This window comes from Eumetopias jubatus, unplaced genomic scaffold (genome assembly GCF_037043125.1).
Source record: "Eumetopias jubatus isolate StellerSeaLion01/CBP00866 unplaced genomic scaffold, mEumJub1_p1.0 scaffold_5, whole genome shotgun sequence".
Classification (NCBI taxonomy): domain Eukaryota; kingdom Metazoa; phylum Chordata; class Mammalia; order Carnivora; family Otariidae; genus Eumetopias; species Eumetopias jubatus.
In genome coordinates this window covers 12,194,023-12,338,201 of record NW_028274811.1, presented here as the reverse complement: position 1 = coordinate 12,338,201, position 144,179 = coordinate 12,194,023, and the positions used below count along the sequence as shown (strand labels likewise).

Genomic DNA, 144,179 nt, shown 5'->3' with positions numbered 1-144,179 from the left:
TACTATCCGTTTGCCTTGTCTGTTGAATGGGGACAATAAAAATATTACTTATTAGAATCATTAGAAAGACAAAGTGGGTTAATACCCACAAAGCTCTAGAAAAATTTCCAGCATGCCCAGTCTTCAACCCTGCAGGCTACTGCTTTCATAATGTCCCACTTTTGTCCTTTTGAAAAAATTTCCCATGTTTTTAGATTCACTTCTCTTTTTCATTCTTACTACTTTTTTTTTTCTGCTGTATTTTCAAAAATAGAGCCTTCGTCCCAAATCCACTGTCAACAAAACCTGGGAAATGTCTTGGTGGCCAGTCTGACGAGGAGAGCGTCCAGATCCCCGTACCTCGGCTTCATTCCAAGGAAAAGCAAGCCTCCATCATGGACCCTCTCTCACAGTTACCACGAAAAGTCAGCTCTAGGCCGGCTACCCGCCATGAAGCTCTGAGAACGTGCTTGCTACGCGGATTGACTGGGGTGTTTTTTGTGAGCGGCACTGTGCTAGGTTTTAGCTAAAGAGCTAAGGCTCAGGATCACGGGAGCTAAGGCTCAGAATCATGGGGAGCATCTGAGCTTTGTGCACATGGGCTGCCCCTCCATTCGCCTGACTCTCCTCCCCTTACCAGAGGTTCTCACTTTATAGAACCCAGGCCTCCATCCTTATTTGCCACCCCCTGCCCTCTGCCGTGAGCCCTACCCTGGGAGACGATCAGTTTGGGGAGCACTTTGCATGTTTTTGGCTCTTCCCTGACAACTGATGAAGTCCTCATCACCCAAGAATGGCCACGAAGGGCCCAGGGTCCTACTGTATGCCATATCAGGGGAGAACCAGAGGTGGAAAGATTAGTCAATGAAGATGTTGAGGATATGGCGGGGCACTGTTCATTCTGGAGAAGAGTCAAAGAGATAAGGACAATGAAGGGAGGTCTGGAAGGCAGCAGGGAGCTGGGGACCCAGCTGGGAGAGAAGCAGCGCACAGCTGTATGAACAGTCAGGCCCTGGAAAGAAGGGCCAATGTCTGGATGATAACCAAGAGTAACAGGGATGGCACGCATGGTCGACGTAGTCCCCCAAATCTAGAAGGCAGTCCCTGTGATGTCGAGAGAGGCTAGATGTTGCACTGTATTAAAAGATAAAAAGTGCTAAAATGGGCTCATAAGCACTGTACAAATATTTAATTTATAAAATAAAAACACGACGGTTTTTGGGTTATATACATTCCACATATTTTATACACATACATATGTTATACATATTTTTTGTATGTGCTGTGGGTGTGTGCATGAATATGAAGTGAAGAAAAGTTTAAGAGATATTATTGGAGAATGTTCCCGAACGTGAGACCAGCACCAAATGGCCCTACAGGCCCCTCCACTCTGTCAAAGCCTGCCTGGGGGGCAGTGGACAGGGGATTCCACAGGATTCAGCTAAGCCTGGAAGGGAGGTTGTTAGGGACTGAGTGCTTGTGTTCTCCCTAAGTTCCTATGTTGAAACCCTAACTCCCAGGGGAGCTATATTTGGAGTAAGGAAGTAATTAAGGTTGAATATGGTCATAGGAGTGGGGCCCTTACCCAGGGGAATTAGTGTTCTCCAATGGTGAGACAGAAGAGACTTCACTGTCCCTCACGGGTGGGGAGCACACAGGGAGAGGGAGAAAAGACAGCCATGTGCATGCCAGCAAGAGTGCTCACCAGAAACCGAATCAGCCAGAACCTGGATTTGGGATTTCTTGACTCCAGAACGGTGACAAAAGAAACGTGCTGTTTAAGAGAGCCAGTCTGTGATGCATTATCAAGACAGCCCAAGCTCAAAGGGAGGCCCGCATGGAGGTTATGATGTGAGGTTAGCTCTCCCTTTCCTCTTGGTCTCTGGACGTGATCACGTGGGTCACCACCCAGTAGCAAGAAAAATCCTCTTCGTCCAGCACAAGCATTTCTCCCTCAGAACCTCCCAGCTCAGCATACCCGTTCCTTCTCTTACCATCAAACAGCAAGCACTGCCCCAAAGCAAACTATTAAAAACAAAAATACACCACATGCTGCCTGTTGTAACATCAGGCGGGGACCCTGTCAAAGAGAACTCCGTTTAGGGGCACTGCTTGACAAGACAGCTACTTGCTCTGCACTGTTACGGGACACAGAGTACATGTACCCCATGACCCTAGTGTGACTGACATTGAACGTGGTAAGGTGTGGTGCTTTACTCATTCACTCAACAAATATTTACTGCATTTCTAGGATGCACCAGGCGCTGTCCTAAGAGCTGGGGATATGGTGGCACGTGAAAGTCCGTTCCTGCCCTGGGGAAGCTTCCGGCTGAGTGGCAGGAGACAGACACTAAAGAAGAGAACAAGTAAGTATATACAGGGTCATCTGGCAGTTAGGGCAAGGAGGAAAAACTGGCAGGGAAAGGGGAAGAGAAGGAAGTACCCCAGCTTGAGGAGCTCTAATTTCACAGATAGTGGTCAGGGAACACTGGCATTTGAGCAAAGACCGGGAGGAGCCCTATGGATATCTGAGGAAATGGTGTTTCGGGAGGAAGAAAAACAAGAGCCTGAGGCGCCACATGCAGGAGGCTAGAGGCCAGCCAGTGTGGAGACTGTGAGGGGAAAAGAAGAGGGGAGGCTGGAGAGGGAAGGCCCCACGGCACCGGCTTTGGCTTTTGCTCTGAAGGAAATGGGAAAGAAACCACTGGAGAGTTTTGAGCAGAGGAGTGAAAGGAATTCATCATAAAAGTTCAAGGAACATTCTGGCCGCTCTTTGGGGACTAGAGTATAGGGTACACGATGCAGCAAGTCCAGAAGCAGGGAGACCAGTCAGGAGGCTCCTGGAAGGCACCACATGAAAAGGAAAGTGACTTGGACCCGAGCGGTGATGGTGGAAATGAGAAGAGGTCAGATTCTGGATGTATTTTAAAGGTAGAGCCAACAGGATTTGCTGAGGAATCAGATGTGACCAATGGGAGAACGAGAGGAGTCAAGCATGATTCTAAGTGGTTGGGCCTGAGCAGCCAGAAGGATGTTGCGTTGTGATCAAGAGACACAATACTGATAAGTCAAGTACCATCACCTGGGTTACTGTCACCCAATAATGCACCTATAGGAAGCCGAGAGCGCAAGGCTGATTCTTGCTCCAAGCTAAGTAAATTAACCCTGCCATACAATGTTCTTCTTCTTCTTCTTTTTTTTTTAAGATTTTATTTTATTTATTTGAGACAGAGAGAGAGCATAAGCAGGGGGAGCGGCAGGCAGAGAGAGAAGCAGACTCCCCACTGGGCAAGGAGCCTGATGCGGGACTCGATCCCAAGACCCTGGAATCACAACCTGAGCTGAACGGCAGATGTGCCCAATTGACCGAGCCACCCAGGCGCCCCACCATACAACATTCTTACTACAGCTTCTCTGTTGTGTTTTGTAAGAAAAATAGCTAAACATTTTCTCCCACACACACCCCTCTGCACCTCCCCCCACAAAGGAACTGTAAAAAGTAATGTGTTGATTAAAGCAAAAAAGGGAAAAGTCCCCAAGGCAAGGGAATCCAGTGGGACAATGTCAACACTGGACCTTAATAAATTCAAAAGTCTCTGCTTGCAATCTTGTTTGGAGGGCAGGGAAGAGGAAGGCACACCAGTGCTGAGGAAGAGGCAGAGGGTTAGGGACTTTCAAAACTTTGCTTAAACAAGAAAGGGCTTTAAAAGGCTGTAACTGAAGAAAGGAAATGTCTCCATTTCTTTGAAGCATGGAAAAGAAAGGAGCTATGAGGAAATGACCGTATGTTTTTATAAGAGTCTTACTAATAGTTCCTGACACAGGATTGCTTAAGAAAACAGGTGCGTAGGTCGTCCGTTCGAATGCAAAAATGTAACTCTCTCGTCTATATTAATAAGTACCTGGTTATGAAAAAAAGTATTTAAGAGGGCTCACAAGGAAACTGACATCAATTGTTTCGCTTGTCTTAAATTTTAGTGAAGTGCCAATTGAGCTTTAAAAACCAGTGAATCATCTGAAACTTTCAGGAAGTACCGAAGAATACGTTACTTATTTCAAAATGTAATGTTTGAGCTCATTTCAACCTACAAGTTATCTCTGGAACCATTCTTAAATCCAGCTCCTTAAGTGGCATCAATATTTTATGGGACTATTAACTAGAGACCTGCCCAGGTACAAAATCCAAGGTCCAGTTAAGACACTAGGAAACCCTCTTTACGTTTTATAATTACCCGTATAGGGGAGTTTTCAGGGGATAACTTTATACTTAATGACGTCGTTTTTTATACTTCCTTAAAAAATCGACTTCAGATCTGAGCACATTGGATCATTTTTTTTAGGTACTTTCACTGTCCGCAATTATCCAGCCGAAGTTTAGATGCTTCAGACAGCTGTCTTCTGTTTTAAAGTTAAAGCAAACAAAACACCCTCATTGTCTCCATTTCTCTGGTTATAAAATTACTCTTAAATACACATTCATCCTAAACAGCCTGGAAAAAGTCTTTCAGTTGGTATCAGTACAGTGTTTTCTCACATTATTTACAACGTAGATTTGGAACCAGTCGAAGCCTAATTTTATATTTAAGCATGAGCCAGAACAATTCCCTCTTCCAGCCAGGCCTTCTACTACCTGGAAGCATAGGCCTTGAAAAGAGCTCTCCTCCAAAAAGTTCTATTTTGCTTTTCATCGTTCTTTTGGCCAAACAGCAAATTCCAAGGTGGTGTTTAATCATCTGGTTTATCTGGTTATGAAAAGTATAAATTACATTTCAGTCACTGCGTTTTTAAACAAACTTATATCCAAGCAGATACTTTTCAGTCTAAAGGTTAGTAAGAAGGGCAATTAAGAGCAGTTATGTTGGAACAGCAAGATGAAAACAAGGCCAGAGAGAGTCTTTGCTCTGTATTACACAACCAAAGACTTCCATTTAATGTAAAGAGCCTTTGTGGGGGGGGGGGGAGGGGGCTAGTAATGGGAGTTCTGGTTTACTTAACATTTATTGTTCATTCATTACCGTATTTCTAATCTAGCATTCTCTTCATTTTCCAAACAATAATTTGGTATCAGAAGTGAACGGGGCCCCAGCCTCGCGGTGGTACAGTGGAAGGATTGTTACAGCCGGAGAGGCTACCACCCGTGAAGCTATTCACAGAGCACAGACAGTAAATCACTGTTACGCGCTCCAGCTTGCTGTGCTAGCAGCCCTCCGAGATGCTCTGACCCTGTTCCCGGTGGATTCAAATTGCACTTTATCTCCGTCCACAGGTCTTTCAGAGTCCTTTTTATATCCTCACGGCTGCAGATTTTCAAGCATCTTGTTTTGTAATTGTGGTTATTTCCCCATCACTTACATCTGCGAATCCCTTTTTCCTCATTCCAGAAAGAAATCAGATGCTACACATTAGAAGTTCCATGTTGGGGGAAAGCCTAGTTTTTGTGCATCTTGAGAACTGGAAACTCAAAACAACTTTCTAGCGTTTTCTTTTTTTTTTTTTCCTCTTTCCCTTTTTAAAGGGTCCTATCCCATCCAAAAATCTATTTTTTCTTCTCCTACCGTATCCTTGAAAAAGAACTCACTGCTTTCACTAATTCATCACTCTCTTACGTGCTCTCTTCTAGATGCTGGAGATACAAGAGACACAAAAGAGATGGGAGTCCCAGGACTCAAAGAGCTTCTGCCCTACCAAGAAAGAGGCATCCAAATAATTGCACTGACAATTAATTCTAGTTGTGATATATGGACTCATTTGGCCGGGGACTTTGAACACATGATGGAGGGGTATGATGTATTCCACAATATCAGGGAAGTCCTTCTTGAAGGATGAGTATGGGTTAACCAGGTAAAGAAGTGTTCTAGGCAGAAGCACAAGGGCAGGTCTGTGGTTACAAAGGAGCATGGAACATTCCACACCAGCAACATCGGAGAGGAACAAAACTGATGGCAGCATGGTAGACAGAGGAGACCCAGAGAGGTAGGCAATAACCAAACTGTGCACAGCCTTGAAGGCCCTGTGAAGGCCTCGGGATGCCAAAGTATGTTAAGCAGGGGAGTGATGTGATCAGCTACTCCTCTTTCAAAGATCACTTTAGCTACAATTCAGAGAATGAATTTGAGGACAAGAGTAAGTGGGATATTATTTATGTTAATTTGGGGGGGAAACCACCAAAAACATTGCTGTATATTGGTTCTGGATACCTAGGGTATATGTAAAAGAACAGAAAATGAACTCTGGAGTTGCACAGAAAACTCAGGAGAAGTGGAGGGAAATGGGAGCAGTGCGGACTACGCAGAAGTGAAGCTTTAGACACCACGTTTCGTTTCTTGAAATAAAGACAGGAAACAAATAATGACAAAATATTAACAGCTACTAATTCTGCATAGCAAAAATTGGGAGGCTCAATTTTTCTCTGAAAATTTCTGTCTTTCAATTTCCTCAAAAGAAAAGCAAATTCAAGAAATGAATGGGAGAAATAGGAAGACAACCAGGAGAGAACAATGTGTTGTAGAAGTCAAGGGCAAAGAGTATTTCACAGAGGGAGGCGAGGTCCTGTTCATCACTGCTCAGGATACAAACAACAAGAAAACTCTAAATGTCCACTGGATTTATGGTCACGGATGTTGTTGAGGACCTTGGCAAAACCCTGGTCAATAGAGGGCTGGGGACAGAAGCCAGATGGGAAGGAGTGAATGGGAGAGGAGAGAGTAGCAGTGGTGCTTGTCACTAATCCTTGGTGAGGTTTGGCTTTTGAAGGAAGGAGAGAAGGGGTAGCTTGAAAGGAATGGAGGCCCCAAGGAAGGCTCGTTTCTAAGACTAGAAGAAGAGACTAAAGCTTGGCTACCTGCCAGCGGGAAGATGCAGGCGAGGTGGAGAGAGAGCAAAGAATTTCTGAGTAAGTGCAAAGGATCAACCAGGTGGAGGGCCTGGCCTCCGGTTGGAGGAGAGGCACGGCCTCCCCTGGAAGAGGAGATAGGTAGGAAAGAATGAGTAGAGCGACAAAAAGTTCCCATGTGATAGAGTCTGGGTTTTCAGGGGAAGTAGGAGGCACCGAGGTGAAAAGATCTGGATAAGGGGGGAAAGTCAGAGCCCAATGAGAGAAAGGGAAGATGACAAGGAGGCCGTGTTGAAACAACTGAGGTGCGTAACTGAAATTGTGTTCTCTCAGGCTTCGGCGGCCCAGCGCGAGGGCAAAGCAGGCTGATATTTCTATCATTCAGAACTGGTTTTCAGTCAGATGGGGGTGACCAAGAGACAGTATGGTTTTCAAGGGAGTTGAAAGTGCTTGTTCAAGAGAGATCGTTATCATGAAGCTCTGCTGGATGGAGAGAGAAATGAAAGAAAGGGATGGACAGATGGCTGGCTGGCTGGAGGGGTGGAGGGAAGGATGGATGGATGCATGCATGGATGCATGGATGCATGGATGCATGGATGCATGGATGCATGGATGGACAACAGCTGGTTGGCTGGCTGCCTGGCTGGAGGGATGGAGGGAGGGGTAGATGGAGGGATGAATGGATGGATGGACAAACAGCTGGTTGGCTGGCTGGCTGAGGGGGTGGAAGGAAGGATGGATGGATGGATGGATGGATGAATGGATGGACGGACGGACGGATGGACAGATGGAGAGTGGCAGGACCCACAGCTTGCAGGCCTTCATGAAATCAGAGTGTGCAGAGGGTATGCAAGTGATGAGAGGAAACTGTGTCTGGAGAGCAGGATGTCTGAATTAGTGATTTAAGAAATGGAGCCTTTTCCGGGTCATGATCCTGGAGTCCCGGGATCGAGTCCCGCATCGGGCTCCCTGCTCAGCAGGGAGTCTGCTTCTCCCTCTGACCCTCTTCCCTCTCGTGCTCTCTATCTTTCATTCTCTCTCTCTCTCGAATAAATAAAAATAAAATCTTTAAAAAAAAAAGAAATGGAGCCTTTTCAGATAACAAGGCCCAGCACGAAGCCCTGGAGTCGGGGGGGGGGGGGCGCGAGGCAGAGATAAGTAAGGGAAAAGGTAACTACAAACAGTCTAAACCTAAACAGCATAGATGAGGAAGCAAGAAGCCCGGAAAACAGAGGGTCAGTGGTTAGGTGGATGCTAACACTTCTGTGAATGGTGACAGGTGGTGGGACTCCTAAGGGGGACATTTCCCCTGGTGCTGAGTCTTTGGAAAGAGCATAAGATGAGATCTGTGGATGACAAACAGCATCAATGTATTTGTAGAATACAGCCTCCAAAGCTCTAGGAGCTTCAGAGAGGAGAAATTACCTGAGAAGCCAATGACCTGACTTCCCAAGAAGAGGGAAAAGAACCAGCCCCGGCAGAAAAGGCCAGGGAAAAGCAGTGCTCTAGAAAACAGCCCGGATTCATTGTGACGGTGGTTCTCATCCCTGGCTACACACTGGAATCACCTAGGGAGGCTGGAAAAGAATAACTATGTGCAGGTGCTACCCCCAGCCTGATAATTCAGAATCTCTCGAGCCTGGGGATTTGCCCCATTTAAAACTCACCAGTAATTCTAATGTGCAAATGGATTTTAAAACCACTGATTTAAAGCAAGAAATTGAGGGGAATTTTGGAGAAGGGAATGCAGATCCAGAGGTTTCTGGATTATGATTGCTAACAGCACGAAGGTACACACGGCACTCCCCAGGGGTCCCCCGGGGAACTCACACCCACAAGAAGGTGAATGGTAAGCCTAGCCGACCCCTCGTCTCCCAAGTCCACCAGGCCTTTTTGTCTTAAAGCAGAGTTTCTGATCAAATAACGAGACGTGGTCTTTAAAAGGACACCGTGTGAGTTTACCTTTTTAATCTTCGTCCACACTTTTCCCAGGTGAGGTGGGGGTTGGGGGGGAAGCAGGTAATTTCATCACAGAAACATTTATGGAAGAGTTGTGAGGGGTAGCTCCCAGCACCGACACAGAACAAGCCTCATCTTTCCTCGGTGCCTCCCATCTGACTGCCGGAAAACGTGCTGGTGGGACTGACGTGGAGGGCGACAGGAATGACTACGACTGCGACACTTCTCAACCTTGACGGAGTGGGGTGTGCCAGGCTCCAGGCTCAGACCTCTCACTTAACCCACACAATCTCTGGGAAGTGAGTACATGAATTCCCCTTTACAGGGGAACCCACTGGGGCTTCTGAGAGGTAAGTGCCTTGCCCAGGGTCACCGGCTAGGAAGTTACATAAGCACAGCCCACCTCCAGAGCCTTCCTCACGCCACTTCATGCCATTTAACTACAAACAGTCTAAATTTCTTTCCAGTTCGTACACTCTGGGACTCTTTAACCCCCATTGGCTTTCTTTCCCTGAAGGAACAGTGTAGATGGCAGGCTTTGGAAAGGCAGTGGTTCTACTGAAAAGTTAAGGCAGGCTTCTGGTGGCGAGTCTGAGGTGCACAGAAGGGGAAATGACATCATGAGGTTTCATTGGGCAGCCTCCCTACAGGTGCTGCCCTGAGGGCTTTGGGAGAGACACAATAGCTAGCTTTTCTTCCAGCTCTGGGAGCATCTCTCCCCTGGCTGGCAGGTGGAAATGTAATCTCACCTTGTCAGGACCTGATGAAGGGCGCCTCATTGGATGGTGAAACTTTGATATCTAGCAATTTCCGGGAAGATTCTGGGTGGTATTTAGTAGCCGTGAAAGTTAACTCAAATTCTTTTCTTCTTGTATTCCATAATTTAAAATCAGGTAAATTTAATCTCTCGCTTCTTGGCTCAGCGTTACCGCAAATTAAACATCCAAGTATTAACAATGGAAATAATTTCTCTTTAAAAACATATCCCGAAACTCGATGTGGGGCATTTCCAATATATCCATAAAGCAAACAAGACAGCTTTAATTGTTTCTCCAAGGAAAGAAGCTAAACCCGGAATTAATTTGGTTCAGCCTGTGAAACAATTCGTTTGCTCTGCCTAATTCTGCCAATTAAAGAACTTTTCCCAGACACAATTAGCATGTAAAGCAGCGTCAGAGAGCGAAGAAGAGGCCTCGAGCGACGATCGGGGCGGGGTGGAGGTGCCGGGCGAGAACCCCCCCCCCGGGGGGGCCTCTTGGTCTCGACCTTGGGACCGAGGGAGCGCGCCAGGGGCGCACGGACTAGCACCAGGACCCGGTTCGCAAGGACCCTGCTGTCACCAGCCGAAATCCGGGCGTTAAATAGCGCAGCTGAGGATCAAGCCGGCCGGGCCCCGCGAGGGCACTTCCCCCAGTCCCGCCCGGATCCCAGAAAGACTTGGCGGAGCCAACCCCCACCCCTGCCGCCGGAATGCGCAGCCGAGCCTGCCGCCCCCCACGCCCCTGTGCACGCTCCCGGAGCCCGCTCGCGTGCTGCGGGGGCTGCGCGCGCACCCAGGGCCGCGCCCCCGCCCCCCCCCCCCCCGCCACCCAGGATCTGTGGCTTTTGCTTGGGAAAGGTGGGGATAGCGGCCCCTGCTGGCATCTCTGACGAACAGCAGAGAGCCTGACTTCCCTCACCGTTCTCGCCACCTTTTCCAGGTGGTTTGTGGAAAAAAAAAATATATGGTAGATACAGGGTGTTGTCGCATGTGCATTTATTCTTCGTGAGTCCTCACGAGCAGCTGTCTGTACGTAACTTGGGATCCCCGCAGGAACAGCAGAAAAGAGAACATGGGTCCTGGCCCCAGTTAGGGAACAGGTACAGTTTCTAATGCATCTACTTTTGAGGGCACTCGGCCTAAGGGCAAGTGAGACCCCGATCCTCTTCCCAACGCTTTTCTCTGCCGGCCGACCCCATGACTGGTAAATACCGCTTGGAGAACTGCTTGGCCGCCCAGTGTTCCTCTCTGCAAAGGCTGTGGCTCCGGGCCCGCACCATCTGCGAAGCCCACTGGGGAACGGGGCGTGCGGGCGCGGCGGGGAGCGAGCAGCGGCACGCGGGAGGGGGACACCGGACCAGTCGGCACAAGCCTGGAACTGCAAGGCTTTCTGGCGACTGCAAGTTCACGCGGCGGAGGAAGGTTGTGGCTGCCATTCTCCGTGTGATCCTAACAATAGCGCCGTGTTAAGAAGTTGCGATGTACTTCTTCCACGAAGCTGTCGGATCCTCATTGCGATTGTCTGCATCTTATTTCTTAAGTTTACTTATTTCTGAGGACAGTCCACACATTTTCTAAGTTTTAAAACAGATTATGGCCGTCGGTGATAACACCATTCTTTGTACTACAATCTACGTGCTTACTTAACACGCTTTATTAACATGTTGTATTGCGCTAATAACTGTGTTCATTTCTTCGAGGTGTGTGTTTTTTTGTTTTTGTTTTTGTTTTTGTTTTTACCGCACCGGCTTTTATCCAGTGCATCTGGGTTCACAGAGCGTCCATCACTTCTGGAATCTACCTCTTGACACAGTAATCAGAATTAGAAAGGCTCATCGTTCACTTACCCTCATCCTTTAAAACTTTTCCATTTAAGAAAATCGATGATCAGATCCTTTCTTGTAACTCGCTCCTGCACTACGTCTATCTTTATTTATTTTTCTGATTTGGCAGGGCTCAGCAATGCTGCCCGGGATTTTTTTTCTTTTTTTTTTTTTTTTCTTTTTTTCCCCCTTGCTAGAGCAGATGCGGGGGTGGGGGAAGCAGGGGCTGGGCTCTAGCCGGAGTCAACCCCACCGGGACCTCCACCCGGAGCGCGGCGGGGGCCGGGACTAGGGGTGGAAGGAGCCTCGCTGGCCAGTTGGTGCGAGGCTCCACCTGCAGCCACACGGCGTAGCTTCTCCCTCTCTCCGCCACGCTCGCTCACATTCACACACAAACACCACAGCCCTCCTCTGGGTCGGAGGAGACGCCAGCCAAAGGAGGCGGGGTTGCAGGAGGAGAGTCCGCTCTGCGCAATCCAGTCCGGGACTTGGCTCCGCCCGGGAGCCGCGGCCTCTCCAGTGACAGAGGAGTAGTGAGCGGCACCGGGTGAGGCTGCAGCCAACTCCGCTCCCCGCGCACTCGGCCGCCCAGGCGCTCGGGACGCAGCAGCGGCGCTTCTCCGCGGGGCCGACCGCCCGCGATGCCCGCTTAGGAGCAGCGGCAGCGGCCAGCATCGCCACACCCGGGCAGCAGCGCTCGCGGTCGCAGAGCGGGGGCTACAGCTTGCCCCCTGCCCCAGCCCCCACCCCGCCCCCCACCCTGAAATGACTTGTTAATCCGCGCGGACACCACCGAAGGGACTCACCGGAGTGGAATCCAAGTGGAATTTGGATTTGGAGAAGAGTTTCTTGAACATTTACTCCTTCCTTGTTGGTTTATTTTTCTTTTATTTTTTCCCTCTCCCCTTCTGCGCCTGTCATTGGAGATGAACACAGCGCGTTTGCTTCCCAGAAAGTAGTCGCCGCGACTGTTACCCCCAAAGAGACGAACACACATGTAGGAATGACAAAGGCTTGCAAAGGAGAGAGCGCAGCTTGCGGCCCGGAGAGATCTCCTCGATAATGGATTACTAAATGGGATACACGCTGTACCAGCCCGCTCCGAGCCCCGGCCGCCTGCCCGTCGATGCACCGAAAAGGTACGGCACGGGCGCCCCGGCGCGCCCCACCTCCCTGGCGGCTCGGCTGCAGCCAGCGGGTCCCGGGGCCGCGGCCGGCACGCGCTGTCCGCTTTGTGGTAGCTGCGTTTTATTTTGTCTGGTGTCTTGTCTCCCGAGCGTTGTCCGGCCCTTGGGAGCAGTAGTGAGCCCAGCCCGCCGCTCCTCTCCGCCCTGTGCCCGGGAGACCGCCGGGCTCCGCGTCGCGAGCTTCCCCACCCGCGCAGCGCACACGCCCGGGCGCCGCCCGGGACCGCGACCGCGCGGTGCTGCGTGGCTGGGGAATGTGTGTGCAGGACCCTGGGCTCGTCCTCACTTTCGGGCCAGCAGGGAGCAGAGAGGCCCCGAGAGGGTGGGATTCTCAGCAGCGCCCGGTCCTAATGCAAAGGCTGGGGAAAGGGTTGTGCCCTCGAGGGCTGGAGAACGTTGGGTAGAAGAGCGCTGTTTTCGCCCAGCTCCAGGTTTGGGTTCTGTGGTGGGAGAAGGGGTTCCGCAGAGAAAGCGAAGAGAATCTTTTGTTGTCCGCTCGGGGTCCGGGCTGGGCTCTGTGGAGTGCGGGAAACTTGTAATGGCCCTGGTACCCGTGCGTCCTGCCACTTGGTGACATCCCGGCTTTTGCGGCCGCTGGCACCAGAGGTTCCCGGCTTTGTTTGCTCGAATGAGTGCCCAGGAATGGTCTCCCCCCGGGGTGGCGCGGCACCCCCCTCCCTGGGTCCTCTATCCCCCCGCTGCAGCTCCCTTCTGGCCGGCGAGGACAGCATCTGTCGCGGCTCCGTCCCCCTCTAGTACAGAGCCCGCCACGCTGAGACTGGCGCCCGCTGCGCTCTCCCCCCAAATCTACGGGGTCCCTCTACGGAAAGGAGTTGTCTCTGGAGGGGGAAGGGTGGAAAGCCTTGCAAAGGATGACCCAGTGCTGGCTACCCAGACAAGGGCTCTGCCCGGGCCCCAGATTCTGGATGTCCGAACTACTCGCCGCGTCCTAGAGAGCTGCCTCGCGGGCAGTGGGGCGCTGGGGAGCTAGCCCGACAGTGCCCACCCTCCCTGTATGACTCCGCTGGGTGGCAAGTGTCTCTGCTCCAGATTCTCTGCTTTTTTTCTCAGCTCCCCACTGTGGTATACGCTGCCAAGCAGAATCCTGAGGTCCGCTCTCTCCTCCCACGACCCGAGCGGTACAGGGGGAGCCAGGGAGCAGTCCCGAACTTGTGCGTTTCGGGAAAGGAAACAGGATTCCGCTGTCTTTCCCTTTCCTTCGCCGCCTCGCCACCCCTCCGCCCAGCGCCTCCTCCTTTTCCAGCACCGGGTCACTCGACCTGGCGCTTCTGGAAAGTTTCTCTGAGAGCCAGGGGCGGCGGGCACGACGGGACTGGGGCTCAGCGTGTGCAGCCCGCGGGAAACCGAATCCGGAGGGAAGCGGGTGGACCGCCCAGGACGTGAGGAGTTAGATGCTGGTCCACAGACAGTGGCTCCCCGGTCCAGCAGTCAGTTGGGCTGGGGTCTCAGCAATGCACTTGCTGGTCCAGCCGAGAAAGCGGTGGCGAGGCGGAGGGAAGGGAAGTTCAGGGGCAGGATTCAGGATGCTGGTGCGGCCACTGGACAGCGGCTGGCGCGCGGGTGAGTGTGGACACGGGGCCGGGACTCGCTGGCTTGTAAGCCCCAGTCCCAAGTGCAACATCCCCAGCCTCCCCCCCCCACCCCCACCCCCGTGCCCTGCGCATTTTTCCAGCCGGCAGATTTCCAGGGAGGAACGGAACAGGGAGCCAGGTGTTCCTGGAGCACGGGAGGACCTGCTGTCTTCACAGCCAAGGAAAGCACTTAACAGCAGCGGCCTCTGGCCTGTATCGCACTACGCAGCTCCAACGGCCATTCCAGTCGGTCCTTGGGAGCAAGGTGGATGCTTTGAAAATGCGTGGCCACTCATGGCCATGGTGGGATCGCTCTGTGCTTATGGGATCGCTCTCTGCTTATGCTGGATGGAAATCAAGTTGCTACTTACTGACTGTGATCCATGAAAAGGTTTAAAACACAGGCGAAGGCAGACATACACACACACACACACACACACAGGCAGATGGGTACACTGTACACACAACTTTCTTTGCCTCAAATCTGAAAAGATGTTTAACCCAGGTGCAGTATTCTGCCAGCAGGTCTCAAGAAAGCTATGTAATGCCCCCCAGCGCTGGTTTTTAAGTCTTTCCCGGGTAGGAAGGTCGAGTGTCTTTGCCTTGTCTTTCTCTAATCCTGGTAATTGTCGGGCTTCCTTCAGACATACATCTTGGGCATCAAGTCCACTCTGATGGCAGGGAAAAGACTGTTGGTTCCAGATACATGAATCCTTTATTAAGGCTTTTCCCCTAGAGTAAAGATGCCTGGGCTCAATTCTGAATGAAAATATTGTATTTTTACACCTTATCCAAATGGCTATGAGAGGTCAAGATTGCAAGCATTTTGTATATTTTTTTAATACCCTGTTTAGTCCGCATGGAGCAGTTTTATGATTTACAGTAAGCTTTGATTAAACTACGCCAGGCACCAAAGTTAATTATTAACCTAACCTTAAATACTATGGCAGAACCGAGTCTCCACCTGTTAACCTAAACTATCTGTTAAAAAATAATTGCACTATTTGAATTTGGTTTACCCATGCTTGTTGATATGGTGACGTATTTGACTCTTGAATAACCCCTACTCTGTATTATCATTTTGGTTTTAGGATATTCTTGAATGAGGCACTTTGCAAACCAATCCGAAAGCAGAAAAGAATGGAGTATCAGGTTTAAAACCTCATTTCTGTGTTATGTCTTTTTTCAAATGGATAGAAAGGGAGCACTCTAGTTCCTGTTTATTTACAGTGTTTGTGTGGTGACAGTCTTCCCAAAGTGTTGTGTGTTGCAACTATCACCCTGTAGAGATGGGCCATACTCTTCAATAATGCATATAATGCGCATATTTAAAATTTAAGCAGCCCCCCAAAAATCAATGTTTCAGGAGCCATCTGCAGTATATACTTATTGGATAAAACATCTACATTTCAATAGGTTAAAAATTCCTAAGAACTGGAGTAGAAACCAAGTAAATGTTGAATAAATGAATGAAAGAAAGGGTCACACATCATTCACATTTCTCCGCCTAGAGTGGACCTGTCGTTTTCCCCCCTACAGTGGCTTCAAGTGAGTGGTTCTTATAAAGTGGCAATAAGTGCAACTCTTTATTTACACACACAGTGACACACATACACAAACACACAGCCCTCAAGTTCTTTCCAAGTCTAGTGAGTGCTTTTCCCATCATTAAAAAAATACAGCATTTGCATTTTGAGTAGGCGGATAACATTGCTTAGTATGTTGAATCAGAAGGATAGCAAGAAGTAGAAGACTGTTATCTTCACTGAATAAAAATAAGCCACCCAAATTAAGAACTTGTATTAAATTCAAAATAAATACTCATGCCTTAAAAGCAAATGGATAATTGCACTCCCATATGAAATAGAAGGAAAAATACTGTTTTGAACAAGGAGGTAAGGCAGATACTTTACTATGTGTACATAGTGGTTCAGCTCTTTTCTGAGCAGGACAAAAGAGTGATCACGGGAGAAGAAGTTTTTTAGAACTAGATTGCCAAAAGTGAATATATTCTCCCATCTTATTTGTTTGCAGAAAGGAATCACAGAACAAGCCAAACTAATTGCAAACGCTTTAATTAAGCATCTGCCGTTTGCAGCAGCATAAAGCCTGAGAGAGGCTTCCTGTATCTCTGGCCGAGTGGTCTAAGGCACCAGACTCAAGCTTCGCTTCTCTCTGCCTCCCCTGCCCCAGGTTGAGAAAATTTATTATCCTCCTCTCAGAGGGAGTGTTCCTTGGGTGTTCCCACTTCCAGAGGAAGGTGGAGCCTGGGAACACCCTCCCGGATCAGTGTCCCCCACTCTTTTGAGGGACCCGGGAGCCAAGTTGTCTCGGAGACATTTCCATTCCAGAGTGAAGGCTTTTCTCATCAACTGCTGGCAACCACACTGGTGGCCTCCTGGGGATATGGTAAGGGAGGGGAGGGGAGGGAGGGAGGCTTTTAATCCCTCTGAAATGGGCAAGTAAGATGTCATACCGCACAAACCTCAAGGGGAGAAGGCCACACAGGATACTCCTCAGCATGGGACTATTACAGTAGAGCATATACACAAAGGGTATCCTGCTTTGCGAAGCAGGTGAGTTCTTGCAAAACTTCTTGATTAGAGTAATTCTAATTACACTAATGGAGAGTGTCCTATACAAGTGTCAGGACTCACCACAGTGTTTCCCAGGTAACCTCTTGAGCCCAGACCTCTCTCTCCTGGGTCTCTCAAATAGTAAATCCTACAGGGTAGGTAGCTCTTCTTGGCTCTAAAAGTGTCTCAAATTTAACATGTTCAAAGCACCCCGTTCTGGATCTCTTTCCCCCAAGTATGCTTTTCTTATCATCTTCTCCATCTTGGTAAATGATAGTGCCATCCTTGGAGTTGCTCACATTTGAAAACTTAAGGAGTTACCCTTGACTCTTACTGCAGGCCCCCATCCACCCCAGAAGGCTGCGGGCCCTGCCTTCTGAGAGCACGCAGGCCTCCTCCGACTCTTCCTCCTCTGGGGCCCTCACCTGGCCGAGCCACAGGGTTGCTGTGCCCACCTCCCAACTCGGCCCCTTGCTTCACTCATGGCCCCCTACAGACTGTGCTCAACACAGCAGCCAAAGTGATTTTTTTTTTTTTTTTAAATCGAAGCCAGATCAGATCACTCCCGCTCAGATGCTTTCCCATCTTCTTCCAATAGAGAAGCCAAAGTCTGGCCTACATCCTTCATGGCCCTATGCGATCTGCGCTCCTGTCCCCACCTCTCGGATCTCCACCCCTCTTCGGGGTTACATGAATATGCCCGGCGTGTGCTCTTCACCCTCGCCCTTCCATCGCCTGCGATGACTCCTTCCCCAGAATGCTGTGTGTTTTGCTCCTCACACACTTGAGGTCTCTGTGCAAATGTCACTCTCGCCCTGAAGCCTTGCTGATTATCTTATTTACTCCACCCTCTTCCCCAAGGCTTCCTACCGCCTGGCCTGCCTCATTTTTTTCCCTTCTCATTTTTCACAGCGTGACAGACTGTATGTTGTTCTCGTTTATCTTATGTCTTCCACTACGACATAATGCCACGAGGAAAAACTTTTTCATGTGTCACTGCTTCACCTCACCTAAACCTGTGCCTGACACACCATAGGCCTTCATAACAAGTATTTGTTCAATCAATTAATTGATTAATCCATCAAAAAAGAGAGACTCTTTTTGCAAGCATCTAATCTTTCTCTTTTATCTGCTCTTATTTCTCTATCTTATGTTTTCACCCAATAAAATACTTCTCCGTGTGTGTGTGTGTGTGTGTGTGTGTGTGAGAGAGAGAGAGAGAGAGACACTGTTTTCCCTCTGCACAGGTGATTTGTCTCATGCGCCATTAGCAGAATATTCCCTGAGGGTGGTTTTCCCAGTCTTGGTGATGGATTGGAGCCTGCTCATTCCCACACTCTCACCCAGTCCCCTTCTGTGGCCAAGAGCACACATCTGTGGGACACCTGGTTGGAGCTGGAGGGAATGTGAGTTAGGTAAAAGCAACTTGCCAAGAACCAGAGCTAGGAAGACAGCCAGCACTTATGGGGGTTGAGCTTTTGACCTTGGCCTCATTTGTTCTGCATTCTAACCACTGGCCACAGAACTGTTGTGCTTTTTTGGAGTTTGCTGATGGTCCTTTTTAAAATTCACCTTTCTGGCAGGAGAAGATAGTATGCTTATGAACCCACATTTCTGCCCTGTACTGTGGTAACTACAGTTGAAGATCCTGTACTTGGATGTCCTGAGTTCCAGACTCTTACTACCTCGGATGAACCACCTAACCTCTCTGAAGCTGCATTATTTTCAACAAAATTTGTGAATAGTAAACCTATGCTTCCCACCTTGTAGGACCGCTGGGAGAATAATATGAAATCACAAATGTGAATGTATTCGGTAAGAGATGAAATGCACTCTGAAAACTTGGAGAATCTGATGCTAATTCCTTTCTCCCCACCCCAGACCCTGGGCCGAGCAGAGATCTTGCTTCATCATCTTCTAAATCAAAAAGCGAGATTATATTCTGTGGATGTCACATTTTTGTATAAACCCCATTATGAAATTAAGTAACATCCTCAAATTCATTGGAAATTCACAGTCTTCACAGAGCAGCAACTCTATCCATCAGAAGGCCAACCGCCTAAAGTGACGATAGCTTTCAGTGTGACCATTAAAGCGGGCAAGGTCACGGGCATGGCACTCTGCCAGGCATCAGAAAAAGTAAGGGCATTGCTTTTGCTGAGGTAGGTCCTAAAACAGTTCATGTCAGTGTAAGCATTAATGTAGGACAGACGTGTCAGGGTAAACCAGGGGTAGGAGGAGAGGAGTTTGGATCCTTGCCATAACAAGGGTGAATTCACCAAGATTTTGAGACAGCGGGTTTATAAATGTGGAGGGACGGTCCGGCGAAGGCAGTGGGCAGTGAAAGGGACAATGCAGAGACCACACTTCTTAGGCAGACACACACACTGGGATTTGCATCCCAATTTCTTTTGCCATTACAAAGAGCATGACTTTGAGCCAGTTACTTCTCTGCCTCGGTTTCCATCTATTCGTAAGATGCTAGTAGGATGCTAATGTTGTGGTTGTTGAGAAGAGTAGACATGATGACATCTGTAAAATTCACAGCCCAATGCGTGGCACACAATACTCGCTCATTAAGTATTAGGTGTTATTTTTATTTGGGTGACAGAAGTCAGGGAGAGTGCCCTGGTGGGGAGAGTAAAAAAGGTAACAGACAGAGATGGTACAAAGGAAGCCACCTCTGGACCAGAAATGAACATTCCCACTGCAGGCTGGCCCTGGTGACAGGGGTTGTCAGCTGGGAAGCATGTGAACGAGTCACTGGCATGGGAAGAGGAGCCATGATCCTTTTCCTGACTTTGGATGTTGAAATCTCACACCCAGAATATGGAAGAAAAAACATTATACCAATAAAACCACTGCCCACAGTACAAGACTTTACATTAGATGAGAGCCTAAAGGATGACAGCTTAAAAAAAAAAAAAAAAAAAAAAAGGATGGCCTTCACTTACTAACATCTAAAAATGAAATACACAGTCTGCACGCACTCGAGAATCTGAGAGCAGCCTGTCATGTTGGTTCAGGGACGAGTTGAACTGACCCCAAGGACCCTACCTGTCATAGGAGAGAAGCTTGTCGGCTGATGGCTCCAGAAGGCTATGGCTAGGACTTCTGCCGGAGGGCTTTCACAGTGGCCATCCATACACTTGCTGGGCCACTCTTCCCTGGCCAAGCCTGAAATCAGTTTGGGAGAGCAGTGAGTCTCCCCGCAGAAGCAAAACACTACCTTCCGCACCAAATGTAGGAAGCAGTTAGCTGGCTGACCCGAAGAGAGCTAGTATTTACCGACTGGTATACTGCACTATTACCTGACATCAGACTCAAATGATAGTCATACAAGTTCTTATCAGTGAGAAGAATCTCACTCCTAAAAGGCACGGCAGAAGGGGCAATAAATTGGTATCATCACCACATTTCCCTGACGGACTCCTCCTTGCACCCAGGGGGAACAAGACTCCCTCCCTGGCCTAGAATTACAGTTATTTTCATCTGGGAGGGAAAAAAAATTGCCTCTTAAACTTTGTAAGTGGAAAAAGGATGTCAAGAGAGTGAAATAAATCAGCAATTAACATGCCCCAAAGGCTGAAGGGCCAGGTCTTCCTAGCAGCAAGTGTGCTGACTGTGGCTCTGAAAATATTGTTAGAGGGGTATTTGCATGGACGGCCCGTGGACCTAAGGCTTTCATTGAACACGACTCGGCACTTTCTTGTGGTTTCCAACTAACCTATAACTGCCATCTGTGGAAAATTTAATTCAAAGAATCCACGCCAATTAAAAAAATTGAGAACTCTGAAACGGATGCTCTTTCACCCCTGTCTCATCCCTTCGGCCCTCCTACGTGTTTAAAACCAAGCCTTTGCCATGATTTGATTGGAAGCATTTCTAGAACACGACAGGATCTGTCACTGAACACAGTGAAAACATGCCGCCGGAAAACCAACATTTTAGGAACTGGGAAGAAATGAAGAATATATTAATAACGGCTGGATGTTAGATAAGAGTTTTATAGACAAGCTTTCTGTGATGGGCCCATTCCTCTTTCCTTTTTCCTATTCCTGAAGCTTTCTTTAAATAGAGTATTTAATCTTTTCATTAATATTGCAACGACTCCAATGCTTCCCCACCCCACCCCCCAGACTCCTACTGTCCTTGAGCGAGGAAACTGAGAGAATACTGATTGAGCTGGTGAATGGAAACGTTCCTTTCCTGAAAATGGAATGCTTTATGAAAAACTGCATTCCACACACACACACACACACACACACACAAAACCCCACTCAAACAATCCAACAACTGTCTCTCCTCCTTTTTACCCCAGAGAACCACAGCACTCCATTCACATATTTTGGTGTTTGAATGCATTTGTTCTTAGGCCTCAAATACCCAGGTGGAAAACCAGTCTAGTAAGCCTTTCGTTATTCCAAAAACGTGAGCATCCGAGTTGCTAAGAACATTCTCATCTCTGCATGGCAAGCGGTAAATACAAACTGAATTGTTTATAGCTCTCTAAACTGGAGTCTATGCAGCAGAATGGCAGTTGGGTGGATTTTTACAAGGAGAATACTTGTAAGTGGTTTGCGAGATGGATTCCGTGCTAATTCTTCTCGCATCATGAATGATGGCCCTAGCTAGACACTGTCGCTGGGATCTTCATCTATTAATCATGGAGGCTGCTTTCTTATTCGGTTGCCATAGTTTCAGTGCCTCAGATAGTGTTGGGGTGTCTTGGGAAAGGTTTGAGATAGACTGGGGCTTGCAAGCCTTGCAGTTATTTTGGTGGTGGTAGTGCTCTGAAAGAACCGAAAAACCACCTCTCGTGTAATTCAGGGTTGTATTAAAAGAGGCAACTTCTGAGTGTCTCTCTGGACCTTGTTATGTGCACATCCAGCTGGTATTTACTCTAGGATTTGCCTCTTGCTCAGTCCTGCTGGTAAAAAAAAAAAAAAAAAAATTACCATCCAGGGACTGATGTCACTTTCATCTTTCAACAAGAAAGCCAAAGGGTGCAAGCTCTTCATTACGGCTCTTCACCAGTGCGGAGGTAAATGAGGGCATTCACGGCTTGGCTCAAAATTTCAGGTTCATAATTCGGCCTCGGCTCTGCAGATGGCTAAATAAATAGGATGACCTCAGGAGGGCTGTATGTTGTGCTCTGGTATGGCAATGGAAACATTCTGTGCTTTACTCCAGGTTTAACCCCTGTTATTTTTTTAAGGTTGACACACATTGCTAAGGAGCTACAGACCATTTCACCACATTTGGCGACAGTGGCCCAGAGGGCTACTGCTTTACTAGCTCTTGGGTATGTGGAGCATTTCTTTCCTTTCTGTAATTCTCATCCTTGGCTGTTTTGAGTTAGGTTTGTGACTTTGGGGATGATTAGGAAGAGCTGTCCAGTTGTGTCTATGTTGGGCGACTGAGTCAAGAAAAGACAGGGAGGAGTAAGTTGCTGCCAGAAGGAGATAGACACACTCAGTGATTTATGTGCTTCGTGGGTGATGTAGAACACAGCTTTCCTTTGTTAGGTACATTTGGCCTTGTGTAACAGATACTGGTACACTTCTTAATGCTTTAGTTCCCATTTCTCAAGTGGACTTTCAAGGACTCCTACCAGCCTAAGCCAAGCCATTTCATTCCTTTGTAGATTAAAACATAAAATGAACCCACCTCACACTTGAAGCAAACAGCACTGAATTCTGAATTCAGGACATGCGATGCATCAGATACAAACCCCGGGCAGATTCACAGGAAGAAAACCTTGAATTCATTACAAATGGGTCTCATCTAGAAAATTAGTCACTTTTTTTTCTTTACTAGAAAATGACTGGTTTTTATTGCAGGGTGAGCTTCAAAGCAGCTGTTTTAAATTTCCCCAGACCCAGCCTGCCAAAATTTTTTGCAAAAGATCAACAAGCATTTTTAATGCACATGCCTATTATATTGACCCCTCCCCTGCACAACCGCACTAAATGATTGATTTTAGAGGCCAATAATTTCAAGTAAATTAAAAGGATAACATGGCCTTAATTGCTACTGGCTTCACCAGGCTTCTGGGCACCGGAATTCCTCGAGGAGAAACACTTTTAAGTGTCACAGTAGTTTCTGATCACGTGGTCTGGTTTAGCCATAGGCTGCAATTACCTGTGCCCCCCCCCAAGCCTTTCTCCCCCTCCCCCTCCCCATATCTCTGGGAAGCAAAGAAAACATGCATTTGTAAATTCAATATGATGGACCTCTGATTATTCGGCAGGGTAAAAAATAGGTCTTGCTCCTCTTACAGTAGTCTCCTACGTGAGTTGTTTTTGGTTTTGGGGGTTTTTCTAAAAGGCACAGTGATGGGGAGGACAGTGGCACTAATATTTCAGATCAGAAGCTTTTTTTTTCACTGGAAAAAGAGTTTGGGTGAATTCAATCGGCTGTCCTCTTGGCAGTAACAAGCTTGTGATTACTCTTGGTGTCCAGGCAGACACAGTACTGTACGCGTAGCCTAAAGAAAAGGAAGCAGTACTTTTGTATGAATGTCAGTCAGATACAATGTGGACTTTAATTAACCTTAATTAATGATTTCTGATTACAGATTTTTCTTTTGTGCCTCCAAGATGCCAATGCCTTGGAGGCTGTATTTTGGTGGAACATTTCCAGACAGCAGTGACTTGAACATGCTTCCATTAACTTTGCCGTGCAAACCATACTAGGTTCTTATGTGAAAAATGTGATTCTGTATCATTTGCAAAATGGTCATGCAAAGGAAGAAGTATCACTTGAGGGACAAGTGAAATTTATACGTGAGACAGAGCACTTCTAATCTTTGGGGGAACCATTTTTCATTTTAAAGGAATTTCCTTATCAAATCTGATAGTTACTGGCTCCTAGGGAGGACCCGAGGCCCTTTCTCCCCAAGATTAAATGGGACTTTGAGTTCTTTCAAATGAAAGAACTGGGGGCCGTGGGCCAAGTGGGATTTCCTTCGCCCCAAAGTACCTGTTACCATGTGCTGCACGAAATGACCAGGGAATACTATAAGCACGGGAGAGAAACAGGTCTTACTTTTGGTTAAAAGTACTTTTTCCTGTGTTACGAGTTCTACAACAGATATCGAGAAGCTGAATTACCGTGTTGCTGCGCTACTTATGTTCAACTTTTAACTAGAGGGTCTAATATAAGTTAGATATCATATATTAATTAGATATATTGTAAATTTCTTATTAATTAAATTTCTGTGTGAAAAATCATTCTGTAGCTTATATGAAATTCTAATAGCATATAGCCTATCTAGTTTAGCATAATTTGTGTTTATGAATTATAAATGCTTAACTTTTACAACTAAGCTTACCAATCTATAAGCATCATAATGAGATATTACCTAAATTAAATTGATCTGTCATTTTTGCTGTACTGTGTTCTAGTGTAGTGATTATCTAAGATAATTTTCAAGACGGATGCGCCCCCCATTTTCAAGATGGTTTTCCTTTTAGTGGAAATAAAGTCAACCCAAGATCCCATGCTTGCCCAGCCACGGGGGATGCTGATGGTATCAAAAGTAGAAAGAACAGAGTAGTTTCCTGTGTAGCCAAGAAAAAAAGGTGACAAACATTCATTGGAGACTTTTCTCTTTAAAGGGATGTACAGAGTACAGGGAAAGGTTTTCTATTCAAAAGTCAACTTTTATCTACAAGGTGTTTCCTCTCATTTGTGGCAAAGGGAAGTTCACCATGTTGAATATGCTGATTAATTAATTCTCGTGGGATATCTTGGAGGGTGGAGCTTTTGTTCCCATATTTTGTCATGTCCAGAACATAAGACCTGTTAATATTGCCCAAACACATCCGCTCCTGAGAATGAAAAGGACAACATAATTGCCTTTGCTGTTAGAAAACAGCCACATCCAGCTCCCCAGCAGCTCCTGCAACTGCCAGGTGTGCAAGAGAAGGCTTTGAAATGTTGTGACTAGCTTGACATTATCACAGTGTTATTGAAATGCAAATTATTCTGAGCAGTACTTGAAAAGGTTTTAAATGTAGGACAAGGACAGTATCGGTTCTTGCTTGTTGTCGACCATACCTAGTGGTAACTCGGAGCGCTTCTTCTATTAAAAGGAATCGTAACGCATTTGCATATTTCCTTGTTTCTCACTGCCTGTGTTTCAAGTGAAGACACGCCTTCCCCGGATGGCATCTTTTGGGGGAGAGGAGGGACCGGCTTCCCGCAAGGAGGTGCAAACACAGGACTGTCCTGCCTAGGAAGGCTATGGCATTCCAAAATCAGGCTAGCTGATAACCATCAACATCCACAGTAAATAACAGTGTTATTATGAGTACTAAAGACCTTACTTATAAGGATATTTTTCAAGGTGCTTTTATAAACATTGCCTCACTGGGTATCATTACAACCGGGGTTAGGCAGGGCAGGGATTGTGATGCCCAATTTAAAGATGAGATAGCCGAGGTTCAAAGAATCAAATAATTCGCCTGAGTATGCCTCCAGTGAGGGAAGGGCTTGGAACAGGGTTCGCCACCTTCTGAACCTGAGTTTTGTGCTCCTGCACGTCACTGTACTGTTTCCTCAATACTTAAACAATTCTGAAAAACAATTACAGCCTCCCAAGCACGCTGAAACATTCTGCCTATTACACAGGTTGAACAGTGACAGAGAACAAGTTCAGAAGTAGTTTTCTGAGGGGCGCCTGGGTGGCTCAGTCGGTTAAGTGTCTGCCTTCAGCTCACGTCGTGACCCCGGGGTCCTGGGATCGAGCCCCACGTCGGGCTCCCTGCTCCGCGGGAAGCCTGCTTCTCCCTTGCCCTCTGCCTTCCGCTCCCCCTGCTTGTTCTCTCTCTCTCTCAAATAAAAAAAAATAATAATAATTTAAAAAAAAAAAGAAGTAGCTTTGTCACTGTCTTAGGGGCTGGAGGGTCCTGTAAAAGATCAACTGAAAAACGGAGGATCTTTGAGGATGTTTTTGATGGGGATTCTGGTCCTATTTTATAGAAGGGACACAAATAAACCGCAACAGCAAGGTGCAAACTCTGAACCCTGGAGCAGAGCAGATCTGGAGGGGCAGAAAGTTGAACCAGGTATTCTGGCAGGAATATCCTCCTGGGGCTTGTAACTTGTACCTAATAAAACAGGCACACATTTCTAGCAAGGAGTAAATAGACCGTCTTGGTCAACGTGGGTGGATCTTCCCTCCGACAAAGGTCATTTTATTCTCTGGTCCCTGCTACCAAGTGTAGTGAAAGCAGCAGGCATATAGGTAGCACTTACTCTTGGCAAGTTCTGGATACCGCAGAGACCCCATGACGACCTAGTTCAGAATGTATTGATAATATAGGCCAGACACTGGGCTCACATTCTAGCAAGGAAGGTAGATACGTGAAAAATCACTTTGGTGTAAGATCTGATGGTTCTCCGTCCCTAAAGCAGAGTGTGTTTGCTAAGTTGAAGTCCTTAGCTAAGGATGCTAAGAAGGACAGGAAGGAGAGCTCCGTCCAGCCGAGAGGTGAGGTGGGGCTTTGCGAAGGAGGAGGCATCTGAGTTGTGTGAAGGAGATTTCAGGAGGGGGGAGTGGAGGGGAGGAAGAGCCGTGGGTCTAAGGGAAGAGCAGGAGCGAAGGCCCAGGGCAGGGAAATGGAGAACTTGGTGCCCGAGCAGCAGGGGGGTCCTCCTGGCCACTGAGGAGGTGGCGTGGAAGCCTGAGGACGGGGAAATTGAGAGCTCCCTGCGGAGGGCTCTCCCCAGCTCAAGAGGGGGACCCGGAGCTGCAGGCAGTTGAAGCTTCTCAGCAAGAAGATGACATCATCAGATGTGTGTTTTAGAAACAAATCTGCTAGCACTGGGAGTAGAAAAAAGGCATCGGATTCGGAGTGTGTTGGCAAGATACAGCTGCCCAGACGTAGGGACCAGTTGGCCGTGGGGGGTAAGGAAGGAGAACGAGGAAAAATGGCTCCATGCTGTCCTAACGGGGGAACCGAGAGGGCAGTGGGGGCCAGTGGAACTCAGGTCTATAGACAAGAGTTCACATTTCACATACCCCATATTTAAATGACACGTAATAGGCCAGACACCAAAGCCTAGCCCTACTGTGCTCACACCCAGCTCTGTACAGGGAGCGCTAAAGATGTTGTAATTCAGAGCGTTTCAACTGTCACATTTGGTCTTGGCAGCTGGGGCCACTTTCTCCCACGTTAGGAAGGTTAATACCATAATAGGAGGAGGTGGATAACCTGAGGAAAACTGAAGCACCATCCAGCGCATCTATAAAAACGGGTTACACAAGCGCAGGAGAGGTGAGTGCTGATGGTGTGCGCCTGTGAGATCACATACCAAGCCATCCGCTCCCTGTCCCTTGCATTCTGAACAATTTTACTTCATACAAGTGTTTGAGCTCTGGAATTAGACATACATGGGCTGGTCCCTTCCTCCCCGCCCCACTCCGTGCAGGGCATATGGTATATGTGTTTACTTCTTACATTGCCTGGTACAACTGAAATGTTACAGATGATGTAATTCACAAAATACAAATAACACCTAAATTGTGTTGTTTATTTAGTAACACAGTGTTCGCAGACAGCGAGGCCTTATCTGCTGCGCTGTGCTAAAATTGGACACTGCTTATGTAGTGGAAGAAAAAAAATGTGTTTAATAAGATTTCACTTAGGAAGAAATAAATCTTCATTACATCAGTGATCGAGGTGTCATGGGTTTTGGTTTCAGCCTTTAGACAAGGGCCAATAGAGCATAGCTGTCCAGCAGAACCCCCCAATATCTTTAAGGGTTGAAAATAACTAATATTAACGCTATGAAAAAGAATCCTAAAAAAATGGTGATTCTATATTTACCCTTCCCATCACATTCTTCTTTCAGGGGTTTCTAAATACCACTTGTAATGGGAAAGTTTTCTTCTATATTTTAAGAAGAGGTTGAATAACAGAAGTGAAACAAAACAGGATAAGTCTCATCAGGCAGCTCTAACAAACTAAGTGAGTTTCTAGGAAGGAGACAAGTTTCATAAATTTGCATTCAGGTCTTATTTTTAAAGGCCAGTTCAAGTGAAACATTAAGGAGTCCTTTCATTATGCGGGGGCCCCGTAGATGAGTTGGTGTCAGAATGCTGAGAGACTGAACCATAGATTATTTACCTATTGGCCTTTGCCCAATTAGTGTTTTGGTATCCGATTACTTGTTTCCAACTTGTAGGCTGCCCTCTAGTGTTACTTAATCTCAACACAACCGCTTTTGTTTAACTCCCATGAAAGGTGAAAAAACACACACAGAATCCCACCAGCTAGTCAGCAGTAAACCCGACCCCGCTAGACACCATCTCTAAATACAGCATCAAGAGGCTTATGGTGCCTGGTTTGAAACATCGTGAACAAATCTGAAGGTGCCCATCACCAAAGCTCTTGATGGCACACAGGACACTAGTGTCTGGAGAAATACACGCCCTGATGACATGAGCCCTGAAGTCGAATTCCCGAATACAAAGTCAAACACTGAACAAGAAGCATTAGGACGTTACCGATTTCACTTATATGTTCTGTGTGTGTGCGCGCGCACACGCGCGCAAAAGAGTGATAGATGATAAACTCGGACCAAAAACATCTAAAAGGCCTTCTGTAGTCAGTTTAACTAAAAATTACACCTGTCAAGGAAAAAACTTTCAGCCACCATTGGGTGGGAGATGTTTCACCAGATAGCCTCAAAGTCTCTGGCATGATTATCCCTTGGGGAGGGGTTCTCAAACGTCAATACGCTCCCCTGTTCCAGACCTTCAAAGACTCCGTTCCAGCCCTTTGTAGATTATCCTCTGAAGATATTAAGGAGAGATGCATGCCCTGCAGCCTAAACTGTGGCATTAAGTACTTTCTGACAGTAGTGCCAACTCTGCTTTTTCTTGGATGTAAGAGTAAGCCTACTCCAGAGTCAACAGTAAGCGGAGAGAGTAAATTTCCGACTCGGTGGCTATTGTGTGCAGATACAACGCTGGCATTCTCAGCGGGCTCAGAAGGGAACGTGACGAGGTTCCAAGTACATCCAGCTCATAGCAGCAGAATGACTGACAGGAAATTCAATAAAAATGGTTACTGATGACCGTGAGGGTCTCCCTACGGTTTTGAGACTTCCATCAGGAAGAACAAGACCACAGGAGTGCTAGACACACAGAGAGTGAAACTGAGGGTCAACATTCCACTTGGGAGTCGACTTGTTTTCTTCTAAAGGGCTGACATGAGGGACCAGCCTTCACCCCTACTTCCCTGCAGTGATCACAGAAGAAAAGAGGCAGAAAAGAAGCTGGGTGATCACAGAAGGAAAACAAGGGCCAAGCTCTGGGGGCGCCTGGGTGGCTCAGTCTGCCTTTGGCTCAGGTCATGATCCCAGGGTCCTGGGATCGAGCCCCGCATTGGGCTCCCTGCTCCATGGGGAGCCTGCTTGGCCTGCTTCTCCCTCTGCCTCTCTGTCTCTTATGAATAAATAAAATCTTTAAAAAAAAATATGAGCTCTGGAGTTTCCTATTCTACTGGCTGAGATCGTGGGGAAGTTACTTAAGCTCTCTGCCTCATTTTCCTCATCTGTAAAATGGGAATACTAACAGCACCTACCTTATAAAGTGATTCTCATGACTAAATGTGACCATAGGTACCAGAACGATGTCTGGTACATAATAAGCGCTCAATAAAAATTAGCTATTATAATTTGACAAGTCCTCTTACTAGAATTGACTAAATTCAGTGTCGTAATGCCACCAGCAGGGGTATGGTTCTTGGCATATAAATTACAACTGAAAAGACAAGATGATGACAAGATGATAGCATCCAGAAGGGTCTTTCTGCCTGCTTCTGTCTCTGTCTCTCTGCTCTTTTATATGTCAGGGCATGATTCAAAATAACTGACTGAATCATCACTCATTATTTTATTTAGGAAATATTTCTAAGCATTTTATTTAGGACATATTTCTAAGCATACCTACTATGTGCATCAAGCTGTATTACATATTGGATCCTATTGGATATTTCTAAAATATTAAATAAAGCGTTAGGTTAGGTGACTAGGTTTTGCTCCATTTTATTCTGCCTTTATGGGGGCCTAGTGGTCAGGTAGGAGCCTAAGTTTATCAGGCTTATGCCTGTTGCCCCAAGCTACAAGTTTCTTGTGTTCTGGAAATAGAGGATATAGAAACTCCCAGGGAATAATACCTAGGATTTTATCAGTGAGTTTTCTGTAGCAATATTCCAGTTGTAGTTAATGTTGTATTTAGAATCAAGAAATTCAGGAATCTTCACTAACAAAGAGGGCCCAAAGATCTCTGTTAATTTAATATCTGACTCAAAACCAATGTATAAATAGGAAAATGTTATTTTCTACAGTACAACTTTAAGTGATTAAGTGGCATTAGCCACTTATACCAATAAACTGAAAACATCACAGTGATTCACTGGCTGTAAACCCTTATTTTCCAGAAAACCTAATAGTTGAACCACAAAACAGAAAAGTGGGTGGAATGCAAAGTGAATCCCTAGTCCAACCCAGCCTTCACCCCTACTTCCCTGCAGTGATCACAGAAGAAAAGAGGCAGAAAAGAAGCTGGGTGATCACGGAAGGAAAACAAGGGCCAAACTGCTCATTAGCTCTCAAGTAAACAGGAGTTAATTCTGGCTTTATCCATCCCGAGTATTTACTGCAATAGGCAAAGCCTAATACACAAAAATCAGGAAGCTGCTGGTCAGGAGTTAGGGAATGTGCTCACAAGTCAGAGCTTGGAGACTGGGTACATCCGGAGATGGAGAATAGGAACTGGGGCTCCGCCTCCCTGGTGGCCAGGAGGATTGTGTTCATTTGGTATCCTTCCAAACCCAGGACTATCTAACAGCTGTTTGGTGTTCCTTGTGAAATGGACTTGGGCCCTGGCCAGATGCGAGTGGACAGATGTTCCCAACACAAAACCTTCACCAAAATAGGCACTAATTGGCACCCTCCTAATGATCTGAACAAATAAGGCAGGAGTGGGCTGGATGTGCCCATGATCACCTCAACACCCAAGCCTGCCTCTCCCACTTAGGGGGAAGGCTTGGTGGGAAACGGCCTTCTCCACACTCGGGGATTTCAGGCTCCCCGGGCTCCTGGACATAAAACCTCCAAAAGGAATATTTCATTGTTTGTTTTGTGTCTGTGTATGCTTGCAGGTACGTGCTTAACAAATGAAACTTTTCGAGAAGGTGGCCAAATTGGGGGTACTTTGCCTTTCGCCCACCTTTCCTTCTTAAGAGGCAAGTCTTAAAATGCAGAATTTTCTCCACAAATTTGGTTTCAATGCGGTAATTTGTGGACACGTACTTTCTATGTAGAAATAATTACACGTTACCTTCATGTGAACCTCAAGCAGAATGTACTTCATCTCAAAACTGTGATTGTAATCGTAATAACTGCAATGTAATTTTGCCCAAAGATTTTGGTTAAAATGGAGTTTTGAAAAACCTAAATTAGTTTAAAGGGAGGATTTCAGAGGCAGACTGGTTTGACAATGTCCCATTCATAATTAGGTGGACTTGCTCCCACATGCACAGGCTACAATTTACTGTCTTTGATTTCAACAGTTCAACTGTCTTTTGAGAGCCTGGAGCACTTTTTTAGTAGGAATTACTCTCCTCTCTTTTTCCCTCTGTTTTGCAAGCTGGGAGCAAACTTTTAACTCCTGGCTTATTACTAACAGAATCTGTTACCCAGCTAGAGACTGACAAAAAAATTTTTTTCTAAGGCGCGATGTAGTTTTATCACAGGTGGTTGAGAACATTTTTATGGATGCCGCTCTTCACTATTTGCTTTCCATGGACTCCAATCATACGTGGATTAGGACACGGAACAGAGACCCTCCCAAGCTCTAGAGCCCCCACTCACACTTATTAATGCCTCCTTGGCCCCACACCTTTCCAGAGATAAAGATCTAATGAAGACCCATCGCCCACCCAGATCTTCCTGAAACATAACCTATACTACACTAAGCCAGCGAAAGAGGCCGGACACATTTGACTCATCATTTCTGTAGTTATCTCTCCCCCAGAATGATCGGCTTGGCTGAAGCGTGTTGAGTGTCCGAGGAAATCACACTGAGGTCTTCACCTCAGTTGAAAGTCTCCAGGCGTTTCCCCCCGCCCCCGATACCTTACTCTCAGGATGTCTCTGGACTTGTAGGAACACCCCCTCCTCCTTCCCATTCTCTAGGGTGGCCCCTGCCCACTTGGATGAAAGGCAGCTCCCACTAAAGGAGCTAGGATATGCCCAGCAACCAGTGCTGGGTCCTATGGAGTCCATTGTTTGCTCTCAGCACTGTGGAGCCAAATCTCATTTTATAGCACAGTGTGTTCTAGGAATTGCACTTCATCAGTACAACAGACCCTCTCTAATGCTTTCCTATTTTCCCCATTGGCTGCTGTCCCCAGCAGCGCCACACAGCCCTGCCGCAGGCAATTAGAATTCACTCCTCCCCGAGGCTCTGCTCTCCCCCGTTTGCAAGGGACCACAAGGCATCAGTGGCCATATTCGATGGACCCTAATGACACCACACGTGACCAGCCAAAGCAGTCAACATGAGGGCATGCGGCACCACTTAGGAAGTAAGTTTCTGTTGGGTTGATAAAACTGCCCCATTATTAACACTTCCTGTAAGTAAGTGTAAGTATACTGTCCCCCACTCATGTCAGAAGGTTTTGAGAATGAAGCTGATGTGTGCTTGCAGGTTGAGAGGCCGATGTGGGTGAACCCTTTTGCCGGTAGATAGGATGCAGCCTAATGCCCCGCCTAAGATGGAGGCCCTCTCTCACCTTCCACCTTTTGGGGACCTTATCCAACTTGCTCCCTGGCCTCGTGCAGCTATGCCGAGACACGGGGATGAGCATCATCCCAACGGGCCTAACCTTGGAGGATTTCATTTTGTCCCAAACCATCCACTGAACTGGAGGGTGACTTAATAATGGGTGCAAGACTTTTCAGGGCTCTTTCAGAGGCATCATCCCCTCTCATCCTTTCAAGGAAAAAGAGAATAAACATTCTCCTTCCTGAATAAAAAGATGGTCGAGGTAAAGTTACGTGTTCTCATCCTTTTGCCCAACTCTTGCAAACTAAAACATGTTGAAAAGGACGGTTGGCTACAAAATCCTGTTTAAAAAAAAGAAATGTGAACATCAGAGGCAGCCTTAGGCCGGGAATAGAGTTATTTTACACATTCTGGGAAATTTTAAAGAAATAGGGAACAAAGGCCATGGCTCCCTTTGCAGTGCTCTCTCCAGGTTAATCAGTAATTCTGCCACTGGTGTCCATGACCGGGGGATGGGGGAGGGGTGGGATGTCTACACTTCTTGTTGTCACCATTCTTCGCGTCGATGTAAATGACTTGAGCCCAGATCTGTAGACAGGATCCTGTGACAGAGTCTCAGGAGGGTCCATGTGGCGAACATCAGGCAGGTATTTTTTTGGAAAGCCCTACCCTAGCTGTCAGAAAGCTGACGGCCCCTGACACTTGAACATGTCAGCCCACACATTCCAATTCCTTCGTGGGATTACTGATGATGTTGTTGTAGGCGGTCTGCGTTTAATTGCAAACAGGAAGCTGGGAGAGCAAACTTGTTGTGATTATATCCTCTGAGGTACTATTATATCTGAATTCAATAATCAGGTCAAAACTTAGGGGTGAGAGGGAAGGGAGCTATCTATGTGCTCCCTTCTTGCAAGAGAAGAGGGGAGGGGGCGGCCAGCCGACGGTCACCTGCAAAGACACAGGAGCCTGGGTCCAAATCCCAAAATTCACCACTCACTAGGTGCATGATCTCAGGCAAACCACTTAACCTCCCTGTGCCTCAGTTTCCTCCTCTGTAAAATGTCCTAGTAATAGTGTCTGCCTCAGGGTTGCCATGAGGATAAAGGAGTCAATGTGTGTAAATTGCTTTAAGTGTCTGTTATATAGTAAGTGCTAGATAAGTATTTCCTATTTTTACTCTTTTCCCCCAAAATCTGTTCATGTAAGCATGCTGATGAGGCATAAGCTGCAAAAAGAATGTGTGTGTGTGTGTGTGTGTGTGTGTGTGTGTGTGTACATACGCACTAGAAAATATCAAGCAGAACTGATTCTACACTTGAACTGTAACATGGGCAAACTTGGCTTTTGTTGCCTACCTGACCAGTTTTGACACCTTCCCTACACCCGACGCCCCTGCTCTGTCACTCCCTTCCTCCACATACCCCTTCAGGGTCTTCTGCCCATGTTTTCGTTGGTCACGGCCTACATCTCATCTAAGTGAGGCTTTATGAATTCCATAAGGCCCCTCCCCTCTCAGGTCCCCAAGAACAGAGACTATACCCAATCATTTTTGCGTTCAGAGTTACTTGTTGAATGTGCTAGTGGATGCTAATATTTAAAACAGAGCTACCCCAAGACCTTTCTTGACAATGCTGCATTCCCATTCTGAAGGGTAAGGATTGTAGGCACGAAGCTATTTGGGAAACGGGGTTGCCAGAGGCCTACCTGGTCAGAATCTCCAGGGCTGAGGCCTAGGAATCTGCCAGAGTCAAATATCCTTCAGGTGACTGTAATGGTCAGTCAGTCTTGGGAGCCTCTGATTTAATGAATCATTCTGAGAATGACGTTCCTCGTGTGCGAGATGATTAGACAGCCAGTCTTTGGTCCCAGGGTTTTGGTGCAGACCAAATGATGTCATACGTTTTTATACCGTGTAAAGCCCCAGGTGAACCTAAGGAGCTGTTCTTACTGTTAGATGCAGAGCGCCTGGGTGCTGTGGAAGGTCTGCAGGGCACAGAGGTGTCTCCTGGGTACGTGCTGACAGGTCACTGGAGAACATCTCTCCTTCCGCATCATCTCTGCTTTTGCTGGGATTCAGGAAAGCCGGTTAAAGGCAAGGTTCCAATCCACGGAGCCTGACATGGGGTTCTCTGTACCATTAGATATTATTAACATTAGCCCTTTTAGAGTATTATCTCACAGACCTGGTTTCAAGTTCACAAACTAAAAGGTGGGGTAATGGTGTCAGATAACCTTGGCCAGGATCTGTCTCTTGGTAATCTCTCCTTTCTTAAAATAATCCAGACATGCTGACCATGTGAAACTTGTGACCAACCTTCAGTAGGTACGTTTATTTTGCTCTGAAAATACAACTGAGGCTCAGAAGTCGCCATGGAAATAAATATCAATGATCCGAGATGATTGAGGCCTAGTTACATTTATATTTTAAAATGACAGTGGCTTAAAATGCCTCCAGATTGATAAATTCTTCAACCACCAACCCCTTTCCATTCAGATCCTAAGGAAATGCAGTTCCTTATTTTCTGTTTGTAAGAGGTCAGGATCCATCACTGATGAAACACGATCCTAGGATGCCCGTGAGCAGTGACGCCAGTCACGACCAACTGAATGGAGTATGTGCTGTCACCACCCCCAAAGGTAGCACTGGCCTTCAGCAGCGCGGAGTCTGTGACCGTGCATCAACGTTGGTTGAGCAGTCTGATGACTGTACGGGTATTATTATATGCTCCGGAAATGTATAATTTATATGCAATACGAGTGACGCGAGGGAAAACTCTTGTGAATTTTGCATGAAAGATGTATGCATTCCTGTTGTTGCTGGAAGAGTACTCTCTGTCACGTTCTGTTAACAATAATTAGATACGTACACCTCATTAGAAGAGGAGAGTGTCCTTTCTCACTTATTATAAATAAAATCATTTTTATCTCCTGTATCTCACATCTCCAGTTCCAGCTCCGTTTCCATTTTGTTTCTCTGGTCAGTGTTGGCAGAGGTGCAGAGAAAAGTAGCTTCTCTAACCCTCCAGTCAGAGGACGGGCAACACGGGGCACCGTGGGCTCCAGCAGGGGCCATCCCCAGGCTGGTTCCCCATCCTTTCCCCGCTTCTAAATGACACGAGGGTTTCATGGAAGTTTACACTTCTCCAGAGGATACACTTAATCATCAAGATCCTTCTGCTTCTTATCTCTCCTTCAGGCTTTAGCTGAATTGTGTTCCAGTATCTGTGATCTCCATATGCTATGGGGTGGTAACAAACAGAATTTATCCATTAAGGCGAACTCCTCAGTCTCCGAGAGAGAGTTTTCTTTCTTGATTCAGTCTTCAAATGGTACAAGGTTATAAAGCAACCTCTTAGACAGTCCTTGGCTATATTAAGGGGATTTAATATGTGCTTTCTCCTCCCTAATTTTCAGAGACATCTAAGAGGTGATATATCGTGTCCATTTTGTTGTTTGTTTATAATGATTTTTAATTTTAGTTGATCCACTGAGAGCCTGAAAAGCGCTTATTTGGTCTTCCCATCAGCTAGCCCCAAGAACCTTTAAATTAGGGGTTCAGAATATTGTATCTACAAGATCACAGTTTCGTTACTATACACTTCTTTCTAGAAGTAAAAATTGCAGGCAGAGAAGACTGGGCCTGTCCAATAAACTCCTTTAGCTTCCAAGGCAGCATTCATATGAGAACAGAGTTTAAGACTGTTTTGGATAATTTGGACAAAACTGTTTTTGGTTATCCATTGTGGTTTATGGAGTGGGACTGGGCAGGGCAGGGCTGTTTTCAGGTGAATCGAAGCTGTATAGCCTAAAAGAATAAAGTTGTCTTATATCTTCTGTTGACTTGGTATTATAATCTGTGGGCAGGCCCATTCACTCCCTGGCCATTCATTCCCTGGCCTCAATTTCCCACTGAAAAGGGGATTCTGGGAAACAGATCTTAAAACCCTCCACCTGGAGAAGCTCTATCAATGACAAATGTATTATTTAAGCCCAACAACAGTGTCTGTATGGTACATACCATTATATTTATAGACTACAGATTGAAAAGAGCTTTGAATGTAATATAGATACGGGGAGGCGTGTTTTAGAACTCTTGACCATCGAAAACCCAGAGATGTGTTAGGAGCCCATGGTGACCCTCCAAAGCCCACTGAAAAGTTGTCTGTATAGAATGACACCCACGGTTCCTGTCCTCCACAGCAGTAGCTTGAAACCTTCCTCCACACCCCACCCCAAAGCCAGTTTTCTGCTCCAGTGTGACAAGAAATGGGATATTCAGTGAAATGCACCCTGAGCCTTGAGAACCATTATTGAGCCAACGTGGACGTGGCAGCTAAATGGATGGTATCAGGAGTGTGCCAGTCCTCCCTGGAAGCAAGAGTTAAGGTCCATAAATCAAGCCTCAAGTATGGCGAAGAAAGAAAGCAAAGAAAGCTGTCCACGAGGGTGAAGGCATTCTAGCCGGGCCCTCGCTGTGCTGGAAGGCCCAGCTGTTGCTGATGCCCACGCTCTGGAACCAACTCAAGACCCATCAACCCAAAACCAGACAACTAAGTTCCAAGGCTGCCAGCCATTCTGGTCTGCGAGTGCAAATATAAGTGGCAGGGTAGACAGTCCTACACAATAACCGTGATGGTCGTGTGGCCAGGGTCTCCCCGCGTCAGGGCATGGAGAGGGAGAAGGTACAGTGCTTCTGCTGATGGCATTCCTTTGTAGCCCCGAAAGACATTTTAGCTCCTCTCAGAGAGTAGCTTACATATTGCAAGGTTCTCGGGATGATATACCTTAATTAACAGTGCTAATCATGTTCCCTCCTTATTTGCAGAATGCTTTACGCTCATGGGTGTTGACTCAAGGGATTATTCAGCTTTTATTAAGTATCAGATGTATAGCAGTTTACATCATTGGATCCTCTCCTCTGGTTTAGATCCAAAGACATTATTAGCCAGTCTTAATGCTTGCTTCTTAGTAATACTGTTATGAAATAAAAGCTTCTGTTGTAGAAGCTTCCTCAATAGACAAAAACAAAGGCCTTTTCTTAATCAGTACATTAACAGTAACCAGATAGTTAAGGAATGAGAAAAAAAAGATGGTAAGTGCTTTGACACACGGGCCTTTTCACCTAGAGAATATATACAAACCACTAACTTCTGATAACATGCACCCCACATCTGCTGACACTTTAGGAGTTAATTCTTAGGGAGTCGCTTTCGTATGTTTGAATATTGAAAAATAAACAAATACAAATGTCGGGTGAATACATTTAGAGGGTTTAGTACATGCCTTGGCTAGGAATCCAATTAGGATGACCTGGAAGAACAGCATGAAAGCAAATATTTCCACAGAACCGAATTTGAGGTTTTTCAGCAGCATCAGGGCTGCGGCCCTTCGGGATACTGGGTACACAGGCCCCGTATTACCTACCATCTCTTTGATGCCACAAGAATAAAAAGGATAGGTTTTTTTTTTAAGCTAACAGATTTTTAAAAATCCTTTAAAAATCTTTCTAGAGTAGCAGGAAAAACTGATGCAAAAGCAAAGAGCAAACAGGATGACTTAATGGAAATCAGGCAACAAGTCTAGGGAAAAAAAGAGGTTTGGAACCGAAAATAAATTGAATATATAACACCTTTCCATTCTGTTCCCTTTTTCGTTTTGTTTTTCATGGCAATCTATATTTATGGAAAAGTCAGTTGATTGCTTATCAGGCTGAAGCTTGTGTTTGCTCAGACTAGTGATAATAAGCAATACAATGAGGTGGGAATGGCTAAAGTGTGAGGAGTTGGGAGTCGGGGAGAATGGGTAAGTGGGCTCAGGACAGCTTTCTGGATCTGAAAGCCGAGTTCTGAAAGCACTGTCATTCTCCTGCTGTGTTAACTGGAGTGGGGGATGTGAGGATAATGGTCTGTGTGAGGAGTCTGGGGGCTCCCCAGGCAATCCGGAAAGCTGGCTGGCTCCGGGGAAGAGCTCACAGTCACTACCTAGTTACAGCCCTGTGGTCCAGTTGAGCAGTGGTCTGAGAGCAGCAGCCCCACCTGAGAGCTTATCAGAATGCAGATGCTCAGGCCCCTCGACAGACAGACTAAGGGAGAGTCTGCATTTCAACAAGGTGGTTGGTGCACATGTCCGTGTGTGAGAAGCACCGGTCAAAAGGACTCCTAGACATGAGCTATGAGAACACGTGGAGGGTAGGGTACAAAAATGGGGCTGTCTTAGAAAATCGAGCAGACTCTCTAGATACCTAGCTAACCACGTTTTGTAGAGGTGTGAGTATGTCCGTCGGCAGCTGAGCTTTCGTAAAGCCAGCAGGGTGTCTCAGGGGAGTGGTTACTTGGACCTTGACAGGTGCCTCTTGAGTCACAGGAGTCCGAAGTTTGCCCAGTGGCGCTGAGGCCATGTAGGCAAATGGAGCTGAGGTAAGGGAGCTGGGTGATAAGAGGAGTGGAGTGACAATGATCTCAATGGCCTTGAAGATTATGGGTCTCATCAGGTTCCAGAGCTTTGACTCCAGTCAACCAAGACTCTGCCCTTGGTTTCCAGCACATACTTATTACTGAAATGACTTACCATTTTATTAAAGCTTCTTGCTTCCAAAATGCTTTATGGCCCTTTAAAAACAATCTTGATCATCATGACAGCCTCACGAGACACCTCAGTTCAGTACTGTGTTTCCCTGGTTCTAAAAGGCAAGTGAGGGTTTCTGCCATCACCCCCGCTGTCTCCACGGACAAGGGAACTGGATGGGGCCGTGAAGATGGCAGGATGACAAGACGCCTCTCTGCAGAGCATACTGTCGCCCCATCTGGATGGCGTCCTCAGGCATACATGGAGAGACTAGACTAGACTAGACTGGCCTTTGTCTTTTCGTTCCCACCCCGGGCAACCAAGTCCATTAGGGAGTTTGTGAATAAGCCTCACACGTAGTTTCCTAGAACAGAGGAGGGTGAGGCTGCAGATAAACCCTCTGCCGCTTTACCTTTCATGCCAAAGTTGAAAAGCAATAAATACCAAGCTAGAGAAACATTGACCAGAAACGCTGATATCACAGTAGTTACAAATCTGTTTTTGTCCTTGTAACTTATTGATAAAATGATCTCAGTCCTGTTTGGCAGGCAGAACCCATCCCATCCTGAGAGTCAACTGGGTGCGGGGGAGGCCTCTTCTGAGAAATACACAAGGAAACTGTACACCGCATCTGGGCCCTAGATTGTGCCCAGCCCTGGGCATGGGAAAGAGGATAAGGAGATTCCTCAGTAATCCCAGAAAGCAACTTTGATAAGGAAGGGCTACCCACAGGCCAGCATTTAGAAGGAATACCTTCAAAAGTAATAAACCGGAAGTGTAAATACGTTACTAAAAGAAAGCCTTGAGTCTACTCCAGCTCTTCTGGTAGCCAAGTTATTTCTTAGAAATATTAGGGACCAAAGGGAGTTCTTTTTTTCCTATCTGGACAAGGTGCATTTAATCTGAATGAGAAATGCAGCAGAGAACATTGACTGCCATATAATCAAAGTCCCTCCAGATGGATTTTTAAGAGCTGCCCCGAAGATTAAAGCACTAAATGGAGAAGTAAAGAAGAAGAGAGAGTCTACAAAATCCACCACAAAAGTGAAAGGGCCTCCTTGGCCATGAATTCAACCACACTGGAGCCTTGATGAGGAGCCCTGAAGCTTGACCACATTATCTAAAGGCATTAGCTTGCCTTCTCCTACTGTTCTATTTACTCTTCTTCTTCCAGCACAGACCTCTGGTCAGCACGGGGGGGGGAGGGGTGGTAGTTCTGCTACCTCATCTGGGTTAAACAGCCCTGGAAGGTCAGGAAGGTAGTCAAAGATCCAATGGTTATCACATGTTGGTCCGTCTTGACCACCTGTTGATCGGTCTTGACCACTCTGAATTTAAAATGGAAATTCTTGGCCTTAGTTAAAAGTATAACGAGTCTAGATGCTACAGATAAGGGTTTTTATATTAGCCGCTATTTCTACACAGCCTGTTTTGTTTCAAGAGTAATGAGAACTATTCCAGGAAGAAAAAAGTATTTTTGGCAGGAATTAGACCAAGAGGAAAACAAGAGGTTGAGACCCATCTACAGCTTGGAACACTACCCCAGAAATGGTGAGAGCAGAGGGGCTCCAGGTAGAGAACCTCTCCTGAGCTGGGTCCTTTTGCTCAGGTACTATGTGGGAGGGAGCAGGGGAAGGGGGTTTCGACTGAACCCAGGGGTCCTAAGAGTTTTCCAAAAACGTTATCAACAATTTAGTTGTAAAATAGGAAGACAGCACTTCTCTGACCTGAAGAAATTCACTTACAGGCGTAGCAGGGAAAAGGATCATCATCCCATAGTAGTTAAAAGATGAAACTGACATCATCTGGAAAAAGAGAAAAGCTAGTATTTTTTGAGCTTAGCTTTATGATATGCTTTATGATATGCCGCTTGGGCTCTGTGATGTTCAAACAGATGCACATGCACAGAATTTCAGTGCTCAGAATGAAAAATGATGCTCTCTCCAAAATAACAAACAAATATCAGGGCAAGGGTTCAAGCGGTGCTGAGGCATCAGCCTCTGGGAGTAAAGGAAGTGGGTGCCAGTCCGGGCAAATGAAGACGGAGAGTGTAGGAAGTAGTCCTGAATTTCCAGAAGAGACCGGACAGCCCTCACTTCCTCGCACCTCTCACGGATCTGCCAGGGACACGTCCTGTTTCTCCAAGCCCGACACAGGAACCAGCTGTATTCAGGGTTTAAAGTGATGAAAACCCCCACCAGTTTGGCCCTGACCTACTGGTATATGCACGTGGGCAAACTTCAGCTTCAAAGAAAACCAAATTCTTTTGGAATCCTCCTGTGTGCTAGTGGCCCTTTTTCAAATTTTGCGTGTGTGTTTGTTTACTTAGTTTCTTTGAACAGCAGATGTATGGACCCATTTTGTTTTTAAATTCCCTGAAGTCTAAGGTAAATGAGAGGGGAGAAAACCAGTGTTTTCTGAACCCCATTAATGAAAGATAAAGGGGCAGTTAGGTCCTTTAAAAAGGCTATCAAAAATGCTAGCTGTATATAAAGAGGTTGGGGGGGGTGTCTCCTGGGAAGAAATAAAATGCAACAGAACAAGAAGAGGAAAAGGCAAACGCTGAGTGTCCTTTAGAAGATACTCTACTTCCAAAGAAGGAGCCAGGTTCTTGTCTTCTGTAAACACCAGAATGTGGGGCACTTACGGTGGCAGGGTTCTTGAACTTTACATGATTTGGTGAGGGATGTAAGAAATGATGATCTTAAACACCCTTTCCAAACGAATGGGCAACCCTCAATGCACTTACCAAGATAGGACATGTGCTTAGCTCCACATGAGACTGCTTAACTGGATAAGTAAAGCATCTTAAAGAACTCAAAAAGTTTTCTTCTGCCCTAAATACCCATTCATGTGTAAGATGTTACCAAGTTCACTTTAACTATTAATTAGCGTTTGAACTTGTAATGACAATAACTCGGGCTCCGTACTGACAGAATGAACTTGTGTGGGTGGCCTCTGAGCACAGGAACAGGCACAGTAATTAACCCTTTATTGACTCACGTTAGTCTGGGGTTGTTGCCTTTTAAAAATACTGCTTTCAATTGTCCTTGGATGCTAGTTACCATTTTAAAAACAAAATAATGGTTTAGATGACCCTACCTCTCTCCTCCCTGGCACACAATAGACACAATAGGTCTTCCAAAAAAAAAAAAAAAAAAACGGACCCAACAAGTTTAGGTGAAAAGACCGGGTGGGGCTCATTTGAATTCTGATTTTAAATATTTAAAATGCACCAGACACAGGGATCATCGCTAGTTAGCATTTTGGCCAGCTTGCGATTCAACTGTTTTTGTGTTCACCCTCCAACGCCCACCACCCCTCACTGCTGATCCATACGAATGCTATCAAGCCTTTGCAGCTTGAGCAGGACATGGTCCAGATCTGACTCCTTCATTTTGCCCCAGTTAGTATCAAGTGGGACCGAACACTCTCCACTGTAAGTCATTTATATTGCCATCTTACTATTATCATGATTGTGAATGTCACTGTCTTGGGATGGACTGAGAGCTTTGACATCAGTTCAATGTTGCTAATGGAAAATATTATTTACACAAGACTTTTTCCTGTCTGCATTCAGCCATGCAGAAATATACTGTCACCTAAGTGCCAAAAGAGGCTGATCTCAAGTAGAAGTTGTTAGCTGGTGTTGGTGCCAGTCAGATGAGAATAAACTGCCAAGGAAGACATGAGTGAGAAATGATGATCTGGGCCAAGCTGTTTCTCTCTCTCTCTCTCTCCCATTCTTGAAATTAGGTGTGTAACACAGGCCTCCACACCACCTTGGTCTCAGTGAAATATGCCTGATTACAAGCAAACAGGGAATGTTGGGGCAACACTTCAGTGCAGCTTCCTACCCCACCCCTTCATCCTGCCATGTCATGGTTCTGACAGAGACCAAGGTGGCATTTCAGGGTATGACAAGGGGACAGCCCCTCCCTGCAGAAGTCACTAGAAAAAGCAACAATAGCCAGAAATCAGAGGATCTTTGTGAATACCTGAAGCAGGAGTTTGTCCAGGGATAGACTGTTTATCCTTGTGGTCTCCAGGGGTGGATCCAACCCACAGGCAGGGGCCAGAAAATGGCCTCCGTGCTGCAAAGTTTGTGGTGATAGGGTCCAGATGGCCTGCATTTACCATAGTAATATTTTACTCACCTACTTTGAAAGTGGTATTTGAAATGAATGTGAATCAAAAGCATGATAATGGATACTTTCCCAATTAAAAAAAACATTTATCTATCTATCTACCTTTGTTTTAGAATAACTGCATGCCCTGAAAACAATGAGTTTTTGTGAATCCTATCTCATTATGTGAAGAGAATATCAGAGCATATAAAGAAGATCGATATTTTACCTAACCAAGATGTTACAATGTAAGGAAAGGAGTTTTATTTAAAAAATACACAGTTGAGCACAAGAAAATGAGTAAGATGAACCCGTAATGGAAAGTAAGACTTAACACAACTAATAATGACATCAAAGAATTCCCAAGAACACTTACTCAACCAACTAAAAATTAACTAAAGCAATATAATGCATTCTGTGTCTAGTGTTAATTTACGATACATTGGGAAAAGCAACGGATGTGACTGATGACCTGAATAATTAAATTTTTATGTAAAAATCAAAAGGTTAAGAAAGTCCAGGACAGAAGTAAAATAAAAACTAAAATATAAAGTATCTGGGCTTCAAAGAGCTGTAATAACTTAATCTGAGCATCTACCACTGATAGATATGGTGTCCACAATTCAGGTAGTGAAAATCAAGTTACTGAAGGAAATCCATCATTTATTTTACATGTATGTGTGATGGGAGGGAAATTAATCAGGCACAAATGTTTTCAAAAGCCACATGGCTCGGCATTAGAAGAGTTACTAAAATGTCCTGCAAGGAAAGGTACGGGTTATCCTGTTGGAATACTGGGAGCCATTTCTTTGGAGTGTAACCCGAGAGTGTGGATGGCAACCCTACACTCAGGCCAGTTCAGCTATAGGGGCAGGACGATTCTTTGAAGCAAGGACTTTGTCAATGATTTGTTTTGTTCTCAGACTGCAAAACAGGAAAAATGCTTTTCATCACATGTCAGATGTCAGATAATGTTCTGACATCTACAGACTCAATAGTCCGTAGAACTTTAACAGCCTGAGAATTAGGAATATGTGACCTATATTCCAGGAAGGACCAAAATCCAACGAAAACTACCAAAGCAACCCAATATCGCCTCCAGCTTTAAGAAACGGAACTACCACAAAATGTTTGCTCAGATCGTCACAACTAAAACCTCATTGTAAAAAGTTGTCTGGCGCTGAAGAAAGAAAAGCCATTTGTTCTAACTTCCAGAGGTGGGGGCATTGGGTCGTGGTACATAAGGATACGGTGCAGATGCTTAAAACCGCACCTTATATACAATGAAGAAAAATTTGCTTCACTGTAGAACACACAATTGAAAACATTATTTTCAATGCTCAACAGCACTTGGCATCAGGGAAATACAAATCAAAACCACAATGAGATACCACCTCACACCAGTCAGAATGGCTAAAATTAACAACACAGGAAACAACAGATGTTGGCCAGGATGCGGAGAAAGGGGAACCCTCCTACACTGTTGGTGGGAATGCAAGCTGGTGCAGCCACTCTGGAAAACAGTATGGAGGTTCTTCAAAAAGTTGAAAATAGAGCTACCCTACGACCCGGCAATTGCACTACTGGGTATTTACCCCAAAGATACAAATGAAGTGATCCGAAGGGACAGCTGCACCTCAATGTTTATAGCAGCAATGTCCACAATAGCCAAACTATGGAAAGAGCCAAGATGTCCATCAACAGATGACATACATAACAGATAAAGAAGATATGGTATATATTACTCAGCCATCAGAAAGGATGAAATCTTACCATTTATATCAACGTGGATGAAACTGGAGGGTATTATAAGCTGAGCGAAATAAGTCGATCAGAGAAAGACAATTATATGGTTTCACTCATATGTGGAATATAAGCAACAGTGCAGAGGATCAGAGGGGAAGGGAGGGAAAACTGAATGGGAAGTCATCAGAGACAGAGAAAAACCACAAGAGACTCTTAACTAAAGGAAACAAACAGGATTTCTGGAGGGGAGGAGGGTGGGAGGTTGGGGTAACTGGGTGATGGGCACTGAGGGCTGGTGATGTGGTGAGCACTGGGTGTTACACGCAACTAATGAATTACTGACTTTACATCTGAAACTAATGATGTACTATATGTGGCTAACTGAATTTAAATTAAAAAAAAAAGAAAATGTTATTTTCTACGAATGACTTCCATGGGAAAACACTGCCAACTCCAAGATTAATATAAGTACATGAAAAGCACCTAGCAAGTATATTCAAACAGTTCCATAATATGTTAACTAAGGTAACAGACAAAACTACTACCAGCTGTTGTTGAAAACAGAAACACATCTAACAACACTCCAGTGAAATTCTCCTCTGAACAGTACTACCCCGAGAACTTCACACAAACTAACAGTGCTAGAAGAACCTTGGAAAACACTGAGTACAAGGGACACGAAAGAACTCAGTATCCCAAAGCTCTGGGTGGCTCCACCAAGTGGAAGGCCTGCATCTTAGCCATCCAAATTCATTACTTCAGGACACCCACCGGTCATCAGGAAAAAAATAGTCAGGTCTGGCAATCCGTTACTCTGAGGAAGATAGAAGGTTTTTAAAGACTCAACAAATGCCTATTACTAACATTGGAAAAAAACAAACTCCAATCACTGAGCCCAAGTAGACAGACTGGAGGTACAATATGCATTGGTGAAGACAGAAGACAGTTTATTCCCACAGAGCACATAGAGCAGATAAAGCAATTAAACATTTTGCCCACGTGATCTGCCCTGCATTTATTACCCATATGCATACTCATATATCTTTGTGGTTATTTTTTTTTGTCCTCCCTCTTATTTCTTTCTTTTTTCCTAAACATATTAAAATTCCTGAGAAGTTGGAAACCCAACTACTCCTACTAAGAACAATAATCATAGTAACCAACCTTTTTTTAGTGCTTCCTATTGGTTCATTTAATCTCTGCAGCAACCCTAAAGGCATGCCTTACTATGATTCCCATTTTTTAGTGAAGCTAGTTAAGATTCGGAAGAGGAGGGGCGCCTGGATGGCTCAGTTGGTTAAGCCTCCGACTCCTGACTTTGGCTCAGGTCGTGATCTCAGGGTTGTGAGACTGAGCCCGCGTCGTCGGGCTCCGCACTCAGCAGGGAGTCTGCCTGAGATTCTCCCTCTCCCTCTGCCTCTGCCCCTCGCCACCAAGCTCATGCTCTCTCTCTGAAATAAATCTTAAACAAAAAAAAAAATCTGTAGAGTAAAGGAATTTTTCCCTAGGAAAACAACAGTTCTAGGGGTTCAAGTCCCACGATCTGGTCTCCACGGACCCCTAAACAACTGTGCCGCACACAGGGCAGCACTCAAGTACCAGGACATGCTCCTTGAGGGGCATTCAGGACTTGATTTGTGAAGTGTCTGTGTGTCTTTGGACAAGCCACGTAACTGCTCTGGAAGAACAGGATTCTCTGCAGACTCGGGGAGTGGATTCGATGATCTCTAGCTTGAACCATTCTGTCATTTTCTGTTCACACCCTCCTCTCAAGAAATGTATTTATCATGAATACGTGCTGTGGTTTCCTATTGATAGGTTTCTGCGAGTGTGCGCGTGTGTGTGTGTGTGTGTGTGACTCCTGCCCAAAGATGTGTGCGAGTGTGTGTGTGTGTGTGTGTGTGTGTGTGTGTGTGTGTGTGTGAGAGAGAGACTCCTGCCCAAAGATGTTCATCAACAACTCGTGCATCAAAATACTTAACTTCGAACTGCTGTCTGAACGGCTTCGGGCCAGGTAGGTGTTCTAAATATTGGGCTGCTCTTATTAGGGCCTCGATTTTAAGGCACGCCTCCTCTTTTCCATGCATGCTAATACATTGTCCATCTTGCCTCTCCTAATAGCCCATGAGTCTTGAACTTGGAGCCAGAAAAGTACAGCCTTTGTAAAGCACAAAAGAACACCAGTGGTGTGGTTTGTTTTTTTCTTTTGAAATCACACGAGGCCTGAATAAAAAGCTCTCGGGCCATTCAGAGGCTGCGTGCATTGTGCAGCGGTTCCTTGGCCGCTGAGAACATCTCACCACTGACAATGCAGTACCTGAAGGCAGCCATACACAGGGCGCGATTCAGGAGTTGCAGGGACTGGGATTTTTGCCAGTGTCCACTGCCTGAAAGATCGGGGCCAGGGGGGAGGCTTTTTTCTTGGTCAGACCCCGATAAGCATAGTGCCAGTTGGGCTGTTGCTGTTTTTTTGTGGTTTGCCTGCCAGCCATTTGTTTCCCAATGTTATTGCGATGATGTCTTTCCCAACACGCTGGGACTTGGGGACTTTTTCTTTTCCTGTTTTGGTCCCACCTCCATGAAACATACAGGGAGATGGTGATTGGTCATCGTCCACTCCCAGTTAGCAATACATCACTGCGTGGACTCAGTTCCCATGCCTCTGGCTTCCCAGGACAATGTCTCTTTCTTCAACAAGCTGATGGTAAATATCTGGTCAGCCTCATCTATTTAAAACCAGCCAACCAGGAATCCTAGTGCGCAGGGGAAAGGATTCTTTTGTTTGTTTGTAGTAACAATGGACTCAACTCTTCCTAACTAAAACTGAATTCCAATCACTCTTAAAATAATACCAAAGAACTAATCTAATTGCAACAGGGAGGCGGAGGGAGGTGGAAGGCAGATTTACTGGTGCTGGCTGCACCCCTGTGCTTTCCATGTTCTCTGACTGACGATTCTAGAGAACCTGCTGATGCCAGGGGAATTATCATCTTCCTTGCAGGTAGACAGAGCTAAGAGCAGGGAACGAAAAGCCAGGTGGGCATCTTTATCCGAAATCATTTCCTTTTGAGTAAATAGGATTGAGTTGATGGAGTTATTTCAGGGTTGGTTTTCTTTTCTTTTTTTTTTTTTCATGTTTTAAAAAAGTGCCTGAAATAGGGCTCTGCACAATGACTGGTGTCTCTTTCTGGTTTAGAACGTTCTAGAAGATCCTTGCTCTAATCAGTTTCCTCAGTAGAGGAATACCTGGATTGATGAAAAATCGAGGGGAGTGGCTGTGGCCTGTGTCACAAAATCAGCAGCTCCCCTTCTCTGGTTATATATCATGACCTATATGAAAGCTGAACCTGTGTTGAAAGGGGCTCCAGCTGAACCTCAGCGGATGGGCTCCTGCCCATTTTCTCCCTCAGGTTGAGGGCGGCCTTCTTTCTTGATGTTTTTCACTCCCATCGAAAACACCCATGTACAAAGTCAGGGTAACTGTGAGACTACCTCGATCAGTTTCGAGTTGTGCAAAATCCAAAGGGCACCTGCCTCTCAAGTAACCCCCTCTGCACGTGCTCCCAACAGCCTCCTCCTGCCACGTGGCCTTGTGCTCCTCACTGCAGTTTCTATTCATCTCCACCCAAGTCCTTCCTGTCCGCTTCCCCTAAAAGCCAGCTCTGCGTTTGTGCAGACTTGCAGTTCTGCATCCCCTTGCTAGCCAGCTTCCCTCTCTCCCGGCCAGGCCAATGACCTTGTTACTTGGCCTAACTCTAGCCTCCTCCGTTGGGCAAGGTTACCCCCCATCCACTTGCTGCTTTCTTCGTACTGGACTCCTTTCAGCAGGAAAAGGAGCTGCTCTCCTTCCTGCCTGCCTTTGGGCCACCCTGGTCACTATTCTCAACACAGTGTCTATGTGCTTTGCTTTTGAACCTCATTTCCTTAGAAAAGGACAGATGTTTGTATTAGGCTAAATGCTTTTCTCCCTCAGGAGGAGTGGCCTGATTTATGTGTATGTAAAGATGGGTCAGACATTTCCAATGCTAGAAAGCTTAAAATGCACATTTCTTCCGTCCTTCCTTATTCAGTCTCTGGTTGGGTTCCTGTAGTCCTTCTAGAAAAGACTTCTGTAGTAAAAGTATAAAGTCTTTACGTGTTCTTTCATTCATTCATTCGCTCATTGATTCATTCAATAACCATGTGCTCCACCTGGGGCTCAGCACTGGGTGTCTTGCGGTGAATAAAAAGGACATGTCCCAAGGACTCATGGTACTCACAGCCTAGTGGAGACAAATTCAACCAGCAAGCATCCAAGTACATTTTCCATTACAGCCTGTGGTCACTAGCATAAAGGGCAAGAATAAGGTGCCATGAAAAAGGCTGTTGTGGTGAAGAGGGGGTGTCAGGAGCTCACACAGATGGTTTCGTCACAGAACGGATCTCCGAGGACGTACAGTCTGAACTAAGACCCACAGGAGGAGGAGGAAGAGACAGCCAGGGGAGCCCAGGGGGAAGCACTCCGCACGTAGAGGGACCTCGGAGCAAGAAGGAGCTCTAGGGTATTTGAGGAGCCACAAGACCATTGGGGTGGAACATAAGGGAGGGGGCAGGGCTCTCAGGAGCTAAGCTTGCGGGAGTCTGCATGTTGTTGTGAGTTCACTGAAACGGTGGAGGGACAAGGTCTGATTTATGCTCTCTACACGTGAGGTCAGCACAGTGGTGGCGCAGCAGGGATGGACAGTGGCAAAGGAGCTCCAGCCGTATTCAGGAGTCATCAACAGGCTGGCTGAGATAAGCCGCTGGATTCTGTCTTTGACGGGCTTTGTGAGAGCACTTCTGGTGGCTGCGGGCATGTCAGGGGTATGGGAGATAAAGGGCCAAGAGCCGATGGGCAGTCTCCTTGGGGAGGATGGGAGATGATCCCAAAGGCATGGGAAGGAAGGCTCAGCAGCCTTGGGTACGAGTGGTGACCGGAAGTCCGGCGGTGCCAGGAAGGTAACGGCCTCCTGGCCTTCGTTTTATCCGCCTGGTAGAGGTGAGACCTCTGCCCTGAGATGGGAAAGGGGTTCGGAAGAGAGCAGTAAGGGTCTGGAGTCCTAGCTGCCTCACCCATCCAGAGGGGCTGGGCTGCCTCTGAGGAAGAGAAAGGAGCGAGGAGCCGTTTGCAGCTTTGCCGGATTTGTTTTGCAGCCCTTCTCAACAACTACATACCATTTTCCTCCAGCAGCGCTGCCTCACTCCAGAGAAAAGTGGGCTGATGTACTTGGGAAAGATTTTCAATAACAAGGGCTTTCTAAATAACTTCCAGTTTACCCAGGAAATCACTCACCCAGCACGCCCCTCCCCCAAGTATTCCAGTTAGTCAAACGATTTACTGAAACATGTCAGCACTGAAAAATGCAGAAGGCGGCTAAGCGGGCTGAAAGAGCGTCAGAAAGCCCCACATCTGCGCACGGAGGGGCCACGGCCCGGGGCTCTTGAAAAGCCAGTCCTTTCAGACCCGTCCCGTCCAGCGCCTCAGCGCACCACGGGTTAAAAAAAGGGAAAACAAAGAAGGAAACCTACAGCACAGAGAAGCAGTCTGTCCAGAGTAGTCCGCGGCACCTGGTGTTTATTTAGTTGCGTGGAGCACTTAAAAAATGTTAACCTGGAAATTGATCAATAGTTTCGCATAGCTTGAGCGAACAGTTTAAGGGACACAGAAGACCGGAATGTTATGTTAAGAGGATCGTTTCATGGGTGCAGAGGATGGATCCCTTTTAAAACGGTGCTGTGAAGATGTGTACAGCGCCCACACAGGGCCAGGCTAAGGTGTGGTGGTGAGCTGTTGGCAGAGGGCACAGGGAAACCTGATCCTGCACTTTGTAAATTATAAACTGTTTATACCTGTCATCTCTGTCTGGGTCTCTGCTAATGACACTTTAACAATTGGCTTATGTGTGACCGAGCACTAAATGCCAGCATTTTCAAAGCAACCACATCCAAAGGTATTGTTACTGATGTCCGCTGGAGTCTGAGGGAAAATAACAAGGCACCGGAATGGAAGTGAGGACTTTTACCACTACGGTTTGGGTGCTTTTTGAAGGGTGGCCCTGCAAATGTCTCCAGGTAGATTGGGCCTGAGTATGCCCTTATACCCCCCACGAGGACCCAAATGCCTCAGAGACACTAACTTCTGGGTCCCATGAGTCTTCAAACTGAAAGGACCAATCAGAAAAGGCAGGGTTCACTGCATCCTATTAACGGCCACTGAGTCAGGTCCACCTGGCTTACAAAACTGTGGCCGGAAACGTGTGTTTTTAAAACTGTGTTCCCTTTTTTTTTCCCCACTCCAGAGCCTCCCCCCACCATCCTCACACCCAGTGTCGAGTACAATGCCCTGTGCGCGCGGACTAATAGACACTTAGGAAATGTGTAGTGAATTTAAGATTTGGAAGATACTCTAATTAGAGGGCAGGGTACATAGTAGTTAAGGATGTGGACTTTGGAGCCAGCTTGCCCAGGGTTCAGGTCCACCTAAACCACTTACTAGTATGTGACCTGGGGAAGTCTCCTCACCTGTAGAATGGGGATAATAATGGCATGCATCTCAAGGTGTTGCGAGGATTAAATGAGTCATGACACACAAAGCATTAGATCTGAGCCTGACACATGGCAAACACAACAAAATATGATTATTTTGCAAAAGAAAATTCCTCGTGAGCAGAGGGACCCCTTCTGAAAATACACCACCTAAAATGATGGCAAGCAGGCATTTTTCGGTCACGGATTAAGAAAGGTTCTATAACTTCTTCCTATAAATTACATAGCCTATTTTTAAAGGTAAAAATTTTAGATTAATATGGGTTTTTACTCTTCAGAAGTCCAAAGGGGATATAATTGTATACAAACGTGTATGCAATTTTGTTTAAAACAAAGCAGAAAAGTAGGAGTCTTTTTAAATAATAAATTAAGCTTTTAAAATACTTTGTCCTCTTAAAAAAAAAAAAAAAAAACAACAACTTACCAGATTCTGTTTCCTTTTGGAAACAAATTCACATCTGGGATGCCAAATTTCAGTCTTAATACAGTATGGAACAGCTGAGTTTTAATTTTTTAACCTCCCAGAACACACAGAATTCTGATGGGAACATGGCAAAGGACATTTATCTTTTCAGCTGCATGAAAATGAAACCCACAATATTTGAGTGAACTGAAAGAAAAATACATATTAAAAATTAAGACCATGTGGAACAGGGAGTGTCTCTACAGCTACAACATTAGAATCTGTACAATTACCCTGCCATACAGAGTACGATGTCCTTTACCAATTATTAGAAGTGCTAGTGCCCTTTATAATAAGTAGAATGAAAGTAAACAGTGGTTCTTTTCATTCTAAGATACTTAAGGATTTCAAATGGATGGATGTACCACCATCTTGAATAAAAGCCACCTTCTGATTAGGAGAACAAAACACAGCGCTCAAAGAAAAGGGAGGGTACTGGTTAAAATTGGTCACTTAACCCTTAGTTTTAGACCTAGTTTGGAAACAGCTCTCTTACGGCTCTGTCTCGAGATACCAAAATAACTGGTTGAAATCTAAACCATTCGGTTAATCACCATTCATAGTAAACAGATTCTTTATTGACACTGGCCAGATTCTTTCTTGTTTTTGTTGCTCTCTTATTTTAACGCCTGAAGTTAATAACACCCTTTAAGAGACTGTCTACGGGTCCACCCAGGACCCGCAGAGAGTCTTGGCTTATCATTATGCCAGTTTCACAACCAGAATCCATTAGTTAATTTAACAGAGTCAGAGAAAAACTCATTTGTCTCCTTCAGTGTGTTGCACAAGGTGACACAGGGTCAGGCATTATCTGGTGGAGGGGGGACAGTGAAATTAAAGTCCCTGGGTACCAGCCATTCACAGCAGCAGAATGGATGATTATCAGGCTGGGTATAATTAGAGAGCCACAACAGTCCCCAACAATACACTGGCTATCTGCCAAGCGCAAAGGTTTAAATCCTTCATTTGTTGTGGGCCAGAATATCTGTGAAGGAGCCATGCATTTTTGTGTACCATCAATCACAACTTAGATAGGCAACTACAGCTGTTTGCATTTTGGAAGCTTGGCAGCTCAGTGAGGTTCTGCCTACTTCCCCCCCGCCCCGCCACCCCCCGACAGAAAGATAGGATGCAGGGGTGCAGAAAGGCTTTTTTTTTTTTTAAGATTTTATTTATTCATTTGAGACACAGAGATACAGAGAGAGAGAGAGAGAGAGCATGAGAAGGGGGAGCAGCAGAGGGAGAGGGAGAAGCAGGCTCTCTGCTGAGCCAGGAGCCCGATGCGGGGCTCGATCCCAGCATCCTGGGAGCATGACCTGAGCCAAAGGCAGATGGTTAACCATCAGAGCCGCCCAGGCGCCCCCAGAAAGGTTTTTAGTGGCGGCAAAAGGATGACACTTCTGCCAAGGTCCTATCGCAGGCTCATTAGCTGAGTGGAAACCTGAACCTTGTCAGTTTCAAAGGTATACTTAATACATATACAAAGTCATCTGTTTCATTACCTTAATTTACCTGAGCTGGCTTGCCTGATAATCAACTGCTTCTGCAGTCTCAGCACCATACCCTAGAGGCTCATGGGGATGGAGTGGGGTGCGGGGCGCTACTGCTCACCGGGACACTGGGGCTTAGGGGGCGTACTGCCCTTTAACTGGGCACTTCCAGAAATCCGCATTCTATTCTATTCGTAAGCAAGAAACATGGCAGGAAGTTCACGAAGGCTTGTTATTCACTTTTGGTTCCAAAGGATGAAGCTGGAAAATGAGAAAAGAGACCATGCACTATGCTAATCACTCAAGAATAGTATCCAATTGTTAAGAGAGGAAATGCAAAAAGGAAAAGGAAGCCAGTTGAGAGGGCTACACATTTGTTGATTAGGTGTTTAACCTCTCTTGAGCCTGGAGAGTGCAAACTGTTATACGGGGCCACTTTCACTAAAATGATCTGACCTCCATGAAACTGTACCTGCGATGTATATCCTGCCCAAGTTGTTAATTAAAGCAAAATCTGTATTTCTCCCCCACCATTCCTTTTTTTTTTTTTTTTTTTTTTTTTGGTCCTCAAAGTTGCATCTTTGTTCCTTTTCTAAGATGGCTTTATGGTGTTTGGACTTGGAAGTTATCAGTTGAGAGCTGTTTGGATGTTAAAATTTAATCTTATCTAAGGTTTTGTGGTCTCAGGGTTGACTTTTAACTGAGAGTTGTTACCGGCTTTCCTGCCAGGCCGTTAACTCTAACTGCTTAAGACGAACTATCAGACTTCATTAGAACCAACTGGTTTGACAAAGAGGCATGAGGACATGTGATCTAGCCCTTTGTCCCAGCACAGAGCTAGAACATCAGCTGTCCAGAGGAAGATGGAAAAGAATTCCTTCTCCAGCCTCGCGTATACGTTCACCTTTTCATGGCCTATGGGGTATAAAAGATCACGTTCTCAGAGTACTTAGGTGAGAAATACTTCCCAACGCACTGAAAAAAAGTCCACATATTTCCTTCCATTTAATCTTTAGAAGTAGTTTATTTTATTTAGCAAGGCCCAAATCCATTTGTTTGATTTGGCAATAATTGTCTTTTTTGGCAATGTTTAATTTTCTTTATCCAGCATTTTGGAAGATCCAACCCCACCCATTTTTAGGGCAGAAACGTTCAGTTGCTTAGCTCTGATGACAAAATGTTCGATGTCAAGCATGACTGTGAAGAATTAACCTCTGTCTGAATGGATATTTTGCTGGTAGGAGCTTTAAGTAACAATTTAAACTTCATTGTCAGGAGTAGATAAAATAAATATCATCTCTTCACACCCAGGGGAGTCTGAGCCAGCTGTATCTTTCAGAGTTCTTATTTCATTGTCCACACAATCAAATAAAGTATCTACTCTAATGCAATATTAAGGTCACAGATTTAATAATCCAGAACTTGGGGAATGCAAAATTTACTTTTCTCAAGATAACAATTTCTTCCACATGCTGGGCATTATATGCACTTAAGCTATGCTTTCAGTAATGAAACCAGGTCAGGGATTTCATAGAACGTGGAGGTGTTCTTGTGACTGTACCAAATACCAGAGTCTTACATTTTATGTATATTTCAAGAGCCTGTGTTTATATATATGCAAGTAAAAGGCAAACACTATGTCAGTCTGATGTGCGTTACCAGGGCCTGCAGACACAATAGGGTTTCTGAGACCAGCTAGCACTAAGGTCTTTAAAAAAGAAACTCTGGTGCAATTCAGAGTAACCATTTCAAGACTCTGATCTATTACAAAGTGAGCCACGTGAGTAAGTCTAAGCCTTGCTAGAAAAATTAAAACTTAGGGGGGCGCCTGGGTGGCTCAGGTGGTTAAGCGTCTGCCTTCAGCTTGGGTCATGATCCCAGGGTCCTGGGATCGAGCCCCGCATCGGGCTCCCTGCTGAGCGGGGAGTCTGCTTCTCCCTCTGCCTGCTGCTATCCCGGCTTGTACACTCTCTCTCTCTCTCTCTCTCTCTGTCAAAAATAAATAAAAGTTAAAAAAAAAAAGAAAATTTAAAATGTGCAGCTTTTTTCTCATAGTACATATGTATTTGTACTTTATTTTGCAATTTGTTATCGATATGTCTGTGTCCCCCGTAAATTGTAAATCCTCTGAGGACAGAGACTATATTTGAGATTGTTCGTTCACGGATTCATTTGTTTGTCCATCAAACATCCGTTGGTCCTTGCCAGGTTCACTGTCTAGTAGTGGGCAGATTACTAAACAAATAATGTCAATTTGATTGCTCTGATAGAGCTCTTTCTTGCCAAAGAAAGGAGAGAGAGAGATTAGTGATTAACTAGGAGGGTGGGGAGAAGACTTCACAGAGGAGGTGATATTTGTTGGAAGAGTGTTTTACGGGAAGGGTAGAATTTCCAAGGTAGGAAAAAGAATGGGGTGGAGAACTGGGTGGGGCAGGAGGTGGAAGGCAATGGGGAAAGCACTGGAAAAAACCTTGCCAAGGGAAGAGGGGTACAAGATACAAAGAAATGAAAGGCGAGAAAAGAAACCACAAGGAAATCCAGTAGGAGCCATTCTTGCAAACTCGTCCAAGTCAACTGAATTGTGAGAAATTCTCAACCTTATTTGTAGGGCCTGTTCACTGAAACCCTGGTTTATATTCTTAACCCTGGGCACAGGCAGAAAAGCCACAGCCACAGCACTAGGACAGGCCCTCACCTGGGACTGCCAGGTGGGAAGGTTCCAGAGGGCTCCTAATGCTGCTTCCTTCCCACGTTCCTGTACATTAGCCATCCCTTATTTCGTACTGGCCACAGTGCCTGAGACAGTGTCTTGCTCATAAATACAGACAATAAATGCCCAATTTTGTTGTCTTTTGTAAAAGGGCCTCTCCCCGTGAGGTGCCTATAACGTAGCTGGAGAGAGGGATATGAGTGAGCCAGGTCGATAATGACTAACAGCAGTGACCACAGACGGTCCCTCCTTTTTACATTGACGCAGCTCTGAAAACTGCATTATAAAAAGCACTACCCGTGCTCCTGAAAGGAGTAAGTGAAACTTCAGTGAAGTCTCGGTGAAGCACCCGACCGCAGGTGCTGTCTTCGGAGAATGGCGGCTCTGCCCCACAAGACGCAGAGGCTGTGGTTGGGAGGTTGGGGTGGGGCGGGGACAAACTCTAGTGAGGAAGCATCCTTAGGAAGCAAGCGCTGCGTTAAGTACACAGAATCCAAAATGCGGAAATGTGAGGGTACTTCGGGGTTTCCCAGTGCCGACCCCAAGCTCAAAGGGGATGGAGGAGAAAATGGAAGCATGTGTTGATGAAACACCTCTTTACAGGTGGGCACTTCTCATCCTAATAATAACCGTATGAAGAGAAAGCATCATTAATCCCACTTAGTGGGCCAGAAACCCACTAGAATGAATATGAGCTCTGTCGAGCAGAGACTTCTTTTGTCCACCGAGCAATTCTCGGTGCCTAGAACATGCCTGGCACACAGGAGATGCTCTCAATGATTGTTTTCCGAAACAAGCCAAGCTCCCAAAGCCTGTGTCTCCAAAGTGGTCAGGGTCGAGTCAGTCTTGGAGAAGACCACCTTTTGTACTTGGTCCTGGGATAAAGCAACACCAGCGGGCAGACCTGCAGAGGGAATGGAAGACTAACAGTAGGAAAAACGAACAAGACAGGGAAGATGAAGAGTTAAGAGTTTTGCCTAGGTCTTTACCCAAAATATTGTTTCTTGTGCTAGTAGAAAAACGTTTTCCTTGTCACGAAACAAGAGCTAAGACAAAGCACAGAACATCTGACCCCTGAAGAGTATCTTCTGAAAATTAAGAGTGTGTGTGCCTGTGCATGTGTGTGTCTGTACACACACAATCATACATTCTACAGAGGTTAGGAACCTGTAAAAATAAATGGTTACACTGAAAGACGTTTTTAACCTTAACTGTAGCATTTGCTAGTGGAAACTGCAATTACTGTTGTGTTTTTGGTGGTGACTGTGCAGGATTCTTTTGAAAGGCCTGACAACTGCCCTCTTGATATTTATGTGTTTCTTGTTAGGGAGCCCGAGATTCACAACTCTGAGCTTGTAATGAGGAAAAGAAGACCACACAAATAACATGAAAAGGAGTATAAATTGAATATCGCCAGAGAGACAAATCACATATCCTATGCTGCTTTAATTGGAAAGCAGTTCTTTCGTGGGGTTACTCTCTCCTCGGCTAAGATAATTAAGTCCGGGCTGACACTGGTGACCGGCTACTGATGATATATCGTCAGTTACTAACAATGCAGGAATCAGTAATCAAAATTTCTATTTCCCAGGTTACCGGGACACAGTTGAAGAGAAAAGCTGTTTTGATAAGGCTGGGAGATAGGCTTCCAAACACAGGATTCGCAGGGCCTCTACTCCATAGCATCTGGGACGGTTAATTAGGTCTGCTTTATTTCAGCTCTGTCATAAGAGAGAACATACCTATTGTCTGTGTTTACATTAAAAATACATTGCAAGCCCCATGCCGGAGAAGGAGTCTCTGCCTGGCTCCCTGTCATTGTTAATGGATTAAATTCTATTTTCTTAGTGGTTTGGCATGAGGGGAGGTGGGCACCAAACAGACTCAGAGATCTTAAAAGCCACTCCGTGCTGGCATGAGTACAAGGTTTTTGAATCATGATCAATTATCCCTGGGTAGAACTGGAGGCACCGAAATGGAAGGATTAGGCTTGTAATTTGGAGCCCGTTTGTTTATATCAGCAGTTCCCAAACTTGTCTGCTTAGGAGAATCCCCTGGGGATCTACGAAAATGTCCAAAGCCCAGGTCACACCCCCAGAGCAATGAAGTCACAATCGCTGGGTGTGGGACACAGGCATCCTTCACTCGTGAAGCTCTCCAGGCGTTTCCAAAGTCCCAGCGAGTTTGGCCAACGCTGGCTTATACTCGCGGGATGGTACATGTTTGCATTTAGTTGTGGACAGAGCCGCAGATGCTGGTGGAGTGGGGAAAAGAGAATGCACACGATCCAGTGGGCAGCACTTGCCTGCAAGGTTCAAGCTGGAGTTGAAATTGGATTCTGAAACCACCGCTTCCCTCCCCAGTGAGAGAAGCAACCTCACAGTGGTTGCAAAGACTCTGGGGAGAAGGGGGAGTGAGGAAGGAAGAAATCAGCCTTGGCTCCCAGCTCAGCACCTCGCTCAGTGTTTGTTCAGTAAACAAGTGGAGAGGAAGCTGAGAGCAAAGCCTTGGAGCTCAGCTCCCGGAAAGGGACGCTGGGGTAGGATGAAGGAGACTTTTCACTGACCACACTCCAGTACAGTGGGTATCTCTCTATTCTGCCCTCTCTGCTCTGCTGCTCAAGTCCTATTTTCTCTCTAGTCCAGTCAATGCCCCCTCCTCTCTGGGAACAGTCATTCCGGGATAGTCTAAGATGACCATTCCCAGAAGAAAACACGCATTGTGCTTCTCAAAACTCAGGCACCCTTTATGGATGCTCAAGAAGCAGCCTTTGGCCTTCCTTTGACATGGGAGGTGAACACCAAGAAAGGGGGCAGGGACGCCAGAGGACATGGGGGCAGGAATGAAGACACAAACAGAGGGAAAATAAAGTTCCCATACACAGCACTGGAATCTTGTTTATGGAAAATAAAAAATATGTAGGGTATTTGCTTTGAGCTCATCTGATTCTTTGGATTTGACTCCACTGTGCCCTGTCTTTTGGAGTTGGTTACATTTTTATTTGAAAGCTAATAAATTAGGCAGCCATTCATATGGTATGCAGGCGGGTTTATGGTGTTGTGTAAACTACCAGCCACCATATATACTCCTCTGTGTCACAGATAAATCCCCAAAGTTATCACGACTGACACCACAATGCCTGTAGATGTCCCCCCACCCTCATCCTGTATTCCAGAATATTACCACTGGCTAAACAGATTGTGAACGGTTGGGAGCCTGGGGAAGACTGTGGGAATTGGCAGGTATCAGTAGGCTCAAGTTCCAGGTTGGCCTCGGGAGACACAGACTTTAAAAGTTAACTCATTTTGGTTTTTTTCCCCCAAAATGAAACACATGCATGAGGAAAAAAATTTCACAAAACTAGAAGAGTACAACACAAAAAGTGGGTTTCTTCCCCACATCTGACCTCCACCTCTGCCCTCAGAGATGAACCTGGGTTACTAGTTAGTTGCTTGTATAATGGAACTGGAATATTCACAACACTTCAGAAAAATCAGTCTTGGCTTATATTTAAATTTTCATTTTAAAAAATGCCCCTTTCACAACCACCATAGAACTCAATGTGGTGATATTTAAAAATACTCAAAGCCACTTGAATCAAAATCAACAAATATTTAGCAAGTACCTCCAATGTACAAGATGTTGCTTAAGCAAGGCACTGGTACTGAGGATTTTATACATACGCATTTCAGGTTTTCAGGTGTAGAATTGATGCATGTAATTTTACGTCTTTGCTTTAAATCCTTTTTCAGAAACAAAGATCATCTCTTTCTTGCCCCCGCCCCCACCTCCACCCCTTCCTTTCACACATTCCTTACTTTGAGATCTCTTTTAAGCCCAGATATCTGGGTGGGTGGTATGTTCTGGGCCAAAGTACTATCTCTCATACCTTCTCCAGATGGACTGGTTCAAGGATCTAATATTCCCCAAAGAAATAAAACTTCTCTAAGTTGCAGAAGACGAGCTGTAGCACTCTGAACAGAAAGACACATGTGCTGGGGATGAGAGGTGGGCCACGATGAAGCTGACATCTCCACCCACATCTGGTTTGCAAAGGGGAAACACCCTCAACTCTGTAGCCCACTGAGGCACTGAGTGCCCCACAGCCCCCTCCAGCTCCCGCCAGCAACATCTGTATGTCTTCTCTCCAGCTGGCTGGCCCGGCTGTTCTGGTGTCAAGAGAAAGTTATGAGTCACCGGGAAGGGATTTGAGACAAGAGTGGAGTTAAATCTTTTGGGGTCTGTATGTCATTGGCAGTAGGGCCTTAGTAACAAGTCAGTGGATGACATTCACGCCCAGAAAGGCCACACACCAGAGTTTAACTTTGGATCCCACACTTGCAGACCTCCTCTGAGCCCTGCAGAGATGAGAAGAAGTGGGGGAATATGGATGCTGGACGTTCTCACCCCAAAAGGCCTCTGGTTAGGGGCAATGATGTTCATTAGGTTATGACCATCCCTCTCCTTGCATACACTTTTTGGCTCCCGACCTATCACCTACACAAGCCAGTCAATCTGGGATCCTGAAAGAATGAGGCCTGGCCAAAGCCTGAGGACTTTCTCTTTGGTCCTTTGGTTCCAAGCAGGTTGTTTCATCAACAGAGCTATATGGGCAGCCTCCAGCAAAAGCCTGAGTCAACAGCAGGATTTTCCTCGACCATCTGTGGCTTCCTGCTCTAAGGAGTGCTTCCTCAGTGCGTGGGAGGAAGAACTTGTCAGAGGATCCAAGACTCCTAAGCAATCAGGCTCTCCAGGGGGACTTTACATGTTGTCTAGTCTAGCCCTACATCCGATGTCTGACTGCCCTGGACCATATTCCTTCCCCTCCAGCATTCAGTTGGCCTCCTGCTCCCTTGGGCAAGCCAGTCCGTGTTTGTGTTTCTGGGACTACTAGAACGTTCCTCCTTATTTTGAGCAGAAACTACATCCTAATGATTTCTGCCCACTGATCTTAGCTCTACCTCCTAACTGTCTTCCAGGTTTTTCTTTGGGTATCTGAGAACACCCATCCTTGCTCCTTGCATCTCTACTTCCTTTTAACGCCAGTCTGTCAGAAATTGTTCTGATGTTCTTTCTTGGGGTAACATTTACTCATTATTCAATGAATATATGTTAAAGTTCACTGTGTAGTCAGCTTTGTTCCAGAATGTGTAGAGACAGTGATTAACAAGACAAGCTTGTCCATACCAAGCTTACATTCTGATGGGCAGGGGGAGGGACAGATAAAAGCAAATAAGAATATAAACATGGAAATATCAACTAGGGACAAATCCACTACAGAAATTTAGAATAATGTGATTAAAAAAAAAAAAGGCATTGGGTTGTTTTCCAGGTCAGGGAAGGACTGTTCAAAAAGTGATTTTTTTTTTAAGATTTATTTATTTTAGAGAGAACGAGAGCAAGAGAGAGTGTGTTTGAGTGGGAAGAGGGGTAGAGGGAGAGAGAGAATCTCAAGAAGCCTCCCCTATTCAGCATGGAGCCTGATACGGGGCTCCATCTCACAACCCTGAGGTCACACCTAGAGTCGGACGCTTACCCGACTGAGCCACCCAGGTGCCCCAGGAAGTGACATTTTAACGGAGTTCTGAATGACAAAGGTGAACCAACAAATGAAGAATGGGAGAGAATTCCAAGTGGTGGAGGGGAGGGTTGCCGCAGGTCCATAAGGCGGGAATGAAAAGCCAAGGGGGTGGCAGGAGCCAAGTATGATAGGGTGGAATGGAAGAAGATGGGGTTCTAGAGATTAGGTGGTGCTTTTCGCACCCAGGATGACATTTTCAATTCTGTCATAAATGCAGTTAGAAGCCACTAGAGAGTTTATGTAGGGGAGAGTGTGACCAGAGTTTTCAAAAGACTGTCCTAGGTTAGCATGTAGAGTGGGGTATGAATATGGTATGTTTGGGTTGTAAAATCACTATCTGGATGTTATCTCTCAGTCCTCTGAACTTGTAGTATTTTGAGTTTCCATTGCTCTCTGCTTTGTTACAGCTGCTCATATACTATGTCCCAAGGGGCCTGGGGGCTCTATGAGGGCAGAACCCACTATGGAGCTCATGACCTCGGTAGCCTCCATGCCCCAGCTCAGTGCTTTGTCAGCACATTTGAGACTCCACCATTTTTTGAGTGGATGGATAGATGGATGGATGGATAGATAGATGGATGGATGGATGGATAGATGGATGGATGGATGGACGGACGGATGGATGGATGGATGGATAGATGGATGGATGGACGGACGGACGGATGGACGGACGGATGGATAGATGGATGGATGAATGGATGGACAAATGGACAGACAGACAGGTGGATGGATGGACGACCGGATGAATGGATGGATGGATGGATGGACGGATGGATGCATGGATGGATGGACAGATAGATGGATGGATGAATGGAGGGGAACCACTGACAAAGGCAGTTGTGTACTCAACTGAACACTGAAAATAAAGTCTAACACCCTGGTTGGTATTTCCTCACGTCTCATGTTTTCACTGCTAACTCCCAAAACATTAAAGAAGTAATCCACAATATACAAAAGCAACGTTCCTGTGGAATGAAATCACGTGCAAAAATGGGAAAAATTACTGCTGGCGATTCTCAACCTCCAAGTCTACCTTTTGTAAGGGAGGAGGGGCATGCACATGTCCTTCATTTTCAGACGGTGACACAGCGCCCGAGCCTCTGTCATCATGCCCAGCCGCCACACAGCACCTTGCTCCCTCCTCAGTGAAGATTCCAGAGAAGACTCAGCCTTTCTTTCCTGTCTTAGTGCTGCTGGAAAGGGCTGATTAAATAGAAATGCGAGGAGCACATGTGCCTCCTCTTGCGTAACACTTCTGAATGACTTTTTTTTTTTTGCTCTTCGGAGAGCTGAAAACTCTGTTAACTCAACAGGAAGAATATCGCTATTTGAGTAGAAAATTACTCTGCCTTAGTCTTTTACTTATTCAAAGTGAACCTGGGGAATCTCCCTTTCAAAAGGAAGTTCATGCATTATTCCTTCTCCGTGTGCTCCATAGCTGTGTTCTTCCCATCGCACTGCTCAGACCTTAGGACCCTTCCCAGGGAGAAAGCCTGCATGACCCAGCCGGACCTCTACACTGTCTCGCAACCAGAGGATGGGGAGCTTTCAGAGCCATTTCTGCATTCCTCATGCCTCCATTTCCTCCCCCAGGAATGCCGTGCATATGTGTGTAGGGACCCCTATGCTGTCCTGGGGTGACCAGCCGCCTGGGCGTGTCTGCCGGGCTGGGCATGTGTCTCACTCTCTCTCCCTTCCCACCCTGATTTATCGCCTCTCTTTTGTCTGACCCTCAGCACTTACATTTGGCTTCTGCCTGTCACGCTCAAGCTTCCTGGATAATTTCACTTTTCTCCTGATTCTGGTCTCTCTCACACAGACAGTAATTATACTGATTGTCTGCCGTGCTATTAATTATGGGAATTGTGATTTATTTATTCATTCATTCATTCATTCATTCTTAGATGTGCGGGTTAATTGCTGATAACCATGTGCTGTTCTCCCTCCAGATAATTTGGACTGCCGTGATTAACCTTGCGTCCAGGTTATCTGCTATTCACCATTTGCCTGCATTTTATCTCAGAGCTAGAATTGATCACCATTGTGCCTGATGCCAAGGGTCCCTTTTGTGAGAGGACAAGGAGGCAGGCAATTTGTGGAGGGGACAATTCGTGGGGAAGCCCTCAGAGAAGGGAAGCAAGTATGTCTTCCTCCTCTACCCCCCACCCCGAAACAACCTGTTGCCCAAGAAAAAGCTGTCCTCCTAAAATATTCTTGAAGTTCAAATTCTTCATTTTATTAATTGATCCTTCAATGGACTGGTGTTACCTATGAAAAGCCAAGTTGCAGGTATCTGAAAGCTAAAGGCCAGTACATAAAGCAAATACTGCCAACCTACAATTCCCTCTGATTACGGGGATCGGCAAAAGCCATGACCAGGGTCAATCCATGGGGGAAGAAAAAGATTACAGACTGCAGACACTATGAACATTCCTTGGGAGAAACCACCACTAACTGCACAAATATGGCTGTGAAGTCTACCCACTGAACCCAGGGAGAGAGGGGAAGGAGGAGTCAGCTGTCAGGTGGGAGGAATAATGTAGCTCATCCAGGCAGGGGGCTGCTGCCCCAGGGGAGGCGCTCCCTTCTGCTGGTGGCCGATGTCACTGCTCACCCACCCATCTCCAAGACCCTCTCTACCAAGATCCCCTCCGCTCTGTGAGTGTGCTCATTCTGTGGAAGCCTGTTTTGTCAGTCCCTTGGATGGACAGGAGCCTGTCACTAGGAACAGAGGAAATTGAGACAAGATGACTCAGTCAGCAATTCCTAATCTCTGAATATTCTTTCAAGTATCATATGATACACTTTAAAAAAAAATGAGAGAGAAATCAGATTACATTCTTTTCACTGTGAGACTCAACACAGTATGTCTGGGATAATTAGAGAGCTCCTGTGTTTAGCAAAGCCAGTGCTGGGAATTAGGCTCTAAAGCATCTCCTTTGCTCTTGTCTTTTAGCCTGTTTTTAATCTCCCCAGGGACCAAGGAATATAGTTCCACAGTCTCTTTCTTGAAACCTTTGCAATAGGTGTGCTTCAGAATTTTTAATTTTTCAGATTTTAGAAAAGTGACATGGAACACATATCCCAGTGTGGACAGCATCCAGTAACCAAATCATTAGTATTTTTTGCAGTGGAGCATTATTTACAACAGCCAAGATATGGAAGCAGCCCCAGTGTCCATCCATAGATAAATGGATAAAGAAGAGGTGGTATACACACACACACACACACACACACACACACAAAATTGGAATATTACTCAGCTATAAAAAAGAATGCAGTCTTGCTCTTTGCACAACATGGATGGACCTAGAGGGTATTATGCTAAGAGAAATAAGTCAGACAGAGAAAGGCAAATTCCATATGATTTTGCTCATATGTGGAATTAAGGAAACAAAAGAAACAGAAAACCACTCTTAAATACATAGACTTGGTAGTTGCCAGAGGGGAGGGGGGGGAGGGGGATGGAGGATGGATGAACCGGATAGAGATTAAGAGGCACACACCTCTAGTTACAAAATAAGCCACAGAGCTGAAGCATGCGGCATAGGGAAGATAGTCAATAAGACTGCAGTAACATTGTGTGGTGACAGATGGTGACTACACTTGTGGTGGTGAGCACTGAGTAATGTCTAGAATGGTACGATCATTTCGTACACCTGAGACTAATATAACACTGTCTGGTAACTACATTTCAGTTAAAAAATTTTTTTTGCAGTGAAATGTATAAATACTCATCTCAAGAGGAATAAATAAAAACTATAGATGGTCTCATGCCAGTTTAGGTCAAATTTTGTCACCAAATAAATAGGAAAAAAATGTTTAGTTTTCAGGGTTTATTCCATTGGTTTGGTTTGGTCTGGTTTTTGTAATTGCAAATGAGGGACTGTGTACCTCTACTTCAAAAACCAATTCGCTTCATCCAGATCTAGAGAAACAGAAAATCAAATCTTATTTTTCTTTACACTTAAGAAAAAGTGAGGCATTTTTCAAAACAACCACTATGTGAAAATAGTTCATCCAGACGCCTACCACCTTCCCTCTCAATGAACAGGACTTTAAACCACAAAGTTTCTGTGCAGTGAACTTGAAGTCACCTATGTAAGGAATCGAGTCATTAAGTGGCAGAGACATTTAAACAAACCCATAATTTCCTGGAACTTACTCTTACTGGCCTTAAGGAAACGTATTTTCAGGATGTTTGGAAATCGTTATTAATTTTCAGGGTAGGATTTCACATTATAAATAAACGAACACTATAGGGAGTATTATCACCAGATTTGACTCGATTTGAAAAGACACAACTAGTGAATGGTGCTCTCTCTACCCCAATTCACACTGATACCTGCTCTAAGTAAATCAAGCCAGCCTAATAAAGAACATGAAGAAAGCCAATAAAGATATCATTCATTCAATTTCAGGAAAATTCAGCAGTATCTACCAAATGCAATAATAAATTTAAGTCGCTTTAAATGCACGGGTTTGCGGTTTTCATCCGGTTCACCAGGATATAAAGACTGGTTTTTCCTTTTAATAAATGAAATGAATTTCCTAAAGAACATAAAAAATTATGGAAATCCAAGAGCTAATGCTTCTGTCTCACTTCTGTCCTGGATGTGTCTTGTCTAGACAGAGACACACAGATAATCCACTGCCTATGTAGATATTTCAGTGATGATAAGAACCAGTCGGCAATAGCATGCTTTGTTATGGAGCAGATCCTGAAATGATATTATGTTTCTCTATATACAATTAGAAGCTTGTAGTCAAATATAAACTCTATTTTTGGCCTGCACATTACTGGAAGAGCATCAGAGCTCACTGAAAGAGACAAGGGACACAATGAAAGACCGCATGCAGCCAACACCAGAGAACCTGATCCAAAAGGTTTAGTTCAAGAAACTGTTTTTCACTGCCTGATTTTGAGAATGTGTAGGGCTCAGTCAAAGTGTCCATCATGTGTGTCTGGTGATATTGTTACTTTGGGCTGTTATTCAGAGCTCAAAGGAGGAGAGAGACTTTGCAGGTTGTTTTCATTTCTCTCCGAGCCATGTTTGAAGTTGACTTCCACTCCAACAGGGGCAAGAACACAGCCCTTCAGCCCAGCTCAGCCGGAGGCAGTCCCAGGCCAAGGAGGAGCAGAAAGGTGAGGGTTGCGGCTGGGAGAGTCTGTTTTCCATTAACTACACTGAAAGCAAACAGAGCAGAAATTATTGGGGAGAGTCATCCCATCAAAGGCCAGCAATTGCTCCCTTTTAGTTGAAAGCAGCTCAGGATTTTGACAAAGTTTCATGGAAAACCCCAGACACTAATGTCTCGAGTTTGCTCTCTATAAAGGCACTCTGCAAGTATCTTTCTAAAGGCACAAGGAACGTGTAGGCCTGCTATTTTTTGCCCTGTTTCATTTTTAATGAAATTAGCAATGTACAGAAAACTAGGGAGAGTAATGAGAAAAAAACTCACATAATCAGCACCTTGAATGAACAAATACCAATATTCTGAGCTCCTGCTTCAGAGCACGCCTCCCCCCCCCCGCCCCGCACCCTTCTTCTTCCTGGGTCATCTTCTTAGAAGGAAAAAGTAATGTGATACGATCCTTATTCTCAGCTATAATTCTTTAAACCGAACTTTGGGTGAAGGGCAAAAATCCATCCACTACTTTAGACAAATATTTGAAATTCCTTAGGCAAAGAGTGAAATGGTCCAGTTTCCATGTCTGAAAATCTGATCGGCATGGAGTTGCTCATTTTACCACACCGTTCCCTAGACCTGGTCCTGCCTGAAATCGCACTTAGCTCCCACTCGCACCCGGTCCACAGTGACCCGCCACGCAACCTGCCAAGTCTCTCTCCAGCCGGAGGCCTAGGGTGATCATCCCAGCCACATGCCTTTACAACACCTTCACCCTCTAGACATTATTCTTCCCAACAGGACTTTTCTTTCTTTCTGAAACCTTATTGGTATTTGTTTATGTATTCTATTTTGAGACAATGGGCAGGAGCTGTTGAGTCCATCTACTAAAGAGTATGGTCCAAGGGCGGGAGGTGGGGGGTGAGGAGACCTTTTTTTCCCATCTCTGCCTGCATCAGCATCTAGCACAGAGCCTGGCTCGCAACAGAAAGCAGGGAATCAGGCAGTGGAAGTAATGAACATCAGGCAGCAAGCCCAGGAGAAATGAGTCTTGGCTGCCTTTCTGAAAGCAGTGTAATGTAGGGACAGAGCTCAGTGAAGGAGTCAGGAGTCCTCCACTTCTGTTCAGCTTTGCCACTTCTGAGTTGTGCCACGCTTGGCAAGGGACCTCACTTCTCAGGCCTCAGTTTCCTTAGCAATAAAACAAAGGGGGCATGTGTTTCTGCCTCTGGAGCAGATGTTTGAGTTCAGCAATGTTATAAAAGCTGAAAAGATGGAGGTGCCCAAAAGCTGGTGTGTGACGTGGCTAAACATGGTTGGGACTATTGCAGCTTTTTGAGACCCAGACAGTTGGACCCAGTATTTTCAGGCCTGCTAAGGTCATGACTTTACCCACAGAGCGCTAGTGAGTCAGGAGACTGTATCTGAAACATCCAAGTGAAGCGCACCGGATACACTGCCTCAGGGGTGCGTGTGTGTCGGGCAGGAGGGTAAAGACAAGGAAAGCTGTCGTAACACAGAACCCCCTGAAAGAGAAGACTTGCCTTCTCCCCTTAAAAGATGAAATAGGTTTACAACCTGACTTTGTTTTTCCAACAATATTTTTTTTTCCTCATACGACTTCCGAATTCACAGCTGCTTTCCTGCTCCTTTGTGACAGCGATTTCGGACCTAAAATGGGACATTATACACAGTCGATGTTCATGATTATGCTCCACTGAATGCCAACGTCATTCTCCAGAATGTGCTGAGGTTAGGTCTGTGGCATTTCCCTTGAAATGGGGGCTTCTAAGTCTCTGCTGACGGCTCAGAAGAGGAGGAGGAGAGAGACCAGAATCTTTAATAAGAGGCTAGGGCCATTTTTCTCATTTGCATGAACCTTGTATCACCCAACAGGTGGCTGGACGTGGTCCCTGAAGCCTGGATCAAGCGGAGCTTTCAACCAGGATCACCAGGCCCATGTTGTTTCTCATCCCATCTGGGAAGTGTTCTTTGGTGGCCCGGTTATGCATCCTGAGGACAGCATCAGCGTCTTAGTGTTTACAGCTACCCTGAAACAGGGCTGTCCAGGTCAGGGAGGGCCACCTGCTATTTAAACACTCTTTAATGCCTGATTTCAGGTCCCCTGGTGCAAGGATCGTGAGCAGTTCGGTCTCCTGGGAGACAAGTCTCCAGCGTTCAGCAAGCTGGGTTTTCTGCACCCACACCTGCTCTCCCTCCTCTCTCTGGGCAGAGGTTCCTTCCCCTGACTTGAGGGGTGTCCAGATCTGTTTATCTTACCAGCTGCTGAAGCAGGCGGCCTTATTGTTACCCTTCGTAACAGACACTGTTCTCTATGATGTATTGACTTTAAAACATCACTGCTGAGGAGGGGGCAAGCAGGCAAGTGTTTCCACTTAACACAGTGTTGTCACGAGTCCATCAATTTCTCCTAAAACCATGGCTGAGGCGCATTTGCATCTTTCTATCACGTTAAGCCTGCGATCACGGGGCCATAAAGTGGAATGAGCCTTTGCATGCCTACATGTCTGGAAGCAACTGTGTACTCCTTTTATAAATTTTTATTACCGAAGCCATTAGGGACTTTCAGCCACTCTGTCCACGTGAGCAGAGATGCATCAACCTATATTCAACTATTATCTTAAGTGCAGTTTCTATTTATGTCAGCAGCTCTCTCTTTTCCAGCCTTCCTTCTGTTCCCCTTTCTTTGATGTCCTGGAAGGACATCGACTTTGGCGTCACACAGACCTGGGTTTACATCTGCACTTCCCCTTCTTACTGACGGTGTTGTAAATATTGACTGTGCCACCTGGACACGTCCCGTAACCTCCCGGAGCCTCAGTTTCCTTGGGTGCATAAGACCTTAAGCCCATAAGACCCGTCTCCCTGGGTTGCCGTGATGTTTAAATAAGACAATATGCATATGTACCCTCCACACCGAGGGTGCTCAATAAAGCTCCATGCCCACCCCATCCCTTTCCCATTTTCCGTGCTGTTATTTTCCTTTGCACTCGAGTGACTGCCAGGATTCACATTTTACAAATCACACGATGTGAGTTATGCCATTCTGAGACAGGCTCTCCGCCTCTCCCAGATGCCCACCCCCCAGAGACAGGAAGCTCAGTGACCTGGAAGGAGAAGGGGGGAGTGAGGGTGGGAGGAACAGGGAAGGACAAAGAGGAAGGGGCTTCCTCTCCCACTAAAGGGGAACACCAGCTCGGGTGTCCTGAGAATCTGGGGCCCACCCGAGAATTTCTTAAGGGATTCCAAGAGAAGGTATTAAAAGGCAATTTTTAAGTATCTCAACAGAAGAATAAACATTTATTGAGGGCTACAACTTTTATGATCATTAGCTCACAACCAAGCTTGAGACACTGTTTTGCCCACTCTAAGGATGAGGAACCTGGGGCTCAGAGAACGTTAGCTGGTATGTGGGATTCAAAACCCCATGTTTTCACCCTCTGCTCTTTCTGCTCCCTACATTATGAGCAATAGTTTGGTTTTATGGAAGAGCTTTTACATAAAAGCTTATAAAGCTTTTATAAGAGCTTTATAATGTCACAGATTTTTAAAGACATGACATTATAAAGACAAAGATGATGAGGCCAGAAAGCTGGAGCACAGAAGCCAAGATATGGAAGCAACCTAGGTGTCTGCCGATAGACGGATGGATGAGGAAGAAGTGGGGGGTGTGTGTGTGTGTGCGCGGACACACAAATATGCACAGTGGACTACTACTCGGCCGTAAAAAATGACGAAAGCTTGCCATTTGCAACACGGAGGGATCTAGAGGGTATTCTGCTACGTGAAGTAAGTCAGACTGAGAAAGATAAATACCATATTTCACTTATATGTAGAATCTTAAAAACAAAATAAATGAACAAAACAAAACAGAAACAGACTCATAGGCACAGGAGACAAACGGTGGGTTATCAGAGGGGAGATGCATGAGGGCATGGGGGAAACAGTCAAAGGGGATTAAGGGTTTCGCAATTCCAGTTATAAAACAAGTCAGTCATGGGAGGTAAGGTACAGCGTAGGGAGGAGAGTCAATAATCTTGCAATAACTTTGTATGGTAACTACTCTGGTTGTGGGGATCATTTTGCAATGTCTAAGAACATCGAATCACTATGATATAGACCTGAAACTAATAGGGTATTATAGGTCAGTTGCATGTCAATTTAAAAAAAAAAAAAAAATTTTAAAGCTAGAGCAATAAAAATGGAAATGTCATCCTTATTGTAAAACCCAACTATTTCAATATAATTAAGTGGTAACAACCATGGTCTCTCTGGCCAGGGTAGAACTACTTACGGGACTTGAACCCTGTCCTGAGGTTGAAACTAGGTGGTATCACAGGCTGGGATTTCTCTGCTCTAGCTCAAGGAACTTCTCACAACAGGAGTGTCCTGGCTCCAAGTCACTCCATGTCCTGTGCTCCCTAATCACCACATTCCCACTCCCTTCGTCACTGGGGCAGAATCACCTAGAATCACACAATCTCAGAGCCTGGAAGAGTTCCAGAGGCCATTACATTTTATGTGCTTTCATTTTACAGGTGACGAAACAGCCAGCAAGGCTACGTGACTTGCCTAGGGTCACCCTGTTAATGTGCCCTTCCTTTTTTTAATGACAGTGTGAATTATTGATTACCTTTAAAACTTATGAAATCAGCAGAAAATGGGCTTTTTAAAAGAATTAGTGAAACACGGTAGTAAATGATTTACCTCATAAGAAAAAAAAAAAAAAACCTGCCACTACCATCATCTTCTTTATTCGTGGGACACACGTAGAGCTATTATCGAGAGTATTTTGCATTTGCAAGTCTCCAGATAAACTATTTTCCTCACTGTTACCACTTACTATTAAAACATTCATTGGATGCCAACACTCTGGAAGATGGTACCCCAAGTTGTATCCATACAGCCAAGTCCAGGGACAAGGGCAAGCACACTGTGCTGCTGGTGCAGGTGTTCATAGCATGTGGAGCAGCCCATGTGGGTCTTTAAAACAAGCAACATCCGTTCACATGTGTGTGCAGACATTGGGTCCCCCCAGGTTCACATACTAAGACTGACATGCGTTATTCTGCCTTTTTGTTTCCTTATCTGCCGTGCTGATGTGCTTTCCCTGAGTGGCATGGAGGCTGCCCTCAGAGCCTTTGGGGGTCAGACCGGTAAGGTGAGCAGGTGACGAGGCTTCCTAAGACAATGGAAAGTGGTGGGAGTGTTTCCAAATGGAGAGGGCTAGCCCGCTCTACTTTAGGCAGCCACCGCTCCGCTCCAGAGTGTTGGCCATGTGAAATGTGGGCCAGCCAAGGCAGATCTCTGATTTTTCTTTTTTAAAGAAGCCAGAAAGCCAGAGTTGTATGTTAAATCTATTTTTTTTTCCTAAAATGTTGGCAACTTAAATTTAGGGTTTTTTCTGCTCCGTGAGCCAAGCTTTGGCCAACTCCTACCAGTTTATGAGCCCGAGTAGAATTTTCCAGGGCAGGCTTTGGGGGAATGGCTGGGCAGAGGATTGGGGTTAAGCAAGAGTGCTGCTCTGGCTGCATACGCTTAGGCTTGTGTGACTCCCAAGTCCTCGTGGCACTTACGAAATTAACCTGATTAATCAGAAGTAAGACGTGGCAATTTGTGACCTCATCCTCTGACTTCATAATCATTCCCAGTCCTGGTGACATCCCCTTTGCTTTAATGCTTTGCTGACACAAACGACCTGCTATATGACAAAGGTACGCAGGAGGGAGGTGGATGGAAGCTCCAATCACTGAAAATATTTGTTCATTTTACCATGCAATTATCCCCACGAAATGCAGTCACAGGATTTTCAGACAGACTTCCTTGCAGCCCCTTTTGTTCGGCCCTCAATCTGGAATACTGAGGGCTGGTTTCCTGGCCAGTCAGCATTCTGCACAGACCATTCAACTCATGGCAGCCCATGGCCACACCACCGTTTGTACATCGCGGCTCTGTTAACTCAATTTGGTCTTAAAAACTCTAAGGGAAAAATTACAGAAGAGAATTTTTATCTGGGCTGAGAGCGTGTAGTAAGTCAACACAATCCTCGCCGATGTGACTCAGAGTAAAGTCATGTAATTAATTTTAGATGAATCCAAATAGATCTAATAAATTCGCCCAGCAGATGCCCTATTAAAATTAAGAACGCTCTTAAGGCTTTCCACAAATACTGCAGGGTTGGGGAAGAGGGGGATTATAACTTTAGAGTAATGGTGGATTTTACAAGGCCATTTCTCTTTAGGCTAAGAAGAGTGGAAAGTTGAGACAATAAGATGGGAAATTCAGGCCCAAGGAGCTGACTTTTGAAGTATATGTTTTTGTTTAGAATTAACCTCATGTTGACAGTCTCCCCACTATCTAATTGTCTGGGTATCTGCTGAAGTCTAAGTCCAATTTAGCCTATGTAAGCATGGTCATGGAGAGGGAAACCAGCAAATGGCTACAGATGCCTAGAAATATGCTGTATGTGGGTAGCACTGCTCAAAGTCTCAAAAATTCTTCAAACAACCTCTTTCATTGCAGCAGCCCATCCAGCTCCAGAGTTTGAAATTCAGAGGCAAGTGCCTGTTTGTTTTTTGTTCTCCCAGGCTCGAGGCATGTCTGTATCACTGCAGTCTTAGCAGAGAGACCCAGCCCGCATTCTGCAGAATGGGAAATGACAATGTGATTGAATTGGGATCTCTCCACAAAGTAATCATTTCAACAAGAAAATATATTGTCTACATATTTACAAGGGTTAGAGCCCAAAGTTGTGTAGGAAGGGAATAATACATCAAAGCCTCGGCTGAAGACAACTGTAAAGTGTTCAATGTGGACGGCCGAAGGTACTGCCAGAACGCTTCCTCCCATATGATGTACATGTTAACAACCTGATGATATGATGATAGAAAGACACATAAAACAGCTATTTTTCCTGGCACGGAGCCCTACTGTAAACCTGGAGGTATTTAAATACCCCATCGCAGCCACGGCCCTGGCTGTGTGTAAGGATTAAAGGAAGCCATTGGAGTGCAGAATAGGTTTCTTCTGCAAGCATCACCTCCCTGCCAAGTTCTGGGGGTGGCGCATGGTACATCCATGCCATGCAATCTTAAGATGGGAACCACAAAACTTGGGAGATACAATAAAAGAGCAGGGCTCTGTCTTGCTGGCTTGTAGGACATTTGTACGAAGACAAATGCCAATTGGGGAAGGCCAGAGAGTCATGTGGCATGTCGAGACAAATTAATCTTTAAAAGTATACATATATTTCCCAAGATTTCTAAAGGACTGAGAATCAGAGTTCTGAGTCTCCATTATTCTTCCATTACATGCTGCAAACTCTCTGAGGTAGTCTGCTTCTGTATTAGGCCATAATACCGTTTCTGAGCCCTTGGTAAATGTTGCCACTTCCTCCTGCCCCGCTTGCTTTCTCATCTAAAATGTAACAGCTGACTGGGATCTGGTTTATGTCTTACTTGGTCCTGTGGCCAATTTCTCTTTAGTGTTCTACTGAAAAGATGCCATGAGAAACAGACAAGGGGACCTCAGGGCTTCTTCCCCTTTGGGTTCAGAGTCTCCGGAAGAGGAAGAACTGGCAAATGAATGACTGAGTAGACAATCGCTTTTAACCTGTCTATAAATACATGTTTATGTCTCTTGGTAATGGATTGCCCTTGTGAGCAAGTCATCATTTAAAGTTTAATTCTAATCTCTACACCAGAGATGGAGATACAGAATTGCTTGGGCTTTTCGCTCAAGCTCTCTCCCTCTTTTTCAAGATAAGGCAAATTAATTCATGTGTACTTTTCAACTGAAGAAACGATTAAGACCCAGCTGTGTCTGTGAAATTGTAAGTTGTGGTGCAACACTCGGGACTTGTTAATGCTTTTTTTGGCATGAAGAAGGGAGACATAGGTATCTAATATTAAGTGTTCTAAAAAGCGTAAGTTTGTTTGCCAAATTAACTTTCTAAAGACACCTAAGTTACTAAGTTTGACTTTTCTACACACAAATCTTAAATGATTGATGGACCACTGTAAAATAGCTTTGTTCAACAAAGATCATCTTTGGCAGGCTACTTCAAAGGCTTTACCACTCTAGAAAGATGAAAAGATATCCTCATTTTACATTATTTCCCTTATAGATCAATACTTATTTGAAATATGCCTGAGAATTATGCGATATTCACTGCATTATGAGCCTTCCTTCACCATATTCAGCAGCCCCACATGGGATTGCTTCTACTTCTAAGATTTAGGAGTATTTTCTACACATAAACAGCATCTTGAAGAACATACAGCTGGGCAGAACAGTATATCTGGCACTACTGTTCCACCAAGGCAGTATTTGACACTAAAATATACAGATAGAGAATTTTTTTCATCAACAATACCATTTCAGGGGATGCCTGGGTGGCTCAGTCAGTTAAGCGTCTGCCTTCAGCTCAGGTCATGATCTCAGGGTCCTGGGATCGAGTCCCACATTGGGCTCCCTGCTCATCGGGGAGCCTGCGTCTCCCTCTGCCCCTCCCTGCCACTCCTGCACTCACGCTATCTCTAATAAATAAATAAAGTCTTTATAAAAAATACCATTTCAGGATGTGGTTTCAGATTCTCCCTATAGTATTCTTCAGAATCTAAAAGGACCCATTTCTTTCTTTTTAAACATAGATTGTGTGATTTTATTTATATCTAAGGTCATTCTAGAATTACTGTGGAATTATGTAAACCAAGGGTGAACATTTCAACTACGGGGGTCAGGCAGGTAACAGAAATTAGCAAAGAGGGCGCATTATGGGGGGATGTGCGCAAGCGTGTGCATGTGTGTTGGGGGTGGGGGGGTGGCGCCTGAAGGGAACAGTCATTTAGGTCAATATGTCAGATATTCTGATTTTTATTAGAAACCTTTTTTTTTTTTTCAATATTGGCAACCACTTCAAATTTTTGAAAGATCCGGAGCTGGACAAACAAAACACGTCTGAGGGATGGCATGCTGCCGTAAACCTGCTGAGAAGAAAAGTATTTACATGAAAAAGAAAAAAAAATGTTTTCTCAGTCGTCCACACTTTTTGGAATGCTGTTTCGTAACTGTGAAATAGCCACTTATGATGGCCTTAAAATGGCTAGGACAGAGGAACTAATAAAGCTCTGGGGTCATGTGTTTGGGAGCAGCTTTGCAAAAGGGCTCAGATGTGCGGGGAAGGAGGGTGCGGTGGGTAATGGATACAGGTTTCTTATGTAAAACACAATAATCCGTGAATTCACAATGGAAAAGAGATGAAGCAGTGACCCTTTTTCTCTTAAATTTATCTTCAAGGCCATTTCATTTTATGGAGGTGAGTAAAGCTGACTTGCAAAAAAAAATCCTTCTTTGCTCTTTGGCAGGGTGAAGTAGAGAAATAAAGTCTCCCCGCTGAACTACTATGAGGTCAGAAGCCTTGCTGCTATATTTCACACTGCTACACTTTGCTGGGGCTGGTTTCCCAGAAGATTCTGAGCCGATCAGTATTTCGCATGGCAACTGTAAGTATCCACAATCACGTTGTCATTCTCTCCCTCTGTGGGCATCTCAGGCTGCATCAACCAGCTAAACACCCAACATTTTCTAAAATGTAATAAAATAGACTTGTTAGTAGACAACAGAGGGGTCTCATCAAATTGGGGAGACGGCTGTTCTGTAACTCCGTTAAATACTGTTGTGGCGACACGTGTGTGTGAACATGCGTGTGAGGATCTGAAACGTTCCTCAAGTACCTCTGATGAAGTCTCAGGCCACTAAAAGGAGGCCATCCTCGATCATGCCCAAAAACCAGCCATGGGAGAATATCTCTACTATCTGGGTATCGCCCGGAGTGCACATTCTCACATGTGGTTAACGCATGGGCATTGTTACACAATGAGAATGGGAAAGAAGATGACTGTTTTGGAGTACTTAGGGACAAAAATTAACTTTTCTTTTAGACTTAGAAGTAAAAAGTCTGCTGGACTCTGAATTCACAGAGGACCTATTTTAACTATAACTGTCTTTTGGCCTCCGCTTCATTGTCAAAAGGGTAGAAAGCCACATGATTAAGACAGTTGACTACTCAAGAGGGAAAGTCCTACCTGTCTGCGGGATCGAACAGCCCATGTACTGCTTCTTTTCCTTCCCTCCGAAAGACAAAATATTTTATCACAGTAAGGGTGAAAGGGAGCCCTTTAACCAAATATCCATTTTCCCAGTAGCCATCCCAAAACAAACTGAACAAACCCTAAGGAAAATATTTAGCATCTACAGTGGACACTAAGGAGATCCATCAATGTGTGGCTTTCTGCTGGACAGTCCCTGAAAAGGGAAATAATTTCACATGAAGGTGAGCTGGCAACACTTGGCACAGCAGACAGTGAGCAAACAAAAGTCAGGGCACACTCAAAGACCCAAGAACTGTGTAGTTCGAAATCACTAAAGTGGTGGTCCATCTGACTCAAGGTAACAAATCTTAATACACATTGATTAATTCCCATTTGGGACGGGTATTCTATCTCTGGTGCTCTGTAAAGAAGAGTCCCCAGCCCAAATATATGCTGCTGAAAATGAAATGTCAATGGACACTCCAATCCTTGACACTAGAGGGACAAGAATTGTCTTAGCAAGCTCCTTGATGAATGGATAAATGAAATCTCAGAGCGTGCAGGCGAAAGCACAAGATAATCCCGTACCAAGCTTGACTATGAGTCAAATATACCAAGGCTCCCTGATACGCACTGTGAGTAATGCTCAGATACTACAGGGGATTCAAGTGTAGGGGTCTGAGCAGGAATCTGTGAATGGGTTTCAAGTCATTATTTACACCCCACCCCCCCCCAAAAAAAACATTTTTAAATATGACCCATCCTTCTTTCCTTCTGAGTTTCTTTGGAGGACTGCCAGTGCTCTGGAGAGTGTAGGTTTAAAGGCAGAGAGATTTTTGAAATGTAGGTATTTCTAAAGGTCAGATATTACTACAAATTGCCCGCTCTCAGCTAGAGAGAACTGTAGGAAAGCAGAAATATGTTCATTGACTCTCTAAGTCAGGGAAAATTCCAGATCACCCGACTGGCTACACTCCGTTTGACCCTGTCCTGTCAAAGCCCCCGCTTCTGTGAGATTAGCCAATTGCTTAACTGAAGAGTGAACTTCCCACAGTTCCTAGAATGCCAACCAACCTAGCGGGGCTGCCTTCAATAGGAGATTATTCCAACTGGACGCCTGTGGAGACTGTATTTTTCTTCTGGCTCCTGGACGAGGGTTCTCGCCTCCAGACCACATTGCCTTTGTGGTGACTGATGGGAAAGCTGCTTTGAAATAGTTTTGTCCGGAGACAAGATCTTTGGCAGGCTGCCCCCCAGGCTTAGCACTCTAAAGAAGATGAAAAGAAAACTGGAAGAAAAGAGCACCTTCATGTAAAGGGTTCACTTGCAAGTTTAACCCCCCCCCCCCCGCCCCTGGCAAAAAGAGGGACAAGTCAGAAATTGTGACACGGAGAAAGAGAGGTCCAGGCTGATTATCATCTGGAAATGAGACTGTAACATGACTGTCCTCACAGAGCCCCTGTCTGTCACAGGCCTTCCTAAAATCACAGACTCCTTGGAAATGGAGAGCGGTGGCATGGACTGACTTAAGTACGGCTTTCTTTTTGGGACCAGCCCCCATCCTCTCTCTGCCTTGTCGATTCTTGGCTTGACTTCCTCTCCCTCTCTTGCCCCATCTCTCCTTTTCACAGATACAAAACAATACCCGGTGTTTGTGGGCCACAAGCCAGGACGGAACAGCACGCAGAGGCACAGGATGGACATCCAGATGATGGTGATCATGAACAGAACCCTCTACATTGCTGCTAGGTGAGGCGCCTTTTGCTCACGTCTACCCTCAGAGGGGGGCTTCCACCGTGATCTCAACCTGGGTCTCAACTGACTTATCACTGCACACTGGGAAGAAGAAACAGAAATTATGTCTGTGATACTTGCATGGCTGTGAGCACAGATAAGGAACAGGTCAATAAGAACAGTGCTTCATTCTTCTAAAGCACTCAGGTGTTCTCAAACGACAAGCTATGCGACATAAACCAAAAACCGTGGGCCACATTACAGTGTCCTGCGAGTACCCCACAACATGTCTCAGGGAGCAATGCCAAAGCCCTTTTCAACGATTTTACTTCACAAATACGTACATGGTACATACTAGTTGTATGTGCTGTGTAAGTTTTTTATAAATGTTCATTCATTCAATCCTGGAAAAGAACCCTAGTTCAGTGAAGGAGCTATTACCTCCATGTCTTTAAGGAAGAAACCCAGGGAGAGAGAGGTGAAATGCCTGGACCAAAATGACCAAGGCAGGGTTTGAAGTGGGGTGGCCTTGCTCCAGAAGCTGGGCATTTACTCCCAGTACTGGGCAGCCTACTGAGGAGGAGAGATGGTACTATTTGTCCTGGCAATAACTTTCTACTAGCTTTTGCCCATGAACAAAGCCAGTGTGGGTATTCCTTAGCAAGTGTTCCACTGAGGTCCTCAGTAGGTGCCTCGCTGGTAGAATATCAGGTCCTTCTTTTTTTTTTTTTTAAGATTTTATTTAAAATTTTTTGATGGAGCACAAGCAGGGGTAGGAGCAGAGAGAGAAGCAGACTCCCCGCTGAGCAGGGAGCCCAACGCTGGGCTCGATCCCAGCGCCCTGGGATCATGACCTGAGCCGAGGGCAGATGCTTACCTGACTGAGCCACCCAGGCACCCTCATCAGCTTCTTTTTAAATATCATTTTTAGATCCCTAAATGTAGCAGGGCTGGAAGATTACATTTGTAGTCAATTATCTATAGGCTGGTCAAAACAAATGATTAAACACTGGATCTGTGAGAAATAGGTTGAGTCAAGAATCTTCTATGATGATTCACTCAGCAATTGAGTCTCTAGGGGGAAAAACAGGGTAACGGACCTCATATCTGATGATTTAGTGTGGGTATGGACTGCAGGTCCAGGGCGGCCCTGAGTTAGGAGCAAAAAAAGAGACCATTATCCCAGCTCGTTAAAACCCAGACAGTGTTATCCTAACCCCACCCCCACCCCACAAAAAGGAGAAATATAAGGGAAAAAAGGAGAGAAACACATTCATGGTTTTAAAACTCTAAAACAGACTTGCCTTTTGGTAAAGGTCAAATTTGTAAGACCCCAGCACTGACCTGTTGGTTTCCACTCTACACACAGCCACTTGCCTTCAGTACCCACCCTTGGGAAAATTCCTGAAGGAGCTTCCTCGCCACCATGTTTAGGGTCTCTCCTCTCCCTTCAATTTCCCAACACTGCCCAGAGAGATCCAGGTTCCTGGGCAGCAAGTGACACGAGATGTAAAGCCCAATCCTTCCCCCAGGCTCAAACCACAGCAACACAATTCAGTTTTGCTCACTGGAGCGTGGCGGGGGGGGGTGGGGAGGGGGTTAAGAGGAAGTCCTCGGATTAAGTCAGTTTGTGTTCAAATAACTGAATTCAGTTAAGTACAGCTTATGAATCCTGGGATATACACACGGGCAGGTGGGAATAACCGTCCACTCCGGCCTTAGGTTTAGCATAAAGCACGGTTTCTGTTTGCTGGGCAATGTGATCTCTTGGATATTGAAAAAGATTTCATTCACAGAATCCTATTTTTAAAATAGGCTTCCCAGTTCTTCCAGACAATTGGTGTCAGCCATCAGAAACCAAGTCCCATCCAGAACCCAGAGACTGACTGAGCCTTGATGGCAGGAACCCCTTTCAATTCTGCTTTATTACTATCCATTTTGAAAATTCTTGTTTGTTTGTTTGTTTAATCTCTAAACTGCTAATTAACATAAACAGGCCATGCCAGAAAGGGGCAATCCCAGAGCTTTCTGAGGAATTGCCAGTGCATATTAATCAGCTGTTAATTTACAATTCATATATTCAGCTCCTACTTAAAAGTTTTCAGGGGAGGGAGAGCAAGGAAAAACCTAGAGTCATCTCAAACCTGATACCAAAGTAATAGGCAATTCCGTCCCAATAATGAGCCTGACTCACAGCACCACCAATAAAGGCAAACAAGTAATAAACGAATGCAATAAAACTGCCTTGAAATTAAAGGGCAGGGTGATTGTGGCTCCCTACTGAGGTTCCAAGAACTTCCCACTTCAGCAATTTACAAAACCAGGCTCCCCATTCTCCCCCCTCAGCACACACACACACACACACACACACACACCTACCCACCCCTACACACACACACACACACACACACACACACACACACACACACACACACACACACACACACACACACACACACACACACACACACACACACACACACACACACACACACACACACACACACGAGACTCAAACACTCAGAGTTGCAAGGAAATTTTGTAAGCCAACCGCCTTGCCCCCAACCTTTATTTTCACATGAGAAATCCTGTTTTTATTTCTCTTTTTCTCTGTTGTACTTTGCCTAAAACAGTAGCAGATTTCCAAAGAAGGTGGGAGGAGGGAGAATTAAAGTGAATCCTGACAGCAGATCATTCCTTTCCTTTTTTCTTCCCCACTCCCTCCACTTTCTCTTAAGTAATGAGGGGGCCTGAAAGTCTACATGGGAGCCTTGAGGTCCTGGTTTAAAGCTGTGGGTAATTTTCCAACCCCAGGACTTCCTGCGTTTTAGAAAAAGTCAATGTTATTTCAAGGGAAAATGAGCTGTTTTGCTTTCCCTCGCTAGCCCCCCATCTCCCCAGTTGAGTGAGTTCTTTTCTTTTTCTTCTGAATTCCAGACAAAAACGCCCTTGTGCTCAGCTCACACAGAAGGGGATGTTTAAATATAGCCCCACACCTGAGCTGCTGATTCTGTTTCTTCCCTTCCAGTGGGGGGAGATTGGCAGCAGATCGTGAAGGCAACCAAATTCTCAGCAAAACAGGAAGGTGAACAGAAGCAAGAAATGTAAACTTTAGCTCAAGTACATTTTAGACCTTAACTGACCATCACTGTGTGAAGAAAATACTGCTTTCTGGAAATAATTTCACTGTTATCGTCTTCCATCTTGTCAATCACATTATCAAAGTGAAGGCTGGAAATAAGTTTTGTACAGGGAGAAACAGCCAGAGATGAGCTTTTTGTTAGCCCCCATGATGAACGAATGTGGTTTGTTGCATACCAAGTGTTTGGTACATGGATTTGAAGATACCGAAAGGGCATGGGGAAACCTACCCGTGTTCTGGTTTTTGGATCAATTTAACTTTCGAAGTCCTCTCTCCTGAACTATGTACATACAGGGATTCTAGTGCTGGTATGAGTGGCACAACAGCAAAGTTTTCATAAAAAGGTGCCCCTTTCAGCAAGATGCCATGATTTGTCAGAAGTAGCAGAGTGTGATCGAGAGACATGTCTTGCAGGCTGAACTGTTCCCTTTTTCTTGCATGCGGATGTCTCTTTTCTAGTATCGCAGATATGGATTTATCTGCCTTGAATGAGATATACACTCATTCAGGAGAAAATTAACTATCTTGACTCCTGTGTTTGACACTGTATCAATTTCTCATTGTTTACAGGGACCATATTTATACTGTTGATATGGACACCTCACACACAGAAGAAATTTATTGTAGCAAAGTAAGTAGTTTTAAAACCATATTTCTAAAATGAAGGGCTTTAGGATACTTCTTAAAGGGAATACGTATTTCAAATGCACTAAGATGACATGGCTAATAACTGGGAATGATTTGGAACATTTTTTTTGCAATCCTACAAATTTGGGGCGAATCCCTGTTTGGAAACAGCTATCCACTTCATAGTTTATTCACCAAATATGTGTGCCTGTGTACTTTGGAGTTATAGGTCATCTCCAAATTCCTTTAATAAAATACTACCATGTTTGTCCAGGAAAATATCAGTTTTCATATGTAAAATTCTGCCCCACAAATGTTTCAATGTTACGTTTCCATGTCTTGCAGTATTAAGTTTGATTTGCCTGTTGTGGCTCAGCAATCTGATCATTAACCACTTCAGACAGACATAAAATATAACCTAAGCTTCCCCTCTAACTCCACATGGAGGTATTTTAGTTAATAAAATCTGCCACAGAAGTAGACGATCCCTTCAGTCCATGAATTTACGTGGAGTGGAACCTGAATTAAATCTTTGTCCACCCAAAGTGAATGTCCCCTTTATGTTTAAGTAAATGACTTCCATATTTTAAGGAAAAAAAGCACGCTTTATGAAAAGTGATTTATCAACTGAAAGGAAAGGGCAAGGACGTGTAGTTTATCAAAATGAGCGTCATTTAGCAAGTTGATTTGGATATTTTATGAGAAATCACCACGCTGTTGTTTGTTCTTCTTTCCTTTTCTCCTTCATCTATATCTCAAGGAGAAGAAGATCATTCTGTAGTTTAATGAATAGATAGGAGTTCAAAATTAAATGAATGGTTCCCATCTCTGATCTTTTGTTGTGATGGTGAATTAATCATGGAGAAAGGGTGCGGAAAGCTTTCAATAAATATATGTTCAGCCTCCGTCTCCCCAAGGGAACTCTTACTTCTAAAATCAAATGCAACCACCTCTGGGCTCTAATTGATTTCTTTCTTGATCCCTGCAGAAACTGACATGGAAATCGAGACAGGCCGATGTAGACACATGCAGAATGAAGGGAAAACATAAGGTAGGCAATTTTCATTTCTCCTGCAGCTGCCACTTTGCGTTAAGTTTTTGACTATTACCTCCGGCCATAGATCGTGATGTGGAATGGATCGCCCTAGTCCCTAATTGCTTTTTCCATCAACTTATTGAAGGCTTTAATTTGCAAAAATAGTTTGCTTTTAATGTGATGAAATATTACGACAGCTACTAGGGCTACATCATGAACTATTGAGGGGCACTGGGGATTATGGACACCAAGTTGGCCGCCCCGACTCTTCCGAGCACACTCTCCGGTAGCCCCCTGCACAGACCAGAGTCCTCAGGGAGGCTGAAGAAGAGCTCAGAACAAAGCTGCTGCAGACAGACAGGGGTTTGGGCCCTTAGTCCCAGAACAGCATAAAAACACACTTCAGCCAGGAGCCTTGCCCATCAAGGGACCCTGGGACATCTGGCATTAAAATTAATAAGATGGAAGGTTGGCACTTCCACGCTCATTCTCTGTGCTATGCTTTTAGTTACTGTTAAAAAAAAAAAAAGCCATTGTCGTCAATGTCATCTTTTGGTAAACATCAGAAGGAGCTAGACTTCTTAAGGGGGGGGGGGGACACTGCAGCCACCTTCCTTTTTAACCTTGCTGTCAGCAGATGGTGGTAGACGGTGAAGGATGCGCTTCCATATTGGACAGACTGGATACAAAAGAGTTTGCATTATTTTTCAGGATGAGTGTCACAACTTTATTAAAGTCCTTCTAAAGAAAAATGATGATACTCTGTTTGTCTGTGGAACTAACGCCTTCAACCCTTCTTGCAGAAACTATAAGGTAAATGCAGTTTTGTCAGTTGGGGACCACATGGGCTGGACGTATTCCGTGATTTACTGTGATTGTACCTGCAGCAGCCTAAGAGGGGTAATTCAACACCATCTGGGTTCCTCTCCCTCATTGGATTTAATGTACTGCTCCACATGAGTGATCCTGAGCAGGCTCCTAAGCTTCCTGTTTGTGCAGGATTGACTGACACATCTTTAAGGAGCCTACCCAGCAAAGTTAGTTTCTCTAAGACCCTATTCTTCATTGTTCAAAACGCCAACAGACTTTTTCATGTATACCGTGTGGATTTCCTCTTTCTCTCTCCCACCCCACCGTCTCCTCGCAGCACAAAAACACACTTAGGTTGTGAGTGATTCCTATTTTAAGAGGTATCTCAAAAGCATGCCACTGGAAACTGTGGACTTTCTTCCAGGAGATATTTCTAAGACCGCGGAAATTTAATTCCATTTAGCACTCAGTTTACCTGACAGTGGCCTTACCCACTGGGGCCTCCATGCAAGGGAGGATTAACAAATCCAGCTGGCTCTGAGCGGCAGACAGAGGTGCTGTTGAAGCAGCAGGAGCAGAGGTGGCCATGAGCTAAGGTCTTGGCTTCACATCTGTCAGCCCCCTTGCCCGTTCTTTCTGCCACAGCCCTTCTTTCCGCAAACATGTACTGTGTTTCTCACTTGGTCAGGCACTGAGGCTGTAAGGCCAAAGAGGAGGCCTCCATCCTTAGGGAAGCCAGACAGGGAGAAGAGAAATATCATTGCACGGGCCACTACCGCGGCGACTCAATGCAGAGCATTATGGAAGTACAGCAGAAAGGCGCTAAGCTTAGCCAGACGTGAGGAATCAGAGAAGGCTTCCAGAAGGAAGTAGATGACCCCTCTCTTCAGATGCTCCCCGCTGCTGTTCTCACATAGGGAACATGAACGCCCCCAGTCCGGGAGACACCCTCAAGCTCTGTGACTATCCACGGCCTGACCCAGTCCCTCCCAACAGGTGCTCCGCTCATTTGTGTGGGGTACACAGTGGGTGAGAAGGCTAACCTTTGTTTTAAAGAAGTAGACGTTAGCCGAAGGAGGAGAGAAGGGTATTGCAGGCAGAGGGAACGGCATGAACAAAGGCACTGAGTAAGAAACATTCTGTTGAGCTTGAGAAACTTCCTTTGGATCTGAGTGCTGGACCCTGAGGTGACAATAACTGAGAAGTGACAATAACTGGAGAGGTAGGGGGTGATGGGGATGGGGACGAAGGGAAGAGAACAGATTCAGAGAAAAACCAGTAGTAGTTAAGAACTGATAAGCAGGGGCGCCTGGGTGGCTCAGGCGGTTAAGCGACTGCCTTCAGCTCAGGTCATGATCCCAGGGTCCTGGGATCCAGCCCCGCGTTGGGCTCCCTGCTCCGCGGGGAGCCTGCTTCTCCCTCTCCCTCTGCTGCTCTGTCAAGTAAATAAATAAAACTTTAAAAAAAAAAAAAACAATATGCAGCCCAGGATAAGGAGAGGGAGGGGTTAAGAATGACTGCTAGGCTCTCTCAGGGAAGGGGATGGATGGAGCTGCCAGCATTGGGGATGGGGAGTAAGAGCAGCAGAGCGCTGGGGCTCGTGGGGGCCGGCTGTGAGAACGTGGGGCTTCAGTTCTGCGCTCTGTGAGGACGCCCAGCCCAGTGGATGGCACTGCCTGGGGGATGTGAACAAACAGAGCTAACAAGATGGATGGGTGAGCCCTGATTTAGGGAGAGCCGTGGAGCGAAATGCACATTAAGGTTTCACCAGCATAAAGTGAACCCCCTTGGCGTGTGAAGAATGGGAAGAGAAATGATGGGCTGATAGCCAAACCAGAGGGCTCACCAACCTTTCGCCGGACAGTTTTTAAAAGACCCTCAGCCTTCACACTGGCATCAGAGGCGGGGGGGTCTTACCCTCATGCTCCTCTTCTACTTGACACTTACAAGTGGGCCCCAGCAGGGCCCAGGTTAGGGTGAGGCAAGGGAGGCATGCGCCCCAGGCACAAAATGTAAGGGGCGCACCAAAAACATTCAGTATCAAGGGAAGGTAAGTGATATTTTTAATGCAGTACTTTTCAAAATCTAAATTAATGTAAAAAACACTATCCTAAAATAGCAAACTTCTTAATAATGACAGGATCTATTCGGTCTATAGCAGGCAGTCGGGCCAAACATTTCCTCTCGCCAGCGACAGCGTAACAGCTGACGTGACTCCAATTCTCCTACTTAATATTCCATCCCTGTTTGTCATTGTTTAGGACTCTTTAAGATTAATGCTTTTCACAATTCCCAACCAATTCCCTAGCTGGAAAGCTATCTTTCATAACAAACAACAGGTTTTCTTGGCACTGTGATACACAGGCTGGGGGAGTGGTCTAGCTCATTCTTCCCGCACGTGTTCCATTCCCCCGGACGCCTCACCTGTGTGGTGAGACCGTCACCTCTCGCTTGTTCTAGCCACACCTGCAGAGACCCGTTCAGGAGCCTGGGCCTCTCAGAAACCACACAGGGGATGCTCTTCCCGCACAGTCCTGTCTGTCTGCCTTGGCAGTGCTCAGAGAAGTGGGCTTTCAGCCTTGGGGCAGAGCAAGACTTTGTGGATGGTGTGAGACCAGAATGTACTTGGCTGCAGGAAGAATGGACAGTCTCTCTTAAGTGCTTTTTATGAACAGATCAGGACTATAGGTTCAAAGCAAAAACAATGACCAGTCTTCCCCCACCCCACCCCCTCAAAAAACCAAGTCTCTTAGTGCAGAAGAATCAAGTTGATTATACTAACCTGAAGCAGGAGAGTGACAAATTTTTGGTCTCTACCTCTGCACCATGCCCCAATTTACACAGTTTTAAAAGAGAAGCAAGCTGAATGTAATAGAAAGATTAGAGCCCCAAATAAGATTATCTGGGGAAGAATTCCATAGGCCACCCACTATAAATCTAAAACTACACTCCATGTCTTTTCCCTCCTGCTCTCTCTAAACCTCTTGAACTTGTGCAAAAAGTCAGGCTGGTTCTTACTATAATTACCTGTACCCTCTGGTGATTTAATTTCCAGGGGCTGCTGTTAAGTCTGAGATTTGGAGACTACCACAAGGATTAGTCCCAACTTCATGGAAAGAGGATTTCACCATGGCATTGTCTCTGGACCTTTCCAGAATCACAAACCGAAACATTAATACTTCACTGCTTCTTGCCTTTGACTTGCTATAGCTATGGTTCTTTTTTTTTTTTTAGAAGTAGGTATATTTAATAACATAAATCCCCCTTGTATACTGTCTCCCCATTGCCAAGATTACAGCATGCACTGCTGGGGGTAAAGGCATTTCCACTGCGTCACTGTGTATTAAGCATTACTTCTGGATACTTGCTAGACCCACAGACCACAAAGCCTGTCACAATTCAACACGATGCTCTTATTGGGATAAAATATATATTAAAAAAACAAAAAAACAAAAAACCTTTCATAAAAGTATGCTGAGGGGAGAAGTGTGCATTTAAAGGATGTCTCACCTGAACATCTCTCCCCTAAAAATACATGTTTTTAATAAAAATGCTATTGGGATTCTCAAAAGTTTGAACAGATAGGATGGGCTTCAATCGGAGCTATCTCGAAGCAGTTACAGAAGTTCTGTCATATTCCTGAAACCGTTTCCTGGGGGTTGAGGGCAAAAAACACGACTGGACAACACTACCAGCCACTCAGTAAGCACCTCGCTCCTCCTGCACGACTTCAAACACCTTGATTTAAGGGCCCCTCACTCCGTGCCTTTCAGTGGATCCTCCCTGGGCACCACTGCTGTCTCAGGCTTCTCTTCTTCCAGTTTTGTATCTACAGTCAAACCAGGCAACTACCAGGTGTAAACAAGATACCCTCAAACTACAAAAAGAAGACTGAACCACAGAGGGTTATAAAAACATTAATGACATGGAGGAGATAATTTTATGGACTCTGGTACTGAGCTGTAAATGCTAGGGAGATCCCATGGTGTAAGGAAAAAGACCACATGGTAGAAGGCAGAAACCAACGATTTACTGGTCAAGGTAGGCCAACCTCTGACTAATGTTAGGGGCTGGCCAAGAGAAGTTTCTTTCCTGTTCCCATCACAGTTGAGTGCAGGTCAGTGACAGAGGGTCTGCTCCACTAGGTTATGCAGGAGGCTTCAGCCTGCTCCTACCTCTGCCGTCTCCTAGGATCTTGGGATTCTGGACTAGATCCTTTGTATCTAGCGGGGCAGAAGTAGAGAGAGAGAGAGCAAGAGTGGAGGACACTGTAGAGGCAAGCCCTAGGGGCGGCACATGGCTTTCCACCCCCGTTCTGTTGGTCAGAGCTCCTTCCAGGATCACACCTAACTGCAGGGAAGGGTGGGAAATGTAGTTTAGTGTGACGTGGAGGAAAGGGAAACAGAATTTGGTGAGGCTTTACCTCACTAGCAAGGCTTCAGCACACCCACAAATCCTGTGAAGCTAGGTGGGTAACCTGCAGGAGTAAGCTAAGCAGGGTGTACGTATACTTTGTGGGTAAAGAGGCCTCAGTCCTGGAGTCCATATGATTGTTTGAAGAAAATAGCAGGGTGGTCATTAGTTCGCTTACAGCTGGTTGCTGCCACTTGGGTAAAAAAAAGGCTTGACTTTTCCACTTGCTCAAAAATAAGAAATCAGGTTTCATTTACAATCTCCTTATTTTAAAATAGAGCTCAGTTTTTCTTCTTTCTTTTCATTCTCTCTCACTCCCCTCCTTCTTCCTTTCCATACTAAGATGGCCAAACAAACCTCACTGACAGACCAGTTATAACCTCCAGCATGCAGAAACAAGGCCTGGGGTGAGCACACATGTGGATGTCAAATGGCAGCCCCACTCCTGACCGCCTTTGACTTGTGTGAGCCCCTTACCTTCTGGACCTTTCCATCTGATGTACATGATTGGAGGCTGGGACAGGTTTCTGAAGCTGGTGCAAAAGGCCACCTGAGCTCTGCTTGCATCAGTGCTTCTGCACCTCTCCTGACACAGTACTCTTCTGCCAGCTAGCCACAGGAAGAATTCCAGTGTCTTCTACTGGGATTTAACCCACAAAGGCAGGGCTCCTTAGGCAAAACAAAAACCAAAGACTGAGATCATTCTCTACAGAGTTTATGACTCAACATTTAATCCAGAGGCAGTGGGGGAGGAAGAGAGGAAGTTTTCCCAGTGACTGCCTTAAAAATTCCTTTTCCAAAGAAAAGACGCTTATTTCTAGGCTGTTCCAAAAGGATATGGGAATCTATTTACTATAACAGTTAAGAGTCAAGGAAACATGACTGAATCTCAGACTCTCCTAGCTGTAGAACCTCAGACAAGTGAGTTCATCTCTCCAAAGCTCAGTTTCCTCATCTGAAACCAATAGACGTATCTCAGAGGGTATTTGAGGATGCTCTGCACTATGCATATGAATTACTTCGCACGTTAAGTGCTTTATAAATATTAGCTGCTATGACTACTGTTGGTTGTTATTGTTCCTAATGAAGTCCCATTATTTCATTTAGATGGATACTCTGGAACCTTTTGGGGATGAATTTAGTGGAATGGCCAGATGCCCATACGATGCCAAACACGCCAACGTTGCACTGTTTGCAGGTAAACCACCTGATTTCTTCCCGTTGCATTTGCCCTCTCGCACCTACTGCTGTGAATCTGCTCTGGAGGATTCGCCGAGTCACAGCTGTACTTTGATTCTCTGGTGAATACCGTAATTAACAATGCCTTTTCCATTTGAAATTCACATAGAAATTGTACTTCTGCTTCCTACAAGGAGTCTCCACCACCCTTCCCCGGGCCTGTCTGCCTTAGAAAAGGGATCACAGCTTCGCACCAAATGTGCAACACATTGTTTAGGGCATGTTTGGGTTCACATAATCAAAGATCCCACCTCGAATGGCCAGTGTAGATTGATTATTCAAGGTAGGACCGACTTTGGGGCTGGTAGGATTCAACGGCTCAGTAGCGTCATCTGGGACACAGGGCCTTTTCACTTCTCTGCTTTCTTCCAATTCTTTGTCGGAGAGGGATGGGCAGCTCTCACAAACACGGGGTGGCCGCCAGCTCCAGTTAGGGCTACGTGTGTTCTTGTCCACATCTAGAAGGGGAAAGGGAGGAGACAAGGTAAGCTGCAGGAAGATCTCCAAGCAGGGAGGCCACCTGCCCACAAGTTTCCAGCAGACACCTCAAATACCATTTACCTGATAAGGGTGCGTGCTTCTCTCTGATGGAAAGATAATGGGGGATGGGGGGGATGCGGATCAGCTTAGGGTGACGCATACTCCTCATCCTCTCCCCTTCCTTCCCCTACAAAGGATAGAAGGCTCAGCAACTAAGCCATCAACTTCAGATTGGGATTCTCGTGTATATGAGTGAGTGTGTGTGAGTGAGTGTGTGTGTGTGTGTGTGTGTGTGTGTGTGTGTGTGTGTGTGTGTGTTTTAATTAGGAATTTATTTAGGAATTCATTGCCAGCTGTGTGGAGGTGGGTGTGGGGAGAAGTGTTGGTATAATAGTGATTGTTATAGCATGTAATAAAGCAGTTAGCTATAATTTCCACCACAACAGCTCAAAACTGGCACATCCCAGCTCGATGAGGAACTTTAGAGTTTTGATTATGAAACAAGCTTAGCTCCTTGAACCCCATCCTCAGTACCATGCATTTGTGAGCCTCAATCTACAGTCCGAGAGTGGAGAAATGGCTTGTGCCAAGAAGGGTTCCTCATTAGAGTGCGGTATCAGGAGGATGCTCCGCTTTGTAAAAAACAGTCATGTAAACCTGTCAGTCAGCACGAGCAGTAGCAAGGCCAGAGCAAAGAGTACCTGAGTGCGTAGCTTATGCTACAGCACCTTCCTGACACTTGAACCTGCTGGTACCATGGAGGATGTGGGCCACCGTGGAAAAGTTAACTGTCAACTAAAGGCGGGGGGGGGGGAGAGGGGGCGTCAGAGTAGTGGCTCAGGCCACCAACCTTCCAGGAACCTTCCAGGAGCTCCACCGAGCAAGCCCCGTGAGGCAATACTCTGAATACCCCTCCTCCTTCCCCGACAGGTATACTTGGAGAGTTTGAAATCTCATAAGAGCTCAGCCCTTATTAATAGAAGATCCTTGTTGCAACTAAAATGGTTGTCATCTTAGCAAGAGTAGCACAATAGTGCTCTGTCTTATAAATAAAAGTTCTGGTGAGATACCCAACGTTGAATGCAAAACTAAAAGCGTAATGGGAAGCAGATGGAAAACACACACACACACACACACACACACACACACACACGCTGCCCTCCCACTGCCCCCAACTACCTGGCATAACTGCATGACCTGGGCTCTGGTTGATTCTTTAAGAAAAGCTGTGATTTTTGTAGACATGTGTTTATCAATAGCTAGGTTTGCCATCTGTGGTTCCAATCTAACCAGTCAACATTTATTGATAGATGGCTGTTAATAATGCAGATGTCAAGACAGCTCTAACTTGAACCTCAGCAAATTTCAGTTATTTTTAGGCCAAAAGGAGACATTGAGAACTTTGCTTAGATCTGTTGGGATAAACTTTTCTAAAAAAAAAACCATGATGCTTATCCTGCCAGTAGAAGAGCTGAAATGGTTCTGTAGTGTATATAAGCCACTTGGACATAAAACTGATGAACGTATCCACTAAAAACAAACCAAGGAAGTACTTTTTTATTTTGAATGTAATTATTGTTTGTTTCACATACTGCATAGATTTTACTATTCCAGAAGATCCTACTGGATTATTTGTACACAGGATGTTTATTAATCCAGGAAAAGAGCCAAAAGCACTTAGGGATTAATCTTCAGCCTTCTTCATGCTCTTCTGCCTTAGATGGACCCTAAAGTGCATCTCCCAAAAGGCATGAATCTCAAACGAAGGCCAGGCTCAATGGGGTCACCCCTTCCCCTTTTTTCCTTGCTCTAGTATCTTCAATGTCAGAATGTTTTCAGCTTAGGACTTTGCAATCCTGAAGCAAGTATCTCTTCTTGAAGCTGCACGGGCAGGGTTCAGTGGCTCTCATGACTGAAGTGAAGAGAAGCAGTGAGTCTCATGATCAAAGGAGCAATTTAGTCAACTTCATTTTGCTTCTGAAACCCCTTTCTCTGACTCCCCTCACCTGCCAGGGCTAAGGACTCCCATCACTTCTCATACTTACAATTTCTGGTGGTGTGATCAGTTTCCAGCTTTCCCTGGGCCCCCACCTAATCCAGTTTGCCACGGGGTGGTGGAATTAGCAGTGTCCGAGGGGCCCTGGCCTTGAGATTCCAGCCAAGGTCCATCTAATCAAATGAAGCAAACAACCTTTCTCATTTGCCCTGTTCCCTGAGCTGCTGCTGCTGCTTAGAAATTGCCATGCAATTTAAAAATGAAAAATGTTTCATCTCTCAAGATCCTAATTTAAAATGGTTAGGAATGTGGGCCAAGTATTTTCCCAGCGACTCTTGGATTTTTCCCAGTTGTCCTATCTCATTTGCCTGATGTAGGAAAACAGTCCGGGGGATGTCTCTATTACTCCCCGACGCCCACTGCCTTGCTCCCACCCCGTTCACCTCTTTTCTTTTTCTTCTAAGATGGGAAACTATACTCAGCCACAGTGACTGACTTCCTTGCCATCGATGCAGTCATTTACCGGAGTCTTGGAGACAGCCCGACCCTACGGACCGTCAAGCATGATTCCAAATGGTTGAAAGGTGAACAAACAATTAAGAGGAGGGGTGTGAGGGGGAGATACGTAGCTTGAGGGAGATTTAGAGCCTGGACAAACTAGACCGTAGTTTCATGTTAGTAATGGCTTTTTTTTTTTTTTTAATTTTATAAAGATTTTTATTTATTTATTTATTGAGAGAGAGAGAGAGCACGAGAGGGAAGAGGGTCAGAGGGAGAAGCAGACTCCCCGCTGAGCAGGGAGCCCGATGCGGGACTCGATCCCGGGACTCCAGGATCATGACCTGAGCCGAAGGCAGTCGCTTCACCAACTGAGCCACCCAGGCACCCGGTAATGGCTTCTAACAGACAGGAAGGTGGCAGTGGCATCTTTTGCCCCAACTGATTTCTTTACCTCCCCAATTCACTTCCCATGAGTTTCTGGAGTATTAACACAAGGGCCAGTGCCACTACAAAAGAATACAGTACATTCATCTTTCCTGCCTCGAGCTCTCGTTTCAGAGTCTAACATGAAAAGAACTGAACGTTTCATTCATGGAAGGGAACAGGGGACTGGAAGGTGGTGGGGAGCAGGAGAAAAGCTATTCACAACCGTGAATGAGTCAGGGTTCACGAGGAGATGTGTACAAAATCCCTTCTGCAATACAGGCATTCCATTGTGGAAAATAAAATTAGAGACATACGAAAATTCATTTATTCTTCATTGTTCATTGCCACCACTTCTGAAAGATGGAATTTGTAGGCTCGAGTGCCTTCTGGAATCACCAGCACTTGCATGTGTGGTCATTAGAAACAGTTCGTGTTAACCCCATGTCTAATGGCCCTACACTTTCAATTAATATCATGTCTCTGGTTGCCACTGATTTGAAGTTCTTTTAACTCTGTGTGACATGTCCCCAATTAAAATGCCATTTGCCCACAGAACCATACTTTGTCCAAGCAGTGGATTATGGAGACTACATCTACTTCTTCTTCAGGGAAATAGCAGTGGAGTACAACACCATGGGAAAGGTAAGGCGGATAGAAGTCTCACTCAGACCAATGTTGTTGTGAATGACCTTGAGAGAAGAACCAGAAATCTAATCCCAAGGTCATCATTTCGAGAAGACTATGCCAAAGACTGGTGGCAGTGAACACAGTCCTGCCTCAGAGCGCTGTGAGCCTTTTTCAGAACAGTCCCAGATCACAGGGAACCTCTGAAATATTTCTACTGAAAATGTAATCGACAGATGTTTGGTTGATTTCACACTGAGTCTCAAGTATCTTGAGAGGTGGTTTCCAGGTATACTCATCATTTTTTTTCTTTTTAATGGAGTTGTTCCACAGAAGGAGAGTAAATACCCAGCACCCTTAAGCACACTGAGAGTCTTGATTGTCTTTATTGCAAAAAACAGGAGAACACTTACGGGATGTCCACATCAGTTATCTTTACCAGAGAGTAGATCAAGGTCACAAAGCTGGAGGGCACAAATTCAGTGCCAGGGTGGCTCACAGGGTTAGCGGAATTCGGAGCATGAGATTCAGGGCCCAGAGGCAGCCAGTGAGGATGGCAGAGATGGCGCATACAAAGCGTGCTTTTGTTTGAGGAAATAAAAAGCTAAGCAGTCTGTATGGAAATGAGTTTATCTGGCTGGGAGCTGATCCCCTGAAGGATTTATGGCTCTGTACTAAATGCCACAGCCTTATCTTTCAAAACATGCTGTTCCAATGAGTCTTCCTTCCCCCCCCCCTTTTTTTTGCTACTAATTTTAGAAACACGGGATTAAATTAAGCACCTTGTTATTGTCTTTCTGTTTTCTAAGAAAGGCAAACTCTACGAAGATCTCGCCAAGTTGACTGCATTTCATTTTCCTGGTGTGTTTTTCCTCGGCAGGTAGTCTTCCCGAGAGTGGCTCAGGTTTGTAAGAATGACATGGGAGGGTCTCAAAGAGTCCTGGAGAAACAGTGGACGTCCTTCCTGAAGGCTCGCCTCAACTGCTCGGTTCCCGGAGACTCTCATTTTTATTTTAACATACTCCAGGCGGTCACAGACGTGATTCACATTAATGGCCGTGATGTTGTGCTGGCCACCTTTTCCACACCTTATAACAGGTAACCGTGCCCTAGCAGCGCTGACCTCACCGGTCCTTCTGGGCTTCCCTTTCTCGCGGGGGGTGGGGGGGTGGGGGGGGAATGTCTCTCCCAATGCGCAAGATTCACAACTGACACCAAACGCGCCACTCGCTATATGTAGCTGCAAAGCACTTAACACTCCATTCTCATCAACAAATTAACAGTTATAAGCATTATTAGATTAGGATTTTAGGGCAAGTAATTAGATAAATTATAACAATATCTATTTATATGCCTGGCGTGGAAACACATCTCGTGTTATTTCTAAATCTCTCCAGTAGTACTGGAAACTGAATACTGTTGCCCTCTTTTTACACCTGAGGAAACTAAACTCAATTCTGTCACCTGGTCCCAGTAGTCAGGAGATGAAAGAGACACCCTTAGAACTCAAGAGCATGCCTCCTTCCTCCTCAAGGTCATCTAACGTTCTGTGTGACTTTTAATATTTCTATGACTGGATCGATTACCTTTTGAAGTGAAAACACTGAAAATGTATTTAAAGGCTACAGAGTGTGCAGGATTCCGACGAGTCCATCGTGCGTCCAACCTAAGGCACCCTAGTTATTATCTGTCCGAGGAACCTAGACTCCCAACGACCACTGACTCCGAGGGCTTGAGTGAGGACTTACAAGTCATGAAACAATGTACCTAGAAATACTGTCAGCCTGTTCATTCCTGGGTTCATGTTTATTTAAGCTAAGTCTTTGAGTAATCAAATGACGAACTAAAAATTGTTCCTGGGGCAGCAGAGATTAAAAAAATAGGAGGAAGGCAGGCATGAGTTCTTCCAGACCTTAAACCTTAGAGTCCTAGCTCTGCTGTGTGAAAATGAGCATAACCAGGCATGGTCATAAAACCTAAAAACAGGAACTTCATTCTCATTTCTGTGGAGAACTTGGGATGTTCTGTACTGTCTTCCTCTGGATACACCCCATTAAGGGTCTGGATCATCCTTTTTATCAAGACTTTTAAGAAGCTGATGGGTATCTAGATGACAGGCACCTGCATGAGGAGACTGGAGCACAGTGCGTAGAAATGCTTACTAACTAGGGAGAGTCTGGAACAGAACATGCCAAAGGACGCGCTCATGTTCCTCAGTTATCTGGAGGACAAGAGTCAAGAGCTCTCCATCGAAGACAGATGAAAATATGAATCCATATTGCAACGAGAAGTATTCAGTTCCATCTAAGTGAGCTCTAAGCATCTGCAGGGATTTTTAGACTAGAGAATAGAAAAATACAAAAATCCAGGCTGTGACTGTTCATACTTTGGAACCCAAGTATGTAGGACTGTTTAAAAGAATCTGTCTTGGTACGTGGGAATGCAGGGGCTAGAGGAATTTCAAAGCACATTTCTAGTTTGTTTGGGGAGGGGGGTTTTGAGGGTGAGTTACTGTGTAATTATAATACAGGAGTAGATTCTTGTATATTATAGATACTCCTTTTAAAGTATTTTCTTAAAAGTCCCCAGGAAGCCCCCAATTAGTACATGCTTATGCAGTCTCAGAAACCTTATTTGTTCAGTAAAATCAGAAAATGATAACAATGCACATACCCATTTTCATCTATTAATTAGAGTCTGTCTCTGGTTTCATCCCTCTCCACCCCCATCCTCCACACATGCAAACTTGGTCGTGAAGGGCTGTTTCAAGCCCTTGAGGTGCTCCTCTTTGCCCTGGGGATAACACCCAAGTTCCTCGGTAGAGCACACAGGTCCCCCCATGGTCAGGCTATCTCCTCTTCCAGCTCCACAGGCCTTACCGGATGGGGCTAAACGTGAGCTCTCGGGTGTGCTGTGCCCATTGGTGCCCTACTCTGCCAGGTCTGCCAGTCCCACCAATGCATATCAGCCGAGGCCCTGTGTTCTTTACTATGGAGCATTTGCTGGAGTTTAGGGATTCCGTAAATATACACTGAAGGAACAGAAGGTGGGAAGAAAGGATGAATGAAGGAAAGATGAAGGGAAGGGTGGGAGGGAGTAAAGGAAGGAAGACGAAAGGATTTCACAAGTGATTCTAACCTGGGGAAGACTGATTATCAAACTCTAGGGTAACTTTAGTTATTATGAGATGCCCCATAAAATACTTCAAACACTGATCCTGTTTGTCATAATATTTAAAGTAAATACATATACCTGTTACTTTTTAAAAAGGGAGCTGTGAAGAGAGTTTTACAAAATTAATAAGTAATGCTAGGGCTCTGAGATTCCACAACCGAAGGAGATCACTGCCATATCTACCCAATTCTGTGCACAATGTATATATATTCTACATATTTGAAAATTCATCCCGCCACCTTATTTTAAACAAGCTTTCTAATCCTCTCCCTAATTCTTGCTTTATTAGTAATACTTCAGTAACTGTGTTATGAAATTAAAGATGGCAGAAAATTCCCCTAATCACTTAGGAAGCGATTTCTATATCCTTTCAATGTTTGCAAAATCAAGACTAAACCAGTCTCTCTGCCCTGGGTAATGTTACCACCCTGCAAAGCGCCCATGTCTTGGCCCGGAGGCTCCTGCCCATGCAATGGCCACTACCTCAAAGCCTGGTGAAAACTCTTGGCTGGCTGGTGCCTGCAATTTATTTGATCAAAATCAAGGAATGACCATAGTTAAAAACAAACATGGGTTCAAATGAATGAATAATTCATGCCTTCTCTCCATTGATTAAAAAAATCCCCAAGTCCTTTGATGAGCACCAGAGAAGGATGTAATTATAGGTAGAGATTACCACCATTATTATTATTTAGCACTTAATAGAGCATTTTATTTGCAAAATGTTGGTGCTTTAGAGACTTACGTTGTTTCATCTCATGCAAATAAATAGGAAGTAAAACTTAAAATGGGCGGTGACGAACAGAAAATAAGCATGCTCTCCCCACACATACATTCTCACTCCTGGGGTCCCTGGCTGGAGAAACCGAATTCAAAGAAGCAATATGTGGACAGGTGAGACACTTTTACTTCAAATGTACACCAATATTAGAGATGCAAAATGTTTTCCAAAGATTTTATCTTTAAAGTTAGTGAGTGAAAATTCAGGGAACTTCTGAACCTTCTAAACCACCAGTTATAAACAAATGCAGTTCCAAAAGCAATAACAACACGAAGAGGTTTTTCTCTATGAGTTTGCTGTTAAGCAGTCCCTTCTTTAAAGCCACCGACGCAAACTTGATTCAGAGAAACGTTCGCTGTGTATCCTAGGCTCCCTTACAGTATCAGGGTGCGAACTTTAAATTTCTAATGCCCGTAACAGGAGAGTTGCTTCGGAGTCTGCTTTTCCAAGCTGCATGCATAACTGTTTGGAGAGTAACGCTGTGTGAAATGTTACGTTACAGCATCCCCGGGTCAGCAGTGTGTGCCTACGACATGCTTGACATTGCCAATGTTTTCACGGGGAGGTTCAAAGAACAGAAGTCTCCAGATTCCACTTGGACACCAGTTCCTGATGAACGCGTGCCCAAGCCCAGGTATGTGTAAATATTTATGTGGTGATTCTGAACGGCGAGAAGTGGGCAGCTTGGTCCTCTGACAGTGAACGTCTTAAAGAACTGCACACTGGCGCCTTCCAGGGGGCCCCAGAGACACAAATGCTGGAACAACAGAAAGCCCTAGGAAGCCATTTGCCTTCATCTCCTTAACCTAAACTCAGCGTTACCTATAGTTATATTCAAAACGACGCTCGAGTCTTCTACTTAACCTCTATCCCTGTGGCTTATCCAGTGTAATCCTAGGATGATGGGAAGCATCCAGTGCAGCCCCGCTGCTGTGTATCTGAGAAAATGGGAGGCTCGGAGAGGCAGAATGTGTCTTGTGCAAGAGCACAGATCTGAGTAGGTTATTTCCACCACTCCACCCTGCTTCCCCGTCCCTTTTATAGAGACCCATGTCCTTACACCCTAATAAAACGTGAAATATACATGGTGATCCCTGGATTCTGTAACCAGCCTGGATCGGAGCTGCGTCCAGGACTCTGGGGCAAGGGCAGGTAGAGACCAGTGGGCACAGTGGACCATCCCGTTTTCTCTGCTCTACCAAGTTCTAGTCTGTTGTGGATCCAGAAACAGTCCATATCCCTCCACCAAAATGTAGAGCCCCAGAACCATTTTCATGGAAAACCTGTTGTCACAGGACAATGCAGAGACTTCTTGGTCCTCTATAACCTCTGGGAAATCTTCACACTAAGCCAGCTAATTCATTCTCTCTCCACGGACAGGATGAAACTCTCCCCGCCCCTGCACCTGCCCTCCTCATGTGCACACACCGCACATTTCCATTATAACACATGCCATCTCAGTTCTATAGAAGAATCTGTATGTCCAGCTTCCTCCACCGAATTTGTGGGCTCCTGCAAAGAAGCCCAATATCTTCATTTTTTGGTTTGCAGCCCTCTCCTCCAACCACCAAACCCCCCACACAAAATAACCCCGTCCACTTAATTGAACTGACTTTGATAACATGAACCACTCTACCCAGGGGGGAAAAAACCTCTGTGGTTCATCCATCTTCATCACCTGAATTATCTGCTGTGTGTATACGGTTACTCACGGAGAGCAGACTAGGTGCAAAAAGCACACTAAGGCAAGCTCAGAGAGATCCTCTAAAAGTCACTTCACTGCCTGGGAATGTTAGCTACTTTCTAGATAAGCAGGAAGGGGAGGTACAGTTGAGGAATGAGGTTTCAGGGAGTACTTATAGAATATGCCCCCCTTGGTGTATGAAGATGGTGTCAGTTGGCTATGGCCAGGACACATACTTTGACTTTCTAACGGTGGCAATGTGTTTCTCCCAACCTTCCACGTGCTTCCTCATTCCTCTGGCCGACATCAAGATGCTTTCACGAGGCTGGCTTGGTTAGTGCCATAAAATGGTGTGTAAATGAGGCCAGATCGTGCCAGTGCTATCAGTGTCCAGTGTGCTTTCCTGAACCAGCAGGCAGAGCCGGGCTGTGGACAGGACTGTTGTCGGTGTTTCCCTGACCTGACTTTACGAGGCTGTCCCTTGACTCCTGAAACCACGGAATTGCTTGTAGAAATGACTTTTCGCTGTCACTGTTCAGAAATCAAGAAATGACCTTTCGGGAGAGAATCTTCAGTGTAATTGTAATTTTCATACCTGCCCAAATCAAGTAAGAACAATAAAAACAAAACTGCATGTTCTCGGACCCCCGGTAAGGGGAGCTGGTTACAGCGAGCCGTGCCAGCTGGCCACTACATCCGTGCCGACGTCAGCTGCATTCTCTCCTCCCGTAGAGCAAGTGCCTCAAGAACGTCCCGCACGGTTTTAGGACAGGTAGCAGAGCCTGGGGCACGTGGGCGAAGCACACACTTCCTCCCTTGTTTCAAGCTCCATCAGTGTTTGGGGGGTTTGTGCTTCTGGGGGTAAGCCAGGCTGCCCCCGGCTGAAGCTGAACTGCCCTGGCTGGAGCTTCTGTACAGAATGAGGCGGCGGCCGGGAGAAAATCTAAGCATATTTTATTTGGTGGCATTCTGCATCGTTCCACTTCCTCTTTTCAGCCTACAGTATATTCTCCCTCATGCCAGATGCTTAGGGAAGCAGTTCGTTCAAAGAATTTGCCATAAGGCATGAAAAAAAGCTCCCTCCCTTTGTTTCTTTTTAGGCCAGGTTGCTGCGCTGGCTCATCGTCCTTAGAAAAATATGCAACCTCCAATGAGTTTCCCGATGATACCCTGAACTTCATCAAAACGCACCCACTCATGGATGAGGCTGTGCCTTCTGTCATCAACAAGCCATGGTTCCTGAGGACGATGGTCAGGTGGGTGTCAAGCAAATCACGTCCAAAATGGATTTTTCCCTACTCCATCTCATGTTCACAGAACCTATTGGTGGATCATGATTTGAAATGCCACAAACATCTTCTGTTATCCTGGGCATTGGTTCAGCTATGAAATGCTGGCCAGTTGGGTGCCTGCCACAAAACCCCCATCACCACATTCCCAGTGAGATGAGTTCTGATATTTTCAGGCTAATTGGACCCATGCCAGCAATTAGAGGTAACAAAGATATCTCCTTCCGGGTGAGAGTCTTCTGGGCAAAAGCAGAGAAGCAGTGAAGGAGAACCAGTCCATGGATGTGGATACCTGTTTGGTTGGATATGGTTGCAAAGCATGCTCCAGATTCCATCCAAGTCCTGCCCCCGGCTCGTTAGCTGTCACACAGACCAGGGATGAGCGACACTTGCACAAGTACGCAAGCGTGAAGGGTTCATGCTGTGCCATTTGCAACCTGAAGGGGTGGCCAGAGAAGGGGCAGTTGGTTAGAAATCTGTGATAGCGTTAAATACTTCTTCTTGTATTTCTTTAGAGCTTATTTCCAAACTATTCCATGGGCTTTCCCAAGCGCCATCTTGTTGGCGGCAGTCATCAAACAAAATGTTATCCAACTTTACCACCATTTTTAAACGGTGACTTTATGGGAAGATGTTAAAAGTACTATAATGGCTCTTGCCCATAAAATGGAAACTGTGGTATATAACTTGCAGGAGGGTCCGTGTTTTCTGGTTTCTGCCAAGGCGCCTGGCACAAATGGGTATCCATGGAGTGGTGAAGAGCTGAGAGATACCCAAGAAAGATGGCGCCTGATAGGACTTATTGAAGGACTGATGTCCTTGCCCTATGGCTTTAAATGGACCTTGTTTGGCTTGCACGTCCTCGTATTTATTTATAGTGCCATCAGCACACCACTTTCCCATCCTTCAGAACTTTCCCAGCCCCTCTACGTACACTTGGAAAGCTTTCCAATCTGACATTCTGCTGACAAGGCTTTGCACCTCAGAGGCAGAGTATGGAAAACTGGTAGCTGTTGCTTTTCTTTTCAGTGTTAAATGAAATGTTAAATGAGTTGGGTTAGTAGTATTTCTTCCCCTCTTCCTGGGAGACCTCAGCCCTTCCTTGCTGCTCATGGAAGAGATCATTGCTGAGCGGTTTCAGATGGTTATGGCTGTCTATATGTTATGTGACTTGGCCTCCACAAACACATACCTCCATCCTCCCCTTGGAGCCACACTAATGCTCTGCATGTGGAAATAAAGGACCAGAACAGCTTGAGAACATTATCTCTATGCACGTATTTTTCTTGAGGTTATTACTAGAAAGCTATGTCACAATTGTTTGAAGTGGAAAAGGGGACCCTTTAGTGACAGACCGACAAAGATATAAAAACTGTGATCCTGTCATTTTAGATACCGCCTGACCAAAATTGCGGTGGACACTGCTGCCGGGCCGTATCAGAATCACACTGTGGTTTTCCTGGGATCAGAGAAGGGAGTCATCTTGAAGTTCTTGGCCAGGATAGGGAACAGTGGTTTCCTAAATGACAGCATCTTCCTGGAGGAGATGAGCGTTTATAACCCTGAAAAGTACGTAGAATCTTCGGCTCTTTCTTAGTGATTATTTGTCGTTATGATCCTTTTGATTCAGAGAAAATCTGAGGATAGGAGACTTCAGTTTTATGCGTTTTTGGGTGACTTTTAATAGTTTGTAAAAAATGCTTTAATACTTAAAAAGCATTATTTTCTCCTTGCCAATAACGTGTGTGTTTATCCAGACACACACACGCGGGGCGGGGAGGGCAGCTTAGAAGATCTGTTTCACCTTGGGCGAGGGCAGACTAAGATACCGCCTGCGGGCGGAGGCGGGGTGGGAGGGGTGTCGGCAGGAGGAGGACTGACTCAGAGGGGCCGTGACCGTACCAGCCTCCCTCACCCCCTTAGGTGCAGCTACGACGGAGTGGAGGACAGGAGGATCGTGGGCATGCAGCTGGACAGAGCCAGCGGCTCGCTGTACGCTGCGTTCTCCACCTGCGTGGTAAAGCTGCCCCTCGGCCGCTGCGAACGACATGGCAAGTGTAAAAAGTACGTATTTGGCCTCACTGACCATTAGAAAGTCCTAGAACGGAGTCCTGGGTAGCTCATGGTCCTGTTCTTCCCGCAGAACCTGCATCGCCTCCAGAGACCCATACTGCGGGTGGGTAAAGGAAGGAGGTTCTTGTGCCCACCTGTCACCCAGCAGCAGGTAAGGAGCCTGGGCTGCGGAAGAGCATAAAACGGCCCTCAGCTGCTCTGCATTCTAGACGTACCACCAACTACGCTCCCACACACCCCTGCCACCGAGCCTGTATGCACAAACCTCACCAACGGGACTGCCAGCCGTTCTGCTTCCTTTTCCCATTTCATAGAACACGGCGACATCGCACGTGGCGGATTTCCAATAGATTAATCATCTGTCCTCAGACTGAGGAAAAACACAGAGGAGAGAAACACAGTGGGCTTCTAAGTATTCCCCGGAGAGAGGGACAAGAAGGTGTATGCCTTGATTGCAGTGGTGTAAGAACAGCAGAGAAAAGGAGCAATAGGGTCCCGATTAGATTAGTGCCATGGTCTGTCTGACCACAGCAAAACTGGTTCCTCTAATGGACCATGCAGGGCCAAGAAGAGATCACAGAGCATTTGTTAAGCAATGCGTTTGTACTGCAAGGATGGTGTATGCATCCAATAAACCATTCTCCTGCACTGAAGAACTGTTGACCCCATTACTCGTTAGGGAGTCAATTCTTGGCAGTTCTCCAGCCGATCAGCTAGATCAGGCCAGTCCATCATGCCTATGATGTTGGTGCTTAAAACTGTTACCCTGCTTTAAATGCTGAGATGACATTAAAGGTTCCCCCTGCCCGTCTTTACTTTAGTGGATATGAAATCCAACGCACATCCTTGACAACTTATGGCAACTCAAGGAAGGTGCCATATGGCAGCACAGTTCTGTATGAGCCATTCCTTCAACGTCCCCAGATCCAAGAGGGCAAAGAATCATCTTGCCTTCACTCTGAGCCTCCTCTCCCATTTTAGAATAGCTGGACAGGCAGGAGAGCGTATCTGATGACCACCACATGCATAATTTGAGGGAAAGTATTCCCACAAACACAGCTCATGACAGTTGTAAAATCTGACCTGGAAATCTAATACAAAGGACTGACTCACTATACATGATTAGACCAGCTTCACAAGTAGCAATACTGACATATTAGTGTTAGAGCTTTGTATCTTTTCATGGGAACCCTTGAGGTGAAGGAGTAAAGATCACAAATCACAGTGAGGAAAGCTAAGAAATGACCTATCTCCTTCCTATATTCAAGGTGTGACTGATTTTTAAAAATCATTTTTAAGTCGGGGCGCCTGGGTGTCTCAGTCAGTTAAGCGTCTGCCTTTGGCTCAGGTCATGGTCCCAGGATCCTGGGATTGAGTCCCTCATCGGGCTCCCTGCTCAGTGGGGAGTCTGCTTCTCCCTCTACCCCTTCCCTCCCCCACTGCCTCTGTTCAGTTGCTCTCTTCCATAAATAAATAAAATCTCAAAAAGAAAATAATTTTTAAGTCAACATGTGAACTCCAAAATTGTTCCCTTCAGGATCTACATCTATATTTCATTGTTCAAAACATGTGGAATTCTCCTTGGAAAACAGCCTTCAGGGCCTGATGAATCCTGGCTTTCACTACCACTGAAAATCTTTATCCTTTGAATATGAATTTGATTTTTAATAGAAAAAACACTGGAAAACAAACATGGTGAAGGATTCAATCAAGGTTGTGACTTTCCAGATAGTTTTCCTAAATGGTCCATAAAATAAACTCTAAGGCAGTTTCAATGATGCTGTGAGAAGCAGCATGGAGCTCCCCCCCCCCCCCCCGCCGCAAAAAGGACAGTACTCCTCTGAGTGAGTCCAGTGTGCTTATTTTAAAAAATCAAAATAGATATATTGAGATTGGTCTTGTTATACACCTTGTGCAGCCCAATGGTGACCAAATGGGTTTGAAAGAAGAGTGAGCTGGTGGGGGAGCATGTGGGTAATACTGCCGAGTCACAGGGCCACAGAGTCTCGGGGGGGGGGGGGTCTCAGCACAATCCACCACCATGTCCCATCCCCTCAAGGGTGCTACATGCCCCCCAGCCATCTGTTCCTTGGAACACTCTGTTAAACAGGTCATTTCTACACAAAGAAATAGATCAAGGTCTAGGAAGGCAGTGCTGGGGTCAAAGCAAAAGTAGAGAGGAAGAGACTTTTTTTTTTAATTTACAGATTTCTACATCATTTATAAAGAGTTATGTTAACATTTAAACTTTTTAAATGTTTAAGAAATGCTCAAAGAATCTGTAAAAGGAGGATATAAATAATCCGCCAACTAATTAACTTCCTGAATAATATCGGAATCAGCAGCTTAAACCCTGGCTTCTCTTCGGAGAGTCACATAAGACTCGTTTCTATAAACTTCGGAGACAGATTTCCCAGCCGTTATCTACTTCTTTTTCTGCACCTGCCACTCAATTTATCAAACCGTGTTCATTTCTGTAGTGAAACTTCAGACTCGTTCTGGAGTAAGGACTTGCATTATTGAATTTGTTTCTTTCTTCTCCCTGCCTCCCCCCCTTTTTTTAAAGACTGACTTTTGAACAGGACATAGAACGTGGCAATACAGATGGCCTGGGAGACTGTCACAGTAAGTACAGCTTTTTATCCATGTTCATCTTTGTGCAAAGATCCTTGGGTCGGATGGCCCAGAAACATAACGCCACATGTGGGGCTGGGTGCGGCTGGCACTGAGCCAGGCAGAAGTAACAGAAATCATCTTCTAAACATCCGATAAAGAAAACAGTGTGTTGCAGAGCCAGTGCCCCCTGTGCTGTTGCTATAAAGGCTGTGGAACCAATTCACTCCAGAGGATATTAATTATAACCAAGCAGTAAGTTAGATCAGCATTTCCATTAGAAAACTGGTCTTGTTATTTTAAAAAATGTGTTATCGCACCGTAATTTTTAGCCAAATAATAAAAAGATTGATCGCTGTTACTCTAGCTTTCTAATTGAATGGGAGGGTTTTGTTCTTCTCAAGCATATCGCCTAATAAAAGTAATTATTTTTTTAATTAGATTTATGTCTGTTACCATTCGCCTTAGGAAAAAACTTCCGAAAGAACCCACAAAGTACAAGATGACTCAAAATAACCTTTTTTATAGGAACTAGCCTACTATGCTTACCTCGGAGTTCATTTCAAAAGTTAGTAAATGGTAACATTTCAGTTGGAACTTCATATAAAAGATGCTGGTCAAACATCTGCCCAGTTGCCCTCTGATCTGATTAACATGGGTATTCTCCTGAAAATGTTTACTAATGCTAAGTTAGAGAATAATGCCACTCTCTTGGAAAATAGTTCGCAGTGTTTCAAAGGTTACATATGATGATTCTAGGAAGCTTACATTCGTTCAAAATGGCACCCCAAAAACAGCCCCTAGGGGAATGAAACTGTATTACTCTGATACCTGGTTCTATAATGGAAATCATGGGTCAAACTCTCAATCTTTGGGCCATGAGTACTGAAATCTCAGACTCTAAGGTTCCAAGTTTCTACCTTACCTTTTTTTGGAGATCAAATATTATCCAATAAAGAGGACTACGGGCAGCCTCATCTCCGAATTCTTTGCTGTATTTTTTTGTTTGCAAATATTACATATTGGCAAAAGCTTCTTATTGGGTCTTGAAACACAAAATTTATGCGTGAAGAAATCCACATAGGAGACTGTTACCACCAAAAGGCCCGCGTTACTTGTGTGCCGTCAAACAGTTTGATGTTTGATCAGTGGATCTTAAATCATGTTAATCATGTTGGTGCCTTATGGCTCCGTTTTCAGGGAAACAAGTTCTGGTTTGTGTGTGCGTCTGTGTGAGCAAACTTAATGAGCTGACTTCAGTGAATAATTTTCTTCCTATTTTTATGATCTGGTGGTATGGGCATCTGTAGAAAATAGGGGTGTCAACTGGGACTGGATAACTGAACGGATGAAAGCTGTGAAATGGTTGTTACTGTCTCTATCACGTGTCCACAACACCAGCAGGCCCACGCCACCTGTGTGTTTTTGGACAAAGGAACCGAAGGAAGCCTCTGTATCTAACACAGGGGAGAGCCTCAGGTCCCCAACCCGTGAACTACTCTTCAATCTCAGGGGGCAAGCCTCTGTGTTTTCGTGGGCTACCTACCCTTGAACTCGTCCTGGTGAGGCACTCAGGGTACACAGCTCAGGGCAGGAGGAACAACTGCCCCTCGCTGCCTTTCTTAGCGGCTTCTCGAAGGCTCTCTCTGCTCCTGCTGCAGCATGACCTACTTCTGCTAGCCATACCTGTTCACACAAAGGCATTCAGAGGATTTAGATAACTGGTGCACAGTGACTCCTGAACAGGATTTTTAGGGGAAATGAGGAAATCCTAAAGAGTCAGTGTAAGAGGCTGAGGAGCAAGCTGAAATGAACCAGCGATGTGACCTAGACACACCGCGCGCGCGCGCACACACACACACACCTATGTGTGTGATTGAGAGGATGACACGAGAGAGAGCATAAAGACAAGAGTGTTTTGTAAGTGTGGTCCAGGTGTCACTTCTTTTACCTGCATACACGTCCGTCTGTATAGAGTAAGGCCTCAAGTCCCAGAATCACGTATAACCACAGTTCCTTTTCTAACTCTTGCTGTTTCTTTGAGCCTTGGCAACAAAGGGCAGTGACTTTGAGGAAACTCACTCGGGGAAGAGATAGAGGAGTGTGCAATCAGACCCGATATAAAGTGTCTTGTATTACACGCAGAAATTAAAAAGCACTTTCTCAGTACTGGGGATCACATGTTAGCACAATTCTGCGTTAGCTCATTCCTACTTATTGATGTAAGTCACACTAAGCAGAGTGTTAAACATTAAGTAACCTTCTCCTCCCTTTTGTCTTCCAGATTCCTTTGTGGCCCTGAATGGTAAGGAAGATATTACTCATAATTTAATATCGATGGAAATCTATGTGGGAAATCCTGTTTCACTAATCCTCTTGAGTATTTTCAAACCTTAAGTTTCTTTTTTAATTAATTTTTTATCCTCATTATTTTTTTATAGACATTTCAACTCCTCTTCCAGATTATGAAATGTCTTACAACACAGTATATGGTCAGTTTATGGACTTTTTTTTTTTAATTCTAAGCCACTCATCCTGTGGTAGTTTATAGTTTCCATCCCTAAACATCATGGACCAGATTCTTTGTTACTTCAGGGCCCCAATTCACTAAAATTATTTATCATTTTCACAATGCTTCAAAACTCACTGCCTATGAGAGACAATTGACATAGGAGACTGGTTCCTACATTTTTAATCCACAAAACATGAAATTTGCCAACGTTAGGGAATTTGGTGAATACACTTAATGAGTTCTTGAGGTAGAAGAAATTGCTTTTGGACTATGAGTATATCCAAGATAAAACAACAGTGCTTATAAGTAATAAGCCATAGCTCTTAACTGATAGAGTACCATTCCCCAAAATGCTGACTTTCAGGGCAGGACCCTCTGCAGGGGGAAAAAAATCTACACAGCATGCAGAGACCAGTTCTTACGAGGCAAACCTTTCCGACATCACATGAAAATTAGCCATTTGAAACTTAAGTTCACAAAGAGTATGAATATTTAGACATATTTTCAGGGAGAGTTCTTCAGAATGTATACAAGGAAGAGTGACGCAGTGGAAATGATGTGCAAACAGGATCTATCCCATTGTTCCTGCTCTGAAATACAAGACAATACATTAAACAAAGCTATGAAACATAAACAGAATATTCTGAGCCCTTTATAAGAAAAATTGAAATGCAATTGAAGTGTTCCATTGCTATTTCTCAGAGTTCCCCCAAATGTTTATAGGGCAAACTATTCAAGTGTTTTTTAAATATGAAAAACATGTGTGATGAAGATTTAAGCTTTGCATTAGAATGGGGACTAAGAGTTTCACTGATGCGCATTTTATAGCTTTTGTGTTAAAAATACGTTAACAGTAACATTTCCAGGACAGTCTTTAAATGTAGAGGCAGGGGATAAAGGAAGGGAAAAAAAGGAAAGAAAAGAAAGCAAGGCAGGTTTAGGACTGAAGAAATAGTTCAAGATGGCTACAAATGTGTTTCACAGCTCTATGTAATAAACTCTTACTCCCTGTGTCTAATTAGCATAAATAAAAAGCCTCTTTGGAAGTCCTAAAGGCTGTGCAGTCCTAAGTGAGCTGTGCAGATATGGGACACAATGCTTGATTTCTCCTGTTTTCCTTGTGAAGGGAGGCCACGTAAAGCAGATGAGCCCACAGAATTCATCCACCTTTAGTCTCATCTGTTACTCAAGCCAGAATACTGAACACCAACAATAAGAAAAATTTCTCAGGAGGCAGATGTCATCTAGCTTAGCTCACCCTTCAGAAAGAGAACCCACTTAGCATCTGCTCTCCTCCCATATCACACTTTGCAATCATTTCCTATAATTGAATAATTTTTATCAGATGCTGAGGAATTCAGGTCTTAAATCTAATTGAACCGGCTACCTCCCCAGCATTCATCAATTGGACGAAGACCAATTTTAACTCCCAGGTAATTTCTCATATAGAAAGAAGAGTTAAACGATGGGATGCTTTTTAGGAAGAAAAAGTCACCCTCCGATCTATGGATCTCTCCTATTTCCTTTACAAAGGGAAAGGAACTTACTAATTCCTCCATGTTAACATTTTAAGGGATGATGCCTGTTCACCCTCACCTCTTGATCAGTGGCTTCTGTGATGAAACTAAAGAAGAGGTAGAATTTTCCTTTCACCTAATGATCCTATCCATTTTAGGCTAAATCTGTCCAGCGTCAAGTTGTTAGATGATTGACTGACCACCAAAATAAGAACTGGTCCAGACAGTACTTTTGAAAACACGGGAGACTTTCTTTTCACAAACTATTCCAAGAGATGCTTATGTTGGAGTTAAAAAACAAGAATAGATTTCATTAATTCACTCAGCAAATATGTGTTGAGTGCCTACTACAGTGTCGAATTTCTACTGTCAAAGGGAAGACCAAATTGCTGTTTGTACTGAGCATGGGTATAGACTAGGAAGCCGACCGCAAAGTCCAAAATGCACCCACTGTCCCCAGCTGCGCCCTTTGCACGTCCCCCTAAAATGTTCAGTGGCTGAGGGCAGAGAGAGAGCCGTGAGACTCGAACTGCCTAACTCAGAAAAAGGAATCTCTACGATAAATCATGCAATCTCTCTGCTTGGCAAAAGTTCTGTGCAACAGCAGTTCACATACACAAGAACCCCTTTTAGTGAATTGGACCCTGTTTTCCTTCTCTCTCCCTCTCTTGTACTGATTTAGTGTCTCTTGTTTTGTGTCTAATTGGCTACAACCATTGCTAATAGGTAAGAGTGGTTTGAAGCGTCTCTAATCTCTGGAATCACACAAAGACTTGTAGATATAGAGAAACAGTATGATGCATATTAAATTTAACTTCTAAAATCTATTTCTTTGCGTAAGAATAATACATCAGGGGCGCCTGGCTGGCTCAGTCAGCAGTGTGTGCGAATCTTGATCTCAGGGTCGTGAGTTCAAGCCCCACATTAGATGGAGAGATTGATTACTTAAAAAAAAAAAAAAGAATACATCATAAGCTCCACTGATTAAGTTATGACCTTTCATCATGGATTAACAAGACAAAATCATAGGCTCCAAATCTACTGACCTGTAATACCGTATCTACAAATAAATGCCTATTTGTGTAGCATTATTTTGGTCACAGAGTCTCCTAGGGAATGCACAAATGATATAGCCTGTAGAATCAGATTTTAAGAAAGAATATAAGTGACTCCCTTTTAACATTTTAAGCTTGGAGAAGTAGTAATAATAATAATATGCCTCTTTGATTTCAAACTAAGGACTGCTGGTTAATCGTGCTCTTACGAGGCGGTTCTAAAATTTTTGAGAATCAGGTATTGCTTTCTCCGATTGTCTGATTTCACCAGTGACACATGTTGCCTATCCTCAAGCATAAGTTTAAAAGAATACAAACCTCAGGCTGCTCAGTTTTTTTCTTTAATTCTGAGTACATCAGATGCATGGTTTCTCTAGATTTACATATAGAAAATGGGGATGTGGTGGGTATTAGACTAACACTTCAGCAATAGGAAGGAGCTGATTTCTCACATTTGTGTAAAGCATTTTCCTACCTAACTACCATCTGGTCCACATTAATTTCCTCTCATAGCCATAGCTTTCCATTACCAATGAGTTTTCAATGTATTTGCAGCATATGGTCCAGGAAATCTTTCGACGGAGAAATGTGTCCCTTAGGCATATATTTCCCCTAGATTACCGTATTAAGAAATGTTCTCCCTAAACCATACTTACAGCATTACCATAAAACTGCCCCTTGAACAAAGTTAAATTGAAAGTACTCAAAATGCATATCAATTCAGGTAAAAAAATTCTTGCTACTTGGAGAAAAGGATTTCGTTCTCTGCGCCCCCCCCCCCCGCCCCGCCCCGCCCCTTCTAACTCCCTACAAAGTGATTTCTAATGGTTTGCCTAGGCTGGGTGCCGAATTCTTAGGCTGACCATATATCGCGTAAGAGCGGTGCAGAATTCAGGAGTAGGAAACAGAGGCTCTCTTTCAGACCGCGATATAAGCAAAAAAGAAGAGAAATTCTGCATTTCCAAGTCCGGCTTAATTTCGCTACTCCTGTTCTCTTATCAGTATTAAGAGATGAGCTATGAAACCCAGGAATGTCAAAAAAAGACAGTCTAGATGCAAGCATTCTTGAGTTGTAAATGAACATGTTCCTAACAGCTGGATAGAAACCAGACTATGTGCACCAAAGCCAATGTTTGAAGCTGCGTGGAGAAGAACAAACTCTACACAGAAGGAGGTTTCTTAAATGTCACCCGAGTGCTGTGGGGGCATTTAAGAATGGTGCTTCCACAGAAATCATTAGAATGTAGGTGACCCACTTGGCTTCTCTGCTTTTTCCTGAGGTCTTCTTCACATAGGTTGTCTGTTATGTGCAGCACTGGAGTCTCCTGGGAACCCAACTTATTATAATAACTAATAAAGAAGAACGCAATTCATTCCTCATTGTGATCTTTCTTTCTGGTCACCAATATTTTATTTATCACATACATGGTGATCACAGCCCAAGGTTGGAGCCACTTGGGAATCTGTCCTCCGTTCTACCAGAGGCACTGTTTCCACATTCACAGAAGTTGCCTTGATGTCTTTTCAAACATTGTTCAAGAGGCTGCTACAGCTAAGGTGGTTTAATGAGCCAAAGACTCTAATGGAAAATCACAGGTTAAATTTTATTTCTACTGGAAAGAAGAGGTAGTGCGGCTTCCTTTAAACCACTGTGACAGTTGACATCAAAGCACCTGATGCAACCTGTATGTAACCTTGCGGGATGCTGGCAGGAAGGCTTAGGAATGTGTTCATAGGAAGAATCCAGAGTTTCTGCCGTAACTCCCAACCTGGCCATTCTTTTCCTGATTTCATCCTCTGGTAGGCTCCTCTGGATCTCAAAAAGCTATCCCTTTCTAATCTGAATCATGGCCTCAAGAACAACCTCTCCCAAGTATGAGTCATAAACCATGGGACTGACTTTGCCAGAACAAGACTCGGAAGGCATAGTCATGGCAACGTGGGGCAGTTGAGGCTGCCATTCCAGGGAAGCGGTGGCGGGAGCAGCTCCCTTGAGAAAGCCATCACTTCTCTTAGAACTGGGGAACCCGTGAAGTTGAGCTGAAGCTGAAAACTAGACACACCCTCCGTGAGAAAGGCTTGGTGGGAAGGGCTCGGGACCGCTGAGTTGTTTCTGAGAGGCGAGAGGCGAGAGGCTCATCCACTACCATCCACCTGCCCATTCAGTCACAAATGCTGACCCCAGAGTGGACACATCCTGCCTTTAGTGGTGCTATGGGAATACCAGAGAAGTACCCTGGTATTTCTTGAGCACGTGCTGTCAGACACTGCTGGGTACTTTTGCCATTATCCTCCCCACACAGGGAGGTAAGTGACATCATCCCCATCTTGTGCACAAGCAAAATCAAGGCCCAGAGAAATATAAGTGAACCTCCCAGGCTCACCCAGCAAGCAGCAGAGATAGGATCTGGCCCTTCACCCTCTAACTGCAAGGGCAGGGAGTCTTCTGCGGAACCCTAGCCCCCAAGCCTGTTATTTCTAGGGCAATCTCCTTTCAGTCCTACAGCCAGCTTGGGGGTCCCCCTCCTGGCCTCTGAGCAAAGGGAATGTGGGGGTCTCTGGCGATGTGTTGCCTAACTGTATTTGTGATGCAAACAGGGCACTCCAGTTCCCTCTTGCCCAGCACCACCACGTCAGATGCGGCGGCTCAAGAGGGGTATGAGTCTAGGGCAGGAATGCTGGACTGGAAGGATCTGCTCGATTCACCTGACAGGACAGACTCTTTGGGGGCGGTGTCTTCCCGTAATCACCAAGACAAGAAGGGTAAGGCCTTGGAAATGCCTCTTCCTCTGGGGGGAGAGGGAGGGAAAAGTGAGGAGGACTGTGTAACTGCTTCCAGCTGCATCGTAGCAGTGTTCAAGGCACCTCCAACACAGTGATTGAAAGCATCTCAAAAAAGACTACAATCCAATCCTCTGTGCTCGGCTTGATCCTCAATTATTCCCCGATCAAGGAGAAACCACACAAAACAAATAACACATCCTCTAAGCTCCCTCCATCCAAAAGAGGTGCGGCTTGGCCCAAAGCAGATCCCTCTCCACTCCTCTGAGCTCATTCTGTGATTCTGGGTCCTCCTTTCCCATTCCACAACGGGATGGAATGCAGGGCCGCTGGCACGTGCACGTAATCCAAGCAAAGGCCCGTTTAATGTGAGAGAGAGCAGGGCAGAGTCTTTACTGGCCCGTAGCATCCCACCCTCACGCGTGGTGCTGAGTGTGAATAGAGCTGTCATCCTGCGAGGTACTGTAACTGCCCTTTGAAGACAACAGCTGAGACAAAAATATGTTATTTAATCAAGCAGAATTGCTATGCATTTAAAACAGAAAGGAAGCTGCGCTCCTTTCTGAAAGCTGAAAGGGACTCTACTGTGAACTGTCCTAAATTCTCCCCTGCTTTCTCTGCTCAACTAGAGACAGGAAATGTCCTCTCTTTTCTCACCAGTGGCTGCTTCTGGTAACACATCCTACTTTAGTTGCAGCTGCAACCAAAGAGGCCTTTACTTGTCCAAAAAACAGTCTTGTAATCAGAGACTGAAAAGCCCAGTTATGTTGAGAGCTGTTTCCCCTCATTCAGAATTGTTCACTTCTATATGTTCTCAAGGGTTTCATCCAAGCGCGGGTTGGGAATCTCGAGGGCAGACCAGTCACTGTGACCCTTGGAGGCCAGTCTCTGTCGTGTCCCTCCCTTGGGATTTTCTATGTACGTATTTCCATCTTTACTTTGAGAGACTGTTGGCCAGGAAGCCCCCCGCACACTAGACCCTCGCCCTCTTTTCTGCGACTCACCTCCACTGCTGTGTGGGCCAAGCCGCAATGCAAAGGTGTAGCCCTTGTAACTTATTCCAGAGCATGTCCCCTCAAAAATCAATTTTCTTATTCCCCTAGAACTTCTGATTCATATTCCCTGTCCCAGATCTTAAAAAGAGTGGCTTCTGCCTCGGCAGCCACCTGAAGCTGGCGGCATCCCTGCTCTTAGCATTCCGCCAGCGCGCCAGGCTCATGGGTGACAGGACAGAACTATCACGGTGGGCCACAAGCCCTACCATGTGCCATTATTTGTTATGTGTGGCTCCAGACCGCAGATGTGTTGGTCTTGGCCGAGTTCTCCAGAAGAGACAGCTCCGTGAAATCACTTGGTGTTTGGTCACTGTGACTTTCTGAAAATCCAAACAGCCGTTCTAGTGGAGCATTAAGTATGTCAACCAGATCGCTAGCTGTTGGTTACAGTCATTTTCTCTTCACTTCACTGAGACGGGTGGCATGACTCCTCCAGTTGTTAACTCCCCCAAGGGATGGAGGTTATCAAAGAGTCCAATTAACACTGTGACAGATCATTTTAAAATTCGGCACTGTTCGTTCTCTTGGGTCTTATTATGAATATTGACAAAGCTGGAAGCAGTCTACAGTTGTCAAACAATGGTGGCAGAGGTGATTGCATGGGCGTTTCACACGATCACTGTTCCTGTGCCTTTAACTCCTTGCCTTGCCCCGTCAATTCGAGTCGGGTTTTTGACAACTGAGTATGTATTTGATGGGGCAATGACAATGGGTTCTTATGCAGAAAAATTTTTCAAAAACAAAATGTAGCTTAATGTTCCTTTTGCCATGATTTTTATGATTTTAATTTCCATTTTGCTCTGAATGGTTTTTCTGTTTAATGTTCATGATTTATTTTCAACGTCTGTTCTGTTTTGCTAAGCACTGTGTGGTATGACTTGGTGATGGCGTGATTCCGTTGGAAAAGTCTTATTTCTTTTCTGACTCATGATGACGTCCCTTAACTCAGCCCAATCTGTGATCTCCTCGCTTCTTTTCATTTCCTGATGTGGGTGCCTTAATGATGTCACATCCGTGTGCACAGCATCTCCCAGGATGCAAGAGTTTCATGGGTTTTGCGAGGGCCTCTGGCGGGTGCTCTTTTCACTGGGTCGATTGTCTCATGGGAATGTGACATTTGTGTGCCCCAGCTTTAGGAGCTAAATATACTCTGGAATTGTTCCTAAAATACCACACATTTCCCCGCTAAGCAGAAAATGTGTCCCGCTCACCAGCTTGCTGAGGAGTCAAGTGCCCCATGCCTTTTTTTTTTTTTTTTTTTAATTTGGCTGCTGAGTAAGAGGCTCCGCCCTGCAGATCTGCGGACCACCACCGGCTGGCCCCACTCCCGGCCCCACGCCACCCCCAAACACCCCTGCATTTCCAGAGTATGTTTGCTTGCCTTTTCCTTTCTTTTCCTTTGCTGTTGTCTTTCGTCTCGATTTAATCCCGTATGTTCTTCACATTCTGTCAAAGCACCAATCCTCACCTTGCAATCTAACCCCCTTCTGCTACCATTGTTCTCAGCCTCCCCCTTTCCAAATAATAGACCCAAGCCCTCTGCCCTTCTGTGCAATGTTCCAAGGCTCTTTCCTTCTACACTGTGAGGAGCATTCTGAGGCTGTATGGACACAGACAGTCATACTAACAAAGCGGGAGAAGAGGCCTGTAAGGCTCACAGAAGCATTATCACTGAAAATGAAGTCATTTTCTCTCTCAGTAACTGGCCTTGCCCTTCATTACCCTACTGGCCTTGTCTAATGTCTCTTGTCCTTGCTGCTTTTCTTTAAAATTGCTTGATATCTTTCAAGCCCTAGATTCATTAGTAAAAACACAGCCAACTGCTCTGTTTTATCTCTGGGTCCCTAGATGTCTGGAGCCTCTAGAGCCGGCCCTTTAATCACCAAGTTGATAAATTGGATGCAGCCCTGGCTACTTCTTTCTTGGTTTTGCCACATTTAAAAATATATATTATTTATTCATCCTATAACTATTGAGGTGATAATGAGTAGTTACAAAGGGGCTCTAATTATATATGAATAAGAAAGAAAATCCACTTTATTTTTAGATCTGGCTTGTCTCCCCCCACCTCCCTTCCCACAGCAAAAGAAATAAGAGCTTTCTTTTTTAGGTTAAGCAATACTGAAAATTAATAGCCACTCTTGTGCCTCTTGTTTCTGACCAAAAGTAATAATACCATAAATCCTGATTTCCAAGAAGACTGCAAGATACGTGAGGAAATCGGCCATGTACTGATCTGCCAAGAGAGCTATGCAGTATGAGTATAAAATGTAGATGCTGACCACTGCTGTTAGGGCACAATAAATCAGAACAGAAGAAAATCCCCTACTTCGGACTTTATAGAGTTCTTCTGAGCTGTCAGAAAACAGATAAAATGGTCAATATATACAAAGATGTTCCCATTTGATTGGAAATGCCAGCGCTGTAGTATGCTTATATATTTTGGGCAATCTTTTAAAGTGAGATACTATCAATTATATTTAGTCAAGAGGATATATACTCATTGCAGACAAGAAAAAGATATAGAAACAGAATTTAAATTAGATATCAAATGAATAATTTAAAACATACAGTAAATGTTGAATATATTTTAATCAATGTACAAGCTATTTGTGTAAGCACTTTTTACTTTGGGAAATAATATTGCAGTAAGATTCATAAGGTCTGTCAAGTATGGTGATGAGTATGTTGTCCATACTTCATAAACAATCCCGAACAGAATTTTCTAGAGCACAGAGTGTATCAACGATTCCTCCAACGCAGTGTAGCCTGCAGCAGTAGGGCCTCCCAGTAGGACAGGCCGCTCCTTACAGGACAGGATTTAGGTGGTTCCGGACATCACGGCCTTCAAGAATACTGAATCCTGTGCTGGAAGGTCATGTCCTTTTCATTTCTCTTTCAGTCTTCTTGGTTATGTCAAGGGAAAAGTCTCAGTTTGGTGCTTTATCGTTAACAACTCCCTTAACTTGCTACTATCCCACTCTGACAAGAACAAACAGGCCTTAGACTGGGGGCTTTGCCTTGCAGCTGGAGCTAGCTGGAACTTAAAGCGGTTTTGCTCTCAATTACTTTTTTATGGTTACCTTCTATCTATGAATAGTGACACTCCCCTCTCCCCCCCCCCCGCCATTTATGATGACAAAGTTTCTACTGGAAATACATTTTAAAGGTAATTTAAATAAAATACTAAGTAAATGCAAACGCTGGGAGTACAGGGGGATAAAATTACTATGTAATATGGTAGGTAAGACTCACTGGTATCACTAAAACTGTAGTATTGGAAGTTGAATGACTAAAGTTTGGGTAACTCTTGGCCTCAAGCAATTACAGGAGTCCAGTGAGGATTCAACTACTACCCAAACATGGCTTCTGGCATTTGGAAGAACATGATTTAATAATCACCATGCTTCTGTGGGCCGGGCTCTGCGTGTTGCAATGATATGATCTAGGCCTCGTGACATCTCTTCCAACTACTGAGCTTTGTGACTAGGGATGAGAAGTTTGGTCAAGTAGGAGTTGAGAGTAAAATGGACTTAGATTAAAAGGAAATTACTCATTCTAGTCTTGTTATTAAGCATCTGATGAGATTCTTCTCCAGACCAGCAGTGAGCACCCAAGGATACCGGTAGCTGGTGATTCCCCAAGTTGTGGCTGAGGGAAAGCTGACCTTTGGTATTTCTGGGGCCTGTCTCCTTTTCCGTTATCGGTATGGATTCATGATACAGTGTGTTCCCCTAACCTGGCAGTAACCTACGCTTGACCCCTTTTTCCCTTTGCACTCATTCAAACTCTACCTATTCTGAGCCTCAAACGCTCATAGCCAGGCTTTCCTCATTAACAAGCTGAGAAATCCAATTTTAGGTGAGCAGTGTAGATCACGGAGCCAGGCCCGACGGCGCTAGCATTTTAACAACCTCCGATGCTTAAAATCTAATGGATTGGGGATTTTAAAGTACCCCGATTCTCTCAACGGAGGAAGTCACTTCTTGGCTCCTATCAAGTCTCATGTAGGTGATCCTACATACAGAGAAAATTATTAGTGATGACAAGAGTAAAGGGGAAGAAAAACAAGCTTCTCTTCTTTTCCTGATTCCTATACTTCGGCCAGATTTTCTCTGTCACTTCCTCAGTACCATTACCATAACAAAAATGTTTTCTGAGGCATCTCAAGCAAAATTTATTACTGGCTCCACAGCACGGTACGGGATGCCAATAAGGAGTTAGAGGCTACACTAGAGATAGACACGGTTTCTATCCAAGAAACAGCAAACCGCCAGACAGATGAAGCACACATAGACAAGAAAGTGCACCGAAAACCTTTCTGGCCACCACTGCCTGTGTGAACAAGGCAAAAGTATGCGCAGCGGACTTCAGGAAAGGGCATTAGACGACTCAAGGCAGCTTGGCTGATGTCAAGGACACAGCCTTAGAAGATGGTTTCTCAGACCCTTTTCTTTAGCCTTCCCTTCAGCACCAGTGTTGCGGCCATCACATGCCACTGCACAGGGAGGAGGATGGCAGAGGGAAGTGAGGTATGTTTGGTACAGGATTCATATTTTAAGATTTTGTGGAAATGCTGCCAAACTCAGGCTTTTGTGGAACAGCCTTAGTTTCAAAAAGACGAAGCCCTTGATAATTTGCATAGCTTTTATTTGTAAAACCTATAGTATCACAGCCATTTTTTAAATGTGGTGGTAGGGCAGTCTTGGAGAATTCAGAGAAAAGGGTTCAGTCTGGTGGGGAGACTGCCAGTGGGCAGGGCAGGAGGCTGCACCTCCCACCCCACAATCCACACCTGACTGGACCAGGTAGGAGTGGGCATGCGCAGAGCCCAGGAACACTGAAGAGCCGGGGACTGACTGCTGTTGTTCCAACAACCATTCTGAATTAATTCAGTTCACTTATTTCTGTTTTGAGTGTTAGAGGAAAGCGATCCTTAAAAGTTCATAAAAAGTATCTAAAATTGCTACTGCTGCCGCTGATGAAAATGAAAATACAATTTTTGAAATTGAGTCCATGAGTATTTCAATTTGTAAATTATGGTACACTGGCCCCATAAAGGTTTAGAGTCAGTTTAGTTATTCTCTGTTATTTTAATCTCCAAAGTGTAGATGGGTTGAAAGAATATTTGTGGGAATCATTAGAAACACATTATTTAGGGGTAGCAGAGTAAGGTTACTAGATTAAATACAGAATTCCTAGTTAAATTTGCCATGAATACTTCTTAGTGAAAGTATGTCCCACAGATTGCACGAGACATACTTATACTTGAAACATTATTATTGTTGAAATAAGTTGAAATTTAACTGGATGTTCTGCATACTTGCTACCTGACAATCCTGCTGGAAGAGACTGCTGATAATTTCTTCAGTGAGTACATAAAATCTAATCTCTAGATTACTTCTACCCTTTAACTTTTAGAAAACCCTAGAATAACCCACAGAAAAGGAATTAAAGTAAAAATTTCATTCTGTAAAAAATATTATCAGAAAATTATCACTGAAAGTTATACAGGCATTTGAAATGTTATAGACTAATTTAAAAGATTATCACTGAATGCAGGTGTTCAAATGCCACTTTTTGAGAGAGCGAGCGAGCACAGGAGTGGGAGGGGCAGAGGGAGAGGGACAAGCAGACTCCCTGCTGAGCACAGAGCCCAAGGCGGCTTGATCTCACCACTGAGATCAGACCTGAGCCAAAAGCAAGAGTCAGACACTTAACCAACTGAGCCACCCAGGCGCCCCTCAAATGCCACTTTTAAGTGAGAAAGGTTAAGAAATCAACCCGTTCCTAAAACAAGGGCGTGGTTAAAACTATTGGTTCTTTCTAATTTTATTTAACCTCAGGTTTTTATCAACTGTTATGTTAACCTAATATGTTATTTTTTTTCTTCTTTAATTATATGGCTGCCCTTTTCTTCCATTTCTCATTTCCATGGCTTTGAAGGAGACTAACTGGAATCCAGAAAGCACTAGAAAATATGTTTAATAATGGTGACCATAACCCTAGCTCAAAGAAAAGCAAAACGGCAACCTCACTTTCTTTCTTCATGCATTCAACAAACATTTAGCCAGAAGGTACTATCTACAAACTGTTACAGTGGATACTGATCTGAATTCCACCGAAGTCTTCAAGTCAAGGAAATCAGTTTCACCGGGGCCTCCTGGCTAGCCCGGGAAGCAGAGAGAAGTCTGAGTAAGAGGAGTAAAGGAAAGAGGGGCCGGTGGAGCTCTGAGACAGGAGGGCGGGAGACACAACTCAGATCCAACCTAGGATCTGAGGGAAAGACCGTGCAAAGTCTTGAAGGATAAGAGGAGGGAGAAGGCCATTGCAAGCTAAATAAGCCACCTGACCGGGACAGGAAGCCAGGAGAGTACAGGCTGTAAGGCAGAGTGTGCTGTGACTAAGGTGATGGAGTATTTGGGGGGCCACGAGACCTGAGATTGAAGTGGTAGTCTGGAGCCCTCAAAGTTATGCTAAGGGCTTTGGTCTGTAGCTGTGGGCAGTGGGGGACAGGAAAGTGGATGGGTGGGAAAAAGGGGTGAAAGGAGCGTGGGAGGGAGGGAAAGACCGAGATCGAGGATGACAGACATGTAACAAATGGATCATTCAATAATATCAGGCTACCGGTTACATATATACAGTAAGTTTGGGAAATGGAACTTTACATCTGTTTTAGATCTAAAGTGTCTGTTTCTATACCTCATTGGCATTTCCCTGGTAGATGCTCCTTGCCAAGCTACGAGCTCTATCCTAGGTAAAGCTCCAAGCCAACCAGCTCAACTCCAGTTTTGGGGTTCTCTGTCTCTCTAGTTAAAACACGGGGATGCACAGCACAGAGTTTTCATCCAGATCAGACTCTGAAATCGGGGGAGCCCGAGAAAGAAACGCTAATATAATCCAGGGTGCCACCATTTATTTTTACTAGATTAATATTGCCCTGTCACCTACCAGAAGAATCTATTTGAATAGCCGAGGAAGCAGGCCGGGTGCCGGGCTTTCGGACGGATGATGTGAGCGTGCGCTCCGCAGGAGGGGCTCGGACTGAGCAGCCCATGTGGAAGGCTGTAATTGTTCTCTCAGCCGTGCGGGCAGAGATGTAGATTTGATCTAATTAATTTTGTATCCTCCTGACAACTTGCTGAATTTATCTAAGGTCTTGATGAGATTATTGTGGAAAGGGTAGATGAAAAAAAAAAAGTTAAATGTCAGCCATGTAGGAAGCTGCTTCATCTCCCTGCCTGCCTGCATCTACACACCAATATTTAAAGTTTCTTTTCGAGAGATACCAACTAAAACCTTTTTCTTCACCTAACATCCATTTTCTCAAAAAAAAAAAAAAAATGAAGGGCTGAAATTATGATTATGGAGACTTGAATTTTTTCTTCTAAAATCAGCAACTTAAACCTTAGGTATTTTACAAATCAATTCATCTTCTAGAAGTGCTTCTTACCTTTCATCTGTAGCCACTTTTTCAAGGCACATCACCCTTGACATGAATTCATTTTATGTCCCACCCCCCGCCCTTACCCCCTCAATCTTTTTTTCCATTCTCTCCCATCTTTTGCACAAAAACACACACAGTGACAAAGTTTTCTGACAGCTTAATGGAACTTTCATGGACTATAGGGACCAGGTTAGGCATGATCTTATTAACTGAACTGGCGTAGTTAAAAATTTGCTCTTTAATTGGTTCAACTATACGGTGTTCCTCTAACTTTGTTTGTCCTAACAAAAAAACTGCAAAGAATCGATTTGTATTTTGGATCATGCATAATAATGAAAAAATAATATTAGCTTTATCTCAAAGCTTTCTTTCTGATAGCCTCACTTCCTGGAGTTTTAAAAAAGAAAAAAAAAAAAAAAGCCTGTTACAAGGTTCACTTTGCAAACCGTACTGTTCCATAGACAAAGTAGCCTAGTAAGGGCCGAAGAGTGGGAACTGGGATATTTCCCGAGGACGGCTTCTCTTTTCTTGACATTATACATGAGCACGGCCTCGAAAGCTCCAAGTGCTGCTCAGAATGCACAATTCACGTCCTTACCATAAAGAGAGAGGACAGAAAAACTGTATTCACCTGCTGGTCCCAGGGAGAGACAGGCCGCGCGAGGTAATAGTTCAAGTCCCGCAAAGCGCATGGCCTGAGAAGATCCACGCAGATCCACACAGAGCTGCATCACCTGTAAATCTCCTAGCACCTTCAATTACAGAAAGGCCCTGAAGTAAACTAGTGAAAAGTAGATGGCTGTTCTCAAATATATTGAGTGCATGGTAGACAGGATCTTAATCGGTGTCAGAAAGCTAATTACGGGCAGTGTGAAGGTTTGCATCTTTAATTAATATTTCTTAAGCTCTCATAAGCCTACAGCCTGGGAACTATCTTCAGAAACAGATTCATTTTTTAATGGGATAATAGGAATTTCCCACTCCAATTACTTTTAAATTTCCTAATTTTTAAAAGGATGCATTCTTTTTAAATATGTTTCTGCAATTACATGTCTTCACTGAAGGCAGAGGCGGTCATGAACTGTACAGAAATAATACAAGTTTGCTACAGTCACTACTGACAATGCTTTATTAGGAGGGAAAAGAGTGTCAAGAAATTTATAGGGCAGCAATCTGCATTATGCCTAACCTTTTGGACATATTAAAGCTTGTCATTTCCAGTCCTACAGCCTCTTGTTATTCATAAATAATAGATAACACTGGACACAATCATCTGACATTTGTTAAGGCAATAAATATACCCTAAGTGCTGATGGGTCTTGCACTGCATGATTTAGAAGCACACAGCAGAAATTTAATGTAACTTAAAATGTCTTATATAATTCTATGGATTTGCAGATTCAGTTCAACTCAGCAGATCTGTAAGCACTAAGGTCTGTGCAGTACACTGTTGGGCTCGGCATTTTTATGATCATAAAGCAGGACCTGGATTTGGGAAATGAGCTCCAGCCCCTCCTTCAATTCAGAAATATAAAAGAAAGCTTTCTGAGTTTCTTATTCTCTTCTCTGATCAAGCAGAAGGAGGAAAGATGCCCAGACCCACTATCAAATGTCGCCTGATGGCTGTGCACTGTTTGAGTGGAGTCGATTTCGAGGTGACGTGACGTAATACGCGGGCCTCTCGAGGAGGCCGCTCTAGTCACAGTGGGACTCTGCTTCTTCTGTCCCTGGGGCCCAGTGCTGCCTGGGCTGACCCAACCTGGGCCGTATGTGGGCTCTGCAGTACCAACCATTCCCTGATGGCCCCTGTGAGAGAGATGGGGAGCATCAGATAGTCCCCTCCGTGTCTTCATGCTGAGGCAAATAAAGAAACCGCAGGCATTTTTCCAACAGCTTGTGGCTCTAGCAAATTGGGCTGATTCTGTTACAGCAGGGCCACTGTGTTTTAGGCCGTATGTCAAGCTTCTGTCAGGTACCAAGGGAAAGTGTTAGGGATTTGTTTGTCTTTCCAATAAAATCACATTAATTTTGTATTCTTTGTCAGGAAATGGTAACTGCAGTAAAGAACTGTCATACCTGGGACCACTAAAGACTCAGACTTTGAGCCCCAAGGAAGACTGCACTTATTTATTTATACTAGAAATCATTTTGAAGGTCTGGCTATACATTGCCTCGGTAGTATCTGAGGCTGGGCTTTAAACATTCGATTTCTGGCCTATCGTTCATGTCATGTAGGGCAGGATTTCTCAAGTTTTAGTGAAAATAAGAATCACCTAGTGGGCTTGTGAAAACACAAATTTATGAACCCCAACTCCAGAGACTGTGATTCAGAAAGTCTGGGTAGGACCCAAGGATTTGTATTTCTAACAAGTTCCAGGTGATGCTGATGTTGAGCACAATGATTTTTTTTAATTTTTTTAAATTTTTAATAGATTTTATTTATTTATTTATTTGAGAGAGAGAGATTGAGAGCACAAGCAAACTCCCTGCTGAGCAGGAAGCCCAACAGGCTCAATCCCAGGACCCTGAGATCAGGGCCTGAGCCACCCAGGCGCCCCAAGCAACAATGATTTAAGACACTTTGCAAGTTGCCGTGGGCTATCTTACTTAAGGTCATTCTCTTAATATTTTGTTTTACGTTTAAATCTTTACTTTTCTATTCTTGGCTGACACAAACCTTACCAAAGTATTCAAAGAGTCTATCTTGGACCCTGTACAAGGCAGGTAACTTGTCAGAAATTCTAGAAATACTATTACATTATTTTTAAGATTTTATTCATTTATTCATGAGAGACAGAGGGAGAGAGACATAGAGGCAGAAGGAGAAGCAGACTCCCTGCAGATTCAGTTTGGAGCAGGGAGCCCAATTTGGGACTCTATCCCAAGACCCTGGGATCACGACCTGAGCCGAAGGCAGAGGCTTAACCGACTGAGCCACCCAGGCGCCCCCTTCTATTACATTATTAATTGGGCATTAACAAATGTCCTGCACCATGCCAAGTGCTTTACATGCATTCATCTATTTAACCTATTAAATCCTTCCAACAACACTCGTCTCATAATCAATAGTACTGATGCTCAGAGGAACGGACTTGCCAAAGGTCACAAAGCTAGTTATAAAGCCAAAACTCAAAGCCAGGTCTTTATAACCTCCAGGTTTATGTTCTTAACCAGTTAACACCCAGCCTCATCTATAGTCCAGATCCCAAGAACTGTATTTCCAGCAAGTTTAAGTTGGCAGCTTTAGTATTCAAACAGAACTGCTTCCTCCTATTTATCTTTGCTTTGTAGAGAAAAAAGTCAAAGCACTGCAAATGATTCAAAGAATCACCTGAATTTCACAATATTAGTGAAATTTTAGTGGAAGATCCACTTCACCGTTTTGTAGCTTTGATGCCTTGTGGGGAGCAAATCAAGACGATGGGACTAGGAAGCTGGAGAACAGAAATGCATTGTCTGGTTTCAGAAATTGCTTAGATGTTGGGTTTCCAGTCTTATTAGAAAGAAAACCTCAAAAAGAAGGAAAGTAAACCACATAAATTCTGCTAAAACTTTGCCCATCTGAAATAATCGTTACCTTTACAAAGAGAGTGACAGTTCTAACACATGCAACCACAGACCCACATTTCAGGGCATGGCTTTTAAAAATCATCTTATCCTGATGCCCAATCTAGACCTCAGTCCATGCACTGGTGTAGCCCTCCACGGGCAGTGCCAAGTGGGAAACCTCAGAGATCTGAGGACTCCCCCTGGCACAAGGGGAAATTAAGCTGTTTCTCCTCTAAAAAAATGCGAAACAGAATGAATTTCATGCTCGCTCTCCCTTTTCGGCCTGTGAGGGCATCCCAACAACAAGAAAAAAAAATGCATCAATTTCAAAGGTGACAGAACTGGAAGTGGATTCATCCACAGACAACCACAGTAAGCACTATTTCAGTATGTGAGCTTTCATTTAGCTTCTCAACCCAGGGAAGCTGCCTCTACTTTGGTCAGTCATTAACTTGATAAATCCTGAGGACCATGGCTCCTCCCAGCACCTAATCTTCAGCCTGCCGGGGGGGTAGGAAAAAAAAAAAAGGAAAAGGAAAGTTTGAGTTATAAACTCCGAGCCCATTTCCATGGCTGCTGGCTCTTCAGTTTATTCTTAAGCCATCTGGTACGCGTTATGCCCTAAGACAAGAGGGCTCCTTCCTGCTGAGATAACCACAGAGCGTTCCCACTGCATTTTCAGTATGGTCTCCACTGGGTGCGGTGTGGCTTTGAGGATAAATTGTCTCCAGTTAGGAGTTCTTTTCCCCCTATTTGTTTTCTTCTCTCCTTAATAGGGATTACAGCCGGCCCTCTGTGGTTAGCAGACATGATGCCTGGCCCATGATTAGTTCATTCATTCATACTGCCTTGTGGGACTGGGAGCCTGGCATTTTGTTGCAATAAGATTTTCAAACAAGAAAAATTGGGTTGTTAGATTCCATTCACCCAAGTTCTTATGAGGATTTCAAGGAAATTGCAGGCTTGTCTTACTATAAAGGAAAATCAAGAGTTTATTTTTAGGGAATCGTACTCCAGAGCTTTTCTTGGTGTTTTGCCATCTTTGTTAGCTCTCAGGCCCAACACGAAACCCGCTCTGGCTCGGCCGTGAAGGAAATGTCCATCCTCCTTTTTGCCTTTGCATACTTCTCTAAAGGACACAGAGAGGCTTTGTTGTCTTTGTGGTCACCGGGTCCGCTCTACACAGATACCTATTAATCACTTCACTATGGAGACAGACACATCCATCATATCACAGCAGCTCAGAAACAGGCAGTCCAGTGAGCAGGGGTGAGAGGGGGAAAGTGCGCACTTAACCATTTCAAGGTCCTGGCCGCCAGGGGCTCCTATACTTAGCAAGGTAACTGGGTGGGCGTGAGTAGGGCTCTTCCTTGGCATGTCGTTTAACAGGTGCAGTTGATTCTGTGTGCTTGCATTTGTCTCGTTTCATGCTTTGACAGGACAGACATCTCCCAGCTATTTCTGTAGGATTCAGGGGATAAGTATAGGTGAAAAAAAGGTTTTCATCTTAAAAACAGTGGAAGTAAATTTAGGTGGACTAGCTGTGCTTCTGATGCAAAGGTACTGACTCTCTGAAGTCAGCTGTTTTTCAATGGGGGATTCAACATCCAGCAGAGTAAGCTGAAAGTCAGCTTTCTCAGGAAAGACAACCCATAAAATTGCAGGTACATTAACCAAGAACTTTCCTTCCAAAAGGGACATGTCTTCTAAACATCTTTTTCAGTCACTCAAGGTTTTCCACAGCCTTCTAACTGGTGTTTAGCTCTTGCTCTTATTTTTCCTCTACAAGTACTCATGCATTCATTCACTATTTATTTAGCAGATATTATTAACTAAGCACCTGCATGCCTGGGAATTTAGGGGTAAATCTCCCTCCTAAAACAATCTCGGTGAGAAAAACAAACATAAAGTAACATAAGAGTGATGACTTTAGGATAGAGAAGTGCAGATCTCTGGGTCACGCAGAGAAGAGCTAACCTGGTCGGAGTAAGATGGTGAAGGCTTCCTCCTTTAACCTGAGGCCTAAAGGAGAGGGTCAGAAGAATGTGGGGTGAGCAGGGATATTCCAGGTACAGGGAACAGCCTGTGGGAGTGCCCAGAAGCAAGGGAGAGTACAGCCAAGTGGCTGGTGCTCTAGGCATGAGAGACTAGATGGGAGTCAGACCATGCACCATTATGAACACAGCTTTTACTCTCCTTCCCTCCTTGCATGGTTCTTACTGCTCTCTGCTTCCGCTGACATCCACTGAACTAGAAGCAGTGCATCTCAGGATGCTTCCCCACTCTGGAAGTAGTTCTTGTGTGAGCGTGGGCCTTCTCCCCTAGTGGATGACAGGGTTTGTGCCTCCTTCACCTCTGTCTCTCCAGCACTTGGCACACTGCTTTGGTCTGTGCTCAGGAAATGTTTGCTGAAGGCACCCACAAAGATTGGAGCTGAAACCTTGTTATGCCACGACAATGAGAGTGAAGGCACCAAGAACAGCACAATCCAACCCTGAGTTAGGAGAAGATCTTTTCTGAGGCATGCTGTCCCATGGTGATGGGCTTCCCATGCAGACTAGACAAGTGTAGACAATCCTAGAATGGGCCTACCAGAAACCATTCTCTGTTTTCTAAATAAAGAATAAAGAATTTGATGTTTGAAATTTTAAAATGCCTTCACATGATCATCATAGGAAAATTCACAACTGTGCTGGACTTCCTCTTACTTTACAGTTTATAACTGTCCCTATTTTAATTACATTTTGCAGGGCCTAGGGGGTAGGGTTGTTCATAATCTTTTCATTGCTTCAGCCTCTAAAGAGCTTCCAATTGTCCCTCTGAGACCTCCCTCTAGCATCCCTCCAGCATCTGAAAACTCTCACCTCAGGGGGAAAAAAAGTGAAGATTCTATTCTTTCTCAGTTCTGCCAATTTAAGGCATGATTTCAGAGAAATCTCTAAGCCATTGTGTGCCTTGCTTCCTGCAATAGGAAGGTGGAAAGAATAACCATTTAGCACCTCATGACTGGTGAGAAATAGCTGGTGGTTAATGAATCAATGCAAAGGATGTTTCAGATACTGTTTTCATTATAATGCCCCATTTTCAATGGGTGAGAGCAGAAGGCCCCTGGGGTTGGGAGAGGAAGACATTTCCGGGCCCCAGAATAGAGAAGCCAACTCTTACTGGTCTGGCGGGGGGGGGGGGGGGGGGGGGGGGACCTGGAGAGGAAGTATGCCACCCTACAAAAGCCCCTCCACTTCCCCAGGGTTTCCATGCAACATCTGAAGCAATGACGTTCAACCAGCTCCCTTGGCAGAGTTGTATTTATTTCAAAATATTAAATTCCACTGGGCTAGCCAGTCATTACAAATAACCCATCTACCCTCATCATCTCTTTTGGAATTATCCCAGAATGAATTTTTCATTTTTGATACAGTTTCTCTTATTATTTTGAACATATACTGAGCACCTTTATCGATTTGTCTAATGGATGTTAGGATGATTACATTCTGTTCTATGGATGGAGATATATTTTGGTTCTGTAACTTCAGAAGGTTATGGTCACTGCAAAAATGTCCCACCAAGTTTAGAGGCCCATTTAAAAGCGTCTCTGCAATGTATTGCAAAACCATCTATCTGGTAATCATTTATTAAGTGCCCAACTAAGGAGCCCTGGTGATGGTGAGGGTTATAAATGCATATAAAATAAGGTCCCCGCCCTCAAGGAGCTGAATGCAGAATTTTTACTCTACTAGGAGTCTAACTACAATCACTGCATTTTGCTCAACATTTCCTGCTTTTGTTGTTTTACTTATTTCAAAATGCAGGACCTATAAGGCAATCCTGGGACAGAGGTACGTGTTCCCTTAGTTGCCTCAACATATCCCTTTGGCAACATTTGGACAGCACAAGGTTGGAGCTGGGAAGAACAGGTCTGTCCCCCTCCCCCAGGAGACCCATAGCAAATGGAACCAAATGGAGAGGCTGTGACTGTTACTCTTAAGCCCTGGGTGAGCCACAAGCCCACCACATCTCCTTGGTGGCTTCTTTTCACCTATAGACTTGTCCAGCAAACTACAGCATTTAAGTTCTTTCTTATTCATTGCTTCATTTGACTCTTGCAAGAACCCAGTAAGGTATTAAGTGTATTAACCCCACATCGCAAATGAAAAAAAACTGAGGCCCAGAGATGGGCCAAAAGGTCACCCAGCAGTAAGTGGCAGCCTAAGACCCCAGGCCTCTGGAGATCTCTAGTGTTGCTTGTACCAGCACCCATGCCCACCCCCACCCCCGAGAAGACCACTGTGTTCAATCCTTCACAGTGACCGATGTCACAAAGTTGACTTAACCATTTCCATAAATGCCCCTTTGCCCTGTTCATGAATAAAGAGAAAGCTTTAAGTTTGGAAGGGATTTTCCAGAAATGACTTCTAACTTCTTATCTTCCTGACTTGTGCTTTCAACTTAATCTCCGATCTGTTTCTACCTGTGTACCTGGGATTTCTGAATTTCCACAAGCAGATGAGAGAAGGGCACCTGCTTGGGGTGGATATCTCAAAACTGAAGAGATGCAGGCTTTTAAAGGCACTATTTACATAACAAAATGAGGTGGGGGGTGGGGGGCTGTTTGAGACACCATTTTTCTCAAAGGTCATACCCTATTTGATTTAACAGCCAAAACCCTGAACTCAAATGTCATCCCCTAAAAACGTTTTACCCAGTGAAAGAGCAAATGGTTTCCATGAGATTAAACTAGTCAAGGACCTTCAGACATGAAAGAATAACTATAAGGAAAAAAAGCCATGAATAAACTTGAAATTTTTGCAGTTTTCCCAATTAAACAATGAATGAAACAAATGGACTACGTTAGCTGCCTTCTTTCCCTGTTCCTCTTAAACTGAGAGGTCAATTTCAATTATAAAATACCAAAGCCAATTATAGATAACTACCTATTATTATAAGGATGCATTTATTGGGAAGACACAGCCCCCATGAATATGATTGCCAGGAGGGGATCCATGAAATACCCACTGCCATGAAAAATCTACCTGGTACCCCCCCCCCACACACACACACATCGGTGAGGTCTACCCTGTGGTTAGATTCCACTGAGATCGCCAAGTCAATGAGGGAAATTAAACCCATTTTATTTACAGGTGTACATTTTTGTGTCATTGTACGTAGGTGGTTAAAAGTGATCTTCAATAGAACCCCAAACACAGTCAAAACTGAAAGAAAATCAGTTGCTATTTTAGCATTACAACAAGGAAATGCAAATTTAAGAAAGAACTTTTCATTTGCACAGTTCCTTGGTGACTAGGTATTAAAACATATTTGAATGCAGCAAGACACCTCATGGTTTGGGGAGCTCCACATTATAAAAGGTGTGAGTTACAGCGAAATTTCCTGCTGTTTTTTTTTTGCTTCTCCATTTCTATCCCTTAAAAGTTCAGTTAGATAAATCTGGAAATATTTGAGAAGTGTCACCTTTGGAAATTATTCAGGGTCTTGACATCTTAATACTCTTTCCCCGGGGTGAAATCGCCTGCCGTGCCCCCTTCATTACCAAGGGCATTTTTTTAATCACAGAACCTTTGTTTCTCAAGAGACATTTGCTGCTTTTGTTTATTCCCCCTGAAGTCACAATCCTTTGTCACAGGACAATCATTTCCACAGCAACCGACTGTGATGTCACAAGTAAGGGGAGGAGGAATGTTTCGACAGAAAAGAGAAAGAGAATGTTCTCTTCCACAGGCAAAGGTTTCTGAGTTTTAAAACCATCGCTTCTCTAATCAAAATATTTTAGCAGAAAGACCCCATGACAAAGCTGCATTTCTTCAGGGTCTCAACTGTAACATAAAAAGCATGTCAGCAGAAGTTGAAGGGCTGCATGTTGTGGGCTTAGGAAGGGGTAGAAGTTTTTATTGTATTTCATTCTAATTCTGTGCCAGTGAAATCTGCCAGTAAAATACATTAAGCATATTCCAGAAAGAGTTGATTTAGCAGATGAAAAATATGTCTCCTGAGACCAGAGAAGGTACATTTTCTGTCTTACTATCATTTCCATAATAGGAACAATGTTTACATTTCCTCAGCCCATGCAGTGCCTCTAATGTATTCGTGTTCTTTCACCCTCCAGAGGCAGGAATTGAGGTATTTGAGATTTTATTTTTTAGCTACCGCATCAAGCACTTAAGATCTGACAATTGTGATGTGTATTCTCACTCGGTATTAAAAAATAAAAGCCTCAGTGTTTGCATTTGATTAGAGTCTCTCAGCTTGGTGGCTGATTAGGCAGGAACAGGGAAGGCAACTTTCTTCAGAAACAACATGTCGATTAATGTAGTGTAAGATTATTGACGGGTGTAGTCACATAATTTTTATTAAATTGAAGAGATTAGCTCTGCTGAAGAATCTCACCCTGACAGCAAACGCTAGTCCTAATAATGAGACCTGACACTTTTCAAACCCACTCCAGGGCCCCAAATGGTCTTTTTTTCTAAATACTCGTTCAGTTCAAGTTAGGGAAGAGCTTCGTTCAAATATTCAGCATATTTACCTGAAATTGAGTGTGCATTGCCTTTTTGGGGGGGGGGGGAAGGATGATACAAAATCAGCATAAACATCTGTAATGTGAGCTTTAGCTATTTTCTTTCCCCGTAAATGACACACGAGGTCTTCTTCCAGTTGCCTGAAATGCACACATAGCTTTTTCTCCAGATAGAGGCCACCCTGCCCACAAAGAAGTCATCAGAGAAGACCCTGGAACCCTGGAGCGTAGTGCCATTCGTTCATTTAACAGGCATAAAATTGTTGCCTCTTCCTCTCTGGACTCAAAGTGTCTCTGGTATCCCAATTTTCTGAGGGGAAGACTGAGAAAAGATGAAGGAGGGGGGCGGGGAGGGATAAATTTTGGAAATGAAAAACTGTCCTATTCCACAGACTGAAGCAAGCAGAAAGAGCACATACTTGAGAGAGGGGGAAAAAGCACTTTTTCAGAACACAAAGAAGGCAACAAATGAAGTCTATTTACCTATTTCACGGGGGGGGGGGGGGCCGGCTTGGAGAGGATTAATTAATGTTTGGCAAGCTGCGCCCCAAGACAAGTTATGCAGAGGTGCTACTGTCACTTATTACTGTTATTAATGAACGGGGTGAACGCCAAACAAAAATAAGCCCCGCGGTGCGCTTTCATTTCTTAACACCGTGTGCGATGTCTATTGCAGGAGTGATTCGGGAAAGTTACCTCAAAGGCCATGACCAGCTCGTCCCTGTCACCCTCCTGGCCATTGCGGTCATTCTGGCTTTTGTCATGGGGGCTGTATTCTCTGGCATCATTGTCTATTGCGTCTGCGACCACAGGCGCAAAGACGTGTCCGCTGTGCAGCGCAAAGAGAAGGAGCTCACCCACTCGCGCCGGGGCTCCATGAGCAGCGTCACCAAGCTCAGCGGTCTCTTCGGGGACACCCAGTCCAAAGACCCGAAGCCGGAGGCCATCCTCACACCACTCATGCACAACGGCAAGCTCCCCACACCCGGCAACACGGCCAAGATGCTCATCAAGGCCGATCAGCACCACTTAGACCTGGCGGCCTTGCCCACCCCGGAGTCCACCCCGACCCTGCAGCAGAAGCGGAAGCCCAGCCGCGGCAGCCGTGAGTGGGAGAGGAACCAGAACCTCATCAACGCCTGCACCAAGGACATGCCCCCCATGGGCTCCCCTGTGATCCCCACGGACCTGCCCCTGCGGGCCTCCCCCAGCCACATCCCCAGCGTGGTGGTCCTGCCCATCACGCAGCAAGGCTACCAGCACGAGTACGTGGACCAGCCCAAAATGAGCGAGGTGGCCCAGATGGCGCTGGAGGACCAGGCGGCCACCCTGGAGTATAAGACCATCAAGGAGCATCTCAGCAGCAAGAGTCCCAACCACGGGGTGAACCTGGTGGAGAACCTGGACAGCCTGCCCCCCAAAGTCCCCCAGCGGGAGGCCTCCCTGGGCCCTCCAGGAGCCTCCCTGTCTCAGAACGGCCTGAGCAAGCGGCTGGAAATGCACCACTCCTCCTCCTACGGCCTTGACTATAAGAGGAGCTACCCCACGAACTCACTCACAAGAAGCCACCAGGCCACCACTCTCAAAAGAAACAATACTAACTGCTCCAATTCCTCCCACCTGTCCAGGAACCAGAGCTTTGGCCGGGGAGACAACCCGCCCCCCGCCCCACAGAGGGTGGACTCGATCCAGGTGCACGGCGCGCAGCCCGCGGGCCAGGCCGTGACTGTTTCGCGGCAGCCCAGCCTCAACGCCTACAACTCGCTGACGAGGTCGGGGCTGAAGCGCACACCCTCGCTAAAGCCGGACGTACCCCCCAAACCCTCCTTTGCCCCCCTTTCCACATCCATGAAGCCCAATGACGCGTGTACATAATCCCAGGGGGAGGGGTCAGGTGTCGAACCAGCAGGAAAGGCCAGGCGCGCGCCCAGCTCGGCGAGGCCCTCCACTGCCTGAGTACCCACCAGACCAAGATGGCCGCGGCGGAGCGGAGGACGCTGGGTCCCCCCTCGGGGGCGCAGGGGGACCCTGGAAAATTGGGCCACGTGGTTGGGTGAAGGTTTGCGACGCGGGACTCACCTCCATTCTCTGACTTCACTCTCCCCTCACACCGTGCAGCAGGTCGGACTCACGAGACTTAAATTATCATCACAAACATGAGCCAAAAGCACATACCCACCCACCTTCCCACGCATGCGCGCGCGCACGCGCACACGCTCACCCCACCCACACCCACACCCACACCCACACCCACACCCCACCCACACCCACACCCACACCCACACCCCACCCACACCCACACCCACACCCACACCCACATCCACACCCACATCCACACCCACACCCACATCCGCAGGTGAACGATGACTGCAACACGTTGTCCGTGACTGCACCGGGCGCCTGCAAACAGGGCTGGCGTTCCACCTGCAAAACACAGATACATTTTTAAAAATCATGAAAATTAAAAAGACAAAAAAATAAAGAATTCATTGATAATTCTAACTCAGAACTTTAACAATGGCAGAAGTTTACTATGCGCAGATACTGTGAAATGCCCACCAGTGTTACACCTTTCTGTTATTAGCAGATGAATGCCATGTTGGGCAACTATGTCAGATTTCTGCTCCTCTCTTTTAATGAAATAACGTGACCGTTAACGCAAGTAACTCTTTATTTATTGTTCACCCTTTTTTTCCTTAAGGAAAGGACTCTTCCACCTACCATCCAATGAACAGCTCTTCAGAAAGCCCCTTGAAAGTTAAACTATTTAACGTGAAATCCATTAACTGGAATAATTGAGTTTATTTTTACAATAAATTCACTGAGTAAATAAGTTGGAGCTGCAATTCTGAGCTTTGTGTTTGGACTGTCTGATCTCTAGCTAAAGGAAAGCGTTGAGAGGGAAATATTATTTAAATCAACCAGTTAATTTGCTGGTCAGGTCTCTGGCCCTATAACATGCAAAAAATTAATTAGTTTAAAAGTCCTTCCAGATCCTAACTTCTGAAGCAACCGGAGAGGAACTTTTAGAATGACACATCCCGTGTCCCATTGCTGCCAACAATGTGGTTGTCAGTGGTTCCTACTTTCTGTGAAGGCACCAGCTTGTGATACCCATCTCATTTCACCTTGCATGTGAGACAGCAAACAAAATCCACTAAAGGCGTGAACTAATTAATATGCTGGCTGCTACCTTGCATAAATTAATGGTTTGCTCACACGGGTTTTTCGTGGGGTTACATCTGTGAATAGCCTCTTTTCCACATGTAAATTTGTGCCTTACACCCTGAGTTGTGTACACTTGTAAACTGTCGTTATGATAAACTTCCCCCCCCCCCCGCCTTTTGAAATAAATGCAGCTATTTATTTGACCCTCCCTCCCCCCACCCCCGCTCCAGCCCTCTGGAAGATTAGCATCTAGCAGATGAAAGAAGAGTGCAGTGGTGGTGGTTATAAACCTGCCCTCCTGGGAGAGCTAGGCGGGCAGCACACCCTCCAATTCACTTCCTTCTAGTCGTGCCAACTCCAACCACCCTTTGGCCATGCTACCAAGCATGGACACCCGTGTTGTGGGTGGCAATACCCATTCTCCTTCCAGAGCTCCCTGCTTCCCTGGTATTCTCAGATCATTTCAACATGGTGATATCCTCATTGGCCAGAAGAGAAGGGACTAACGTCCCAGCCCTCATTTCCGCTGGATCCACTGGCTGGAGAACACGCTGTGTGCGGTTGCCAGGCACCTGGGAGGTGTCTCCAAGCCATGGGCTCAGCACGCACGTGCCCTGCACACAAAGAAATGACGTGGAAGTAGATGCAGGCAGGCTGGTCCCTGCTGTGATGGATGAGTAACTCCAAGTACAAAGCCAACCACAATGGATGCTGCAAAAACATTGACTGGGGCAGAAGATTTTTTAATTTTTTAACAAATTTCTTCATCCATTTGTTGTTCTTGTTTGTACGGGGCGGGGTGGGGGTGTGTTCCCCCCCCTTCTCATTAGCTCAAGCACACAGAGGGGTCTATTGTTTACTCTACCATGAACAAAAGAACTGTCAACATAATGTAAACAGTGAGCATTGTTTGGGGTTGTTGTGTTTTTAAACAGTATATTTGGTGGCCTCTTTGTCTCTTTTTATTTTCCAGTTTGATCTTCTGGGTTTGATCTTGTCTTAAAAAAAATAATAACTTTCAAAGAAAGACTACTGGGGACAATCTTGAGTTGGCTGATGAAAAAGTGGTACCTTCGTAATCAGAGTGAGACCTAGGTGTGTCTCGAGGATTCACGCATTAGCTTTGTGTTCCTGCAGACATCCCTCGCAGTTTTGCTGTCTTTCGGGGTAGGCTTCTGTTGTTTTGGGTTGTTATGTTTTTATTCTGTTTTGTTAGCAGAATCAACGTTCACATCCCATGAACTCTGTACCCTGAAATCGCAAAGTCTTCTCTAGAAACTGAGATCATTGTTTTTTTCCCTTCTCCCCGAAGGTTGACCCCCAAGAGTATTGACAAGGGAGCCCCCACTCTCGTGTCCCCATGGGTGGACATCATTGCCTCAGCTGTGTTACGGAGACCTGTGTCAAAACTTCCATCCCACATCCCCACCTCCCAACAACTCATCACTTGCGGCGTTCTCCCTAAAATGCCCATATGTACTGAGCTGGTTGTTTGCATTTAAGTATTTTTTTCCCTTTTCTTTTTCTTTTTTTTTCCCCCCCACTGTGTGTTGGGGGGAGGGTCCATAAACCTGAGTGTGCCTTTGCTTTCCACCCTTGCTAGACACTGGTAGATGCAACAAACTCAGATTTATATTTGTTGTAAAGTTGTAAAAATATTGTGATGTCACCAACTTTCCTTCCATCTCCACATCCCTTAACATCTGATTCATGACTTAATGTATGTTGTAAAACAGAAAAAAAAGAAAAGAAAAAAAAGGGGGGAAGACAAAAAAAAAGCAAGGAAAAGGCTCTTTATTACTTAAAAGTAATAAAACAAGACTGTTCTACATTATCGTTTGTGTCCTGAATGCTTTTATTTATCTCTTACTTTTTTCCCTTTTGAACCATACCCTTTTTGGGGTTGGATTCTACTCTTTCCCGTCTCTGTCTGGTTTCCAGAGCATAAATAACAATGTGGTTAGACCCGTTTGTTTGCAGTACTCACACCCTGCCCACCCCCCCACCCAAATTATTGATGTGTTTTCTCTGCCTGCACCCAGCCTGGGGCGGGGTTATAGCAGAAGCCACCAGTAATTAAAAGGCAGGGCACACATTGACTCCCTCTATTCATTTTATGCATTTTCTTTTTATGGGCTTGTTCATCATCAAACATTTATGGTAGGCTTGATAGTTTAAGAGATCAAGGCTAGGATTTTAGTATGTAGGGTCCCCTAAAAATAGATCCTTGCACAGATGTGACTTCAGCCTTTTTACATATTAATAAGATGGAGGGTGCTGATTTTACTCCTTGTTAGCATTTCTCTCTTGTAACCCCGAAGAAGACACGGTTGGAGGTATATTGGGATGCAGCCCTGTTATTTTGCAGACTAGCTTTGCGAAATGCCTAGATAAGTTTTCCCCCTCTGGAGTATTTTTAAAAGTTATTTAAATCAGCCCTCACAGTATTTTACTTTTGACCTTCTGAAGTCATTTTCTTTGAAGCGTTTTAGGTCAGTTTGCATGTGGGAAGCTACGGGTTGGGCCCCAGTTCACACCTATAGTGATCCAGTTTACCTTTGGGTATTTCCAGTTACATTTCGTGAATCCCACCCAGAGGGCCAGGTGTGTCAGGCACAAAGTTAACTGGAATGTAGTTCCTGGCTCCTCACTTGTAAGGAGAGATGGGCAGGCTCTCTGTAATGGCCACCAGGAGGTAGGAAAAAAGTGCTGAGGGAGTGGCCCAGAGGTTGGGGGCACAAGACTACGTTTGAGCTGGTTCTATTGTTGTTGTTGTTTTTTAAAGATTTATTTATTTATTTGTGGGAGAGAGAGTATGTGAGCAGAGGGAGGAGGGCGGAGGGAAAGAATCCTCAAGCAGACTCCATACTGAGTGCAGAGCCCGACATGGGGCTCGATCCCAGAAGCCTGAGATCATGACCTGAGCCCAAATCAAGAGTCAGCCCCTCAACCCACTGAGCCACCTAGGCGCCCCTGAGCTGGTTCTTTTGGGAATGAGCTCTCTGGGCAGCTCGACCAGGCAAAAGGGATGACGTGTACAAAGTCACCAGGTGCGCTGTGATTGGGAGACAAAAGGTTTATCTGGCCTTGAGCAGGGGCTGTGAGAGGAGAACCTGCTGGAAGCAAGGTTGGGAAAGGGGAGACCAAGAGGCGCCTGGTTACTGCGTGCTAGGGTTTTTGCAGATGGGCAGCAGGGAGCCTTCCGAGGAGATGAAGAAGCAGACACATGTGTTTGTGCTTTAGAAAGCTACCTGGCAGCAACGTGGAAAATGGATTGGTCCCGAGAAAGGCCGTGGGCCACGGGGCAGTGTGCCAAATGGCATGCCAAGTAGGTAGAAACACCACAAGCAAAAACTCCTTGTCTGATTTCAGATTCTTCAGGAACCAGAACCGAATCAGCTCGGTGACCATCCCCCCTTTTGCCAGACCAAAGATCTTCCTTCTCCTTGTGTGACCCATGGGCGTGCCCCGCCCAGCTCTAGCAAATATAAAACTGAAAGAATGGGCAACAGCTCGTCTGAATTTATTTCTCAAAAAAATGGGGAAGCTGAGATCCGTTGAATGAAGGGATTTGCCCATGAGCCCAGGGCTGGTGGTGGAGCAGCTCTTCCAAGAACAAATTCATTGTCTCTTACCCCCATTCATTTATAACATTAGAGCAGGACTAGCCAGGAAGACCTCACCACACCCACACCCGCCCTCCCAACACCCCCCACACCCCTGCAGCCCTTAGTGCATGCCTCCCCCTTCCCTGATGGGACATCCAAATGCCTTTGTCTGGGCTGAGTCGAAGGGGGCACGGGCTGGAGCGAGAATCAGACCGGTTGGAAGCCCGACAATCCCTGCCTTGCAACCTGATCCCCGCCACGGCGGCTCTTGCAGCAGTCAGCTTTGTTCCGGTCTGGTGAAGGGGTGACAAGAACTGAACAGGTGCGCCCGGCATTTTCACTGGGGCCCCCGGGATGTCCTCGCTCAGACTCAAAAAGTGCCTCAGATAACGCAGCTTTTTCATTGTTGTGTTTGCTTGCCGGCTGCAGGCTTAGCAGTTTCTGCAGGGGGTTTTAGACTGTGGGCCCTAAGGAGGGGCTGTCCCAATACGGCCAATGGGCTAGGCGTTCTAGGGGGCCACAGCCTGCATCTGAGACCTGCCAGGTTCCTTAAGTGCCGCGTCAAGTAAACCCAAACAGGTCTCGTTGTTCAGCCTTATAATTCAGCCACAAAGTGTGGCCCCAGAACCGAACTGCCCGGAACAAACGCTCCTTCGAGAAAAAGTCATTCAGCAAGTTAGCATAGAGGTATCTGGAAGGCACCTAACAATGTCAGGCACTGGCATGTTTTTGCTTGAGGGAAAGGGGCGAGGGGAATTTAAAAGAACGCCTCCGTAACAAAATAACATGATTAAGAGCATAATCCTTGTCCTGGCTGAACACTGTGACAGCCTGCGCTCAGTAACCCTTAGAAACCCCCATCTCACGCCGGTCTTAAACCCAGGTGGTGACGTGTCTCTTGCACAGAATTGGGAAAGAAGGGCTCACATTTATTGATCGGGACTGCCAGACAGATGGGGATCTTCAATATTCCATTTAGAGTATTGTGTATCTTTAGCTCTAACCACCCCCGGGGATGCCTGGAGGTGGGGGGCGGTTGACCTCCAGAGAGGGTTGGGCTGCACTGATGTGCATTAAATGTGGCTGGGCAGAAAAATGTGCAGATGTCCCTCTAGCAAATGGAAATGAAATTTGAGCAAATCAAGAGAGGCAGCTGAGTCGTGGGGAGCTCCCCATTCCCCTCTGCAAACACGTCCGCACACACATGTGCACACAAATGCCTATCACAAGGCTTTTTCCTCTTGGGTCTAATACCCAAAACATCACAGAGGTCAGAACCCGTGTTTGCGGAAGGTGGACCCTTTGGAAGGTCTTTTGCCCCTTTTCCTGGTAAACCATGGGTTCCACCTGAGCACGTTCTGGTCGAAAATAAACTGTCATAAACGATGGCATCAGGAATGGAAGCCAAGACTTCACAGAGGTCCTTTCTGGCTCCGTTAACAATAAACTCAGGTGGCCCGCAACTTTCTTATTCTCCTAATCACTTTCACATAGAAGACTCTCTTGAGAATCATTAACATCATCCCCAAGAGCAAGTCATTGGTCCTGCTAATGGACTGCAATAATGGTCCAAATAAAGGGGACGCTAATGAAGGGGAAAAATACGTAACCATGAAATCAGAAGCATTTCCCATTGATGATTTTCAGCCAAAAAAAATAGAAGAAGGTGACATTGGACACAATACCAAACGCCAGGAAACCAACATGAAAGAAATTCAGGCGTGATTCCCGGGGGGGGGCGGTCCTAGGATGAGCCAGATGATGGAAAATCTGTGTAAGAGCCCAACACTCTCTTTTCTCCTGCTCATCATGACAACTGCCCTCACCGTGCTATGGGGTTGGTAAAGACATGAGCCGACCTTGGCAAACTTAGTATCAGTTCTCTGGTGTGGATACTGAACATTTTGCACACATAGTGTGAAAGCATGAATTTCCACAGTAGGGCTAAGGTTTATTTCAAAGACCTAATCTTGTCCATGACATGGCTTGATCTTCATCACAACTTCGTGGGGTGGGTCAGCCCACGTACGATCGTCCTTGTTTTACAGAGACTGGGACTTGCAGAGAAGGAATCCATTGGATCACGGATCACCATGAAAATGTAGTAATGTTTCAAAAACCTGTGAGCTGACGTCACCACCTCAGCCCTCTTGGGAACACCTCAGGTTACACCAGCACTCTGCTTCACCGAAGGGAAAAAGCCTCTTACAGCATTTCCCAGGAGAAATGATTACAACAATACAAAGCCTAGGCACACACGTTCTATTTTAAGAGCATTGTGCTCTAAGATTTTTCCATCATTAAAGAATACATCTCTTCCTTCCTGCGTCTGCAAAGTCCTGAAGCCAGCAGTGTTATTCGGAACTGTCAACAAAGCAGGAAAAGGGAGAGACAAAGCCAAATTCAGTGACCTCCCTTCTTGAGACGCACCCTGCCACATCTGGGGCAGTGACACAGACCCTCAGTGGAAAAAAAAAAAAGAGAGAGATGAAAGGCCAGCTTTTATAGCTTCTTCATCCTACTCAAGCCTCACGCATCTCAAGAGAAGTTTAAGAAGCTTCTAAGAGAACACAGGGTTGACTGGGAACAGAGAAGAAGTGCCCTATACCTGCAAGGGTAAAGAATTTGCTCACCCTTCCCTTCCTAGAAGACAGAGGTAAAGGAAGTGTGAAAGGAAGAGGTAAGTAAGAAATATCACTGTTGTCTTTTTATGTTGACACCATCGGCCCCTTAGGGTACCAACTCAACACCGGGATTTCCTCTCTGGTGTCAATGGTGGGATAATTTGGTGGAGAGCTAAGAAAATCGCCCAGAAGGAGACAGAAGGTAGAGATTGCCTCTACCTAAGTACCTATCTTCCTCCTACATAGCACTGTCCATATTCCATGTTGCTATGGCTGCAGACTGGCCATCCTGGAATTATAAGCTACTTGGTGTGAATGCACCCAGTGCAGAAGAGGCAGGACCATCTTCTCTACGATGGGGCACCTGGCCTCCCTCCTGCCCTGGGGACAGAATGGCCCAGCCAGTCACCACGCAGAACTAATCTACAGCGCTGCTAAGAAGCCAGCATCTTCCACTGGCCGCCATGACAGATAACCTCAAACAGATGCCACTCAGTGGGAGAGGAAAATGGCCGTTCTTCTTAGAACTCCACTGTACTCTTTCTGCATGGTTGGTTGGTTGTCGCTGGGTTCATTTGCTTGTTTGCCAGTTGAAGCCCTGTTCCCACAACGCCTTTTCCCAGTACACAAAAATGCGTTTTAGTAAAGACGAAGGCTGGGTTGCCACCAACTTTGATAGCTCTGGTATAAAATATATATGTAAATCCAACTGCTACACAGGGCTACCTATTTAATTATGTACTCAGTAAAGGTAGCAACCTTCCTAAACAACCGATTTCCCCTGATCTGAAGGGTGCCAGTCAATAACCGATTGACTCTGAAAAGGAAGTTTTTCTATGCCAAAGCATGCATTCCAGGACAACACCCAATGCTAAAGTCGTGCTGAAGACCTGCCTTCTAGAACATTCCTGGGGAGAGGATACATTTTTTTTGCACGTGGGAAACAGAACTGTCTACTGAAATCTGACACAGGTGTTGGCTGATTTAAGTTCTTATTGGTGTTTAATTTTTATTTAAGAACAAAGATTCATCCCCCTCTGTTTCCAGGGTGAAGAAAAGACCTGTGATCACATTTCCTGCTTGGAGAGAAAAGATAATGTGTTAGACTTATATGTATGAACAGAAATAGGTAAATAGTCATATTTCCTTCTGACTTTGTAATTTAAACAGTGTAAGTCAGTAGGGAAGGGCTGTAATTGGATCCAAAGTAAGTGAGGTGAAAATTACTAGGTGTTGGAGCATCTGCATCTCGTTTTAATTAGGTGACTATAATAGCAAGATCAAAAACTTTTCCTTGTCACTCAATCTGTTGAGCTTTCTAATCGAGAAACCAAAGGGCTTGTTTTGTCCTCAGGAAAGAGTGACCCAGAAAGATCCTCTCTAATTACTTGGCCAGACCTGGGCCCAGGGAAGAATAGGGCTTGGCAGGGGGGACCATGAGGGTGACGTACCCCAAGACCAGCCCCCCCCCCACACAAAGGCCAACCCCCAGAGGCTCCTAGGAATAGCCGTCCCTAATCTGGCAATTTAAGAGTGTTTGCTTCTCGCAAGACAAAGGAGCTTAGAAAGAAGCACACACATTGTGAGTCCGTGGGCCTGACTTCCAGCCCGGGCTGGCCTCTGAGTTTCTGGGGGCAGTCTTTCAAACTCTCCCTGTTTCATTTTCTCCATCTGCAAAGTCAGTTTAAATCCTGGCTGCCCTGCCTACCTCACAGGAGTGTGGAAAAGTCATACGAGGTGAATGTTTACCGGCGCTTGCAAAACTCAAAAATGCCACTGTGTCCTTCTTCTCCAGCTTGGCATTCCAAGTTGGAGGACCAAGATCCCGGGCCTTGGAATCTTCAAATTAAATAAATGATTTTGAGTCTCCATCCTGCTGATCTTTATTTTTTCCTCTCCCCTAAATACTCCTTATCTGCCAACAGAAGTAGCCAGCCAGTTAAATAAAAGTCCTGCTTGGCCCAATAGAGTCTGGCTCTTTGTCATGCGTGTAGCCCCCTCAGCCGCACGATGCTTGCACGGAGGCTGGGGGCCTCTGCACACCTGAGTGCCGCTTTCCTCCTCCCTTCCCTGATGCCAGGGCTGGGGGTGACAGGGGGCGCCCTCACTGAATTGGGCCTCCCCTGGCTACCTAGGACTCTTCCTATCTGCTCAGCCAGAACCTGAAAAGTCACTCACCCTCCTCATCCATGAGGCGTATGCTCACGGCCACCAGTCCCTGATGCCCACTGCCCTTGGATCGCCTACCTGCTGGGTGACTTGCTCCTTGAGCTGATACACTGACAGCCCGTCTCCCTGCACACATCTCCGTCGTTGCCCTGTTTGGGCCCAAAGCGATTCCAATCTCAGCTGCAGCTGGCCTGCCTCGATGGCTTAGTCCCAAGCCTATCGCCGTCTCCCATCCCTGGAGCCTGAAATATTTCTTTCTCTCTCTCTCTCTCTTTTTTTTTTAAGATGTTATTTTGTGCTCAGAGGGAGAAAGCACAAGCGTGGGGAACAGCAGGCCGAGCGAGAGCGAGAAGCAGGCTGCTTGCTGAGCAGGGAGCCCGACGCGGGGCTCGACCCTGGGATCACGACTCGAGATGAAGGCAGATGCTTAACCGACTGAGCCACCCAGGTGCCCCATGAGACATTTCTTTTAAGAGAAAAACTACTCTGTGATAAGAGTAAAGCCTTATGCCAAACA

The 144,179-nt window shown here is 45.3% G+C and overlaps 1 protein-coding gene across 2 annotated transcripts; it reads left to right on the top strand.

The window, feature by feature from the left end:
* The first annotated feature begins 76,299 nt into the window (after positions 1-76,299).
* SEMA6A (semaphorin 6A) lies at positions 76,300-133,968 on the top strand. Of its 2 annotated transcripts, XM_028092650.2 has the most exons (19): positions 76,300-76,415; positions 78,635-78,752; positions 82,450-82,510; positions 83,495-83,557; positions 84,254-84,355; positions 89,873-89,963; positions 92,945-93,064; positions 93,961-94,049; positions 94,912-95,129; positions 98,489-98,620; positions 100,771-100,926; positions 102,352-102,528; positions 102,883-103,023; positions 103,103-103,183; positions 105,599-105,657; positions 107,930-107,950; positions 108,087-108,137; positions 113,328-113,492; positions 132,770-133,968. In XM_028092650.2, exons 1-19 carry the CDS (start codon positions 76,316-76,318, stop codon positions 133,966-133,968), a joined length of 3,144 nt encoding a protein of 1,047 aa, XP_027948451.1. In that variant the 5' UTR covers positions 76,300-76,315. The 2 variants fall into 2 exon arrangements, with proteins under 2 accessions (XP_027948451.1, XP_027948452.1); XM_028092651.2 differs by lacking the exon at positions 108,087-108,137.
* Positions 133,969-144,179: the final 10,211 nt, after the last annotated feature.

Excerpts from the sequence above, each read along its gene's own strand:
- SEMA6A (XM_028092650.2), top strand. The coding sequence starts at position 76,316 with ATGAGGTCAGAAGCCTTGCTGCTATATTTCACACTGCTACACTTTGCT. Across the intron at positions 108,138-113,327 it reads GTCTTACAACACAGTATATG|GGCACTCCAGTTCCCTCTTG; the intron begins GTCAGTTTATGG and ends TGATGCAAACAG. Across the intron at positions 113,493-132,769 it reads TAATCACCAAGACAAGAAGG|GAGTGATTCGGGAAAGTTAC; the intron begins GTAAGGCCTTGG and ends TGTCTATTGCAG.